The sequence below is a fragment of the Pseudoliparis swirei genome, chromosome 15 (genome assembly GCF_029220125.1).
Source record: "Pseudoliparis swirei isolate HS2019 ecotype Mariana Trench chromosome 15, NWPU_hadal_v1, whole genome shotgun sequence".
NCBI lineage: Eukaryota > Metazoa > Chordata > Actinopteri > Perciformes > Liparidae > Pseudoliparis > Pseudoliparis swirei.
Window position 1 is genome coordinate 12,289,140 of NC_079402.1, and position 103,357 is coordinate 12,392,496.

The 103,357-nt window shown below is 41.6% G+C and overlaps 10 protein-coding genes across 14 annotated transcripts; 5 read left to right on the forward strand and 5 right to left on the reverse strand.

Moving 5' to 3' along the window:
- Window positions 1-7,259: 7,259 nt before the first annotated feature.
- kcnn2 (potassium calcium-activated channel subfamily N member 2) lies at window positions 7,260-27,367 on the forward strand. Its single transcript, XM_056433098.1, has 9 exons — window positions 7,260-8,033; window positions 8,403-8,498; window positions 18,049-18,467; window positions 18,704-18,845; window positions 19,005-19,115; window positions 19,211-19,338; window positions 21,225-21,233; window positions 24,249-24,318; window positions 27,092-27,367. The coding sequence occupies exons 1-9, from the start codon at window positions 7,260-7,262 to the stop codon at window positions 27,365-27,367; spliced, it is 2,025 nt and encodes a 674-aa protein (XP_056289073.1).
- A 2,369-nt stretch (window positions 27,368-29,736) lies between these two features.
- Window positions 29,737-35,187, forward strand: drg1 (developmentally regulated GTP binding protein 1). The gene is made up of 9 exons (XM_056433099.1): window positions 29,737-29,907; window positions 30,803-30,926; window positions 31,044-31,219; window positions 31,304-31,373; window positions 31,807-31,976; window positions 32,622-32,752; window positions 33,624-33,791; window positions 33,927-34,049; window positions 34,829-35,187. Exons 1-9 carry the CDS (start codon window positions 29,869-29,871, stop codon window positions 34,926-34,928), a joined length of 1,101 nt encoding a protein of 366 aa, XP_056289074.1. The 5' UTR covers window positions 29,737-29,868; the 3' UTR covers window positions 34,929-35,187.
- Window positions 35,188-41,856: 6,669 nt separating this feature from the next.
- Window positions 41,857-47,866, reverse strand: stard7 (StAR-related lipid transfer (START) domain containing 7). The gene is made up of 8 exons (XM_056433200.1): window positions 46,448-47,866; window positions 45,979-46,142; window positions 45,806-45,855; window positions 45,206-45,316; window positions 44,367-44,449; window positions 44,176-44,275; window positions 43,991-44,075; window positions 41,857-43,759 (listed from the first exon to the last, which is right to left on the reverse strand). The coding sequence occupies exons 1-8, from the start codon at window positions 46,900-46,902 to the stop codon at window positions 43,581-43,583; spliced, it is 1,227 nt and encodes a 408-aa protein (XP_056289175.1). The 5' UTR covers window positions 46,903-47,866; the 3' UTR covers window positions 41,857-43,580.
- Window positions 47,867-50,253: 2,387 nt separating this feature from the next.
- Window positions 50,254-63,753, forward strand: slc20a1b (solute carrier family 20 member 1b). The gene is made up of 11 exons (XM_056432523.1): window positions 50,254-50,526; window positions 51,651-52,318; window positions 52,480-52,620; window positions 53,360-53,445; window positions 53,699-53,795; window positions 58,949-59,068; window positions 60,266-60,535; window positions 60,631-61,261; window positions 61,481-61,666; window positions 61,797-61,881; window positions 62,112-63,753. Exons 2-11 carry the CDS (start codon window positions 51,970-51,972, stop codon window positions 62,265-62,267), a joined length of 2,121 nt encoding a protein of 706 aa, XP_056288498.1. The 5' UTR covers window positions 50,254-50,526; window positions 51,651-51,969; the 3' UTR covers window positions 62,268-63,753.
- Window positions 63,754-67,659: 3,906 nt separating this feature from the next.
- pcyox1 (prenylcysteine oxidase 1) lies at window positions 67,660-73,156 on the reverse strand. The gene is made up of 7 exons (XM_056432216.1): window positions 72,953-73,156; window positions 72,605-72,752; window positions 71,823-72,029; window positions 70,704-70,878; window positions 70,389-70,600; window positions 70,138-70,290; window positions 67,660-70,009 (listed from the first exon to the last, which is right to left on the reverse strand). The coding sequence occupies exons 2-7, from the start codon at window positions 72,714-72,716 to the stop codon at window positions 69,339-69,341; spliced, it is 1,530 nt and encodes a 509-aa protein (XP_056288191.1). The 5' UTR covers window positions 72,717-72,752; window positions 72,953-73,156; the 3' UTR covers window positions 67,660-69,338.
- Window positions 73,157-73,472: 316 nt separating this feature from the next.
- Window positions 73,473-76,010, forward strand: fam136a (family with sequence similarity 136 member A). Of its 2 annotated transcripts, XM_056432222.1 has the most exons (3): window positions 73,506-73,851; window positions 73,969-74,109; window positions 75,155-76,010. In XM_056432222.1, the coding sequence occupies exons 1-3, from the start codon at window positions 73,765-73,767 to the stop codon at window positions 75,341-75,343; spliced, it is 417 nt and encodes a 138-aa protein (XP_056288197.1). In that variant the 5' UTR covers window positions 73,506-73,764; the 3' UTR covers window positions 75,344-76,010. The 2 variants fall into 2 exon arrangements, with proteins under 2 accessions (XP_056288196.1, XP_056288197.1); XM_056432221.1 differs by having other exon boundaries at window positions 73,473-74,109.
- Window positions 76,011-76,437: 427 nt separating this feature from the next.
- Window positions 76,438-84,032, reverse strand: gmcl1 (germ cell-less, spermatogenesis associated). Of its 3 annotated transcripts, XM_056432220.1 has the most exons (16): window positions 83,714-84,032; window positions 82,795-82,977; window positions 82,526-82,649; window positions 82,332-82,428; window positions 82,149-82,246; window positions 81,942-82,054; window positions 81,770-81,835; window positions 81,394-81,478; window positions 79,577-79,667; window positions 79,326-79,466; window positions 79,127-79,196; window positions 78,899-78,974; window positions 78,655-78,800; window positions 77,891-77,978; window positions 77,628-77,786; window positions 76,438-77,503 (listed from the first exon to the last, which is right to left on the reverse strand). In XM_056432220.1, exons 2-15 carry the CDS (start codon window positions 82,968-82,970, stop codon window positions 77,646-77,648), a joined length of 1,512 nt encoding a protein of 503 aa, XP_056288195.1. In that variant the 5' UTR covers window positions 82,971-82,977; window positions 83,714-84,032; the 3' UTR covers window positions 76,438-77,503; window positions 77,628-77,645. The 3 variants fall into 3 exon arrangements, with proteins under 3 accessions (XP_056288195.1, XP_056288194.1, XP_056288193.1); XM_056432219.1 differs by having other exon boundaries at window positions 76,438-77,786; window positions 82,795-82,972; XM_056432218.1 differs by having other exon boundaries at window positions 76,438-77,786.
- Window positions 84,033-85,190: 1,158 nt separating this feature from the next.
- Window positions 85,191-91,337, forward strand: ggcx (gamma-glutamyl carboxylase). Of its 2 annotated transcripts, none has more exons than XM_056432599.1 (15): window positions 85,191-85,366; window positions 85,607-85,810; window positions 85,917-86,075; window positions 87,086-87,251; window positions 87,349-87,427; window positions 87,543-87,649; window positions 87,735-87,898; window positions 88,012-88,313; window positions 88,685-88,816; window positions 89,112-89,263; window positions 89,405-89,574; window positions 89,683-89,813; window positions 89,903-90,050; window positions 90,220-90,424; window positions 90,526-91,337. In XM_056432599.1, the coding sequence occupies exons 1-15, from the start codon at window positions 85,342-85,344 to the stop codon at window positions 90,698-90,700; spliced, it is 2,319 nt and encodes a 772-aa protein (XP_056288574.1). In that variant the 5' UTR covers window positions 85,191-85,341; the 3' UTR covers window positions 90,701-91,337. The 2 variants fall into 2 exon arrangements, with proteins under 2 accessions (XP_056288574.1, XP_056288575.1); XM_056432600.1 differs by having other exon boundaries at window positions 85,192-85,366; window positions 85,623-85,810.
- A 32-nt stretch (window positions 91,338-91,369) lies between these two features.
- On the reverse strand, window positions 91,370-97,183 carry snx24 (sorting nexin 24). The gene is made up of 7 exons (XM_056432601.1): window positions 96,784-97,183; window positions 95,299-95,382; window positions 94,752-94,856; window positions 94,222-94,316; window positions 94,091-94,120; window positions 93,818-93,882; window positions 91,370-93,684 (listed from the first exon to the last, which is right to left on the reverse strand). The coding sequence occupies exons 1-7, from the start codon at window positions 96,850-96,852 to the stop codon at window positions 93,614-93,616; spliced, it is 519 nt and encodes a 172-aa protein (XP_056288576.1). The 5' UTR covers window positions 96,853-97,183; the 3' UTR covers window positions 91,370-93,613.
- A 313-nt stretch (window positions 97,184-97,496) lies between these two features.
- loxa (lysyl oxidase a) lies at window positions 97,497-102,409 on the reverse strand. The gene is made up of 7 exons (XM_056433330.1): window positions 101,598-102,409; window positions 101,229-101,337; window positions 100,616-100,753; window positions 99,383-99,539; window positions 98,403-98,498; window positions 98,126-98,241; window positions 97,497-98,029 (listed from the first exon to the last, which is right to left on the reverse strand). The coding sequence occupies exons 1-7, from the start codon at window positions 102,238-102,240 to the stop codon at window positions 98,023-98,025; spliced, it is 1,266 nt and encodes a 421-aa protein (XP_056289305.1). The 5' UTR covers window positions 102,241-102,409; the 3' UTR covers window positions 97,497-98,022.
- Window positions 102,410-103,357: the final 948 nt, after the last annotated feature.

The following is a 103,357-nucleotide window of genomic DNA, read 5'->3' on the forward strand; positions in this document are numbered from 1 at the left end:
ATTAACTGGACACTCAACAAACACTCTATTGTGTGCGAGTGTGTGCGAGTGGACTGGCTGTGAGGATTTGTTCCCTTCAGGATTTAGTTTGATGACTAAAGACCTGATGCAGACAGTAATAAATATAAATAGTCCGACCACAAACAAACGAGTCATAACTTTAGAGTTGGTTGATTTCTTTGTACAGACTCAGACCGGCCGATTGTTTTTCTGCTCGGCTGAAGGAACCTGCAGGCGGCTGTATCAAGCTGTTAAACTAACTCTTTGCGGAATAGCGTATTTCCATTAATGTTGAACTATTTCTTTTTAAGGTACGTGAATTCTTCTGATAATGCTGCACACATCAACACCAGCTGGAATCCTGGTGGATTTGTCCTTTTACCAAAGTTGTGCAATGGACCTAAAGAGATTTGACAGTTGTAATAAATTCCGTAGCAAGTTATTCGTGTGTTGGGAGATTTCACTCAAAACTGCAAACGTCAACCTCATGGTGGGTAGAAGAAAATCAAGGGATCACCAAAGTCTTTAGGATTCCTCCTCTGGGCCCTCTGAGTGTCTCGACCAGACCTTATGGCAATTCTTCCAACAGTAAAACAGACCTCACACACAGATGTGTGTGTGCTAATTGATATGCTGATTGACCATGGTAAATAGTATAACTGTTGAATATCAGCGTGTTAACAGTTAATTATGTTAATGATACCATTTAAATTTAGCTTGAAGTTCCAAACTAGTAATACAGTTTGTTTATTATAATTTTTTAAAATAGTGCTGTGCCTGTGTACGGCCTTACCGAGCAGCCGGCACAGCTGCATTTATACCTTTTTGTTTAAATCTATCTGTTGCGAGCCCCCCAGCGTATTGGAAATGCAACATGTATCACTGGCGTAAGCATTTATTGAAGTCAGCCTGCTACACTCTTCCATAACCTTCCTGCTAAATGTCGCTTCAGCATTACCATGGGAGCTATTATTATATTTTCCATTACAATTATCAAAAAGGCATTTATTATCTCATGGCACATTTATAGTCTTGCCTTATACACCGTGTCGACTAACTTTTTGTTTAATCTGCAGCTGTTATTAGTCATACATTTAGGAAAAGTTAATACTGTGGAAAAAGTTTAATTTTCACCTTTTTGTATTATGGAATAACTAATGGTTAAAGCTCCATCAAGCCATATTGGATGTGTCCAAGTTTAATGAAATTACATTTTTCAGTAACAATCCAGACACAGTTATACATGATCAACCCCTAAATGCTTGCTGTGACAAATCTCAGGACATTATCAAAGCTTGCCAAAAACATCATCCCTCCTGTAATGACTTTAAATGTGCCATGAGATAGCAGACCGGTGTTCTTTGCATGGACTTTTGAGTCCGGCCTCTTTTTTTCAGGTCTTCACACAAACACTTGGCAGCAGAAACAGATGCTCACAAGGAGTCGTGCCAAACTCGTAAGGTCCTCCCAAGCAGACAGAGAGTCATGGCAACGCTTGATTGCGATGAATAATGAATGGATCACAGGTTTACCTTACAAGGAGCTTTTCAGGTTCAGACACACACTCAATATATTCTCATTATGAACTGCACTCCAGGCAGGGTGACACAAACTGATGCTCATACGACTCCTTCACCTCTGAATATGGAAGAAACAGTGAGTGTGACCTTCATGACAGATGTCGATACTTTTCAAATGTAGTAGTTTAAGTTAAATTAAAACTAAATGTATGCAGCAAATCATGACATCATTCATCTTCCATTGCACTTACTGTGTGATAATCACGGCAATCAGAGTTTAAGCAGTTTATCCAGATATGTTCTTTTAACTTTCAGAGATGCAGTAAAACGGTGTCAAGTAAAGCACATCAGCCCAATTATCTACAACAAGAATTATGAACTAAAAACTAATAATTCCCTAAAACTCTAGCGGATGAGTAGATTGATACCACTCTCACTCGTCGTGCATGCAGCAGGAGCCAATTACCTTAGCAACAAGCACGTTGGTTATATGTCTGGAGTTATGATGCAATTTCTCCCACTGCAACACAAACCCCATGTCTCACCACAACTCGTCGTTTTTGCATTTGGTTTGATGAACATTTTAATAAGAAAGCTTTTCGAGACTTTGCACCTGCTTCCAGTCTTAATGCTACGCTAACTGGCTGAAGTACAGTTGTCTTACTGTAAGGATGAAAACTCAACATATTCTATTCATGTGACTTTTTGTGCAAATAAACTCAGCAAACATCATTCAGCTGCCAGAGTCTGCTGAAGTGTTGTTTCCTTATTTGGGATCGACTAATAATAGGTGTAGACCAGACAAGATGAAAGAGCAATAAAGGTAGAAAAGAACACGCTCAGCACATTTAGCCTGAACCTGAGCCATGCCTTTGGTAACTCTCACGTACACATTCATGTTTTCTTTTTAAAGATAATTGGACGTGCAGAACTTGTCAAAGCTGTCCTCAAAGTCACGTTGGATATGTTTTCTAATCTCCAGGGGCAGGAAACTGACTGACACTGCTGAAGACAAAGCAGGTTTATTAAAAGGATTTCGCAGGTATTGATCGTAATAATAAAAACATTCAGTTCTGTCAAATGTGTTGAAGCAAACTGGTCAGTTTGTCAGCAGTCAGTCAAGTCAACACACTTTCTCACTTCATAATATACATCCAGCCTCAGTTGGCCATCAAACACACTTGTGTACGAAGTAACAAGACAGACGGACCAATTAAGCTGTGAATATCTGCCCATGGATGCAGGTTCGTTGCCCATTTTTTATATAACAAATGACACATTTACAAACGAACCAGCACAACAGCAATTTATCCCGCTTCTCATCCAAATAGATTGGAAACCCGAGAGTCAAAATCCCATGTCGTATTCCTGGTCATGCCCTTGAGTGTGGCACTTAAACCAGATTGCCAGTAAATCTACAGCTCAACACAAACGGCTCTTCTGTCAGGTGTGTCGCGTCTTCAAGCCCTCTGGATTCAGGTGTCACGGACATTAGAGGAGTAATCGGAGTGAAAACAGGTGCAGCATGCTGCTGGATGGTTTCTCGCTCAAGTCCGGTATCCAGTGTCCATAGGACTCAAAGCTGAATAAATCATGTTCAATTAACTTCCAGCATCCTGGAGGCAGGAGACGTGGGACTTGGTGAACATGGGGGGGGGGGGGGGGGGTCTCAAAGTACAATTACACCTACTAGTATCCTTTTTCTTATCGGTTTCTATCAAATCTTCTTCTATCTCTGACAGCTGTCTTCGGCCCAAAGCTCCGGCCCGGTCCCGTCAGAGATCTCTTCGCTTAACATCAACCACTCTTTGCCACGGTGGTTTTTTGTCTGCCTCTATTTAGTCTCCCTGTTGGTGTCCATCTGAGGGTGACTTTGGGGAGTCTCTAAGTATATAAGGATTCAGACTTTTTACATGGGGTGCCCGCTCTGCCCGATGGCCTATAGCAAGCGCCCTAAATACATTTGTTTATTGACAGTTAGTTTGTTAATTTGTGTGCATGCTTAAAAAGGTCAAGCAACAATTAGAATGGAACGGATTATAACTTCTAAGGCAGCAGGAAATGGAAGAGGCCAATCAGGAGTACAATTCAATCTGATTTAATTGAATCTAATTATTTACACTTTATGTTTTGTTGTTTTTGATTGACAGTTAGATTTGTTTGATTGTTTGAAGGTTACTTTGTAGCATACACTTAATTGTTTATTGCTGCCCCGTGTGTGTGTATGTAGGCTAACCTCTGTCTACATTTAACCTTCCCTTTGCTCATTTGTTACGTTAGTTGCATTTAATTTGGTCTTAAATGGCTGTTTGTTTCATTTCCCATAATTTGGGTATTCTTAATCATTTGGTGTTTTGTTTATTGTAATTACAGTTACGGCAAGGTAGGGCTGAAAGACAAACAACTCCCAACATGCACTGGTTTTACATTGTGCTCTACGATGTTTCCAGTTTTAAATAGTTATGGTATTGTAATTCACTCTTAACAGGCCAGTGGTACATGACAGTGATACATTACTTCTGACCACAATGGTCAGTGTCTGTCACGGTGGAAATCTGAGAGACCGCCGGTGGATACCAGCAAACCTCAGATCCAGGAGGAACAATGCGCTGACCGTTTGGCACTTGACATAGTTTCTCCTTTGTGATTTTCACGGATCTCCAGATAAGGAGAGTCTATTTCATGGAGCTCAGAATTGCCCCGGTGCTCTTTGCAGAGTCTGAGGACATGTTCTCTGCCAGAAAATGTTGGATCGCTCCCTCCAGGTTGGAGACGAGTTTCTCTCCCAAGTGAAGGAAATCGGTGTCTTGGGATCTTGTGCATGAGTGAAGGCCAAATGGAGGTTGACTTTGACAGGTGGATTGGTGTCAGCAACAAAGGGGGGGGGGTACCAAACCATTGAGGTCAAGAGGTAGCTGACATGAATATTCTGCAGAGCAAAATACTTTTAACCCTTAGCAGAAGCAAAATATTGACATTTCTGTTTCTTTTTTAGTCTTTGAATGATTTCTTTTGCAAGTGTATGATGTGAATATTTGTCCAGATAACATAGAAACTATGTGACCATTAAAATGTAATCAAATTGAAGTTACTAAATTCAAACAAGACCTGCAAGCAGAAGGTTTGGTTGACATTTTGGGACTCTTAAAATCTAAAAATAAAGATGATAATGTTGAGGGAACAGTCATAATAGATAAAGGAAATATTATAACGAAGAAATAGCAACCTGAGGCACTTTGCTTCGTGCCTCACTCCACATTATTCAACTACTTGTCAGATTGATCAAAACACAGTCCAGTAGGTAAGCACGTGGAGGTGGGGAGTAAAGTGGTGCTGACGCTGTAGTTGTGTGAGGCAGCATTATGTTTCCCTCTCATGGCACCAGAAGGGCGGCAGAGAGAGCTGCACAAAGCAAGAGAGGGCTGGAAGCTCACACCTCTGAAACAAACCTGTTATTCATGAGCCTAGCAATCGTTTCATTATCTGCAGGATTAAAACCACGTTACCTGAAATACTTTTACAGTCAAAGAATCAAGAATGGCATCTAACATCTAAGTCTACATTAGATATGTAATAGGAATCATCCAACAGAGTAAATATGAGTAAATATGAACGTATATCTCAAAGGTTTTTCCGTTTAAAATGATCATACCATATGATGTCCACAGTCACTTCCACCACGTGGGGAAGCAACGAGCAGCACACACACTAACAGAACATAAATGAATAATGTGAATGACTTTTATGAATGCACCACTAATTATAGTGGCTTGATCATAAATATCTGACTGAATGAATAACTGGGCTTCAGGGTTCTCGTGGGACCTCAACAATGAAAATTAATCATTGATCTATATCTTATTGTTTATCTCTCTCTCTCTCTGTCTCTCTCTCTCTCTCTCTCTCTCTCTCTCTCTATATATATATATATATATATATATATATATGAGGTTTCTATATATAGTCTGTGTCTTTCCAACATCAGCATACGATATTGTAAAATGTGTGTGTATATATGAGCTCTTTTGCCATTACAGACAGACATTTCTGCATCTCCTCGAAAGTTCCATGAACTTTCAAATGTATAACATTTAATTAATAACTGCTGGTGAGCCTCGATGGTGATTAGGAAGCTTCTGTTTATATTACTGGGAAGAAAGTCTCCACAGATATGAAGGGAAATACTGACTATTCTGCCTGGAAATGTGAACGATAACTGGAAAACATGCATGCTTCCCCGAATAGTCACACCGAAGAAATATCGCCGTTCAGTTGAGATGAACAGCCGTCCAGCGCTCCTTCCTCTGCCCGAGTCCCCGCCCACAATAATAACATGTCCGCTCGGATAGTGGACCGTGTCCATCCTGTTGAAGATGCGTGGCTGGAATGTATGCAGACTGACTTCATTCACTGGACTCCACACAGAGAGAAGAAAAAAGCTCGGAAGGTAAGGGTGTCACGTGGTATGTGGACCCAGCCAATCAGGAGTAAGTGCGCATTGCGATCCTGTGCAGTGGGCTTGTTTTATTAAAGGGTTGCTGGTGATCAATGCGCGAGTGGAGCTGTCCACGGTGCTGAAGTTACTTCATGATGGACTGACTTCCAGCCCCGCGAGCAGCAACACATTCATAAATCCTATTAAAAAACAATACATATCATATCACTATATGTTTATGATATGATACTGTATGTTTTAAACTCCTCCCCTGCAACTTTGCCGTTGTTTTGATTCTTTCATGTTGTTTGATGGTTTCGCGGATGATGTTTATGTAGAGAGAGACAACTTAACGACTCCAATGCAACTGAAGCAAGGAAAGCCGTGTGAGCAAACTGTTCAGCTCTAACCTTAATTCCCTTACAAATAAGAATTAAAAAAACATAACTCCAATATAGCCGAACAGTCCGAAGACTAAATGTGTTGCTGCTGCGTGCATGCGCCTGGACGTCGGGATGATTGGGTTTCAGCCTTTGGTTTATGTCTCCACAGCTGCTCAATCTCGGGCAGTTGGTTGTATTTCCTGAGGGCGATATAACTCTTCAACTCCATTAATAACATATCCACCAGTCTGTTGCTGCAGACCCGAGCCCTGCATGGCCATGTAGGTACAGGCCTGCACGATCACGTGGTCAGCGGCCAATGAGCTGAATGAATCCGCACCGTGTATATCAGCGGAGACAGCGAGCTACGTGTCTCATATGAAGTCAATAAATTGGAAATCAGTCAAGAATTTATGATTAGCCTTGGCATGGCTGATGGATAGTGTGTGTACAAGCTAAATTACATCTGTGGCAGTATCTCACAATGATGTTTAATAGCAGTAACAAAATAAGAAAAAACACACCTTGTATATGTTTTTTTATTTATTTACACTTTTAAGACTTGTACTCTTCTTGGCTGAAGTTTCAGAAATAGGTTACTTTTTTTTGTTTTTATATAAGTTCAGATCTCTAGAAAGGTGTAACAGTGCAGGTATGATCTAAAAAATTAAAAATAAATAGCAATAATACTGTTGATCCTGATGAAATGAGGCTGGGCTTCACATCTCATGGTGGCAACCTTTTCATGACGTCGAGGCAGTTGTTTTGGTCGCCCCCTGCCCAATCGGAGGCTCCGCTCACATTCTACCGGAGCCGAAATGGGTCTATTCATGCAGCGGCTCTGTCCTCCCGTAAGTACCATAACGCCCTTCGTCGGGTGCTCTGTGGTACCCGACTGCTGCTTTAAACAGCAACACTGACATGGAAACCCAATTGCAGCTGCAGAACGATTTCTTTCCAGAGCAGCAGTTCCAGCACTGTAAGTACCAGCACTACTGCGAGCGGGAGGATCGGATCGGCAAGCAGCACGACCAATGCTGCACCTGCATTAATTGCACCTGTGATGCGAGAAAAAGCCTCATCTTTCGCGGGACGTCGCCGACCACTGTGGGAACTTTAAAGACACCTTCGGAAACGTCTTCGAGGCGAGGTTGCCAGTACAGCGTCTGTGAGTTCACACCCTCTAGTCATGGTAGTTCATCCAGGCATCCTCATCATCCTCACCCTCAGCAACAGCATTGCCGCGATCGGCAGCGGGGCAGCCTGGGCAGCAGCCACAAAGACAGTAACTCCTACAATGAAATAGCCATGAGCAGCTGCAGATACAACGGCGGTGTAATGCGGCCGCTGAGCAACTTGAGCTCGTCCCGCAGAAACATACACGAGTTTGATTCCGAGTCACAGCCTTTGCAGCCCATCTCAGGCGCAGATGCGTCGGACACTTTAGTATCCAAGCCGGAGAATAATTCCACCACACTGATGCCTTACGCATCGGGAGACGGAGCGGGAGGCTGCGACCACAACGGCGGGAAATCGGTGAAAAAGAAGAACCAGAACATTGGGGAAAAGCTCGGACATAGGAGGGCCTTGTTTGAGAAAAGGAAGCGGCTCAGCGACTATGCTTTAATCTTTGGGATGTTTGGGATCGTTGTTATGGTTATAGAGACTGAACTCTCATGGGGAGCCTATGGAAAGGTACGTATTTACACACAGCCCGTGTCGTTCAGAGTTCATTTGGTTGCATGTGATGGACGGAGCAGGTCATTAAAACAACTTGTGTTAAAGGTGTTGTAGAGAAGCAGTCACTTTAAATAAGTCTGGGCTCACTGCAAAGTGTCCAACAGTCACATGGTGACATGCAGGCCAAAAGACCCACTGCTGTCTACTCAATACAACAAATATATCACATGTCATAATGTGTTGCAGTACACCTTAAGAAGCTGAATGGTCACTTCCTTGTATTGTTTTTTCCAGATGTGTAATGGGGCTGGTTTACCATCAGAATGTGATTTCATGTTGTGATGTTGTGTGTCGTTTGGCTTTTGTGTTGTTGCTCTTTTCCAGGAGTCCCTCTATTCATTAGCGCTAAAATGCCTGATAAGCCTTTCTACAATCATCCTCCTGGGGCTGATTATCATATACCATGCAAGAGAGATCCAGGTAATGTTAACACTTTTCTTATTCTTTAACTGTTGGTGTTGAAGAGTCAGTCTGCTTTAACAGTATGTCTCATCGTAAATGCTCAATTTAATATGAAATTAACACACCTTTACAACTTTACAAGATGCCACCAATAGGTTCGGTACTGAATATGTTTTGTGGAATATTTGTGTTTTCAAATTAGAAAAGATCCATTTTTATTGACTTGCCAACGTCTACAAAATCAAATAACTAATTGTAAAAGCCATTTGGGTTTCTATGCAGTGTGTTCCATGACTCCAGGTTTAAAACGACAGAACGTCTATTCAGTCCTGTGATTGCATAAATGATTATAGACTGATCATCATCTTTTGAAGCCAGGTTAAAATTCATTACACATGTTGATACGATTTACGGACTCCTCGTGCAGGGCTCAGTGGATGAGTATATATTGTCAGCTATCCGATACGTTCCAGCACGTGGACCATCTTTATGACATTTCCTCAGACTGTTACATCACTTACAGTTCTCCCTGCTCTTCAGCACTTGTGTCTTTGTTGTACAGCCACAAAATTAATGATGCCACTTCCTGCATTTTTGCATGGTGGGCGTAAGTTGCCAGAAAGCTTTCATGTTAAGATACCTTTTTTCTTCTTCTTTACTTCACTTGAACATGTTAATGGGTGAAATATGGCGACAGATATTTCTATCTGTTTTTATCTGGCATTATTCAAGAGGTAGAATATGTTTTTAAGAGAAAAAATATTACATCCGGACAAAACATGAGGTTGCTTTTGTATTCAAAGTAGTATTTGCGACAGAATATTCATCAGCGTTGTTGGTATATGTTGTGCTTACACGTCCCAGGGGAATATCAGTCATTGAAATAGGCCAACAGTAAAATGTTTCGCCCCCTTCAGAAGCCTCATTGTGAACCTTTCTTTATGAGGGATGATAGAAATGCACAGACATCATTACCATAGTTCAATGCGTAACACAAAATGTTTCCTTTCCTTGGCAGACAGTTGCTAGTTGGTCTTTATAAATTAGAAAGCATACTGTAAGTTAACATGAGTATCATGTTCATTCTTCCACACCTTTTACTTAATCCTTTGTAAATTATTCAATCCATAAACTGATCTTTTTAACCTCTTGATTGTCTAGGTGTTAAATAATATATTGATTTTGTTGGGATCTTTCAGAAGTGTATTTTTCATCACAGCAGGTTTCCATTTCGTGAGTTTTATAAGCAACTGTGTTCAATTGGTGGTTGTGCATCAGCTGTATGTGTTCACGGTCTCTGTTCACAACAAACCAGTTCAATGTTTCGGCTCAGGATTGTGCGTATACAAGGCTGGCTGTGGCTCGGTTGTGAGCGGCGTTGTCCTTCAAGTAAAGGTTCAATCCCCGGCTCCGCTCGCCCATGTCGATGTGTCCTTGGGCAAGACACTTAACTCCAAGATTACTGCTGTAGCTGTGCGTAGGGTGTGTACATGTTCTATGAATGATAGTTACTCCTGATGTGGCACATTAGCCACTCCCATCAGTGTATGAATGGGTGAATGATTTTGTGTAGTGTTAAAGCGCTTTGAATGGTCGGAAGACTGGAAAAGTGCTTTACTCTCCAGGTCCAATGAGCATTTACATCTTCACTGTTGTGATGCAGCAGGACATCTGGATTGGTAAATATTATGATAATGGCAGCTTCCACATTTTCAAAATGGCTGTGAAGCAATATTCTTTCTTTCGCAAGCAACATTTTATTTTAACGTATAAACAAGCTTTTCTTTCCATTCCTTTAACCCTCAATAGCTGCACATTTACTGCACAGAAAGGATGTTTCATACCTTTTTGGTCTAGATTTCTCTGACAGTCATGTCGATTTCTCAACAAAAAAAATCACCCTAGATAACTCTCTTCCTTCCCGATAAAGATGTTCCCTCTTTGGCTGACCTAGAAAACGTTATTAAAGCAATTGTTTGCCCCAAAGTGGATTACTGCAATGCACTTTTTATCACATAACCCCTCTCCACAATTATATATATGTGTATATGTGTGTGTGTGTGTGTGTGTGTGTGTGTATTCAAATGTAAAATCCTGAACAACTAATTCATCAAGTCTCCTTTTATACACACTATCAGTTCCTGGAACCTGATTCCTTCTATTTAAATCCACATCTTAGTGTTTGCTTCAACTTCCACCACACCAGCTGCTCCTTTAATTCCCTGCCTGAGGAAATGTTGCCTTTTGTTGCTAGTAGCATATTTCATTCCTTGGTTCCTGCAGGCTGACATATGTGCTTGCATACACACACACACACACACACACACACACATTTATTCAAAGTCTATCCTGCTAATGACACCGACATGCACGAACAGTTGCTCTGGATATGTCTGTGTGTGTGAGTGTGTGTGTGTGTGTGTGTGTGTGTGTGTGTGTGTGTGTGTGTGTGTGTGTGTGTGTGTGTGTGTGTGTGTGTGTGTGTGTGTGCATCCCATCAATGAAGCATTGTCAAACACACAAGGGATATAATATGAAACATTTTTTATTCCACACATTACCTAACTACATTACCCACAATGCAACTTCCCAACTATCAATTTGGTGGGATATAAAGATGTGTTATGCTTGTCGCGACTAATGTAGCAGATAGCTAGCCTCATGCAGAGAGGAGAAGCGGCCTACAGAGGCCGGGTGGTAAACTCTCTTCTTTCTTACTTCATTTTCAAACTTGTAGTTCACATCCGACCGACGCTGACTCAACCGCAGCTCGCTCTGAAAACACACTTCACATTATACAACTGTCCTTTTTGAATCCATATGTGATATTAACACCATCACACTCTTCTGTTGTGTGATTCAGTATGATGTGTTATCCCTGGTTTGTGACCCCCAGCTTCATTTGTTGGCGTTGTTGTTGTTGCCGTTTTTGAATATTTACTCTCCTAATGCGATTTGGAATATTAGGGTGCTATTTCTAAAGTGCACTTTGCCATTAAAACATGTTGCTCCTGCAGTGAAGTAGATTATGCAAGCACATGCATGTTCACAGATGCCTGTCAGATGTAGTTAGGAGCATGAATGAGGAATTATTTCCCCAGTACTTCCTACCCTTAAAACTGATTCGCTTGTGAAGACTATGCCGTCTCATTTTTATAGAGTACAACAGCAAGTTTTTCCTCCTCAGAGTGACTGGAAACTCAAAAGGTCAGGTCAAGCGGTGTATATGTTGGACTCCAACTGTCATTTGAATGGTTTTCGGATACATCTGCTGTAGCCTCCTGCAATGGCGGTGATGGTGACTTTCTAAAAGTGTACTAAAAAGAGAAACAGTGGGTCCATGTTCAGCTCATTGTCCTTCAACTACCTACAATTAGTTGAGTTTGCTGCGTTGGCATACAGCAACTTACGGTACAGTGTGAGTGGAAATGGAGGTTAGAGTCTGTAGCTGCTTCATGACTTTGATTTGTCCTTGTTAAAGTCTGATATGAGCTACGAGTATCTTCTTGCTCTCGCTGCTAAGATGGTTGATGAGTTCCCATCATTCCCACACAGACAGAAACTGACATCTTGAGTGTTTTCTCTTCTTCTCACATCAAAGGCTCGCTGCCGTGGGGCATTTGTGTAAAGGCTGATGTTTCACAATTACACAGTATTACATTTTACAATCTGCAGGAAAGATAAAACAGCAACACAATGACACAACTGTGCCAGTGAAGATCAAATGTGGCCGTGCTTGTCACATGCCCCTGGGTGGCGTGTCTGTGACAGAGATATGGTCCAAGTGCAGGAGACACTTTGCATTTCTCACAGTGAAATCTGTCCTCTACCTGAGACTCCAGACTGGAGTCAGGTAACTACCACTGGCTGGTGACCTCAATATTTTCACTGAGCATACTGGCTTTCAAGGGCAGAGATGCTCAGCCTCCCAATAAGTTGAGAATCCTGAAATTTATTTATTGATGGCATTTACAAAATCATGTTCTACATGTGACTTTAAACATGAAGATGCTTTTAGGTTAACAATGTGTTTGGCTGCAGTAGTTGAAGAAAAAAACACTTATACAAGCTTTGACTTTGGCTCAGAGTGGCTTTATTTTGCTTGAATAGGGGAATCTGTACGACTTAATTTAAAAACAAAATCAGAACAAGAGCTTTGGATTTACTCAGCAAAGTGGCCTTTTAGTGACTCGCTTTGATATAATAAATAAAGCATTAAATTAATGTCTATTCAGGCAGAACCTCTCCACCTAATTCACTAATGAGATTGAGCGATTTCATCCTCAGTGACAAGATATATGTTCCCATCTCCACATTACACAGATTAAATATTGAGCCGGACTCCATTATATATATTGAGCGTCGTGAAACCAGTAACCAACCCAGCTTAGCATCGCAGGTGAACTCCTCTGAGACGACACCGCATGTAGACGCAGGACAGCGGCAGACGGAGAACGATCCCTGGACATATTCAGCTGTATTGTCTCTCGACCCGACATGAAGGAAGCTTCCCCATGATGAGCAAGTGGCATGCACTCTTAGTGATTAGACTGTATTTAATGTCCATCAGAAAACAAGCTGACAGAAGCCAGCGACGGCTGGATTTGCCCTCTAATCGTCCTCATGGTCACTGTGTCCGCTGTTTGTTCTCTGAGACGTGTTGCACAATGCAGAAACATAATGTCCTTTATTGTCTATGTGAGGATGACAGTTTTTGGGAAGAATATACATGTTGCCCAGGGTTAAGATTAGAATTGGGTTTAGATTAAAAAATAAAAAATTCAGAAACAAATTGAAGGGTCGGTTCGCCCCAAATTATAAAAAATAAATGTAAAATGTCTTTTAATTTTGTTATGGAGGTATCTGGCTATGCAGATAGCTTCGCTTTGCTCTAGATTGTGTTTCATTCTTCACTCTCTCGGTTTGGTGTGAGAGACATTTTCTCTGGTAAGAAATGTTGCTGTTGATTTATGTGCTTTTAGCCATGGTATTCGGGCTGTCGGTAGGTCAGTCGTCCACTTTGATCCAGGTGGAGATTTCTCCATCCAATATTCCATCAAACTTTGTTGTGCAGCCATTCTCCAGAGGATGAAGCCTATTGACTTTGGTGACCCCCTGACATTTACAGTAGGGTCCCCATGGGGTTGACATTTATCGTCTCAGTGAAATGTTCAAACTATTGGATGGATTGCAACGCACTTATACGGACATGTATGTCTCCGTCAGGATAGATTAGCATACCTTTAGTGATCCCTTAAGTTTAAATCTAACGGCACTGCCACCTCAAAATTTTAATTTGTCCAATACTTACGAGACAAATACAAAACAAATGGCATTCCCATCACGCTCAGTTTAATTTCTGTGTTGTGCCAGCTAGCAAATGTCAGCATGCTTACACACTACACTAGGATGTTGAACATGGTGAACATTATACCTGCTACACATCAGTGGCCTAAAGGGGAGAGAAGAGGCTTGTGACCGGAAGGTTGTCAGACCAACCCCCAGTCCGGTAGGGAAAGTAAAAAGCAGCCATGCCTCTCCCTCTAAACCCCCACTGACGTTCCCTTAAGCAAGGCCCTTGACTGTTGGATGATTTACTGGATGTAGACTCTAGGTATACACCTGCCGTTCGCCGCCTATTTCAGATGGCATTCTCCTCCCCTCGTATCCTGCATGTGTTTAGCGCTACCCAGGACAATGTGACAGGTGAGAGTGTGTAACGGTCTGAATATGATCCGGAGCAGGAGAGCATTGCTTTCAGTGTAACTGACATAACAAACTTGAAAAACCATCTACATGTTAGCTTTTTTCATTGTGAGCATATTATATATATAAATATATACTATGTCTGCATATTTATATAGAGCTTTTCCAAAATATATATATATAATCATAAAAAAACAACTACCTGCATGCCATGATACCACTAGGGCTTTGTGAGAAAATACATATATTTATGTATATTCTTTTTTTATTTGAGTAAATTGACCCTTTAAGCTGAATCATGTTACCAAACTATACTTTTTTATGTTTTTATGGTTCAGCTTAAATTTATGTTCCTACTTGTTGATGCAGATTATGTGCGTTATTATCAGACTATCCCCCTTTTTAAAGAAAGAAATGTTCTCTATTTTGACCCTCCTTGTTGTAGTCAAAGGCAGTGTTGTAGTTGTAGGGTATGTTTGATTCACCTCCGTGCTCTTCCTCAGTACACATGATGGCCTGATTTATATTGTATGTATGGAAAAAAAGGAAATAGAGATCTCCTTGACCAATACAAATTAGATTAATTTGGCCTCTTTGAGCCTCTTATAGTGTGTCACAGTGCTGATTGCCAGACTGCAGTCTTCTTTGCTCTTACTCTTTAAAGAGACGCGTTTCAACTTTAATTAAGTGAGTCCACATTTAAAATCCATTTACTTGTTGTGTTTAAATTATTTGTCAGCCTCCTGTAACTAATTTAGTGTCTTGTTCCATCAACTGTCTGGTTTTAGGCCTGACTCTCCGTGTCTTCCTCTGCATCATATTTTGACATGATTTAAAACACCCATTGTCGTTTCCTCCACCTCTCATAACTGTTGGTTCTGCTGCTTGCGTGGAATATTTGATGCTTTGAGGTCAAGGGCCCTTGAGTATTGTATTTCAGGTCACTATTACCATAATTGCTTTTACCCACCAAGTCGGCTTTCCTTATGCAACCTGCATGTAAATGTTTAATTACATTGTTTTGAGGTAACAAACTTTCTAACTGCCTTTGAGAGGGTTGGTTTGTTGTTTGAAATGTAAAATAAAACGCTGCTTGTACTGTGTGCAAACAATAGATGTAGCTGCTTTCAGAGATCTAATTCTGTAAGTAAGAAACCGCAGCAGAGTGGAGTCCCAGCTTGTGTTTCCATGTCTACATTTCAGTCACTTGGAAAGCGAACAGGAGAAGCTGTGGTTAGAGTTACACACTTCTCTGACAGATGTCAGTTTGTTAAAAGAGCTTGGTGTTGCTCATTTGATATGAACAACTGCCTCTGAATATTTAATTTGTCTGTTTTCTGTGTATGGGGGAAACTTTGATTGTAGCCTTTAAATAAATGCGCTGCAGAGGCTTTGTGGGTCACTTGTACCGTTTGTTTGGGGACTTGTTTTAGCTGCAGCTCGTTCTGTTTCTGTTCTAATGTGCCGGCTTCTTGACAGTCGATATTTCTTGCACAGTGGCTGTTGGATATATAATTGGATCAGAAGCTGTAATAAGCGTGCTGTGTTTGCTGTTGTGGTTCGGTGAAGGTTTTTGTGTTAAACCAAAGCAGGCGGCTGAGCTGTATGTCGGGGTGCCTTTGGAGCTGTCAAGCTGGAGTATGTGGAGCATTCATGAGTATCTAGAGATAAGTGGCAGTGTTACGCTCTTGCCTTTTATGTATACTTTCTTTGTCCTTGAACATGTAGAGTTGGACGTTATATTTCAATGAGAAACATATGACAGCTTCAGCAATTCAATTTGTATGTAATATATCACTGCTGAATTACAATCTAGGTCAATGATCCTCTTAGCCCTCCAGGATCGGGACAGTTTTTATTTCAATAAATGAGAAACGGGTAGTTGTGATGTGTGCTTGCAGTGTGTTATTTTTCTAACATTTGATTTCTTATAGAATTTTATAATTGTTGCTGATAAATCAATAAATCCTTTATTTCAGACTTAAACAGCTATGAAAGTGTGTGTGTAATATGAAAATCAATATGTATTGTGTCTGAAAACACTAGGGGTGGGGGGGGAGCCCTGGTACAGAGACATGATTGTTGTCGTCTGTAAGTGTCAAATAAAACTTTCCGATCCATGTCGCACACAAAAGGCATGTTTTTTTATTCAATCCTGATTCAAACTTGTTTTCCTATAAATGCTTCTCGGAAAGGATGACGTTAAATACAAATCTAGGCCATGACAGAATTTAAACTTTTATTTTTAACCATTATAAACTTCTTCTTTGCCTTATATTTCTGGAGTTGGGGGGGAAAGTAACTGAAAACCAAACTGAATATCGAAGTAGAGCGGAGCTGAAAGACAAACTGACCTAAACTTTAAGCATTATATTATACATTATAATTACATTGTATTCCATTTAGAATTACTTATTGATAACGAAGTATATTAAGTAGCTGTCCGACAAAATGTAGTCATGTGCAGTTTTTCTTGTCTCCCCTCCAGAGAGGCCTCTGCTCTCATGGCAAAAATAACCGCCAGGAAACCTCGCTCGTATTTGCTGACAGCAGCATTTTGTAAAATATCTATTGTCAGTTGTGACGGCCTGTTCACAAGCTGAGGACCTTGAGGTGATTGAGTAGATAGAGCAGGAGCAGCTGGGAGGAGTGTCAAAAAGAAGAGTTATTTGAGAAATGTAGGGGATCTAATCTGATCGTATTTAATCTTCAACCCATACCTGCAATTATAAAACTGTAGAGAGTGTATCTACGACTGTAAGCATGACCGGGGTACACTGTGAGTGAGCCGGCGATGGCGGTCATGGGCTCAGCCGTTAGTGCAGGGTGAATGCACCGAGCAGTGAATCTTCTGGCTCAAGATAACTGTAGATTATTATTATTATTATTATTATTAGGAGGGAGGGGACGAACAAGAGGAGGGAGCAGGAGCAGAGGTGACCAAGTGAGGAAGCTATGACGGAGGACAGGGTGGAGAAGAGTGATGAGGGCTGTTGAAATCCACCCACACTGTACTCCCCAGTGAAGCGGCCTGCCTTCTGGTTGGGGTGGCCAGGCAATCAGAAGCTTACGCTAATGTGGAGGCGGCAGATGTTCTCATCAGTATAACGCTTTAAAGTTGAGAATGCAAGCTGCTAATGCAAAAACATTTGAATATCATTTTGTATTTAAGGAGTCTGAAAACACAGAGAAACGACAAAATTGTTGGACTATTTCTACCGAATCCCATACTGCATTTATTCTTGCTATTTGCTGTAGACTTTCAGATGCAGGCGCCCAACGTGATGTCTTGTTTTGTTCAACCATACGTCAGATGTATTTCATTATATTCACATTACAGTGATATGAATAACAATGAAAAACGTCTCTATTGAGAAGCTGGGATCAAAGAATATTTGGCATGCTTTCACTATTTTTCTTTGAAAGATTACCTTCAATTTGACTCATAGATTTAGCTCTGACTTTCTACCTTTCAGACAGACGTTGTATTCCATCCATTTCACCTAAATATGGAAATCATCTTTGAAAATGCCTGCGTCGGCCATTTTTGCCCTTGAAAGAGTGGAGCGACCTCCTTTTATCATATAAGTTATTCATTATTACTTTCCACCTCCAAATGTTGTTTAAAGCACAGTGAATGTTAGACTCCTAAAAGTGGTCAGCATGTTTTGTATATTATTTTTCTTAAATAGGCAACACCATTGGAGGGAGAACAGCTACGGTCTTTAGAAAATGTGACCACAAAATTATTTAATGACTCAAGGCTATTTGTGACTTATTGTTTAATGGAGTTTAATGATTTGTGTGTCACCATGATGGAAACGCTACCCTCCACCCGCCTCACTGTGCCCTTTCCTTGCAGTTATTTATGGTGGACAACGCAGCTGATGACTGGAGGATAGCCATGACATATGAGCGCATCTTCTTCATCTGCCTGGAGATCCTGGTGTGCGCCATCCACCCCATCCCAGGGAACTACACGTTTACCTGGACAGCGCGCCTGGCCTACTCCTACGTGCCGTCCAAGACGGATGCGGACGTGGACATCATCCTGTCCATCCCCATGTTCCTGCGGCTGTACCTCATCGCTCGTGTCATGCTGCTGCACAGCAAGCTCTTTACGGATGCCTCGTCACGCAGCATCGGAGCACTCAACAAGATTAACTTTAACACACGTTTTGTGATGAAGACCCTCATGACCATCTGCCCCGGCACCGTGCTGCTGGTCTTCACTATCTCGCTGTGGATCATCGCTGCATGGACTGTGAGAGCTTGCGAGAGGTGCCTGGATCCGTTTCTCACGCTATACAGCACTGCTCATCATGAAAGATAGAGAAGGCATAAAAATAGATAGTGTACACACTTCAATAAAAAACGAGTTACAAGAAAAATTAAAGCCTCGCAGTATTCAGACCCACGTAATCCATTGGATTTGTTTTCTTTTTTTAAATGAGAAAACGTCATACGATGAAGCTGGTGCATGAAGGTCATTTAATCTCATTTATTATTTATTACAGGTACCATGACAACCAGGACATAACCAGCAACTTCCTCGGAGCCATGTGGTTGATCTCAATCACATTTCTCACCATTGGATATGGAGATATGGTCCCAAACACATACTGTGGGAAAGGAGTCTGCCTGCTGACTGGCATTATGGTGAGACAGGCAGCATGAGTGCTCTATTTCTTTTTTGTTTTTTTTGCCTGTGAATATTTTTCTACTATTGACAGAAAGCCGTAAATCTTTTTCTGAAAGTATACTAATGTGCTACTACTGCTTCATGGCTGGAAATAAAGTGTTCTTGTTATTTCACAGGGAGCTGGATGCACTGCATTAGTGGTGGCTGTGGTGGCAAAGAAACTGGAGTTAACCAAAGCTGAAAAACATGTCCACAATTTTATGATGGACACCCAGCTAACAAAAAGGGTAAGTGAAAGCTCCCAAATGTGGCTATTTTGACATCACTGATAGTTTACCATTCTGCATCCTTGACTCAAATGTTACCCTCTTTTTCACTTTAGGTGAAAAGCACAGCTGCGAATGTTCTCAGGGAGACGTGGCTCATCTATAAGAACACCAAACTGGTGCGGAAGATGGACCACGCCAGAGTCAGGAAGCACCAGAGGAAATTTCTCCAAGCTATTCACCAGTAGGTACCCCGCTCTTAACCCCTGACCTCGCCACTCATGTCGGTCTAATGCCTTTTATCCCGCAGCGTGTTCATCTGGTTAACCGATGCAACACCAACCTGAAATCTGACTTGTTTGACACCTGTAGCAAAAATATGTACTCGTATTATTGAAGAATTTGCAGATGTGATATTGAGTTGGCCTGTTGATTCTGCCTCATAAAGACTTGGAAAGAATGCAAGAAAACTACATTCATGTAAATAGTGTCCAATAATACACAAGAAGCTCTTTTAAGTAATTTATATCAAAGGAATAGTCAACTGGCATTTTCCTCTAAATGAGATTTGAGGAAACTTCCCAGAGGCTTGTGGGTATATATTATGTAAATAGTCGTCAGTTTTACGGAAGTATTCCTGAAACTAATTTTACCTTGAAATATTCTCACGTTACAGAATTCACAGCAGTATGATATTGATCTCTCTCACCTTTTGCTGTCCGATTGACTCTTGTGTTTGTTATTAGATGTCGGGCGGACACGTGGATTTCTGTTTTCTCGCGGCTCGTCAGACACTTACTTGTCAGCTAGTCTTTTAATGGGTCCCTGAAGACCCCCAAAGTGCTATCTAACAGTATTGATTTCAGCCTCACCTTGCTCTTGGTTTTTATTCAACCTATAGTGCTTACAAGCACGTCCGGGTTGTGACTTCTTGCAATTACAGACAATCAACTCACTGCTTTATGAAAATATGTCACTAGATGTGCAGTGATTCTTTTTAATATGTAGCTCAAGTAAAAGTCCTGTTTGTAAGTTTGTTTGCTTTCTGTGGTTTTATGTACATATACGAGTCTTTGTGGTGTGCAACTTTGTTTTGCTCATTAATCTTACATTTATGTTTCAAAGACATCAGGGTGTTTAATGACAAGAGTGTAGAGGCAGAGAAATACACAAACTTTCTGCTGCTGCTACTGCTGCTGCAACCCACATCCAGATGTTTGTGTCATGGTTGCTTGGTGCAGTCATTCTGTCCTTGCTGTCTTATTCGTCCAATTTGCAGCAGTGATGACAGCGTTTCATGTCCACCTCCTGTTCTCTGAGACAGCCTAATAAGGGAAACCCCTCCGAGCTAAAGCTAAATCTACAGAGAATCAGATTCAGTGGGGAAAAGTCACGTCCAGCTGTGTGTGCGAGGACAACGACTCAGCATGGTGTCAACATCCTACCGTCACACCTTTATCCTCTATCTGTCCACTTCATGAGGTAGTGTTTTCACAGGCCTTATCTTTAAGAGTTTTAAGTATTGCGAGTAGGTGAGATGAATAGGACAGGGAGCGGCCTGGCAGCAAGCACATCACTCAAGTCGAGAGTTGGAAAAGTCCTACGGCCATCCTTGACCCTCATGAGGCGATGGCAAACATAAAAGCTGATATCTTTGTTCCTGTTTCCTCTGTTCAAAGCTGTGAGACAGTGTGAAAGATGTTCTCAGAAGTCTTCAATCACGATGAAGGATGTGAGGTGTAAACAGTTGTTAAATGTGGCCACGGCAACTTTGAGGCACTGCCTGCGTCAGTGAATCTTTACAGGAAGTTTGTTTCGATTTACTTTTTTTTCTGATAACCAGAACTTGTGTGGAAAAAAAGGGATTACAATAAGAGAGCAAGCAAAGGTGCAGCTAACGTAAACAGTCCAAACACAGAGAGATAACATGCCGGTTGCAGGAAGAAATGAGTCAATAAATGTTTTTGCTGCTGTTCAGAGGTGAGGTGGCAGCGTAGAGATGAGGGCACCAGCAGCAAGATTTGAGCAAACAGATTTTTCAGTCTGAATATGTTTATCTGATGTTGTAATAATTCATTTGTCTACCTTATGTTTCCTTTTTTTCCTGTTTGTGTCGACACAATGCAATAGAGCTCGAAAGTAAGTCTTCGCCTCACATGTAGATACAGACCTGTTGTGTGCATGCCAAAGAGAGCTTGTCCTTGAAACCAATAATGTGATTAAAAAATTACACTCCCTCATTAGATAAGTGAAATTTATGCCATGCAAAAATGTGGTTTGTAATGATTGAATGGTTTCACATGACATAATCATAATGTTGCCAGATTATTTCATTTAAGCTGCTACAAAGGATTTTATTAGATGTCTGTTCAACTGAATAGCATTTTAATTTGACAAAATACACATTAGTCTCACATTGAATATTCAATTTTCAGTATTTTGCTAACAAACAGCTTCAAATAACCAGAAAAAAAACACCTTTTTACGTCTTAGTATGAGTAGACCCATGCTGCACTTTCTAAACACACACACAGATGAATATTAAGTGAATTTCAATTATCGGTGATGGAGGGTGTTTTTCTTTCCATTTCTGCATGGATGTGATGAGAATTTGCTCTTTAATCAGAAAGCCACTGATTAAACTCCAATCAACTGTGCTTTCACGTACCGAAGGATGACAACTAGAGCTCTACAGGAGACAGACAAGCTGTGACACAAGTATATGATTTACCATATCCCTCAAGTCATGTTATACAACTCAGCAGTCATGCTCATACAGACCAGGGCTCAGCGTCATCTTTCGGCGTGTGGAACCATTGTTACGCCTGTTGCTATATTTGCAGCCACATTTCCCCCATTTCTCTGTTGGATGACACAGTAGCAAAGACGCTAACATGGTGTTCTCATGGCTGGTAAACAGCATAAAAACACGGACATACACCTGTCGTGCTTTCCTGCACTAAGAAGAATTAGCAGAGTTAGCTGTAGACACAGGTTTATTACCCTTGACGTTATTTGGATGATGCGGTCCATCACACCACAGGCATGACGTTGCACGCATGCAACCAAATGTCTTACTATGTCATGTGTGAGGCCACGACAGCTGTGCAGTCAGACCATCCCCGTTGGGACCTGTCTCTTTGCATCTACAAGGTTGAAGAGGGAACTGTAGCAAGAGGCAGGACAGTGAGTGCTGGTTAGCTCAGAGATGAGAGGATTGGAGACACGGGAACGTGACCCCAGAGGAAGGTCGGGGCAAAGCCCACAAGCAATCCTGTTGGAGCCCTGTGACTGTGACCGACAGCATGAAGCTGTCAGCGGGGGGAGAGAGAAAAATGACGGGTTGCAGAATGGTCCCCCCCTCTCCATTACACTGAAGAGAAATTCGCATTTTGTTCCACAATGAGGTATAGGGAGGTCATGACAAATATAGCAAGTTGAGAGGGTTAAGAATATGGTGCAGCACTAACTGAGATTGCCTTAACTGATTTAGTGGGGTATTAGAAAGCTGGCCGTTTTCCCTTGATGAATAGCTAGCCGATTTAGATTGGCCATTGAAGAGGAGAAATGCCCATGAGGACTGATTGACTAAGGGGAGGAGACACGTAGAATATAAAAGACAGGGCACGTGAGCTTCCTTGTCCTGACCTCAAGCTGCACTGTGCTTTGACCTCACCTCAACGCTTTTGGTCATCCAACTGTGAAATGTGTAATTTCCTGGGTCTTACATCAATTGCAAAGTCATTTAACATGAAATACCTATTATCTTTCATCATTTTAAATGTCTTTGTTTTTCTTTCATTTCAATACATGAATAATAAAAGTGAAATAGTTTTCTATGCTGTACTTGTCTTTAGAGTCTGCTCTGTATGAAGTATTTCGGTCCTCAGTTGTCAGGACATGATCCCTTGCCTGTAGTTTCCTTTAGTGACTCCCGTGGCACCCTCTGTTGGTCTCACCCTCACTCTACACTTCCACATCTGCCTGTCTTCAGGAAACAGATAAATACTCCAGCATTGCATGAGAATGGGTGCATCTCAGCTAATTAGGAGACTAACACCCCCCCACCCCACCCCACCACAAGAGCCCCTTAAATCCCTTCTCGATCTCCATTCCTGTTTGCCTTCGATTCACACACAACCTTGTAGTCAACTCTAACTGCATTCATATCTCAGCCAGTTATAGGTCGTTTTGACTATTTTTTGTATCGAAAATGTTTGCAAACTTGCCGACAAGATACTATTCTGTGTGCCGAGTTTAATTAAGCGTGCGTGGGTGATTCTGGGGAAAAAACCTCTTTAATATCTTGAAACCACGTGTGGTCGACACTCTACAATACTGCATAGTTGCTGTTTTTGAGCCCCCCGAGACGATGAGTAAAACAGGCTTTAGACGCCTAATTAAACAGCAGATGTGAATTATTTTAGCATGTTGTATGAATTAGGCAAGTTATTTTTCGCAGACTTTACAAGTATGATTCATACAAACTAAAAGTCGTTCAGAAATTGACTGTCACTGAAAAGAACTAGGACTTTTTAGGACTTTTTTAAAGACAGGTCATATCATTTTCTATTCATGATGCAATATTGACACAATTCCTTTAAGTGGCAAATTGTGTAGACCATTTTATTTCTCAATTGTGATGTAGTGGAAGTCTCAAAAGGAAAACGATCCACATGTGTGCAGATTGCTGCTTTCATAAGATGAAACTTTAGTCCCCATGTTCACATAAAACGATGTTTGTTATTTGTGGCTATTTGAGTGAACAAATAATTCATAATCTCAAACAGAGAAACGTTGGTTTAACCAGAAGGAGAACGTATAGCCGTTTATGGTATTTAATAATCGGACACATCACAAAGCTAAAGGACTTGAGTGGTATGAGCCCGCCTCATTCCTTTGTTCTGGTTGATGTGTTGGTTGAGTTGGACATTGAGCTGGTCTCATTCTCCTCAGTGGCAGCTCTTCCACCCGCTGTGGTCTCCTCTCCACGTGCATGCAGCTCAACCAAACAGACTGACCCCTGCATTCTCTACACACACCCTGTGCATGTCCTTGGAGTGTTCTCCGTGTGTATGCCTTGTGTGTGCACAAATTTAATGGCTAAATTCTGATAGCGTTAATTTATTGGGTTCTGAATGGTCTTGTGTTCAGATTGAGAAGTGTTAAAATGGAGCAACGCAAGCTGAATGACCACGCAAACTCACTAGTGGACCTTGCTAAGGTAAGCTAGACTTACAGTCTACTGCTGCATTGTACATTAGGACACACAGCTACCCTGATACATGTCCTTCCTTTGTGTGATTTAGTTCAATGCATGCTCGTTCACTCGCTGAATTAGTTATGTTTTCTGGTTTAATCAAAGTCTACAGGTGTCAAATAAACAGACAGGCTGTTCACAGGGTGGTTAAGAATACATCTGTGTGATGCTTCTGGTTGTCCGCACTCACCTGAGATTCTGATTTGGTGTTCTACATAACAACATCATTTTATTTCACAGCGTTAATTGCTATCCCCAGGACACTGTCTCTGCACAATTACTGAATGCGAGTGACAAGGAACCTCTTTGTGTCTGTAGAATTTTGTATTCTCTGATGTTTGCCTCCAGATGCTCGAAACAAAAGCTGTCAAACCTCAGGGAAAGACCAGGCAGCTCGCCAGCCTGACACAGCAGAAACAGTAACCTGGGAAGGGAGACACACTGTGATCTGATGATTCAGCGAGAAGTAAAAGTAGAGTGGATAGAAAGGCAGAGAGCTGTGACATTCAAACATACAGCACGGTTCAAACTGGATTCAGGCCGACATGTCATGATAGTTATTGGCCTATAGTTCACCTCGTGCTGTAAAACGGCAGCGAGAGTCAGGATGTGACATTGGATGTATAAAGTGGCTAAAGACCTGGGCCACTCAGCTGGATCTGTTATCGTTGCTCTAAAAGTCTGTTGCCATAAGAGGGCAGAGTAGCCTCAGTCTCCTCGTGCTCTTCGTGGAAAGATGGAGCTAAATAGAGCTGAACATATCCTTGGCAGCTGCATCGCCACTGCAGTGCAATGTGAAATCCTTCAGATCAGAAAGTATCCCCTTAACTCATTATCTCTTCTTCAGTCTCATATAGAATGTGGCTTTTCATTTTATGTGACTCGAGGGATGCACTGTTCGGGTGAATGTGTTTTTCTTTCCACAGCATTTTCTTCACTTTGTCGTTCAGGCTGAATTTCATGTCCTCAAATTGCTAAATAGTTTACACAAGCTGCAGTTTGAAACCATCTCTGCCACGATCCTCTCACTTCCTCTCATTCTCTTATCCAGAAATGGGTTGATGGTGTTAATTTGTGGTTTTACTATGCAGTTGAAGTGGATCCATAATAATGGCATACATTATTGTCCTCTATTGATGATATTGGTTCCCTAATGGTTTACTAAGAGTTTTGTGTTGGTCTATAGGATTTCACACCATTACTTTTGAATGTGTTCTTGTTACATTTCATGGTTTACACATGAGGCCCAGACTTAGGTGAGTTCAGCTCCACATGCAATCAATGTTTTAGTCAAAGGCATTTGGAAAAGATAATACATCAAAATATTTTAGTATTTGTTTAGCATTACACAAACTGTTTAAATGTTGCATTGCATGTATGAGCCACTGAGAAATGTATGCATAACAAGTCAAGGATTAAATTAGTGTTTATGTAAGTAATACAGTGAAACCTACTTTGGTTCTCACTAATTCAAACAAACAAGCTATCTCATTATCCACGTTTCAAATCAGAAGAGGACAAGGTAAGTGATAGATGGCATCGCCTCCAGGCTGCCAGGGATTATTAGTCCTCTGCTGAATAATACTTCAGTAACCGCCCTCCAGCAGCATCGCCCCCACAGCTCATCTCAAATGTGACATGGATTTCTTAAGTGTGCTGTTTACTATTCTTGAAGACTGAACCTCGGGAATTAAAAAGCAGCGGCTAAAGTATATGTACATTTAAAGGTCCGTGAGCAGACGGCTGATGGATCAAAAAAGCAGAAAATATCATGCAAATTACACAAGCACCTTTCCGGTCTCCTCAAGGTCAAAGGCTAATGCAATCTGGTCCGCATTGAAACTTGAAGTCTTGTAAACTGATCATATAACATCTCCCCTTCTCTGCCAGCTTTTAAGGGAAGGTTGTAACATAACATGACGTTCGACTGACCTTTTTTAATGTGGATTACTCTCCTCTCGCTGGGAAATTGCAGCCAATAAAATGGATCACATAGACTCTGTGGTATCGCGCCTAATAAAAGCTTCAACTTGTCGAATTTGATTTGGCAGTTTGGCTTGATTTTCATGCTGATAACTGATATTTTCATAACAATTACATTTGGCATGTTATGTTAGATGCTGAGATTATTGGATAGGTCTAAATTGTTTCAACTTTGCTGTTAAAAAAGATCCAAAGCAATCTGAGTCAGTTCCATCAAGCAGGTGTCTTCCAGAGTGGCGTTGTTCTTAGGACAAAACTCCCTCTTTGTTCCTCTCTTTCCACTGTAGCTTCGTAGGATATCCTGTCCATTGAACCACAAAGAGGACACTAAAAAGGCTGTAACTTGGAAAGATACCCACTTGACTTGTCTACCTCAGACTTAAGTTAATAGAGAAAAGAGTTGATATGGTTTCCAGACAGACTTGAATAATATGAATCTTCCCTTTGATTTATTTAATGAAAGACATTAACAGTTGGTGATGGCTGTTGTATTCACGTTCTTTTTTTAATTTAAATTCTGAACTGAATGTGTTGAAAGTGAATCTCTCAATGTGAAGATTACACTTCATCTCTTTTTCAGAATGAGCTCTTTCATCTGTATAGGTATTGAAGTATTGAAGAAGCCTGTGTTTTGGTCTATGTATGATCCTGCTCGTTAGTAATACAGTATATATCTAGGTTGTCCACCACAAAAAAAACACAAAAATGGTCGGAAAATCATCATGTTAACAGTTTTCCCTCTCCCCTCTTCCAGACTCAGAACATCATGTATGACATGATATCGGACTTAAATGAGAGAGGAGAGGACATGGAGAAGAGGATTGCCCTGCTGGAGACCAAGCTGGAGACTCTACTGAGTAACTTGCAGGCTCTGCCGGGACTCATCAGCCAGGTCATCAGCAAGCAGCACAGGGACTTTCTGGAGGTGCAGCTCCAGCCTTATGACAAACACAGCACTGAGCGCTCACAGTCAGTGTCCCGACGAAGGTCGTCTTCCACAGCACCGCCCACCTCCTCCGAGAGCAGCTAGAGTCCAAGGGGATCGCCTCCACTGAAGACTTTTGCCATCATATGGCCAAGTTGCATTTATCGTAAAGCCTTATGGTTTCAATAAGTATTATCCAAATTCTGATGACAGAATCCAAGATGCTGCGGACAAATGCATTTCAATGGATAACTTCATGCTGTTGTTTGTTTTTTATTACCTCAAAAGATGATGTTATCCTTGCTCTGGTGACATGACCACAAATAATGGCGCAGTAAAAGGCCTATCGATGGGGGTACAATATGAACTCTACTCCATCTCTATGCAGAGAGAGCCAGTTTTAGGTGGCACGGTTACCATGTGTGTGAAACTATTGCACTAAAATAGTGCTTCTCACAGACTTTGTGCTTCCGCTGGCTTGATTCAGTTGCCGTTTTCCTCAAAGCAAACTGAGAAACCACTGAGAAATCAGTCAGGAAGCATGACAGTGATTTGGGGGGAAAGTGCTGTGTTTGATGGACTGGGGTGAACTGAGAGCAGAGAGCAGATGAAAATCACTCGTGCACACTGTCACTCAGAGATAATGTAAGAAAGCTTTAAATGAAGGGGGGAAAGCATATATCTTTTAGGTTAGAAACAGCATCAACTATAACAGTTTTCTTTTGCAGAGTGCCCCTGTAGAATGACTATTTTTGGGGCGACACTTCAAATAATGTAATCCTCTAGTCAAAATGAATGCATCAAAATCTGTACTTGCACTTACTTTTTAATCAATGCACTTCAATGCTGACTGACATATGATATAAAGATGCGTTGCTCATTAAAAGAAGAACATTTAAGATGTTTGGGCATGGGTTTATTATTGTCAGTTCTCAAGTTGTGGCTAGTGTTGAATAAAGTCCAAGCCCTTTTTTGTTTTCCACAAAGAAGCATTAACTTAGACCTGTAGAAGTCGACAGAAATGTATTGAGTGATCACAAACTCAGTAATTATCCAATTATCCCTTGTCTTGCTGTGTCTCACCTCCTGTCCTTCCTTCCTTCTTGTGCTATTTCTGCTCGCTGTCACCCAAGCCGGGCAACAACAGACGCTGAACAACAACTCGCAGGAACCATATCTACCTTTTAAAAAGAAAATGCCTATTTTTATATATTTTAATGAGGACAAGCACACCTCCTATAACTAAACAAACAATAATGGAATGTATGAAGTGACAGATTCAGCATATGTAGCACATGATTTAATATGTCTTGGACTGGAGTTAAGATCCATAAAGTTGTCTATTAGGTTATTTATTAGACTTGATCATAGTCTATTTAGAAATGGCATTATTCTTCAGATTGCTTTTATTTTTTACAGCAAAGGCATTAGATGACACTGTTGGCTGAGTCGGAAGAGCAATATTCAAGAGCTGGGGAATTTAGTGGCTGGCATTTATTAGGTTTGTAGGTTTCAACAATAATCAAGTTAAGATATTTAAAAATATCCTCTATCGACTTTCATGCAGTTTATCTGCGTATTGATCGTTTAAAAAGCCCTGATGTGGCCCATACAGCCTCTAGACAGTAACATTCACAGTATGAACATTGTTAATATAACCTTTTCAAGGTTCACAGAGCATATATAACAAGGGCATTAGAGATCAGCAGATCAGCAGCACCAATCTTGTTCAACCAGCCCGGCCACTAACCAATAAGTCAATCAGATGAGCAACAGAATGAAATATATTCAGTCCACAAACTTCAGCAACATGAGCAATGAGAGATTATACTGTATGCGATTTAAACAATAAACAATTAAACATAAAAAATATACAATCTGACTGAATTTTTATTGTGTAACAATTTGTAGTAAATAGATAGTTACGTGTGTGTGTGTGTGTGTGTGTGTGTGTGTGTGTGTGTGTGTGTGTGTGTGTGTGTGTGTGTGTGTGTGTGTGTGTGTGTGTGTGTGTGTGTGTGTGTCTGTGGACAAATAATTTTATAAATTGTGGGTCAAAATCACTTTCATTTCTCGTTTCATTTAATTTGCTTCAATAAAGGTACCAATATCACAATGTAAAATAATACTCCATTACAAGTAAAATACTACATTAAAATGCTTTAAGTAAATACTGCTCTTCTGTAGAAGGACAAGCCCAAAAGGCTAGAAGCCACTGGTTTAATCCTTAACAACTCATTTTATTTTATAAGATAATCAGGTATTATTCAATTGAAATCTGAACAAGTTATTGTATACGTAGACTAAATGTAGTGGTGTAAAAAAGTACAATATTTGGATGTAAATCTGTGGAGGCTTTATCTTTGGCAGACTATTCCTCGCCTTCTTTATGTTCGCACTGCGAGTCAACGCAGCGGGCAAAGTATTCCACGGACTACGTCATATTCTCGCGAGAGTACACGAAGCAGCGCACAGCTGCTCTTGCGTGGTGTCGGCTCGTGTGCATGCTAAACTTATGCTAACCAGCGTCTAACTTTGCTGACCTCCATGTAACATTTTCCAATTAATTTCTGTAACATCGGTTGTACAGAGGAATCGTCGCCACAATGAGTATACCCGCCAAAATAGCGGAGATCGAAAGTGAGGTAAGATAGACCGCCAGCGGCTCACCCAGCAAGTTAGTCACGTTTTAGCTGCTAAGCTAACTCCTAGCTGCTACAGCGAGGACACGTATTACTATTTATACATCTGGCCCACAGTTGACAGGTTGCAGTGTGTTTTAAACATTGGCCTTGCTGGCTTATTCGACTTGTACATGTTTAATTAATCAGTTCGAGGAGCTCCTATTCCATTAAGTTAGGGCACTTAGCATAGCATAGATGCGGTATGGGCAGACGTCTCGTGCGAATTTGATCCACTAAACAACCACACCGAATCTGAAATTATCTTAAAAAGAAAAAAAACATTGTTTTAAGAAGCCGGTTTTCGACCATCCATGTGTTTCTTCCGATTATAATTGCGTAAACATCGCCTCCCATGTGAAGGTTATTTTTGGGACGTAAATGCTCAAACTGTTCGAAATGTCTCTACTGAGGCCTGGTAAAGGAACACATTACATTAAAACAGATGGATTGTAGTTATCATTATCGTATGTCCTCCGAGCGAGTTACTTTACACTTGTAAGTCACTAGTTAACTGTAAGATTATAGAGTTTAAGATATTTAAATTATAGGTTCACAATGATGTTGTGTGCTTTGAAACGAAAGTCAGGTTTCCACATGAACACTGAAATTGTTCTTTCCATATTGTAACAAGTTTTCCTCTTTACCACCATTAAAGAAATGACTCTTCCTAATGCTCTTCCATTGGAGGTAATAGAGGGCCAAATATACAGTCTCCTTTCTGCTAAATACATACACATTCCCATATTTTATTACAAGCTGATGCTTTTCTCTCGAGTAATGTTTAGTTCTACCTGATTGTATTTAGTAAAAAACTGCCTGCAGCTCTCTGACTTCACACTGTTACTGTTGATTGTAGATGGCCAGGACTCAGAGGAACAAGGCCACAGCTCACCACTTGGGTCTGCTCAAAGCTCGTATTGCCAAACTTCGGAGGGAACTCATCACACCCAAAGGAGGCCCTGGTTCTGCAACAGGAGATGGTATGATCCCAACGTCTAAAAGCAGAGTACCGTTTCTATTCTTTCTAGGTATAATTACACACATTTCTTGTTCTATCATCGGTTTATTCAAGTTTTGAATTTTTGTTTTTGTCTTAGGTTTTGATGTTGCAAAAACTGGTGATGCTCGAATCGGCTTCGTCGGTTTTCCTTCCGTGGGGAAGTCAACCCTGCTCAGTAACCTTGCAGGTGTATACTCTGAGGTTGCCGCCTACGAGTTCACCACTCTTACAACGGTACCCGGAGTCATTCGCTACAAAGGGGCCAAAATCCAGGTACAAAAATATCTGACTTGTCCATTGCAGAAGCGTTTTTCAGTGAGATACATTTATAGTGAGTTGTTGCATCTTCTGTTTCAGCTTCTGGATCTCCCTGGAATCATTGAGGGTGCCAAGGATGGCAAGGGCAGAGGCAGGCAGGTCATTGCAGGTAAAGATGTGGTTAGTGTGGTCTCTGCTGAGACAGGTTTTCATTGACTAAATAGAAAAGAAACAGGATGATACCAGGTACATTTAGTCCTTTCTCTATTGATGTTGTGCATTCCACTTGAGACATTTTTCATTATTGTGTGTTATTTGACTAATGGCAGCCAAGAGGTCAAATATAACTTCATAAAGAGTGGAATGTGATGTTTAGGCCAATTTAAACTTATTTTGAACCAAATGTTGTTGGTTTTCCGCACACACTTGGTTGAACAAAGTTGTACATGTTATTGGCTTACAGCTAAAGCTTCAGCAAATATTATATACCGTCATTTAATTTCCTTTTCTGCATCTGTAAATAGTTGCAAATACCTACTCTATCTACTGTATTCCTTCATCCACTCTAACTGTCATCTTCTCCCTCCTCCCTTCTGCTTTAGTGGCGCGAACTTGCAACCTAATCCTGATAGTGCTCGATGTTTTGAAGCCTCTTGGTCATAAGAATATAATAGAACGTGAGTTGGAGGGCTTTGGCATCCGACTTAACAAGCAGCCACCCAACATTGGCTACAAGAGGAAGGACAAAGGAGGAATCAACTTCACAGCTACAGTATGTCACACACATAATTACAGAAATATGAATACCGAGAGGCAAACTTTCTACATTTCCGCCTCTAAAGATATACAGAAATGCTCGTAAGTCACTTGATGCTCCTAAGAGCTTTGAGTTGGATTTAGTGGGACATGAGTGAACGTGTTTTTGTTGGTCATTCAACCAAATAATGAGCTGAAAAAATAAGATTATCACTCTAAAATCTGATCATCTGGCATGCAGGATTTTAGTTGTCAAGGATATCTGAAAGTCAATTGTCAGTTATTTTGATGATGACACGTGGAAGCCTTCATTTATCTGTGTGTGTAATGAAGTAATTATAAGGTTTGCACTGATCTGCAGACATGTTTTTTTACACTGGGTGTGTCCGCTGTAACAAACATCTAAATACTTCACAGTGCTCCCCTCCAGTGGACATGTCTAAGATCGCACGTCACTCAGTAGTCATGTCGTGCGATCTGTCGGTATGCATTTTGTATTTGAAACTATAATTACTTTTTTGGCTTCATATCACTTTACTGATATATTTTTATCATACTTGACTTGGAGCATTAGTTAACTGGAGCATTAGTTAACTGGAGCATTAGTTAACCGTCTCAATGTCTTTTGTCATTAGTCATCATGCCTTTCATCCTCTCTCAGTGTGCACAAACTGAACTAGATGGTGAGACTGTTAAGAGTATCCTGGCAGAGTACAAGATCCACAACGCCGACATCACTCTGCGCAGTGACTCCACAGCTGATGACCTCATTGATATGGTGGAGGGAAATCGGTAAGCTGCTGAAGTGCCAGAATGGGCCCTCCTTAGTCTCTCAGTGGGTGTGGCCCGTTAGAATCTAAAATCTCATATCATTTTCTGCTACACAACATTGCTATTTATGAATTCACTTTAAAATGTCATTCCACTTACAATTTTTTCAGACATGTGTAATGTATACACGTAAGTTAAGCAATATATTTTTGCTTTTACCTAGAGGATAGCCATTCCTCAAAGGTAATTGGATATATAAATCTCAGCAAATGTGATCAAATCAAGTATATAGACGATGTGGGGCGGGGCCTGTGTAGTGGGCGGGGCTGTGTTGGATACTGGACACGGACTTTCCTTTTCTAGTCTTTTCTGCATTTTATTGCATGGCAACAGCATAATAACCTCCTAAGACCTGAGCAAAAGAGGAGAGCATACTCCCTCTACTCTTCTAAAATGTTTTTTAAGAAACTAAATATTTTCTTTCTGAGAAGAATCCCAACAACATAATATATCCCATGTAACAACCCAATTCTATTGTAACAAATCATTCACGGGGTCTCTTTTACAGTCATGCTTTCTCTGCCTGTCTAAGATCATGAACAGTTATCAAAGGGTCTCAGCAGTACTCTAGCCCTGCATGCTCTACTGCACTCCTGCCACATGTGTTCTTTTTTAATTCTCAGTTTCACGTCGTAACAAATATTGCAAAAGTAGTATATGTATATGCCCAGTGCCACACCACATGCAGAATATATCGGATAGAGATGGTTCTTCTATCAGTTTATGTTCTTCATAATCGTAATCATGTTAACCTTTTGATTTTCTTCTTTGGTTAGAAACTTCCATACAACGATTTTATGTACAGCAACCACTTACAGTCTCTTGTCCACAGGGTCTACGTCCCGTGCATCTATGTGCTCAACAAAATCGATCAGATCTCCATCGAGGAGCTTGACATCATCTACAAGGTGCCCCACTGTGTGCCCATCTCAGCCCACCACCGCTGGAACTTTGATGACCTGCTGGAGAGGATGTGGGACTACCTACAGCTTGTGCGCATGTAAGTGTGGTTTACACCGTCCTGACTATGGAGGAGAAGGAGAGGGATTTAAATGGGGCAGAACAAGGAATCTTGAAATGTAATGGAGTTGATTCAGACTGTAAGAGTTAACAGAGATCCTGTGTTTCTTTGCAGCTACACCAAACCCAAAGGCCAGCTTCCTGATTACACTTCTCCTGTGGTACTCCCTGATGACCATACTACTGTCGAGGATTTCTGCTTGAAGATTCACAAAAATCTCATCAAAGAACTCAAGTAGTGAGTATTGGTTTACATCTTTCCATTTATTTATTTTCACAAATGTGATCATCTGTGCAATCTTGTACACATGATCCCTACAGACATTGGTTTTCCTCCATGTTTTTATCTACAGGGGATGTTATTCAGTACATCAGAATAATAATTAATACATTTAATATAAATAACAATATATGAATAATTGTATTCATCTTTAACAATAATATAAATGATCTGCATTATTCGACATATCCGGTTTCTTCAAGGATGAAGAACGCTCCTTACTACAGAAAAAACAGTCTCTTTAATCACTGCCCTCTTTATCGTGAGACGCACTAGAACGGCTTTCATCTGAGTCCGGACGAGGATCTGAGATGATATGTTGCACAAACCTCTAAATGGGAGCGCTAGGATCATCAATCTTATCGATATGTGCTGCTGAGCATTACCCACCCTCAGGGGAATTACTGGGTCAAACAGTGACACACACAATTAGAAAGCCTTTGTAACTCAAGGATGTCATTGTACCCTGTAGGCTACTTTATTGTGCAGAACCATTGTTGCTGTAGTAAAAGAATAATAGGGTGATCCTTTATCTCAATGACTTGACGAAATATAGGATAAATGAAATGGTATCTATGAATTATTTTCTGGTGTGGTTAAGATGCGGATTACCACATGAGCTCTATATCCTTTTTTGTGGTTCTATAATGTGGTTTGACGTTAACCATGCATCTGTGTACAGCCTAAGTAAATGATGTATGAAAAATAACAATAATTTAAATATTTTTGTCTTTCAGTGCACTTGTGTGGGGATCATCTGTGAAACACAACCCTCAAAAGGTGGGCAAGGACCATGTGATGGAGGATGAAGATGTCATCCAGCTGGTGAAGAAGTAAAGAGCCGTAGTCGACTGCATGGCCGTGTGCACGACAGCTGCTCAGCAAATCACCAAATATATCCAGAAGAGCGTCTGCGTCACGCCCTTGGCAGTTCTTTGTTGAAATTTAAAAAGCAATTGACGTGAGTGCAAGTGTCGCTTTTAAAAGATCCCACTTTACTTGGCACCATGAATAGAACCCACATTACTTACCACCATGAATAGTTCATATTGAATATTGGTCACGGCTTGCATTGAAATAAAAATGTAAAAATCAAGGAGTTTTGTTTTTGTTTTTGTGGAACTATTATCTCATTTTGTCTTTTTTCCCTCTTGCTTTCAAAATGTCCACACAGCACAACTTCTCCAGTCCGCCATGGTTTGTTTAACATGTCCGTCTATCTTGCCGCCTCCGGGGGGTGTTCAATGTTAACAGGCATGTGTCAAGTGCACATCTCTTCTTTCGTTAAATGGAGATGTTCTAACGCCTTTAGAGCGTTACATCCTGGGCTCCATCTCAGTCTCCTTCAGAAGCACGCCAGCGTTACTGCGGCCGTCTCCGTCTGGCTCGGAGAGGAGAAGTCTTTTGAAAGCCCCGTCCAGCTAAACGATTTATGTGACTGATGATGAAGGCAGTTATTCAGGCTGGTGCGCCGCCCCCTCTCTCTGGACGCGGCCGCCACTCCGGTTAATCAGTTCACTCACTCAGACCCAATCTGGAGACATCACGCGCCATCTGTTCACGACTCCAAGGAACCAAATAAAGAGCATTTCATCAGAGCTGGGAGCACTTCTGGTAGCTTGCATTATCTGATTTTAATATGTGCAACTTGCAATATGGAGCGGCCATTTTGTGACCCAGCAACTGGTACAGTGACTCAATGGGTTGTGTTGCTGCATCTGTAGGATTGTGGTATTATAGTCTGATTACGATGTGAAGAATCAAAACTACGCGTTATTGAACTCAATGATAAAGATGTATTCAAATTTGCTGATTTTTTCCAAATCTATGAGCTTGTTTCTTTATGCTGCAAAGATGGGGCTCCCGCCTTTATTTTTTCAGCTTTGTTTAAATAAACTGACCTTTACATTGCATCTAATATTCTATTAAATGTATGAAACAGAAACAAGTTGTGTAAAGACATACAAATAACTTAGTTATTAGTGTACAAAATATACAAAAAACAACTAACTACAATATTGTACATGTGTTCCCTTAAATATTATATATTATAGCTCATGCTACTTGGTTCAATAGCGAATAAAATCTCTCAATCGTTGATCCCCAATGAATTGAATCCACTCTGGTCGAAGGAGAGAAACTGCTTTGCACGACTACAAAAATAATGTTCCTACGCTCTCGTAGAAGAAGCCATTGTCCGAAGGGCTATTGATATGGTCTATTAATTACTGGTTACACGTTTACACTGTCTGATTCTAAACATTATTAATCTTGGATGGTTCACAAAGATGTAGATATGCAACAGGATTCTGCTTCACCAATATGTAAGAAGCCGACGGACAAATCTCAACACTAACGGCCAGTCAGAACGCTATCGAGTGTTTTGTATGTCGTAGACTTCAGTTCTTACTGAGAGAATAGACACATTTGTAGGAAAAGCTGCAGTGGTCGAGGTTATTGCATGCCTGTCCTGCTGCAGCACCCCACCTCTACCCCACCCCCTTTTACCCTGTAAATTATAGCAGCACTTTAGCTAATGAAAGAGTTGAAGACCGGGCACTAATAAAAGCCATTAAGTGAATAAAGCACTTCCCCTCTAACAAAATTAAAGAATCTACCCATTTGGAGAGGGAGGACTCTGTATTAATATTTATGAAATGCGGAACCGGTGGCCCCCCCCAAAACTCCCCAACCCACGGCCAATCCCAGCCTGACCAAGTCCTCCTGGCCAGTGCACCTATCCCAAGAGAACATCCCCAACCCCTCCTAGCTCGAAGGAGGGGCAGGAGACGAGGACTTGAAGGGTGCTGAGGACGCAGTCAAGACAGTCTGTCTCCAGTCGAGCAAGCTGGAAGACCCCAAGACTCGGCTCTTCGCCACCCCTCAGCCGGCTGCAACTCACACCGACTTCGGGACCAGAGGATGGAAAGGTGGGTTTCTTGGAAAGACCAGATGCACAGAAGTGAGTTTCCAAAGACAGCATCTGGAGGTTGTAAGTCAAATAGGTTATGACTAAGTTTCCTATTTATATACTGTATTGATAGTTTTGAAACTTAGTCTAAAGAATATTTGGTGTAATTAATTGCTTAGAACAAGATATTTTAATTAATGTGGTGTTCATGGTAAGTTTTTGAAGGAAGAAAAAAAAACGTATAATTATGTATCACAATCATCCATGCATAAAAACCCTCACGCCATCCCATCAGCCACACTGCATCCTTTGAAACATCCTCATTGTTCTGAAAAACAGAGGTCCTTTTCACCCAAAGTACTCCCGTTTTCATGCCATTTGGTCAACTGCAAATGCAGAGTTTTTCTTTGGCGCATCCATATGCATCGTGGTGTAATTTCATCACACAAAGTGGTTCAGTTGCCAGAGCTCTAAGTTGATTTTCGCCTTCTCATTTCACTAAGATGTCCCAGGGGAGCCGAAAGAGAAGGTAACAAGATTGTCAAACCTTTTGGCGAAACAGCTGTCTTTGCTTGATGGTATCATGACTCTTGACATTGCACTCAGTGACCGTTAACATGGTTACGACTAAATAGCCAGAAGGGGTTGTGCGTTTTCTCTAAGAAGACAGCAAATGTCCGAACATTGGCAATACCAATATAGCAATAACTATCATTCTTTCATCCATTGGCTTTCCTAGACAAATTTTTCAGTCAATTGCGCGTCAAACGTCAGAGATTGGACTCTATGAGATGCTGCAGTTCCTAAAATCCCAAACTCTGTTTCCATTGATCAGTTAAAGCCAACTGACTGATGGAAAACTAATTTGAGTCAGCCACCGTTCTGCTGTACATCCTTTTTGAAAATGTTACAATTGTTTATGCTTGTTTCAGGAAATAGTGACAGTCTTTGGACTTTATTTTCAATGGTGGCGACTAGAGTTGGGCGCGAAGGGCGGGAGGGTGGGGTTTGACGCAGTTTGTGCGCAGGAAGGGAGTAGCCCTTTTTTCCGCAGTGAGTGTGACCTATGGCTGGTAGCTTTTTAAAATCAGGATTGTCTTGAAGATGGTCTTAACTGCAAAAGTGTACACTTATTTTCTAATTGTTATGTTCACCAATGGTGAGATTTGTCTATATTTTATATTTGTGTATCTATCCATGAGCGTCGATCTCCTCCCTCACACCTTTTATCGACACTTGGACTGCAGATACAAACTGTCCTTCAACGACAAGAAGATACTTTGATGATAATGTTTTACTTTCAAGAGTTTTACTACTTGATGAGTTTTTTGATAAAAAGCAAAACTACGTGTTCCGTTCAATGGTTTTCTCTCTCTGCTTCTATTTAAACCAAAGAAAAAAGCTTTTAAGTTCCTCGACTGCAGTATTTTGAGCTTTTCCGTATTCGCCCAGGACCCCATTGTGCTTGATCTAACCATGCAGTGTGTCTTCTGTCCATGGTTGTGCCAAGTACCTTGGAGGCTTGTGAGCACTCTCAGCCTTCTGTTGTGAAAAGTCTGTAATGTACAGTTTGTGAATTTATACAATTTTGAAATAAACATGAAATGAATTCTTCAAGAGGGTCAACACAACTGAAATCAAGGTTATAGGGTGTACAAAAGGACCCGTGATATATAATAACTGGGTCTGATGTTGTTTTTTATACTTATTCCGGTTGATATATCGAATGATCTACTCAAATAAGTAGGTTTGTGACCAATAAATATCATCTAAACATATGGTGTGTTTGATTGACATTCATTAAAGTGTTGGATGAAGAGCAGCAATTGATTTTAAAGAGAGAGAGAGAGAGAGAGACAAAAGGGACCGGTGGATTACACAGGGTTTACAGCATTCATATAGATAAAACATTTTCTAAAAATCTGGTTGGTGTCATAAAAGCAGATTTGTGGAAACGATCAATTATTGTAAATGCTCCGTGGCTTTTAACGACTAAGAATTTCAGACAGTGCTGGTCATAAATTAAGACATCCCTGATCTGTAAATCAAATCCTGAGACATGCAAGTCTATGAGCTTTGGATACACATATATATTTTTTCATATTTTATATTTTTGTTTCTACAGTGTGCTGAGCTGAGCGTCTTATAGTCATGTCACAATAGTGTATTTAACCAATACATTTTAATTGATTAAACAATACTTGTCCTTTCTGTATGACTCTTATTTGAATGAACTCAGTCTTCTCTGAGTGCACTAACACAACCTACACTGTAAAACATGAGTGAGAATCACTGTCAGAAAACCATTAGCAATGAAGTACACCGAGAACCTTGGACTTATCACGTTGTGGCCAATAGACTACAAATACAATTGGTTCTCTTCAGCGGAGCAATATTAGGGCTTTTATACATGATTTTCCCCCTAAATTTCGTCTTTTTCATCAAGTGCTGATAAAATAAAGTCAAACTGCATTTCCTCAAATGTCTACTTGACACTGGCTCCAGAGACCCACACATTAAAATAATGCTCAACCTTAGAGCGAAAATAAACATGGGTACAAAAAACGGTATGATCTCTACTAATATCTCTGTTCTAGGCAGCTGTATGCGGGACTTTGTTCTATACAACTCACCTTCTTAAATTAGGGCATAATTTGAGGCATTATTTAGGGCGTGGTCACTTCCAGTGACAGGCCTGCTGACATCCACTTCTTTGCACATTTTAATAACCCACGTTAGAAACCTCTGTGTGACGTGACGGAGACTGCGTCCATATTTTCTACACAGGAAATGAACATTTACAACATTGTGTCCACATATTTACCACTTGTAAGATCGCCGGATGTGTGGCTATAGTTTCTGGGCAGAATAAATCCCTTGATGGGACTCAGATGGGGTCAACGGCGCCCAACTGCGCCATGGAGGTGGTTTCAAGTGGGATTGTGATGTGCCGGAAATCTTCATTCTGTTTGACACAAAACAACAGAAGAAGTGAAAGACTGTGTTAAGGCATTGGTGTGATGATATGGTGTAGCTACAGTATCATTAAATAAAGATATTCTCATTCTGACCTCAATAACCAAGACAATCTTTGATAGCATATTGGTGGACAGTGTGTTCTAGCCAAACATATTTATATAAATGTGCAAAATCAAAACTAGATCTGGAGGCTGTGTGGTTATATAAACCTTGTTATTAATTTAAAAACGTTATACTGTCTGCTACCAGTCATTCAAGATATCAACATTACCTTGTGGAGTAATTGTGCGCCAAAGTGGCGAAAATCAATTACCGCAGCTCCACGTGCCAACTTTATCTGGAACTATTTATCTTTTTGATGAAGAGTATAATGAGAGTAGACACACTAAGTAAAAAAAAAGCATGCCTCAAAGTGAGTAAACACCGCAGTGTGCAAGTCAATAATTCAACAATTGTGAGTCATCCTGTGCGCGCGGGACCAGGCTGCGCCCTCGCTCGGCACCACCTCGAGGGGAGGGACGAGGCGGTGGCCGCCCTGGTCTCCGGTCCCTCCTCGGGAGGAGGCTGTCCTCTCCCCTCGCCCCCTTGGCCCCTCGCTTGGACTAAAAACAAAGCGCTATAGCTGCAAGAGAAGGAAAAAAAACATCAAAAGGATGCATTGTGTGAATATAATACCCAATACCATATCCAAATATCTCACAGAAGACACATCTAGGCCCAGGGTTCACACAAGTGGTACTAAGGACCAATTGTTTCACACTAATAGATGCACATTTAATGTATACATTTTTTAAATGTCACATACCCCCTTTTTAGAAACACTGTTCTACAACATGTGTTTCCACTCAAAGATTTTGATGTTGCAAAACAGCAACATTATTAGCCCGAACCTTTTAAGTCCCTGTATTTAAGCCTCTAAATTGAATTTAGCCATCTTTAATTTAATTCCACCGGTGCCTTCTCACTGTCATATGTCAACATCTATTTCATGAAAATCCTACTTAAGATTCTCTTGTGAGACTAAGAGGGATGTGAAATACAATTTACAAAAAAGACAAAGACAACATGGCCCACATTTCTGTTTGGTACGGGCAGCAGAGCCTTTATTAATCAACACACTTCTCAACCCCAAAGCTTGAACCACATCAAACTGTTTCTAATTGGTTATTCTGTATTGAATAAATATTGTAAAAATATGTAATTTCACTCTTTTAGCATTATGCTACATTCTGAGCCATATCTCAAAACCATACATACTGATCATAAACAGGTTTTGAGTGTCGTGTGATGGATGCTATTCTCCCATAATGCAATACTCAAACTAAATGGATGAGCTACTCACAACTATTCTAACTGCTAAAGCAATATACAATGATGAGTGCTGCATATAAATAGCCTGTGTGGATGTGAGACACAGGGGAAGTGGTTAATCTAGTCCCAAACTGATCAGTAAACGGCGGAGCCTCCGAGGTCTGTCGTAACCTTTCGCCCAGACGGGGAGGAGAGGGTTACAGATGATCCCATTAGACTGGACGAGGCTGGCTGCTTCGCACAAAAACGCCACCCACCCTTTTCTCAAACAGACAAGGTCAACACCAAGAATGCTCTGCAATGAACAGCTGAACAGAAACAGATCGATTCATTTACGACGTTTTTTTGATCCGATTAGATGCTCCTCCATTTCACTCGCTCTTGAAATCAAAGGGTACAGCACCAGATAATGTCCACACAACACGTGTTCCTGTTCAAGTGATTCTCATGATGCAGCTAATCACAAATATGTTACTGCCTGCGGAAATGAAAACAGTAGGTGACAAGTCTTCTAGACTTCTGCAGGCGGCAGGCCGGTGTCCAGAGACAGCATTTACATTCACAAACGTTGCATGATGTTTAATTGGGTTCATATGATTTCTTTTAATTAGCCAGGAGAGGTAAATACAAAATAAAAACACACCAACATTTAATTTACTTCCTCACACTTTCAAAATAAATGTATTGAAAACAATCTTATTTTAAACTACGTAGAATTAAACAAATTTTTGACAGTGGGGATATAATATATTTAATACTCAATACATGTTAGACCTTCAGAAAGATGGATGCAGCTGATTTACTCTGATGTACCACCGTCACGTAACACTACAATTTAGTAGATGAGATGATTTTAAAATACAAATTAATTAGACAATAGTTGTGCCAGATTGTTAGGCTGGAAACCGAGTACTTTATTAGGCAATATTTTATTCCACAGAATGGAAAGGTCTTTGTACATTCACAACTGCTGCTGAATGAATTACAAAAGCAACATGCATTAATCGGATGGGTTAATTGTAGAGTTTCAGTAGGACCCACAATAATAACAAAACTGAAGAATCACAATGCAGGATAAATGTGACTGAGCTTGTTGTGAACAGAGATTTCAAATATTCAGGCAACAGTTTTATAAATGTACAAGACCTACAATATAAAAGAAAACCATAACTCACAGTACAAATGCCTGTGATGTCAGCAGTGGACACCAGGATAACAAAAAAGAAATCGAGCTGAAAATTGAATAATTCATTAACTCGTGCGAAATGCAAATGTTTTGCGATGTGGCAGTTTCTCTAAAAAGGGATATTGGTTTATTAAAATCTCTGTAGGGTTGCCTTGTTAGCAGAACTAGACTGACGTGCATCAGTAACACCGTATGTGGTTGTTATAAGACACTTTGCCCTGAATGTTAAAGGACTGGTTTATCTTCAGACGGCTTGAACAGCCACAGTGAGCTGAAGAGCAGGAAACCTCCACCATTCCGACAGCAACACGCCATCCACCAAACACGTACTCTGTAGACACATTCTCCAAGACTGGCACCATTAGTTGTTTTTAATCGACACCCTTCTGTCATATGAAAATCAATAATGTATGCTGCAATCAGAAGGAAACCAGTTGCTTTAAATCCATGAAATGAAGAAACGTAGCAGAAAGCGTTCCACGCAGAGGCCTCCCTTCTTCACCGGTCAGTCTAGAGCTCTTGGCTGTATTTTGAATACAGTGATAATGTCCACCAGAAGCCAGTCGGTTACCATTCTACGTCCAATAATGCACAACATCTCGCTGTAATCTCACCGCAGACACTATTTAATGTGGCTGCATGCAGTCTGAAGCGCCTTTACAGTCGAGCCTGGTTGAACGATGAAAGACGAGACATGGATCAAACAAGAGAAACGGTGTTTTGGCAAAAGCATCTCTACAATTAGGTATTTTGGCTCGATCTTACCAAGACGCACATTATTACCAAAACAAGGCAAACAAAATAAATGTTAAATGTCGCATTGCCTGGCTCAGCAAAAATAGTGCCATTTGCCAGCAGCCTGGATGGAAAAGTCTATGGCAACGTTTCCCCAGACGGTCCATTGGTCTTGTGACGTCTCATCTACAACCAATAGAACATGCCTACGGATGGACATACTGTGTATTCATCTTTAATGTAAGTTGCAGCTTCCATCTGCAGCTCATGCAATCTACCCCAAATAATTGAGGCTGGAGGGTTTGATGAGGTTTGTGTGGATGTGAAAAACACACCAACATAACCCCTGGTTTATAAAACGTCCATCTCAAGCGTAGATCTGTCCCGGGCCGCCCGTGTGTGGCTTCTCTCCACTGAGGCGCTCCTGGCTTGGCTGGCGGTTGGCGTCGCTGGATTTGATAACGCCTACGTAGTCGTAGATCCCCACTTCCAAGTTCTTGGCCCTCAAGGCAGCAGTATGGAGCTTGTCCAGAAAGTCAGGCATACCTGCCAGGTGCAAAAAGAGATATCCCCTATTATCAGGGTGGAATACCCTAGCATGAAATGTATGTGGCGGAAAGTAAAAATGCAGCGCAATCTGAAGGCAACAGCAAATAAATGGCAAAACCTTTGCAGTGCGAGGATCTCAAATGTGAGGATTTGCTTATTAATGTTATTGTAAATGAGTGAAATGTAAGAATAGCCCTTCAAAGTTCTCAAACAGTGGAAAGAGCTTACCACTTGACACCATCCAGTTCACACAGTAGCGCGGAAAGACAGTCTGAGGATCGTCACTGTAGGTCAGCAGGTAATCGAATCCATTCTGTTCAGAACAAAACACAAACTCAAACTCACTGGCTACAAAACGCAGGATCCTGGATGCAAGTTGAAGTGTTTTGAGTCGCAACACATTCACCACAAACCTCATCAAAGGTCTTGTGCGGGCGGATGACCATCTTTGACTGGTATGAATGGACTCTCACAAATGCTTGAGTCTCTGGGACTCTGGGATGCTGCACAGCTCTGCAATAGAATTACAAATGCTTAACAAAAATATTGTATGAAAAACTAAACTATATTTGACCCAAGAGATATACTATTCTTGAAGTTTCACCTGGATACCAGGACCATCAGGTTGTTGTCGACATCAACATCGTAGCGCCGCACATACACATAGTCCCTCGAGTACATGGGATACTGTGAGGAGGAGAGATAAACATGATTAAATAACAGCTGATGAAGATGCTGGAACATGGATCGTGGTTGCTCTTAACAACATGATAAACCAAGGTCAATCAGTTTGCTTGTACAACAATACACAAGGAAAAGTTATCTGTAAATAGACTAAATACACATTAAGGTGAACAAATAACCTGCCCCATTAACTCGGGGAGGTATTGCTTGTTTGTAACCAACACATCTAGATATTTTTTATGAACAGATTTGTGTTTAAGATTTAGCAAATGAGTTTCCCCACTGGGAATGAATAAAGCTTTCTAATCTAATGGAGCTAGCACACAGCTGTTGTGTGAAGCATCGTGGTGAAAGATCCACATGTGTATGCCTCCTGAACAGCTGTACATTATTTGCAAAGGTTTATTGCACTGAAAGTAACATACCCACTTGTAAACATTAACTTTAGTCTCTACCAGTTTCTCTGCTCTATAGTGACTTGGCTGCACGCGTGTGTGTGTGTGTGTGTGTGTGTGTGTGTGTGTGTGTGTGTGTGTGTGTGTGTGTGTGCGTAGGAGCTAAGCCCCGACACAGAGCAAGGAAGCTGCAGGGTGCCATTACATGACACCCAAACATTAAATAGTATCAATAAAAACAACCAAAAACATTGGAGCTTATAAATACTCAGTCTTAAATATGTTTGCACCGATCCAAGTTAATTACTCGGTTCCAGTCCCCACCTCTACCCTTAACACACAATAGCAGTCGACAGAAACTCACAGGAAAGTGTGTAGCCCAGTGCACAACTTCAGAGCCGGTAGAGACATCTCTGTCCACCACTTCAAGCTCGATAACCAGTGCATCCCACTTCTTTCTGTATTCTGTATCCAACTGGGGGAAAGGGGAAAGAATAAGTCACGGGTAAGGGGCTTATTATAGCACACAAGAGTGCGCGTCACAGTTGCTTGTGTGCTGCACACAAGCAAGTTGGTTGTGTAAGTGCAGCTGGTTAACGGTAATGACAAACAAGCGGTCATATATACCATGAACACAATCCATGCAACGATTAAATCGTGAAAGCCCCCCTTTTATAAATATTAGATTGTCAAGAAAATGACTACCATTGCTAGTTGATCCCACTTGTGTAATTTTCATTTAATTTCAATAATATAAATATTTCTCAGGGTTCTTCAATCAGACTTCAGGTTCAAGGCGATTGCCGCACACCAAAGAGGAACTATGAGTGCTGCTCTCTCCTGGTGGTTTTCTTATTTTAAGCCAGTATCTTAGGAGAATAAGTCATCTGGTTCACCTGATTTCTCTATTAATCGAGACTTGCATATTCCTAGAAGCACATTACGATATTAGAAAAGAATTTACCTGTACATTGAAGAACTGCCTTGGGGTGACATCGTTGTAGGAGCCAAACACTGAAAGAAGAACATTGTGAAGGATGTTGACTTTTCAGACAGTCATACCAACAAATCCACAACCACAGTACCAGATAAAACTCAGAGCACAAAAGTAACTTGTGAGATTGCGAGTTGGCTGACCTCTGTATTCATAGAGGTGACTGTCGGGAATCTGTCGCTTCCACACTTTGAAGCCTTTTTTCTCCACCACAACTTCCCAGCCAGGTTCAAGATGTCCTGTCGTTGTCCCTGTAGTTGTATTTGGACATTTGACGGCCTCCAGTGCCTGGAGCTCAAGTCCACACCTTCAAACAACAGGACAGGTTATTTAGCAAAAACACAATGGCATTACAGATTAGTCACATAATGCTGCAATGCAAATACAAATTGGAATAATAACTACAAGTTTTAAGAAAGTGTTGAGCGGCTAGAACACACCAATGATTACACAAGGTTTCTTGATGAACAACACAACATTTTCAAAAAGACATTCCATTATTTGGGCTTCTGAAGATGATGGCTGTCTAACAAGATATCCTGTAGGTGTGCCTCCTGCAATGTGTCATGTGGAGTACAAACGCAGAGTGCATTTTGGAGAAAGATATCAAACCTCTGAATCTCTTCATCTTGAATCTTGTCATTCTCCCACATGAAGATACCCGCCAGGGCCGCGACAAGTTTCCCAGCCGGCGCGTGCTTGCTCTGGAATCTTCGCCATATGTTACCGACCAGGGTCCACCTGGTCCGCTCGGAGTACAGGTTGGAGTAAAGCTCGCCGATCTGGCAAGCACGCCGGAGCCTCTGTCCGGTTACGAAGCTACAGTGGTCCACAAATATGGAGAGCAGCCCCTTCCTCTTTTGACCAGACCCTGCGGCCTCACTGGCACCGACACCTGCCTTCTGGAGCCAGAACAACAGCAGGCCCATGCCCCTGCCGAGCAACGGGACCCTCTCGATGTGTTCTCTGCCCTCCTCGACGGTCCGCTTCACCGACCTGCTGCTTCGGAGCCTCATCGCGTTCACACCGACCTCGCAGATCGGACGACGGGGCACGGAGTGAAACATGACAGCGGTGACCGTGACAGACGCTCCCAAAGGCAAAACAAACGTCAGCAAAGTGCAGCCGCTTATGTTTAGCTAACGAACTTCGCAGCGAAAGCTATTGATCCGTGGACGTGCACCATGCATTACTTTGTATAAAGTTGATTTGACAAACGTTTGTCTAGGCAGGAACTATATGCTGGTTCTAAGGTCAACTACTGAGTCGTCTCGTGCATACGAGCACGCGACATGTAACGCTACCGTTAGCATTAGCTAACGTTATCTGTCAATCAGTGCGGGACAGAGAAACCGCACCCTACACGGCCGCCTTTACTTCTTAATCCAAGCTATGGTAGCGGCACAGTAAACTATATCGTCTACTGTAACTCCAACACAATAGTCTACCTGTGTATCTCTTCTGGAGACTGTCTCACGTTTTCAAATCTCTAGCAGCGCATTTGACCTCCCTCCTCTTTCTAGTGACCCACACACCCTCTAGGAAGTCCCGCCTTCTAAACTGGAGAGCGGGCGTTCATTGGACGTTTGTTGCTATTGGGCAATTCTGATTGGTCCCAGTGGAAGCTCGTCATAAAATAAGCTGCTCGGTCACCAGCAAGTACGCAATGGACACCTTTTCGCCTGCGCCCCAACCCCTCATGGTATATAGTGTAGGAGGAGAAGGTTATTTTCAAACATAGTTCAGGATCAGTGTCAGAAACATCAGACACAAAGCTTAGGCCATACTAGAGATAAGTAGTGTACCCTTCAGCAATGCTGTTCATACTCACAAGTCACAAGGACTTTCACCACGTGTATTTGAGTTATAAAGATGAGTTATTGCATGCAACAGTCATACTTTTGTGATCAAACAAACGTATTTGATTGTCTTTTTATTTACTAAAAACACCACGTTCTACTTTGTTATTGCGGTGTGACATTGCAAATACGTTAGGTTTCAAAAAGGCACTTTGAAAAGGTACCCTGGTTAATGTCATGATAAAACTATGTGACACATATTTGTTAATCACATGTATGTGTTATCGTTGTGAACGGACCATTGATTAAATGTTACTTCGGTCGAACACTTTCTCAATGTCAACATGTGTTGAAAACGTGTTGTTATCCTTGAGTTTGAATTTTTCTGGAAGGTGGGGGTGAAATCTATAATAAGAGAGCAATTTTGACATTTTAATCGACCGAATGGTCACACAAAAGGGGATAAAGAAATCTTATTGATCAAAACGTTATTACATAAATATGACACCAGATGGCTCTGTTTCCCCATGCAGAGAACTAGAAGTATTGCCAAAGATCTATATATAATCCTGCACATAGATCGTACATAGTAATACATAGATTATCTCATGCAGTCTAACATGTCAACACTTGTAAACTAAGAGGCCAGAGGTAATTAAATATCCTTTATATTAACACAACCTACAGCAGTATTTCTGATCCAAAGATTACATTGACGAAGTTGGTTTAATAAGATAAATACTTAAGACCCTATGTTGGCTTAATTTATCTTATTGTATTATCACAAGTGACTTCCTTATAAAAAAAGTTGTGAAGGAATTCAGTATCATAAGAACGTTGCCGGGCTCAAGCTGTCTGGGGGACAGTGATGGAAAAAAACAAGGCATCAGCTGCAGTGGGCAGTGCGCGCGCAGAAAGTTTTCTAGCATATAGAGCAGCCTGTGGTGCAACTGCATCATGTTTCCAGAGTTTTAGGGCCATAGAGGTCATTTCATGTAATATACTGCTGGTACATTCCACTGGTATCCACTAAGTGTACCTCATAAAACCATGAGACAATATGTTTTTTAATTAATAACTTTGTGCAAACACATCACGTGCCTTTGTCTCATTTGTATTATGTTACACAACCACGCCCATCATTTTCTGACTGCATTAATGCTTTATATTGCCTATATATTGCATTAAGGAAAATAACTATATTCCGTCAAGTGTCCTTTCAGTAAGTTTGGCATTTGACCATGTTAAAAAAATGCTCTGTGTGATTTCAAGACTGTATAAATTAAGTCCTGTTTAGGACTATTGAGTAGAAGCTATAGATAAACACACACCAGAAAACATGAATTTCGAGTTATTTTGTGAAACCTCATATCTTATCTTTTATTAACTCGAGGTCACTTTTCTGGTTACTAGCAAGGGAGTAAACAAGGAGGCGTAACCGTGAACAGTGTTTTTTTCTGAGAAGACGCAACATATATATTTTGAAGTTGAAGTTATATGAACTTTAAATATTTTTTAAAGATTTTAGATCTTACAGAGACTGTCACCCCTCCCCCTTCGATTGAGTAGTTATGAAACACACGACATTTCTAGTCGATGTGTCATTGAGCAAGACACAATGAGTGTAAGTGACCCTATCTCTCCCAATGGGTTGGAAGAGGGGACATTTTCCATGATCCTCAAAGGAAGCGACGTCAAGAGACACTGTTGGGAGTGTGATCGTCATAAAATAAAAAATATATGATCTATTATAACAGCCCCAGCCGATTTAAATAACCTCATGTCTTGTGTTTTGTGAATTCTAACTGTTTTCCTCCATGACGTCAGGCAAACAAGTTTTGGCTTCACTATTAGTGAGTCCAACATATTTGCTTTGCTTGTCGAGCACTTCTTGCATTTAGCATATCACGTCTCTCTTGAACACAACAAAAGAACAGTCGCCAAAGAAAACCACTATTGTTGAGGGTGAATGTTATTATCATTTCCGGTCGGATGCACTTTTGTAAAGCAGTCAACATCACCACCACCGGGTGTTTTTCTGTATTGTTTTGATGGGGCATTGTTTCCTTTAGCTGGGAAAGCAGTGCTTACTGGGGTTATTATGTGTCGCCTATTATGTGCATACAAGGGTTTGTCTGGAAGTTAGTTATATTACAAGGTATTACAAAACTACTGCATTCAAAATGTTAATTACTTTAGGTAAAGGTATAGCCAAAACTTATCCAAAATAGGCTTAACGTGTCAAGTATTATTTTATCTTCGCATTATATCTTTTGATTATTATAAGTTAGGCATTAGTGTGCAGGGAGACTTTATGTTGAAGCATGTTGAGGTAAAGCTAACTTAAATAGTGTTTGATCCATTAATCCATTGCAATGAATTATATTTTATAATAAATAAATCACGTATTGATGGATTCAACCGGCTTGTTTCAACAGTGTTTTGTAACAAATTATAAGTGAATGAATACAAAAGGAAAAAAGACTTTCGTGACATCCATTGAGCGCGTGACGAGTAAAAAAAGAAAAGGTCTCGTCTCCAGCTGGCCGGTGGGGCGGGGCTCCTGCAGGGTGTATCCAATAAAAAAGAAACCCCCTGTTCCGTTTACAAGTTCTACACATGCGGCTGCGAAGCTTTAATTCAAACGGAGACGTTTCTGGCTTTGTAGCTAGTTATTTCACATTCAATCGGAGAGTCGTTAATAGCCTTTGACGTGGTAGTTTTTATTTTTTAAACGCAAAGCATCGTTTTTGAAGGGGCTCCGTTTCCTTATCAGTTTAATTTGTTCATTATCCCGCGCGCGCTATCGTAACTATAACGTCTGTGCGCGCGCTATTTACCTTACTGGATGGAAAGCACTCTTATTCACAGGACCGACATCTGAAACGCGTGGTAAGTTTGATCATTTAGATGTTCTAGCAGAATAAATGTCTGTGTGTATAATTCGCTTGACGCCGCAACACTACATGTAGTTCGGTGATCAACGTAAAGCTAATGCTAAAGCTAGCCCGGTAAAAGAGATACTTGTTCTTCGTGTTTACCACAAACTGTTCATTATTAGTGGCTAGGTAACGCAAGTATACCCGTATGTTAAGACCTAAATAACGTTATCACAGCGGTTATGTTAAACATCTTGTTTGAGCTAGGATAGACGATGACTGAAGATGTTGGGTCACCGATAACACGAACATCACAACTATATAATGTCAATATTATTCTGAAACAAAGTTTCAAATGTGAAAACGCAATCCAAATAGTATATTACGTAAATGTTTTAGGTTAACTGTGCGGTCCATCTTGTCCAGCAAACACTTCATTACAAAGGGCACGACACACAACGGTGTCCAATAAATACAGGCTTGTGTTCCCTGACATTGAGTCACTTCCGGTTCCACCCCCATCCCCTTTTTCTTCACAGAATACACATTATTGAAACTGCGAATAAAACGCGCAATTGGCATGTAAGCGGTTAGTCCTGACCGGTCGACCGGTTTCTAGTTTGTCCCGTGAAGCGGTGTGAGCAGATGGCGCCCGTGTTCTATGAATGGATGACGACACGTGCACTCGTAGAGACCTTTAACGATTGTAACGTCTACTATAGATAAGGCAACCCTTATCGGTAGCGGTATTCTTGGCCGACGGTACGAAACAAAAACAGTAGTCAACCATATATACAAGTCGGGCTAAAATAAGATGACGTTCGTGTAACATAACCCTCTGTTTTCTTCCTGCGACATTTACCAAACATGGCTTCCCATTTGGTTTTGGGAAAGACATTTATCAGAGACTCATGTCCCAGTCCAAGCGTTTTCTAACGTTACTAGTTTTCCACGGTCCTTGTTTATTTTATTCCGTTTTTAAAGCTGGAGATCCCCTTGATCTCCATGAATTTCCATCGCATTGTTGTTGTCAGTGTCTTTTCTGTATGCTCTTTCATGACCCTTCACATGAAGGTTGAATTGAATGTAAAGATGCTGTTTGTTGAAGCAGGCCCTTTCTGTCTCTTTTCTTTCCAGGATGTACCCCTGCTCATCTGCACAATGGCAGTCTATTCAATCAGCTTGATGTCTCGGCACCAAAGAAACAGCAAAAAATCGAGTATAATTACAGCATAGCAATACGCCCACACTTTACCTCTTGTTTTCTAGTCAGTTTGCACTTAATAAAGGACCCCTGTTTAAAAACAGGCAGTTCTCAATAAGTTATTTATTTATTTAACCGTTTACCTCTTAATTTTATATGCTGCCGTTTAGAAATTACATTATATAAATAGCTATTTGGACGAGCATCATTACCTTTTAAGATTTTGACGACGTTTCTCTATAGCCTCTAATCATGGTTTCAACTACTGCCACTGCAATAATACTGGCCAGCACAGTGGGGCTGGCGACCCACACTGCTCTGACAGAGTACACGTGGTTGCTGATTATCGGCTTCATCATCGCCTTCGTCTTAGCTTTTTCTGTGGGTGCCAATGATGTTGCCAACTCATTTGGCACAGCTGTTGGTTCTGGAGTGGTCACCTTGCGACAGGCATGCATTCTGGCCACCGTGTTTGAGACCCTGGGCTCTGTGCTCCTTGGAGCCAAAGTGAGTGAAACCATCCGCAAGGGTATCATCGATGTGGGCATGTACAATAACACCCCGCATGAGTTGATGGCTGGATCTATTAGTGCCATGTTTGGTGAGTATCTACAACACATTGTTAAACATACAGTCATTGAATCCTGTGAGGATAACTTTGCTTGAACAATTCTGTCAACTGTCAGAAATAGATGTATGTGAAAAAGCTGAACGAAGGTCAACATGTCGGCCTAATGTTAGCAATTTATTTCTCCTCATTAGGTTCTGCTGTGTGGCAGCTGGCCGCCTCCTTCCTTAAGCTCCCCATCTCTGGAACTCACTGCATTGTTGGTGCTACTATAGGCTTCTCGCTGGTTGCCAAAGGCCAACAGGGAGTCAAGTGGTTTGAACTCCTCCGTATAGGTAAGTCAGGCGCTGACCTAGAAATGTCCTCAGTGATTTGCTTAAGTACCTCACAGAGTATATTAACGTAAGGATCTAACTGGTAATGCTGTGTTATTGTAATTCCTCTACCAGTGTTGTCTATGTTGAGGACCTTGAATACTGGGATGACTGTTACCGACTCTGAGCTAAATTCACAACTCCTAAAATACACCTGTATTTCAAAACTTAAACTTTAATCACACAAATTTGATATATTATAAATTAATAGTGATTCCTAATGGAATATCCAGATGAGGAAGAAAGGACATGGGATGAGCTCAAAGTACACCAGAACATAACGTGAGACTATTTTATTCAAAGCGTTACAAGAAAATACCGTCCTGAATTCACAAGTTGTTTAATTGGATAGTATATTTCAGGTCTATGTTCTGCTTTGGAAAGACTAAACCCGTCTTCTCAGTTTTAGAAAAACGACAAACAGAATTGGGGAAAAAAAATACACTTAATGTCATTCAGTTGTGGAAAGGGCGTGACATTTTTGTACGGACGGCACAGCGGGGACATTTATTCTCCAGAAGAAGTATAAAACAATCCACCATGCCGGTCCTCGGGATGGGTAGCGATGTTACCAAAATAACTTCCTCTTTATTAAGGAAATTATTAGGGTTGCTCAAATAGTTGCAACTGGCATACCTGTAATTTTGTCAGATATTACATTTCCACTAAATTGAAAGACTCATGTTTTTTCCCCCCGCAGTTGTATCCTGGTTCCTTAGTCCCCTTCTGTCGGGAATAATGTCTGCCGTTGTTTTCTACTTTGTGCGCGTGTTCATCCTACACAAGGTGAGCTGTCTTACATCAAATTGTGTCAGTATGTGTTTTTGCAATTGACACGAGAACGTTTTAGGTGCGTTTCAACACGGCACGAGTCCGCTGCCAAATGAAGTAGAGAATCAAGCTACTGTCCTCTGAATCCATTCCTTTTCCACATCTCAGAGCCAGAATCAAATTACTGTAACCTGACAGCAGAATAGGGCACCTCTGTTCATACAGTGGACTTTTGTTGTTGACTTTGTGCCCTTTTTTGTCCCTTTAGAAAGACCCTGTACCCAATGGATTGAGGGCGCTGCCTGTCTTCTACGCTGTGACTATGGGAATCAACATGTTCTCCATCATGTACACAGGAGCTCCGAGTGAGTATCATTGTTTCAGTCATTTTGTTTTGCATGCCTGCCCACAGCTACCGCCTAAAATAAGCTGCTCGCTCAGACAGCCGGATGCCCACACGTATTCCAGACTGAACCAGACTGTTTACCATTTTTACAGATGCTGTGTTTATTTTAACATGTTTTTTTAGGCTCTCCTGTTTGTGGTTCTATGTGGGTCATAGCTGGAATGAAGTTTTAGAGCCGTGCACGACAGAGGGTTGGAAAATAAGATTAAAGATTTCACTTAACGTCACTGTCTGCCCTGCAGACATGAAGGAGGAACGAGATGTAAAGAGGATGTTGGAAATGGTCTTAGTAGTTCACTGCCAGTTGTTGTATTGCTGCCCAGAATTGTTGTAGTAATGCTCTCAGTACTTGTTGGATTTTCATCTTCCAGAATCTCTTCATTAAATGGGCTACTTTTGCTCCTTTTTGTTTTCTTCTCTCTACAGGGCCTAACAGTTCAAGATGTTAGCTGGCCTAGGCCATTAAATGGCACTACAGGCCAGAGTTTGACCAGCTATTGTGGGCTGGTGTGTGCATACACATCAACAGCACACTGGCAGAGAGGAGAGCAGTTCCAGCATAGCCCCTAACGCTGCTTAGTCAGGCGCATTCTGTACAGTTGTGTGAAGTCCCTCACCTCAACACACTGTACTCGAGGACCTGTACTTGGGTACCTCGCATGAAAAAGGTGCGAGATTGCAATTTTATTTCAGACACTATGAACAAACCAAGTGCGTCACTACATACATACATACATGGATACATACATACATATACACACATTGTCTAAGCCACAGGAATCCACAATGAAGCCAGTTTAACATTAACAGAATTATTTTTTTGGTGATCCAAAGCCGGAAAGCCCATGTTTAATTATGGCCACGTTATAGATGGTGAAGTACATTGGCACAAATACATTGGCAAATAATTGTCACATGGATATGAAGACATGGTGCTTACTGAGTCGTATTAAATCACTTTCAACTCCATTAGGCAGCTCCAAGATCCGAGTAACTTTCCTATATCAGTGGATTTTGCCCTGAATTCTGTCTGTTGCCTTCACACAAAAGCCCGTTTCATAAAGTTCTTATTGCATACCAGTGTATGTTTCAACATGTAGCGTGTCATAGTGACAGTACATTTGGTGACACACACACCAGCCTCTATTGATAAACTTTAATGTGTTTAGCTGGATACACATTTTCTGCCTGGGTTACCATCTGAAAAACATAAACGCAGTAGCATCGGTTGCTCTGGTGATGCCAAGCAATCGGCAACATAAAACCGATGCACACGTTTTGTATACACATACCTGCAAACTTGTCACCTTTCGGTGAAATTCACCGTTTTTAACTAAAAATAGGTCATCCACGTGAATCGTGGAGATCCGAAGAGTTTTTGTTTTGGGGGGGGGGGGGGTCACCTGGCCCGCTGCCGTCGAGATTGCAGTGAGACTTGAAGAAAAGTGTGAAGTGGTGCTCTTTGCAATAAAACATCTTTGATGGGACGTGTCGCGTCTCGGCCAATCAGCGTTCAGATGTCCACAGCGTTTAGGGGTTCAGGTTAGCTTGAATGTTAGCCGCTACATCTACTCCTGTCACGCTGCACCGTGTAGCGATGCTAACAAAGTACCCGTACGTTAAACACGATGTGATTTAGCATGTTTTTAGGCTCGATACTTCATTAAGAGAGCGATCAGAGCGCACGCGCTGCTCCGTGTCGAGCTGTCTGCGCACACTGCGCTGCGCAGCTCACAGCGAGAGAAGTGGCGCAGCTTTAGAGACTTCGGCTTAAAAAATAAAAAGATGCCAGAAGTGAAATGTTTCAGTCTGTAAAGTTCTGTAACTACAGCTGCTCATCCTGATTAACTCTGTATCATCTGGTCAGAGACTAACGGCCTCATAGTGTATAATCAATGCTGTGATGGAACCATGTAGTTTCATTCATATCTGGCTGTATTAATACTAATATTACTGTCATTTGTTAAGTGTTGAAAAAGTTGGTAAAAAGTGAACCATAGGCCTACAGATGTTTTATTTATTACTATTATAGATAAATATACCAGTCTCGTATTTATGGTACCATATTGTTTTTATGGTATTGTATTGAATTCTGGTATCGGGTATCATGATATTTATGGCAGGTATGTAATATGTATAGAAGTTATAATATGAGTATTGTGACAAACAGGTAGAGACAGAACAGATTCAGGGAAAAGTCCATGAGGACTGTTCAGGCAAAAAAAAAGGAAGTTGGTTCATGAATGACTTTAACCATATTATATATGATGACAATGTATATTTGTTATTACTATCATCCAGTGGCGGGCCGTCAGGGCCAGCAAGGCCTTCTCTGCTGGCCTAAACATCATCAGAATATATATATTTTTCTAAATATATTTTCCCACATATGTATTCAATTATTTCCCAGAGTAAGAGTTATTCTCTTAATTTCATAGCGTTCCTCTTGGTTGCGCTGCTGCCAGCGCCAGGTTGAGATTTGGAGGGCTGGTCTTTATGTTAGATCTTTTATCCAATCATATTCAGCCATTGTGTGTTGCCAGGGGGCTAAAATCTGCCCTTAGGCCTTCAGAATCAACATTGCGGGCGCTGGTAGCTTCAAGTGAATGGGAATGACAATGTTGTGTCAACCAATCAGCTTTAGAGTTGGCTCCTCTAGGCCTTCTAGAAGGCCCCGGAACCGGCACAGGAGCCAGCTAGCAGGCGGAGTGCTGCACGTCTTTTGATTGGATTACCAATATTGAGAGGCGGGTCCTATGGGCAGGTAGATGCAAAACCTCAGAACTAGGAAACTGAATTTGATAAAGGAATTAATTCGCGGACTACAAAGCTGTTTTTCAACCCACAATGGCGGAAGGAGGAGAAGATGTCGATTTGGTCGAGCATATACTTGAAATCTGCTTTGGGTGCGACAATGCCCTGTTTAGTGAACAAACGAGTGCAAGTGACTTTTTCTTCTTCTTTTTCTCCGTCCCGATGCGCGCATTCTGCAGCGCGCGAGACGGAGAGCCGAGAGAAATGACATGCTGTTGTGTAGATACGATCAACATCAGACGGCTGTTCAGTTTAATAAATGAACAAAGACGTGCTATAGAGAAAATGACGGGGGCGGGCCAATTTTTTTTAATGTCATGCGATCTACCAATACTACGCCGTGATCGACGTATTGAGCCCTGGTCAAGAGCCATGGCATCATAATGATAGTAATAAGAGGTGGATTAATTCGGGTGGGACTGTGTAGGACCTCACTGAAGGCCCAGGCCCACGGCCCGCCACTGCTATCATCATAGGGCTGAGTCAGAGAGGAGGAACTTTTGTTCTTAAACTGTTTATCATTATTTAGATTTGTGGTCAGAACAATAAAATGACTGTAGTTGTGGTTCTAAAAGCTTTGAGGCTTCAAACAACGTGGATGTGGTGTGGTGACAAAAAATAAATGTCACCTGCCCCCCCCCCCCGTTGTCACCTTTTTCACCCCTCATGAGTTTGCAGGTATGTATACATGACTTTTGACTTGGTGGCTGCCTTCAGAGGCTGCTATTGTCAAGGATAGATACTTATTGTCAGGAGTCAACTGGGGCTTACATATCCCTTCATTGGTTAGACTTAATGCAGCTGCCACTTAATCATAATAGTCTTGCTAAGTGCTCCACTTAGTTCCAAACAAAATGGGGACAAATGGGTTTCTCGTCAAATGAGTCATGAACTGATACTTTAAGCAATTGTAATTTAGGTTAGTGGTGAGACATACCGTAGTGGAGGAAAAAAACAACAACAACCAGTTTTAAAAAAAAATAGGCTATGGGATACAGAGGTTCAAGGGAGGGGTTTGGAACGCAGCCGTGGTTAAAGTCAATTTCCTGTGCAGTCTGATTCATCCACTGCATGGCTGTGGTATAAGCTCACCCTTTTGTGCTGGAGTGTTTATCAGACCGCTAGACCGAGGCTTGCTTTAAAATCCCTTCTTTTATATTTTGTAAGAAGTTTCCTCCCAACAGCTACTGTGACAAAGAGTATTCATGTGAATTGTATCGGGGCCCCTTTGTCAGTCGCATGGTTATTTTTGTACCCTTATTTTGTCGAATTCCTGGTCGTGCCACAGCACAGTGCTGTCGCGCCGTGTCCCACCTGTTACTGGATGTCCCACCACATGTGAGCCGCTGCACTGCACTGAAAGACAGAAGCTACAGCTGTTGCGGTCTTCTACTTTCCTCTCATGTCCCCAGTCCTGCCGGGAGTTGGCTGCCATTGCGTTACTAAGTAAACATCAGTTCGGCGCGCTGCAGTCTCATGCTGCAGCGTGACTCAGTTGAACGAGTGCACCGTCGACTCGAATGAACACGCCGACTGAGACGAATCACTAAGTACTGGCTCTTGTTTTTTTTGTTCATCATGCAGTCCCAAGCGAGTGGAGGTGTTTCTGTTTCTTTATTTTATTAAGGTTACCTCTTCTAAAGTGCAATGTTCAGCAACTGTTTTTGTTTTTCTCCTCACCACACTGCTGACTCGCATCCTCTTTGTATGACAGGCCACTGCTTCCCTGGGGATATTGAAATGGTTGCGTTGGGCTGGCATGTGCTGCGTGATGTGTACCTCTGCTGCACCAGCTTTGCTGCAGTCTTGGCAAGAGGGTGTTTTTATTGCTACAGCAAATGACCCCCCCCCCCCCCCCTTCCTTTAAGGTCTCCTTAAGGAACTCATTGTCAGGTCAGTGTGTCCGCAGGGCATTTTGGGAACATCGTTACTTTTTTTTGCTCATTCATCTTTTTGGGATTTGCAGAACTGTTGACATCTAAGGGTGCACATGTTTCCATATTTAACGAGGATGCTGTTGCTATCTAGAGCCCAGATGTTATTGAAGCCATTTTTATTCATTTGTTCCGTCTACATTTTATACCAGGACACAAGTTCCTCCTAACCTGAACATGTTGACTTGCTCAAATAGTTTCTTGCCCTTTTTTTTTTTTTTTACATTTTAAGTTTGCTATTTTAGTCAACTTTTTGTATGGTCTTCTAAGAAAGGTAGCACTTGCTGCCTTTGTTAAATCTGCCTTTTGTCTATTCTCTTTTGTGTGTGTCTCATTCTGTCTGTGGCACCTGGCGGTCCTTCAGTGATTGGATTTGACCAGATCCCTTGGTGGGCCACCCTGCTCTGGTCATTGGGCTTCTCTGTGCTGACCGCCCTTGTGGTCTGGTTTATTGTCTGCCCTCGCCTCAAGAAGAAGATTGAACGTAAGTCACATTAATGTTTTTTTATTTTCGGTAACCTGATGATTCAGTTTTCAAATCCTTGTCACCAGTTTCTGCTGACAATTGAAATGATGGTTTTCCGCACCGCCTTTGGACTCGGGGTTTAGCCATGCGCTTGTAACCTCACGCTATTCACACAAGGGCTCATTAATCCAGCAAATGGAGCTCAGGGATTATAGAGTCGCTCTCTTCTGAACATTTTTGTCACCATTCTTTTGTTTTTATAATCCTAGATTTAAGTAGGTAAAACCCATCTGCATTAACACAGCCACAGTGTGGTTTTAGTGTTCCTGACCAACATGTTTATGCTCTCCTTCATGAATGTTTTGTAGTTATTAACAATACAAGGCGTTGTATTCTGTTCATCCCATAGCAGGTCACGTATTGCCTTTTTTGTTACTGCATTAACAATTTATTAGGACAGATTGCTGAATGGCCATTTTAATGATCTCTCGGCATAAGCCCATTCGAAGTGTCATATATATATATACTTTTTTCTTTTACCTATAGTAATGTTTATAAAACCATTAATTGTCACAAAGACTAATCTTCAGATATTGCATATTGTCTATAGCTATCTCTGTTCCTAGAGTCTCCCCCTAGAAATGGCAGCCTTTTCTGACTACACACTATTTGCCGCCACCCTGTAGGCTAGCAGCCTAATTGAGTTGAAGTGATCCACTAATTAGTCTTCACCTCTTTGACTAAAACAAGCCTAGGTTGACTTGAGGTGTTGCCGTGGCGTTTGCACTGCATATGTGCTTCATGTCAACGGGCCGTGACCAGTTTGGATGATGCAATGGGGCCCACTGGTCAGGATCCTCCTAGGATTACCGCATAGAAAATATTAACACTGAGTATCTGATTTACTTTAAAACCACAAACAAACGTTACGTGCTGCTCAGGCTGTGCTGCGTCTCATCGTCTTTCAGAAGTTAAGTTGATAGCGGTATTGTAACTTTGTTCCTTCTAAGGTCATAGTCCATTCATCGGATCTTGACAATGCAGGTAATGTTACATTTATCGGACAACGGTTGTTTTTTGGACTCCCTATGTTATTCTTGTGACTCCCTACAGCTCTGGTTAAGCGCGAACATGTGCTGTGATAGTATTTCTTTGTACACTGTGTATATTTGGCCATGACCCAATCAATATCTCGCTCAACTCCTCCCCTATTAGGAGATCTTAAGTCTGCCAGCCCATCAGAGAGCCCCCTGATGGAGAAGAGGGAGCTGGGAGAGGCCCACTGTCCAATCCTGAAACAGACTGCCAAGGAGACCGCTCCAGCTGCCAATCAAAGCCCCCCTGCGCAGTTGGAGGCCGCCCCGGAGGAGCGTCGGGTGGCATTTGACATTGGAGAGTCTGACGATGTTGACAATAATAAGGAACGTAGGGTGGCGTTTAACATTGGAGATTCTGATGATGCGGACTACAGCTCTGCCAACGGTGGTACGTGTGCCAGTTACAACATTGTTATGTCATTAAAGTGATGTAGCCTAGATGGTAATACAATTAACATTTGTTGTTGTTTTTCTTTTCTGTAGCCCCCACACAGAATCAGTCAAACAGTCAGGCCAACAACCAGCAAGTCCAGCCCAGCAATGGCTACACCTATTCGGTGAATCAGATCCAGTTCAACAATCAGGTTCAGTTCAACAACCGGCCAGCACAGGTTCCAAGTAACGGTTACAGCCAGTATCACACGGTCCACAAGGACTCCGGCCTCTACAAGGACCTGCTCCACAAGCTCCACCTGGCCAAGGTGGGTGACTGCATGGGCGAGGCCGGTGACCGACCGATCCGGCGCAACAACAGCTATACCTCCTACACCATGGCCATCATCGGCATGCACGGAGACTTCAAGCATAAAGAAGGAGACTACCGGGCCTATGAGCAAAATTACAAGTGCACAGGGTCAGGGGGTCAGGAAAGGAAGCGAGTGCGTATGGACAGTTACACCAGCTACTGCAATGCTGTGGCAGAGCACACGACTCCTGAAGCGCTGGGAGAGGGCGACGTGACACTAGAAATGGCGAAGGGGGACGCAGGAAGCAGCCGAAGCTCTCTGGATGACGGGCTTGAGGCGGACAAGCCGGAAGTGTCGACTCTCTTCCAGTTCCTCCAAATTCTCACCGCCTGCTTCGGATCCTTTGCTCATGGAGGGAATGACGTGAGGTATGCAGATTCCTTCCTGAAGATGATCTTTTTTTTCTCAGTCATTAAGCCGATGATTAAAAAAAAATTGTATACAGCTGTCAGCAGCCCAATGTTGTGTTATCAGTCCTGAAGCCAGGGTCTTGTTATTGCTTGTCATCAGGCTGATGGATGATATTTTTACTAAATAAGGTTCACCTTAAGTCAGTCATCTTTGACATCATTTTATTTCCCCTGCAGTAATGCCATTGGGCCGTTGGTAGCCCTGTGGCTGGTTTACTCGACTAGCAGTGTGACTTCAAATGAGCCCACACCCATTTGGCTGCTGCTGTACGGGGGCGTGGGCATCTGCGCTGGACTCTGGGTGTGGGGTCGCAGAGTCATCCAGACTATGGGCAAGGACCTTACTCCCATCACCCCCTCAAGGTAGACTCCACAGACGGTTCTCTCCTTATTTATAAACCCACATCCTCTTTAGACATTACCAGTGTTTTGCGAAGCTTGTTTTCAACACGACTACGGCAGAGACATAAGTGTTGTTTTTATTCCCCTGCAGTGGTTTCAGCATTGAACTGGCCTCAGCCGTGACCGTCGTGGTAGCCTCTAACATCGGCCTGCCTGTGTCCACCACCCACTGCAAGGTAAGCTGGTCATACTCTGTGGTCTGGGAGCTAGACTGAGGCGTGAGGGAAGAGGCCAGTTAGTGTGAGGTAGGATACCGTCAACAAGACCCCAGTCTGGGAGACGATCCAAGTGTGGAGCAACTTTCTCCTCAATAAAATGTTACATTTTAGGTGTGCAAGCGGATAATTAAAAGACATGCGCTTTAAATAAGAGGGTGGGATTGCTCTGACGTCTGCTATGCTTCTAGGTGGGCTCGGTGGTTGCGGTAGGATGGTTGCGCTCCAAGAAGGCGGTGGACTGGCGTCTCTTCAGAAACATCTTCATGGCGTGGTTCGTGACCGTGCCCATCTCCGGTCTGATCAGCGCTGCCATCATGGCCATCTTCCTCTATGGCGTCTTCTGAGCGGTCGGCTGCACCCCGACCAGGGGGCGAGAAAGAAACCGCTTCAGTGCGCACCAGAAGGAAAGGAGTGTAGTTGGAAGGCCAACGTGTATATCGCTTACCTCAAGCCAACAACTTTGGAAGAAAAGGGTGGGAAAAAAATAGAAATATTTGAAAGGACTTGTGATTGTGGGCCTGTGGTTCTTGGCTGCATCATTTTCATCATAGAATTTGCTGTTTGTTCCAATTGGGCCACGTTACGTCCAGCAGGAAGCTCGCATTTCCTGGTTCTGATTCTGGCTTTTTCATATCTCATCATTCTTTAACGAGTTATTCTGAAAGCATCAATTGATGATGATTATTATTATTATTATTTTTTTTTTTTACTTTTCAATTATGTAAATACAACTGTTCTGTTTTTAATTTTGTTTTACACTTTAGAAAGAAGTGAACCATTTAAGATGCAGTATACGCCTTTTGCACATGTAACTCTCGTCATTACAAATGCTGAAAGTAACGTAGATGCAAAAGCAGTATTTTAAGGTGAAAAACAAGTTTATGTGTATGCGTGTTTTAAAAAAAAAAAGTAGTTCTTCCTAAATTCGAAGTAATTGTTAACGAATTATTGTTTTCCATCTGGCTTGTATGCCTAAACTGTGGTACACTAGCTGCTCCACATCTCTTGGTATCGAAGAAAAGTGAATATAAACTGACTTAAGTCAGAGAGGTTGGCGATGGTCTTTTCCAATATCCTTAAAAACAGGTCTGCAGTGTTTTTCTTTATGAATTGTCAAACTAGTTTTCCATGATAAAAGTACCAATTGTACACACTGGATGATCACTTGCAGAACGATGAGTGAAATGCTGTATCGGTAGCATAAAAGTTAGCACACTTTGGCACCCAATTCCTTGAAGTCGATGGATAACATGCAATCCAGTTATTTTATAAGAAAGTCACAACTTTCTGAGATTCTCCAGCAGCGCACAAATAATTGCCTGATATTAGTTACTTGAATTTGAGAGCGTTAACCAACGGAAACACGTGCTCTCAAACAAATCTGTTAAAACTTGATGACATCTTTGATGGTTGAATGCTTCCTTCAGCGTTGTTTTTCCCAGTTCACCGTGTGTTGGCTTCTTCCCAGTAGGCTTACGCTTCCTCTTTCTGTGAAATGTGCACCCGCCTAGACATTTGGGTAGTTCTAACTACTCGCTCTCTTTCGCGGCCTGAGGGTGAAAAGGTTGTAAAAGAGAACAGGAACTCAAAACTGGAAGTTCTCTGTTTGTTGTGACGCTGATCTGGTCTCTTATTTGAAGCCAGGTGGACGTCACGTTGCCACCAGTGAGTCATTTGGCTGCAGGACTAAATGCATATCTGATCTATAGCTGCTGTAGTTGCCTTAATTGTTTTTATTTCCCCTTAGCTACCAAAGAGTTTTTTTTTATGCACATCCACATACTCTGGTCCACATTTGTAGATTAAAAAAAAATAAAAATGGGAAAATACTGGCGTTGAACTTGTTTTTGTTACTCGTTTATAACGAAGCTTCTTTACATAATCCCCAATACTATCAAAGTATTGCAACTCTAAACATGGGTTCTTGTAAAAAATAAAAATAAAATGTCTAACTATTTTCCAGAAAGCCTATCTAAAACACTGATTGGCAGCATTGTGTCACGGCGTATAGCGGGGAAACAAAAGACAACATGTTGTTCAGTTAGGTGGAATAGTTCCCTTTTTATTGGCGATAAGTGCAGCTCAGGCACCGGGGATGAGAGCGCTGGATCCACACGCTGCCGTGCTTTCTCACTCCAGTACATCTGTGACGCAGGGACAGACAAGAGAGGATTCCTTTACGCCAGCTTTACATCCCCAACGCACCACTATGCAGGAGATGTCCAGGGCTCTGAACAAATGTAGGAATCACATCCAGGTCTTTCAGATATGACTCGCTCACTCCTGCGTGGTTACCGCTGAACGGTGACGGCACGAGCATGTGACGGTACTGCTGTGAAGCACAAAGGGAGGCCTGTTCTCTCCCCAGAGGAAGAGGAGTTACCGCTATGGGGTTATTCTACTCTTTTTAAACCAGTACATGTAGGTCTAGGAATTTGACTTTTCTCAAAGAGAAATCCAAAAGACAACTTTTATCACTACCTCAATAACCTTTAGTCGGAAGCATTTAATCAATTTTAAAACCATCCTTTTGGCACCGTTTTATGGCAGGGACAGTGCATCCTTGGTCCAAAAATAACCAGAAGCAGACGATGCAGTATAAATCCAGCACAATAACTACCTGGGGACGGACGCCGCACAGTGCCCTGGATTCTCGTCCTAGATGTACTCGCATACAGAGAGGACTGTGTTCATATACACAATCTCAGCATCTTATTGTTTTGAGGGTAAAGCAGCCAACCGATCTCTGCGGCGACTTTAATATCTCGTGAACATTTGCTCCGACTGTTTTTTTAAACAAACCGTTTTAACAAGTGTTGAGTTGTACATTTGTAATTGCTCTCGAGGCATTTTACAAGTCTTGATTGACCGATGTTTTCAACACTATTTAAAACGAGCTGAAACCGGCTTTGACTGCCTCTGTGATTCACAGTCTGGTCATTGCATAACCTACAATTTAACTTTCACTGTTACTCAAATCAGTTCACCACATATTGCCCCAGCAGGTAGTTTGAAAGAGAAAATAAGTCAATCACCCCTGAATAACACAAGTGAACGGATAACATTGCATTCAGCATTGAGGTAAATCAGTGTGTAGCATTTAGAAACCGCCACCTTGTTCCAACTTGGTTGAATTATGACCGACTTCATCTGCAGAGAAGAAATGAGAAAATATAGAGTTTACAACCAAGACGTTATCGTGAGGGCTTCATCAGCACAGTGAGTCAGCATCTTTTTGTGATCTTACCCAAAGTGATCACAATCTCTGGCACTGCATCGTGGTGCTCTAGGGAGACATGACAATGGATTGGATTTGAAAGAAAATCATAAAGGACAGAAAAACACTTTAAAATCCTATGAGGCCAAACTCCTGTGTGCTTTCTACTGTTTATTTATAAATGTTCATTCAAAAGAAGTTTAACAACGAAACATTCAGTTGTCTGTGGTGCAGTAGAGTAGATTTGCATCACTTACCCCGCCTTTGTTTCCCTTACAAAAATAATAGACACAAATTGTCAATAACAGAAGCTGAAATCACATCTTTAATGTGCAGAAATAAACTGCATAGAGCTTCTTAATGTCACAAACTCACCATCTGCCTCCTCAGAGGACTCAGACTGGGATTCTGTGGGGGAGAGAGATCAGTCACATGGTTGTGATATTTTACATGTAGGTGTCCTTTGAGATCCTGCAGACCTCTTCCAGTCTGTCCTTCAACACCATCTACAGGCTGATACAGTAAACGCTCTCACCTTCAAGAGCCGTCGAGTCAGAGTTACCACCTCCCTCTGCGGAAGGAGGATTTCACAGTTATGTAATATTGCATCTCAGAAAGCCAGCATCTTTTTACGCCAGCAGCGTGTGTTTTACACACCTGTGTTGTCGACGTCCTCAGCTTCAATATGCTCCTCTACTGTTGGAAACATTTCAACAGGGGGCATGAACACACGATCGATATGTGTTCAGGTGTTAATCATAAAGGCGATTATAACCTACCGGATCCATCTTGTTCAGCCTCTGCATGTAAAATAATAAAGATTGCATTAAAAACTGCAGCTGAATTCTTTTTTAATGCAGTCAGAGCTCATGTAGTTCCTCTTACCAAGGTAGCGGGTCTCCTCATTCTGTTCCTCGGTAACTTGACATCAGAGAGGGAACATAACTTGTTTTACAGACTTTACTCAAGACGGTGCATTAAATATATATTTGCTTATGAGGTCACCTGGACTCACCATTCATCTGAGCGGCCTCGTTCTTTTGAGCGGCCTCAAACTCAATCTGATCTGAGGATGAAATGATGCAAAACATGAGCCTGACAGGGCCACGGGCAGCTTGGGTGATAATACAAATGAAGAAATGTAGTGTTACAATTTGAACATAAATGAAAAAATAATAGTGTCTTGTAGGTGGCTTTATCAAAGCGGAGAGTTTACTTGTGTCATTACAAAGGAAATGAAAAGAACTGCGCTTCTACCGACGGGTCAATAAACACACATGTGAACATAAAGTACATCAAACATCAATTTCACACACGGCTGGTTCTCAATGGGACCTTTGCACTGTACCTATTTTCTTCAGTTCAGTTGGCTCATCTGCATGAAAAAAAAAATGTAGATACATGTTGAGGCATGCAAGTCTAATCACCTCACATAATTATAAATAACCAATTACTTTTGACAATAACTCCTCACCGTGCTGAGCAACTACTTCCTCTTTCTCTGCAGATTCCAGAGATGCCGAGAGAGCTTTGAATCATCAGAAGTGCATCAGTCAGGCTTCAAATAAATACACAAGTGAACATCTTCTGGAGTAAATAAGCATGAATCAGTCGTACACATTATCATAACAAACAATAATAAAAACAAACAGACAAAATGTTGTCCCCAGATCTCAGTCTCCCAGTCTCCATTAATGGATAGCTCCCCATTTTAAAGCGTCGTCATATTCTAAATCTTAAAAAATCCATCCACAACAACGTATTCTTCTTACCAGAGTGAAGCGCTGCCGCGGCGAGGAAAGCGCATAGTGGCACGAGACATCTCATGGTGGCTGTTGGTCTGGGGACTGGGGTGTGTTGGGTTGTTGTGAGTGTGCAGCCTCTTATATCTTCAGCCGCATCACATGTTTTGCATGGACAGGCGGCTCTGGTACCATTGTCCCTCCCTACCTGAGAGGACAGTCGGGTGGCACATCACCACACAGACGCGTCCTTATTCAGGCCGTCAATGCCCCCCATTGTCGGCCTCCCAGTCACACGGGCCTTTATTTGGGGAGTCGCTGTGTCTGTTTGATACAAAAGGAAACAAATGGGAGTCCTTGCATCTGAGATGAAAACAATGCTCATTTCCTGATGCTGCTGGCGATGATTTCACCACACGTCCTCGGCTTATGGATGACGGGATGCAAACAGCCGCAGCTCCTAAATGTTTACCCTTTTCCTCTCAGACCTCGATCTGTCATCAACTGCAGAACATTTTATTCCTGAAATCAATTTTTTCAAGAGAAATGGGACATAAATGTAAACAAGTATACAAACTGCGTATGAACTTCTAAAATAAAGACATCAATAAAATGTTCATCAATATCACCACTTCAACTTTATCTATAAAGCAAGTTTGCAAATGACTTAATAAAAAGTGAGATCCATTTGAGTGTCTTGAGAAGCAATTCAAACACAATTTGAATAAGTACCAGATTTGCTTCGTAGTCAAATGTCAAACAAGAATACAAAGCAGAGAAGGTTTCATCCCTTTATTGTGATTGTAAAAACCTGGCAAACATACAGTTTGGACTGGAAGGTTTCAGTATTGTTTAAAATCTAAAATAAAACCTTTATATTTGTAGTTAAAGGCCTCATTGTATTTGTGCATAAGAAGCCATTTCTTCTGGTATTTGCCAAAAGAATCGAGTGTAAAAGTGAAACCTGTCAAATAAATGCCACACTTATTATTTTAGCAACAGTGTCTTGATATATACTCCCCAATAGAATAAAAAAAAAAAATAATCTATAAACATACACCTTTTCAAAGTGCTTAAGAAACAATTATGAAACTACAATTTTCTTCTAACAAACATTAAAGTGATTTAGATAGTCGTTTTTTTTAAGCCACAGGACATGTGACAAGCCACTTTACATGTTACAACCAAAACACACAAATGCTCCAAACTCTTCTCAGTCTGGTCCTCGCGGCCTTCACTTCAATAAAAGCAACAAATGAAAACCCAAAGGACAAATGATTTCTAAAAGGATAGGGACACTTATCACTTAATAAAGACGTAAGTCCATTACTCTGATATCTTTAAGGCACCATCATAATTTTAACAATTTGAATTCACAAAATTCTTCAGTGTAATTAGACTGTCCAAAATAGAGACTTAAAAATGAATAGTACAATTAAATAGTAGAAATAAACACAGACTTGTTAATACTTCATAACTGACATCGATAACATATCGTTTTAGTGGCACACGTCTGTTGCTGACCGCCGTCTGTCCTCACTAACATGTGGTCTCCTGATGAGGTAGAGACGCCGAGTCATCAGAAGAGACATCCTCAAGAAAAGGACATCTTGGTCAACGCGACACCGACAAGCTGATCTGTTTGATGTCAGCTGCGACTTTTTAAATAACAGCATCTGGGCACAGAAAAAACAAACCACGTAGACAGAGGAACACTGAAAAGTAATTGTCTCCACTGGAGTGCAGCGTGGTTCACGCCGATTACACAACTCGGCACAGTGCAGAGTTTTAGTGGGATTCTCTTGTGGGGACTGTGATGGTGATTAGAGGATCATTTCAAGTCGTTTTGGTCCTATTTGCATAATAACATTTGTACTTAACAGCTGAGATCTGGGGAAGCAGAGACGGTGCTAAATCGAAATGAGACAAAAGGTCGGTTCTCTAAACAGACAGACAGGCTGTAAACAAACCCCGACGTCAACAGGACGGATTTGGAAGAGAAGACGAGACAAGCGGTGACATCCGTTGACGGGAAGAGTTCCCGATTCAACTTTAAAACGCCATATTTGAAGTTGTTTTTTTTTAGCACGGGAAGTTTTGCTGTGCATTGCGGGATTATTCACGGCGTCACCTCCAAATACAGCCGTCTAGAGAATCTGATGACATCGTTGACTTGTGTACAACATGTCCGATCGCTTCGCTGCTGACTGTGTTTTTTGCTTCGTCAGACTCCATTGCAGCAAAATCCCTGATCTACCTGCCGAGTAAACAATGGAAATGATGGCCGCCACAACAACAGTAAGATCACAGTTGTGATAAATTGTGTGGAGTTTTAAAGTGGTGAGAGCTCCTCAGATACCTGAATAAGAGTTTGGATTTCCCCGGACAGGAGTGTCGTTGGACTGCATCAGGCCTGTCCATGCGTATCTGTGTCGACTGCTTTTTGGTTCCTCTCTTCAGAGTTCCCCTCTGAGTCGGGTGTGCAGGTCTTCCTGGTCGATGTTGCCGTCCTGCTGGTGCCAGCGGTGGTGCGCCAGCAGGGCCACGTTCCTGGCAGAGACGGCGCTCAACTCCATGGCACTCGCCGCCCACTCCAAAGCGTTCAGGTAGTACAGCCGGTTGTGCAGGATGAATGGAGGCGTCTTGCGGTGCGGCGGCCGGTAAGAAGGATAAGCGAGCCACCGAGTCTCCGACACTGAATCCCAGGAGAGGAACATGTCCTGCAGCTGCTCCCGGGACAGCGGCTGTGAGGAGAACACCTTCCAGACTTTGGTCTGGCTGGCAGGGGGGCGCTTGTAATCCTGAGGGATGTGCACAGGGTCGACAGAGCCCAGGCTGTTGATGACGGAGTCCTTGGAGTCGGTGGTGAGGATGTCAGACACAGTGAACTCCGAGGCCGGCTCTGTGGTCCCCAAGAAGGACACGTTCAGCATGCCGCGGACCAGAGTGGAGACCGTCTGGTGGTAACGCCCGGGATAGTGAGATGGGATGGGGGGAGAGAAGCCCGAGAAGGTGATGTCAGACTTTCCCTGGTGAAGCGGCGTTGCTATCACCACTATGTCATACAGAGAGTGTGCCGAGCCGGATTCGCCAACATAATTGACCTCATAGAAACTGGTTGTGGTGCCTAAAGTTGGGAGACGGAGGGCAGTTGAGGTGAAAATAACTTGCAAACATCCACATGAGTAATTCATCAGTGGGAAAGAAAATGACCAGTTCTGAAGCAAATGAAGGAATGTAAAATGTAAAATGTACCTGCTTTGGATGGTCGAACCTTGACTGAAATGGAGGTCACTCTGGCGGTGACGAGCTCACTCTTGCTGTTGTACAGCAGTCCCGAGCACACTCTCTTATTGCCTCCGTCTACTGCCCACAGGCCTGAAGCCGCTCCCGCTAATGACACTGCCCCTTGAAGACAAGACAGACGGTACATGTTACCTCTTATTTTACAGCTCTTCATCAAAAACCTTCACGTCATGAACCAAGTCAAACTGCTACAAACATACCCACAAAACCATTGATGCGGACACTTTGGCCGTAGTTGATGCGAGTGATGGGTGCGACCATATTGTTGAGAAAGACTTGTGAAAATCCTTCGGTCCTCATCGTTTCCTCCAGCGTCTGATTGAGCAGGGTGAGAAAACTATCGCCGCCCATGGCGTGAAGGAGCCGATCCACGCTGGAGAATGAGTAGCCGTACTGCTGGTACTGGTAGATCCTGTGGATGAAAAGGTTTCACGTGATCGCCTATGTTGATCATCGTGCAACGTATGCTAAAAGAATGAGTTTTAGGAGCCATGACAACCACTTTTCCTCCTCACCTCATGAATTTGTCCATCACACTCTCCACCCACATATGCATTCTGAGAACGCTGAACCCAAATTGCCAGAGTATGCGCAATAAATTGACAATGAACCAGTCACTCTCTTCAAACGTGAGCTCCTTTCCATCAAAGATTGCCATTTTAGACGGGACCTCTTTCCTTTGAGGGATACCTAAAAAGAAGAAAAAACATATACTCTCACAGTTTCAAATGTACAAGACTGCATACCAACAATGGTTACAGTTAAGTAAGTAAGTAAGTAGCTTTTATTGTCAATTTCTTCACATGTTAGACATACAAAGGAATCAATAGGACGTTTCCCACTCTCCCACGGTGAAACATAAAAAAGTGCACAGGCACAACAGATAAGACAAGACATTTCCTAATACTAAGTAAACATAAAGATAAAGATTCACGTACAGTTGTTATCAATACTATATATATATAAATACTATATATATATAAATACTATAAATACGTAATATAATTTTAGAAAAGTGAAGACAAGTGATTAAAGTGCAGAGTTTTGAGTGATTTTTTAGGGGGGTGGGTAATGTGCCGAGTCTTTAATTTAGGGTACTGTGACTCCTCCCACTATCTTGGAGGCTGTCCTGGTCATCCTCAGCAGGCAGTTGGCTGACCAGGGAGAGTGGTCAGCTTGATGAAGCTCACGTGCAGCAGCTTCTTCTTCTGTTTTTGCACCTTCAACCCCTCCATAGCACACATGCCACACATTCATGCACTACTTTCATGACTGACTTTGATGATCGGTCCACTCCATTGTTTGTTTTGTGTTAACTTTTAGTTCAATAAATAGTTTTGGTTTTGAGTATAACCTGCGAGCTCTCCCTTGTCCCTCAGCCAGTTTGTGACAAATGGAGGCTCGTCTGGGATGACAACCCGCTTGGTAAAGTCTAGCTTTAGTAGGACATAGGAGGCTGGATGATCGTTGTATTTGACCAATTTGGGTGGACCATTGTGTTTTGTTGGTGCCATTTTGAGGTGAAGCCCCTTTTATGAGAACAGATTAGTTTGCAGTTAGTATTTTGACTTTGATTTTGGGGATTTTCAAGCAACGTTTTAGCTTCTTTAAATACTTTTGTGACAATACGTTACCTAATTTTTCCATGAAGTGCTTCATGTGCAGGTTCAGAGGATGGATCACTGCGCCTCCCGTCTCATACTCATAATCTCCGATCTTTACTGTTGCAAGTCGTCCACCAACGGCTCCTGGTTCAAAGACATCGATCTTCACCCCGGCTCCAAATTCCTGCCTCAGGTAAAACGCTGCAGATGCTCCTCCAATGCCTGCTCCGACCACAGCTTCAAAGCAGTAATGAAAACACAGTTGAAACAATTTTTTTATATTTTAGATTGATTAATACAAATAAAAAGGAATAAATGCCGTAGCTCCATATGCACATTTGTAGGTTGATCGTTCTCTAGTTTAATTTTATTTTGAAGTTGTTTTCCATATTTGACACCTGCATCTCTACTCATGCGGGTACCATGTGTCACATCATCCCATCAAATGCATGGGGATCTTTCCTGTTGATTGATGAACATGACATGTTACAACAGGACAACTAATCAGTAGTTTAAACATTGATGGAATTTTATTGCAAAAACCATGTCCCTCTGAACTCACATATAGAGCCACCAGTTAACATAATGTGTGCACACCTTATGCCAAATATGCACATGATGATGTCTGGGTATCTCCTTTTATGTTATGTTATGCACATGGAATGCGTAAATTTTCAACTTGCCGGTGTCTCTGCCACTGTATTCTGGGTAAGGTCAGTGAGGTTTTCTCTCACATAAATATGATATAATGATGAGGTATTTATCGAGGATTGATGTGTTTTGTTTTTACGTACCGCCTGGGACAGACTCACCTATCCTTTTGGGCTGCTCCTGCAGCCCTGGGGCCGAGGCTAGACTTCTTCTCCCAGTGTGCCAAAGCCCCAGAAACAGCAGGGCTCTCAGGGGCAGAGTTCGTGGATTCATTGTGGGCGTCTAGTTCCCTACTGCACCACGCAGCATCTGGACAGGAGGCATACACACGGTCAGTTCCGAGTTCCGGTAATAACTTTATCAGTCTTGGTCAAAGGTTACTCCCACAGGAGTTCAAACTTACGATAAGAAAAAGAAAAGAACATTTAAACTTATTATAGAGTCAAAGGCGTACATGTCAAATACTTAGACACTTTATAAAGAGAGATAGTTGCACGGGGAGGACTCACTATTTCAAAAATGCAGTTGTTGATCGAGAAGTAGCCTTCACAGCGTTATCTTCGCTACACTCTAAAATAAATTCAACGTCCGGTGAAACTCTGACCACTTAAACAAAAAAATTAGCTGGTAAGTTGAGCCACAAAGACTAGAAGTGTCAGCAACTAACTAAACTTGTTCAACGGTTGCGTCATGTCGGAGCGCCGTGGACGTCTCTTAATTTCGAGACCCACTTCCGGGCCTGCTTACGTTTGAGTTTCACAATAAAAGCCGTACATTCTGGGTTTGAGATTAAAAACTGAATACACGTGCAATGTGCAACGTTTAAACGATGGCAGTTGATTTGAGCCTAATCGCCGATGTATAATTAACATGTTCAATAGAAGACAGAATATATAATATAGAAAATAGATTATAAACTGTAGACGCAGAATTAAAATCGTGTTAGGAACTAGGATAACGTACTTTTGAAAAAGGGCTCGTGAAGGTTTAAAGGAACTGAGCGTTATATGTCCTATTTCTTGAGTCATGTTATCACGAGTAATATAGAGAACTGTTCATTTCCGAGAAAGTCAGTCTGCAAGTCTTCCATTCCAAAGTTGAGAATTGACTGGAAATCAATTTTGAAAGACACCGGAAAAGGATTCTGTTGCGGAAGTAAACCGGAAGTGACGCAAACATCCACTTGAACCATGCGTGAATGGAGGTGACCTTACTTATCATCAACTTGTGAAGTAAAGGAACTTGCGGTGGACATTACAAGTCAACCCAGTCTGGTTTAGATTCCAAACGTGACTTTGCTGTGCGAGCAGGACGAACTGAGATGGCAGAGGCACACCAGGCACGTGTGCAAAATGTGGTGGAAGAAATGGTCCAAATCCTGGAGAGGGACAACATCCGTGTAATGCAGGCAGGTGTTTTTATCTGTGGAAACATAATCTGCGCATGTATTGCTTTGTGTGTTTCTACCACACTGATCTGTGCAGCACCCGTGTCCATCGTGTGTGTATGTGTGTTCTCGCTGCAGGGTCGCATGTTCAGCTGCAGTGCAGACTGCTGTGATCGTTCCACGGACTCCATGTCGGTGGTGCATCGGTGCATCGAGAGGTGTCACACGCCTCTGGCCCAAGCTCAGGGACTGGTCACTTCAGAGCTGGAGAAGTTTCAGGTGAGGACAATCTATGGTGAACGTTCGTTAAATTCCTCAGTCAAGCGACACATAGCGGCTGTCTCATGCCCTCGACGACACGGTTATATATCAGTCTGACATTTCTAATAAGTTGATATAGGACCCTCAATCAAACCTGCGACCAGCCATGGCCAGTCTGACCCTCATGGGATACCAAATGATACCAATTTAAACGAATTAAAAATCATTTTCAATGTTCGTTTTGTTATTTCTGGACCTGTTTATGTTATTTAGTGGTGCTTGATCACAAATCTGCAATTAATCAGACTCAATGTAAACTAAGTATACACACATTGAACCTGAGGCTTTTGGGGGCCACCGAGTATCTCACGGTTGGAAATTGCCAGGTAGAGATAACGAGGTGCTATTGAAACAACAACATTACAAGGATTGTTTGGAAATTTAAGTAACTATTTTTCTTGTTACTGTGTTGCTTCTTCTTTGAGTACTTTTTGTAAGTCAGTATATCGGTAGAGATGTACTAAAGTGGAAATACTTCAGCACTCTTGACTTCAACATAACATTCAATGTGCCTGAGGAGCTATAATCTTTAGTTTTGCAGCCGGGAAGTCAAATAAATACACCAAATATCAAGTTGAAAAACAAAAGAGCAAAATGGCACAGCTGAAATTGCAGTCCATCGACAACTATGACTTTATTAAAATGTAGAATAGTATGATCGTATGTATTTAAATACCATACTAAGACACATTTTTTTGTTACATACATAAACTAAAATGTTGTCGTTTTTTTAATGACATTTTTATGTCGTACTACAATGAGATTTATGGCGTGCTATATTACAATTTTTTTAATGACATCTTTGGAGCATACTTTAATTTTGTATAAACTTTTCTATGACTTTATGCATTTACTGGAATAATCTTAAGGCAATGGGACAATATTTTATTTCTGGTTCAGTTTGAGCCTAAATGCTCAGCTCCCTTGTCACATGTACATCCTAAACATGTCTACTGAGACTTTGTTTGTTTTATTAAACAATCTCTCCTCTCTGACCCATCAGGACCGTCTGAGCCGATGCACGATGCACTGCAATGATAAGGCAAAGGATCTGTTTGACTCCGGCGCTAAAGAGCCGGCTGTTCGATCCCTGATGGACAGCTGTGTGGGCAGTTGTGTGGACGACCACATAAACCTGATTCCCAGCATGACCCGAAGAATCAAAGACAATTTGAACTCTATTCAGCAGTAAGGAGAGGGATGGATAACTGCAGTCTGTCCTGGAGACTCAGTCTGAGGTCATTACACATGCAGAAGCTCAGGGTCACCCAACTCAGCCAGTATGACCAGTAATAACTGAAGAATAGAGGTCTGTAATACCATGAAAGAATGGAGAGTGAAGTTTAACATGGATTGTGCGATACAAAAGAGTGACTCTAAATGCTGCTGTAGTGGAGGTTTAAAACTCCCCACTGTCAGATTTGTTTTCTTACTATGTGTAATCTACAAACTAGAATCTCCCTGTAAATGAGGAACTGAACGTTTTGTTGGGTTTAGGTTTGGAAAACCAGGTGTTGAATCTGGTGGCGCATTCTCGTTTATGAACAAGATGCCAACTCAAACACGCATTGAGGAAGAGAAGTGTGTATTAACAAAGATAAATAGGAAAAACTCACTCGGTATGTATCCGAGTATCGCATTTTATAATACCAGAATAGAGTGCACCACCGAACAGTCCACATGTGGATCTATTCTTGCATTTTGAATGTACTCAATGTTCAACTCTTTCTGACCTTTCTCTCGTGTGAGCCTTCTCACCTCTTGTTCTTTATTTTTTTGTCATTACATTGTTGAGTTCTGTGATTGTCTTACCTCAAGATGTGTGTTTATATATCTGTATTAAAATTATTGTAGCTGTACCTGTTTTTGGACTGCATTTTCATGGCTGCAAAAATCTCATGTTAGCGAATAATCGCACAAGAAAGGCAACACTGCAAGGTTCAGTCTGAGTAAACTCACTCCAGCTGATGTTAACCTCACAGCACATTCAAATCTATGTGCATGTAATGCATGTTGATTGGAATGATATCCAAAATGATCAATGACACTTTTCTTTCTAACTGCTTTGGACTACAGTATAACTTAAGGATTTGTTGACATCCTACAATGACATTTGTCAGGCTCTTTTTCAACATACTATGACTTAGTGTACTTTTTAACCGTACTATGAATATTGACTTGACATATAAAATGATACGCGTGTAATAATTGACAGATGTTATCACTTACATTAATAGTATAACACTGTTGCTGTGAGTATATCCCAGTGAAAGTCAAAGCAATAAATAAATCAGGCAAGAACTTTAGTAATATCTTCAGAAGCATAAATAACTGCAGCTGTTGGAAAATTAAATAGGATCATGGGCTTGCACCACAGCCCGCTTAATAGGACAGTTTGTGTTGAGAATTGTATTTTCTTTTGCAAAAAAAATTAATCCTTACAAATGAAATCAAAAATAACAACCAAACAAAGACTTTGTCATAGTAAGATGTCAGTATGTCTGCTTTACAGGTTTTCAAAACAGTATGAGGTTACAGATTTCCCAAAACAAAGTGACAATTCTTCATGTGAAGTACAAAAGTGTAAAATAACACAACTGCAAAGGTATTTCATATGCGATGGGCGCAGTCTCAGCAGCCTGCTTCAATGTGTCCAACTGAACTGCATCAGAGGCCGTGGACTCCGGTAACCAGAGCAAAACAACATTTTACAGTCTAGCCATTAAACAATACGTCAACATTTGTGTGATCTTCAAAATTCGGATGTGAATATCAAAACGTTAGTGTCATTGAACAGACATCCAAGTGTAAACTGTAAATGAGACTAGCACACAAAAACTCCTGAAGAATTATGTCTCATGAAAAACATCAAAATGATTACCTGGGCGTTGTGACATTACTTTTAGCAAAGTTGTTGATACTGGGTATAATATGGAAGTGGGGATGGCGTTTCCTCAACCCTAAAACATATGTAATTATACCAAACTGGATGTCTGTTGAACGTCGTCATCAGCTGCCTGGGCTACTTGTCACATTGTGACACGGAAGGGGAAAGCTTGAGTTTAGGTGTTATGTGGCAGCAGGTATGACGTATCACTATCAGCTGATAGCTCTGACTCCATCAGTGGAGTGAAGCAACAGACTTCAATCTTCCATCCAAGTCCCTCAAGGTCCAGCTTCAGCCTAGAGAGCAGTTCCCTGATGATGTTCCCATTCATAAAATATAAGAGAGTAGTTATTTTGTTCCTCTTGAGAAATGGTCCAACATCCCAGTGCAGAGAGTTCATGGCGGAGGTCCAACGTTTTGAAGCTGCTCCGATGACACAAGTGGCCTCATCTCTCCTGGCCTCTCCTGCGACACGTTGAACCCCATGTGTGGTCCCAATGTCGGACACACAGACAAAACATCTCACTGTGTTACAAAGCATGCAGGTGGTATTTCCAATGTCAGAACGATGTCGGCGTCTCGGCATTACCGGAGTACTGAACAGGCATCAAGACACGCAGCGAGCAGTGCTTTCTGGTTCTGAGGATTCTGGACGCTGGTCCAAGTGAGGCGACGTATACAGGAAGTTACAGCACACGTAGAGGGGGAATGTTAACAACCGGCTGTCCAGGTTCATAACCACATACTCCTGAGACAGTGAAGGGAATAATATGTCAAAGACAGCTTCTCATATAAAAAGCTAATGAATGACAAGGCGGAGGAGACGTCTGCATGTGAACTGTGCTCACTGACCTGGTCTTTCTCAAGGGTGAGGAGCTGGTAACCTGTTGAACGACTGCAGACCAACTTTCCTCGGCCATCAAAGGAGGCCAGGCGTAACCTGAGCACATAAAGATTGTCAAAGGCAGGTCGGGGACTTCCCAAGATTAAAGCTGAAAATTCACACACATTGTTTTAAAAAGGAAGGAAGTAAAAAGAATCAGAAATTGGACAAGAAAATTGGAATCTGCGCATCACTCTGTCCAAGGATAAAGTCCAACAGTCGGGAGGAAAGTGAATGTTTTTCCCAAAATGTCAACTCATCCTTTAAATAAACACTTAGTTTTAATATATAACTGTTACAACAACCAAACAAGCTCAGTTTTACAAATATGACTATGGTCTCAAATGGGTAACAAAGTAAAATCATGAGTTATCAATTACAATACTAGTTACAGTTGATTATTGTATAATCATCACAGAATTTAACAACTACTCATCATTTTAAACATTCAGATGTACACATGAAATACAGAAACAGATCCCGATTATGTTGCAGTTCAACTTCAGAACGTATCCCCAACTTACAAAGTCCCTTTTCGGTTTTTGGACTGCAGCACTGTGATTGAAGAGCAACTTTAACAAATGCTGAATCGCAAACAAATTGTTTTGTTGAGACTATTTTGTCATATTATACATGCAGTTTTTATAGTAGTTGACAGTATGTCATACATGTCTTGGTTTTGCAGATGTGTACGATCCCTTAGATACATATTCAAATGTGCCTGCACACACACCTGAACGCCAGATGCCTCCGGGCTTGCAGACTCACAGCGCCCCCACATGGCTGACTCAGAGTATTCCGTTTGAAGACTATGAAACGGTTTGTGTAGGTCACCAGCAGGTCAAAGCCGAAGTTGAAGCCCGTCCACCGCCAGCAGTACTGAGGAGAGGAGGGAGACGACATGTATCTGTAAACATTAAACTGAATACATTGTACAGCAGCAGAAGTTCCTGTAGAAGCGAGACGGTCTGACTTACATCTCCATCTTTAGTCAGTTTTCTGCCGCACCTCATACTGCTCAGCTCAAACTCATCTTTGTTAGCTTCCTGAGGGCTAATGATGGAAATCAGAGTTTTGTCATCTGAACAACATCAAAATCAGATTACATCTAAACAGTTGTTGTGTTTGTATAAAGATGCCGCTAGAAAATATAGGTAAAACTAACAGTCCACTGACATTACACTTGTTCAGTCTCAGGTTCTTACCCATTGTCGTTGTCAAATTCTGTGCGGAGCATGGCGAACCACTGGTTTTTGTAAACCGACGTTAACCAATCTGGTATAAGTTAGAATATAAAATATTAACAGTGCATAAGCTCATGAAAAAGACGATTCCTAGAGATGTAAATGTAAAGTCTGCTTTACGATGCGTCTACACGATGGCAGAGACGGAGCCACATCTTACCAGGGGGCAAAATGTTGTCTCTCTCCAGGATGCGTGCCGATGCCAGATCGTTGATGATGTACTGGAGACGAACGTGTCTGAACACCGAGCGAAAAGGTTCGCTGTCCTCGGTGTTCAAGAAGGGCTCTTTTTCACACAGGTCTGGAGCACAAAGTCCATTGGAAAGCTCATCAAACATCTGCGTGTGGCTACTCATGAAAAAGATTACAAATGAAGATCCCTCTTTCATGAGATATGTCGCCTTACTGTACCTGTCCTGCGTTTGCAAAGCCAGGCATCAGCGTCAGCCAGAAGCTGTTTGATTGGGCCGTCCCACGATGGATTGAGCTGCAGGAACATCCACTTCAGGGAGAGAAATTACAAAGAGAGCTTTTAGAAACAAGCCTGATGCTACAAACAGTTTAACTGGAAGTTATAATATATATATATATACACTACCGTTCGAAAGTTTGGGATCACCCAGACAATTTCGTGTTTTCCATGAAAACTCACACTTTTATTTATCAAATGAGTTGCAAAATGTATAGAAAATATAGTCAAGACATTGACAAGGTTAGAAATAATGATTTGTATTTGAAGTATTAATTTTTTTCTTCAAACTTTGCTTTCGTCAAAGAATGCTCCTTTTGCAGCAATTACAGCATTGCAGACCTTTGGCATTCTAGCTGTTAATTTGTTGAGGTAATCTGTTGAAATTTCACCCCACGCTTCCTGAAGCACCTGCCACAAGTTGGATTGGCTTGATGGGCACTTCTTGCGGACCATACGGTCAAGCTGCTCCCACAACAGCTCAATGGGGTTGAGATCTGGTGACTGTGCTGGCCACTCCATTACAGACAGCATACCAGCTGCCTGCTTCTTCCCTAAATAGTTCTTGCACAATGTGGAGGTGTGCTTTGGGTCATTGTCCTGTTGGAGGAGGAAATTGGCTCCAATCAAGCGCTGCCCACAGGGTATGGCATGGCGTTGCAAAATGGAGTGATAGCCTTCCTTATTTAAAATCCCTTTACCTGGTACAAATCTCCCACTTTACCAGCACCAAAGCAGCCCCAGACCATCACATTACCTCCACCATGCTTGACAGATGGTGTCAGGCACTCTTCCAGCATCTTTTCACCTGTTCTGCATCTCACAAATGTTCTTCTGTGTGATCCAAACACCTCAAACTTGGATTCATCTGTCCATAACACCTTTTTCCAATCTTCCTCTGTCCAATGCCTGTGTTCTTTTGCCCATACAAATCTTTTCTTTTTATTGGTCAGTCTCAGATATGGCTTTTTCTTTGCCACTCTGCCTAGAAGGCCAGCATCCCGGAGTCGCCTCTTCACTGTCGACATTGACACTGGCGTTTTGCGGGTACCATTTAAAGAAGCTGCCAGTTGAGGACCTGTGAGGCGTGTATTTCTCAAACTAGAGACTCTAATGTACTTGTCTTCTTGCTGAGTTGTGCACCGGGGCCTCCCACTTCTCTTTCTGCTCTGGTTAGAGCCCGTTTGTGCTGTTCTCTGAAGGGAGTAGTACACACCGATGAAGGAAATTTTCAGTTTCTTTGCAATTTCTCGCATGGAATAGCCTTCATTTCTAAGAACAAGAATAGACTGGCGAGTTTCACATGAAAGTTCTTTTTTTCTGCCCATTTTGAGAGTCTTATCGAACCCACAAATGTGATGCTCCAGATAATCAACTAGCTCAAAGGAAGGCCAGTTTTATAGCTTCTCTCATCAGCAAAACAGTTTTCAGCTGTGCTAACATAATTGCACAAGGGTTTTCAAGGGTTTTCTAATCATCCATTAGTCTTCTAAGGCGATTAGCAAACACAATGTATCATTAGAACACTGGAGTGATAGTTGCTGGAAATGGGCCTCTATACACCTATGGAGATATTTCATTAGAAACCAGACGTTTCCACCTAGAATAGTCATTTACCACATTAACAATGTAGAGAGTGTATTTCTGATAGATTTAATGTTATCTTCATTGAAAAAAACAATGCTTTTCTTTGAAAAATAAGGACATTTCTAAGTGATCCCAAACTTTTGAACGGTAGTGTATATATATTTGCATGTACCTTTTTCAAAGCTGTGTATACATCCATTTCCACCTGCATGACAAACAGGTCCGAGGACTGGATGAGTTGCTCCATCACCTCTCCCCTGTAAATGCAGGGCAGAGACAAATGGTGAGTTTGATCATAGATACAATATTTTACACAATGGTTTAAAACATAATTACTAAACACAGCCATTTCATTGTCCTTATTAAATAGGTCACGGCACTAAACCCAAATCCAGACCATTTTAATTAGGCAACAGAGTGTACTCATGAGGCCTATCCTGAATTAGATTCGATACCTTCATTATCCGAACTGATACAATGCTACTGAAGAAACCACATACGCTGGAAGATTATGTAAAAACTACAGAACTGTAAGCGCGCACACACACCCAAGTTCTTTCATCAGGTCGACATTTTGATGAGTCATCAGGTTGTTCAGAAGCCACTCAAGACACCTGCAGAAAGAGATGCACAAACACACACAGTGGGATGTGAGTACACAGCACAAGATACGGTTTTACCCAATTAATTACTGGGATTTTAAACAATTACAAATCTGACTTTTTCATGACTAAATCCAAGCCATAGATGCTGGCACAAGCGTAGTATCCACAGACGGTCTTCGCGCTAATGTTTTCCTTCATGGTCTCTCCACACTGGTGGATCAGGCCATCCTGGAGACAACACAACAAACAAACATGAGCTTTGATAATTTTTTGTACATGACTGTGCGTACACAAATAAAGATGGTAATTTGAATCTACTGACCAGCTGTAGCATACAAGCGGCTGCAAGAATACTGACAACTCTGCTGGGCTTGATCAGGACATCATCCCGGTACAGGGATCCAAATACGACTTGCAGAGCTACACACACACGAACAAAACAGTACATTTCTATCAGGAAACACACAAACAAACAAACATCTTTCTTTGACTGTGGTCTTCTCACCTTCAGTGTCGATGTTCTGGTCGGGGATCTCCACGTTGATTTCCATCATGTTGGACTCTTTCCAAGAGCCGCTGAACATGCTGGAGAAATACCCAGACTACAAGATCCAATGAGGAGGGAGAGAAGTATTAAAGGAGAGGCAATGATAACCAACATGAAAGGAGATGTCACTGATGGTCTTTGTGCTGTTTTACCTGGCACAGGTAGACTTTGTGGAGGTTCCACTCCTGTCCCAGAGCACAGATGCGAATGTCACTGTTTTCTCCATTCAGGAACAAAGTCTGATAAATGTATCGCGATGTGTTTTTCAATTTCTTCCTGCTCAAGTTTGGAAAACACAAACAAACAACAGAGGAGAGACAATAAGAAAAAGGTAAGACAACATATTTATGTCTTATATATATATATATATATATTTATTTCAATTTTTTGGGGGGGATTATTTTTTCTTTGCCAGACTTGCCTGCGAGGTGTATCTAGTATGGCATCGTCCTCCTCTTGGTCGCTGTCACAGTCACACTGGGCATTTCGTTTCCTCTTCTTACACTCACATCTATGCTTGTGGCTGGTACTTGTGCCCTCTGCAGCCTCCTCTGATCCCCGAGAGGCGGACTGGAACCTGCTGCTCAGACTTCCCATCTCTACACTTCCAATGAGATGTAACACAAACAAAACAAAGTCTGCTGTTCAGTATCTTCACATTGCAACAGATCAGCATTGATCCATACAACATCAAAATCATTAGAGCAGATACTTTTATAAACTTTGGCCGTTACGGTATTGTGATGAAGCTTATGTTTTGTGCTTGTGTTGGAGTTATATTACTTTTCTTGAGAGTTTTAACTAACAATGGATTAAATTCTTGATTAATCTGTTGATTCATTTTTCGGTTGATTCATTTTTTAGTCTATAAAAAGTCAAACAAAGAAAAAACAACAGTCGTGGATTTGTGAAGTTGAAAAACCCCAAATGTTTCCCATTATTAATTGATAAACGACTTGACGTGATTGATTACTTATCAAAAATGTTGCTAATTATCTGCTTATGGACGGATTGACAATTGTTTTTGTTTTTTAGCAACATTCACTTTTCTTAAAAGACTGCATGACAATATAACAATGCCTTTGCATTGACTTGTCTCTTAAATACATTAAATACATTCCAAAATGTGTGGTAATATTTTTAAAGTTATATGTAGTTGTTAGTCTATTTGGTAAAAATGAAACATCATCAAAAATGGCATCGTCGAGTTAAATGTTCACGAATAAAGCAAATGGCATGAAACAAATATGTGGTCAGTCACAAAGTCTGATGCCAGGGCTGCAGCACAGTGAAACCTGATGCTCAGCACATTTAACAAAAGGACACATGAGCTAATTTACCTGATGATCCGCAGGCCGAGGGAGGGGTGCGGGGTGACTGTGGACGGGAAACACCGATTATCTCAGTCAGGTCGAACAGACTGCAGACGTTGACGAGCCAGTTAAAGAGGGGCTAACCTAAGAGCTAACTTAGCTTCCGAAATCACACACGAAAACAGGTCTGAAAACAGGTCTGAAAACAACAACAGCGTCGCTTCCGACAAGCTGCAGTTCTACACGAGCCTCCGGACCTCAAAACGCTCTTTGGTTTCAGTTACATGTTTCTAGATGATCGCAGAAATAGACCCAGAGGCAGGAGATGTTGTGTTGCTGCCCTGAAAAGCTGTGGCTGCTTTTGATATTGTTCTTCTCTCGCGAGTTAACAGCAGTATTCTACCACACAGGCGGCCGCTCTGCTCAACGGCGCTCCCGGCCGTGAGAAGGATGTATTACATACACCTTTTCTTGTGTTACGTCTAAATCGGTTCACTTTAAAAAAAAATCCACGTTGCACCTTGAATTCACCACAAATGTTTAAAAAAACAACGTAAATACACATACTATTCTAGGGCTAAACGCCACTACTTTTCGAAGGGCACCGCTGAATCATCAACGGTGTTAGTCGTTTATGTTAAGTAGTATATGTCTTTGAATAATTTAGACTTTATCACTGCACTGGCTGCTTTTGAGAGGAAACTCATGCTTTCAGAATTTGTGTTCAGAAAAAACCCTCTTTTTAGATAATTTAATAGCCCAGACAAAAAATATTTATCTGGGCTATTAAATTACATTTTCATTTAAACTAACTTTAATACATGTTTAAATAAACGCTAAAAACAGTAAGGGTGGGAACATTCACCATTTAATATACAATACACACGTAGTCTATAACTAATACATACAGTTTCAAGGAGGAATAGCTATGTTATTTGTATGACAGCTAAAATAATGTATATTTACATATTTTATCATTGAGACCAGGATTTTCGTAGATTAAAAGAATAATGATTATTTACGTGGGTTAAAAAGAAGTAGCCTATTGTTTCATTGGACGCTAAACACTGTTGATAAACTAGACACAATTAACTAAATCCTATACTAAGCTGCAGCGTTGTCTCAGTTTTCCCTATAATTTGAAGGGAGGCAATGTGGGACAAAACATGTAAACGTAATCTGATTTCCTGCATAAATTACATACAATATTAAACAGATAAATGTTGATTATTAAAGATAATTCAACATGTTTAAGGTTTGTAATCTGTGTGGTTTTTTTAACCTCATATTTTTGTGAACTAATTTCACTTGTTAGTGGTCATTCGGGAGGCGTGAGTGCTCTGCGAGAAGCAAGGGGCGCCGGATATGACGTAGGCGGTGCTCCGTGGTGGGCGTGATTAATGGAAGAATCCGCCAATTAACGACGAGTACCTCTTTCACAACATTCCAGTCTCTCCCAAAACCTCCGCCTCCCCTCGCTGGCCCCCTCCTCTCCCTGCTCCGACTCGCCCGTGTGCGTGGGACACGTTACTTTGTCCGTTTCATAGACGTGACCAGGTAGTAGAGGTCCACCTGGGGCAGGGAGACAGGGCTACAGGGCTACTTTGAACCCATGTCCCGGATCAAAAGCCATTTTATTCTGAACGTTTTGTAACATGGAGGCGAGAGGCACAACTGCAGGTGAGGTTTTGTTCGCAGTGACAGTCGATGTGGTTGTTGCTGTTTAGACCAATATTTACCCGAGGAGCTGCAGTCGTGTTTGGTGTGTATGCACAATAGCCTTTTAAATCACGCGAGGCTTTTCATATTGTATAAATAAATGCACAATCATTTCGTTGACAAACAATGTCACAGTATCTTGCTCGCTAAAAAAACATGCCATTGTAACAGTGTGCGTCTTGGGACCTGTTAAACCTCTAGGTGCTCTTGTGAGCAGGGATGGAGAGGAACAAGCTGCAAAGAAGGACACCGCTCCACCAAAAACGGAGACGCCACAGACCAAAAGCAAGATGGAGAAGATCTTTGGGTTCAGGAAGGAGGACCTGACCTCCTGGCCCAGCCTGGTGACCCTCCTGAACCGCCCCACTGACCCTGCATCCCTTGGCATCTTCCGCTGCTTGTTTGGTAAGTTAAGTTATCATTTACTCAGTACAGACTGTCTGCGGGGTTTAAGGGATTTTTGCAACAGCCAGAAAACACGTGTGGACTTCATTGTGTGTCTTTCATGCAGGTTTGCTCATGGTCATCGACATCACGCAGGAGCGTGGCCTCAGTCACTTGGACTATAAATACATGGATGGTGCCCCTGTGTGCCGCTTTCCCCTCTTCAATGTCGTACAGCCACTGCCGCTGGATTGGATGTATCTGGTGTATGTGGTGATGTTCTTCGGTGGGTCACGCTCCTTATTTAACGTTCAATACTTATGTCTGAAAGGTAACGGGTTGAAATGCTCCCGACCCGGTGCTTACTGAGGCTTGGTGAGGAAAGGGGGCCCCGTCTTCTTGAGTCTCAGCGGATGCAAGCGTTTTATAGGAGACAGCCTCTGTGGGGTGCCTGTCTACGGTGAAGATCAAAGCACACTATACCAGAGCTGCACTTTTATTCTTTAAGCCAGCCAACTCATGAAGGTTATGTTTGAGTCTTACAAAGGTATTGACAATTAATGCACATGTGTTATCCACTGGAGCAAGAATGCAAGCAGAGATAAAAACACAATGACAATCAAAGTAAATAAATACTGATACAAAAAAAAATTACGGTTAGAAACCTAATACTAAGTGGACACACCTGCCTGGGTACAACTCCATGCTCTACTCTTAATCTCAACACTTCTAGTATTAAGAAACATTTGTCACCAGAGAGGAATATCAAACCATCTCAATTCTTCACATTTACAACATTAGCACAATCTGTTAAAATATTGTTTACACAGTAATACTACTTGTTTTGCATGTGGTACTCCATTTGCAAGAATGATCTAAGACAAAATAAACATTGAACTTAACACAGAGACATAAATTAACACAAATAGACATACATTAACACATATACATACATTTGTACGTTTATTTTATCAAATTTTGTACAACTTTCTTAAGCAGATTTTGTATTGCACTTCCATAAAATTGGGTGAAGAAATAGATATTTCACAATGCCCCGAGTGCCTAGTATGCGTCAAACTGCCTTTATTTCCCATAATGCAATAGTATATAGCATCTTTTCACTCCTTCCTTTTGTAACATTACCTTTCTATTTAAAGTGTTAAAGGCATTATACAGCTATTTATATTGTCTGAATAGGACTCCCTGCACCATGTGTAAAAAAAACGACCAATTAATAGTAACAGCAACAGCGTTTTTATGATTAACTGAAGCTGCTACGTATGTTTCTCACTGAAGGTGCTTTGGGCATCATGCTTGGCTGTTTCTACCGTCTCTCCTGCCTCATGTTCATCTCGACGTACTGGTACATCTTCATGCTGGACAAAACGGCCTGGAACAATCACTCGTACCTGTACGGCCTCATCGGTTTTCAGCTCACATTTATGGATGGCAATAGATACTGGTGAGATGTTTTTAGGTCCGTTTGTTTGCTGGTGCACTTCTGCCCCGTTTGTATGTGAAAGCTGAGGAAGACCGTAATGCCCGTCTCTTATTTGAAGGTCAATGGATGGATTGCGGAGGCCTTCTATAAGAAATGCTCACGTGCCTCTATGGAATTACACCTTGTTGAGGACACAGGTTTGTTCACCGGTGACCTAAATAATCAATACTGTTTGTTTTTCAATTAATCATGAACGTGGCTTTGGTACTTTGGTATGAGCTCATGATGTCAATGTGTTTTTGTTCCTCAAAGATATTTATTGTATACTTCCTCGCTGGACTCAAAAAGTTGGATGCAGATTGGGTGGAGGGCTACTCGATGTCATACCTGGCTCACCATTGGCTGTTTGATCCTTTCAAGTAGGTTTTAATGCTCAACGCCTTTTTATCAGACTGTGTCTCAGTACTCCCGCTCTGATTTTGCTCTTCACACATTATTTTTCAGAGTGATTCTGCCTGTGGAGTTAATAAATCTGCTCGTGGTGCACGGAGGAGGTCTTTTTCTGGATCTGACAGCCGGCTACCTGCTGTTTTTTGATGCCACACGACCGTATGCATTTTTCTTCGTCTCCTACTTCCACTGTATGAACTCTCAGCTCTTCAGCATTGGTGAGTCTGCATTAAAAACACATCTCTTGTTCCCATGGGTACTTTTAATTCAGCCTTTCATTTGTCGGGCATCGGTTCACCTCCAACTTCTTGAGAATGTTTATCCTCGACAGGGATGTTTTCCTACACAATGTTGGCCACCAGTCCCCTCTTCTGCTACACCGACTGGCCAAGAAGATTCTTTGCACGTTTCCCATCATTCCTCAGGGCAGTCCTGCCACTCACCTCACCGGACCCTCAGCCCAGTACTTCTTGTGTTTACAATAAGATCCAAAGCACCAGCACCAATCCTCAGGAGACCCCGCCTGTCGCCAAAGCTCCCAAACTGAGATTCAAGCACAAGCTGGCAGCCATCTTTACTCTTCTCTACATCGCTGAACAGCTCTTCCTGCCTTACTCCCACTTCATCACACAGGTATGTTAGTCCATCCACTCTTTCAACATTAAAGATCAGGAAAGACTTTGAGCCGACTTGATCCAGGTTAGTAAATGGTTGCAAAATGTTCTTCTGGCTCCTATTTCCACACAGTTATTCTGTCTTGCCTTTTAAACCCTCTGAGTCACCAGGCCGATTGTTGCTCAATCAGAATCAATATTCATTGATCCACAGCAAACAGCAGCTCAGGCCGGTTTCACCAGAGGGGAGAAAGACCCCAAATCATATTTTGGTTCTTTATGAATTTAAAGTCTTGGTTTATAAACAGCTTAAATAGAAACTGGTGAGAACAAATTTCCAGAGTGATTTCTATCAGTATGGAATGATCCTAATAGTTTTCTTCTCTACAGGGATACAACAACTGGACCAACGGCTTGTACGGCTACTCATGGGACATGATGGTTCACTCCCGCAGCCATCAGCATGTAAAGATCACCTACAAAGATGGAAAAACTGGAGAAATTGGATATCTGAACCCCGGAGTGAGTAACAAGGAAAACCCCTGTCAGATATAGATGCAGAGTTTGTGAGCAGTAGACTTTATCCTAACGGTATATCATGCAGCGCAGACGGTCCTGATGTTGCGTGCATAAGAGCTACAAAGCAAAGCATGTAAGGTTAATCGTGATAAAACACTTTAAAGTTTAGATAGCAATGGCTTCGCATGTTGAAGATAAACAGTATCACTCAATATACCACTCCTTGATTTGACCTTTGAGATCCGGTTTTTAATTGCAGTTTGGCCAACTGCTAATTATGACATCATTTGTACTAAAGGTGTTCACACAAAGCCGTCGCTGGAAAGACCACGGAGACATGCTGAAGCAGTATTCCACGTGCCTCAATCACTTACTGCCGCGCTATAATATCTCTGATCCTGAAATCTACTTCGACATCTGGGTGTCCATCAACGAACGCTTCCAGCAAAGGTATGAGAGCCTTTTGATTGAGAAAAAGATGCCTTCAAATAATGGCATCAGATTTATAGGATGAAAAATGTCTTTAAAGATCATTATTAACTAATAATAGTAAAAGTGTGTTTTAAAACGTGCACTGGACTTTTCTCTCAGGATCTGTGATCCCCGTGTGGACGTTGTGAAGGCCGATTGGTCACCTTTTCGTCCAAACACATGGCTGATGCCCCTCCTGGTGGACCTCTCACCGTGGAGGACCAAGTTTCAGGAGATTGAGGGCAGTCTGGACAATCAGACGGAGATTGTCTTCATCGCTGATTTCCCAGGTTACGAATCTCTTCTTGTCCTTTTCATTCATACGGAAAAGTATTGTTCCGTCTGTAGTTTGGTACAAGGGCCGCCTTTGTGCCAACTGACAGCGTGTTACCTTTCAGGTCTGCACTTGGAGAACTTTGTCAGTGAGGATCTGGGCAACACCAGCATCAGTGTTTTGCAGGGCCAAGTGAATGTTGAGATCGTGGAGGAGAAGAAGAACTACACTCTGCAGCCTGGTGAGAAGATGAAGGTACAGCAGCACACTTTCCTCACCAGTAACATGAAACTGTTTAACCCGGACACACAAGAGGATTTACCATGATGCGTATATGTGTGTAGGTAACTGCCGGGGCCTACCACAAGGTGTACACAGTGTCTGAAGTACCGTCTTGCTATATGTATATCTACGTGAACACCACCGAGGCGGCGCTACAGAAGAACTTCACCAAGCTGCATGACCTTCAAGAGCGCGTTCGCAATGGGACAGGTAAAGATCCCGCCGTTAGCACGATGACGGGGAGCGTTTAATAGTGGAATATTATATGAAGGAATACAGTGTTTTTTTTCCGATGCAAACATTATTTAAAAAAAATTATATTATCAAGAGCACACACAAAAAAAAAAAAAGTTGCTGACCGAACTGTTTCCTCCCATAGAAACCGAGCCTCTTCCTCCTCAGCTGCAGCCTCTTATCGCCGCAGACGGTGATGAAGGGTCGGAGGTCAATGCGACCGACCCGATTGTGCAGCTGTTCCTGAAGAGGCAACGGCGCATGAAGGAGGTGAAGAAGCGCAGGGAGGCCGGTGCACTGGAGCGACTGGAGCGCTTCGCGGTGAAGAAGTACTATACGATGCGGAGGGGGTGAGCGCCGCCTTCGGTCGTATTTACACCGAAGATCTGCTTTAAAAAACCTAAATAAGTCTGTGAATGTGTCTCATTAACTCCTTCCCCATCGCGTTCAGATTCTTGATGACAGCCATCGCGATGAGAAACCTGGCGGTTGGTCTCCCTTCTCTGGAGCAGCTGACAAGAGAAGTGGACTTCGCCAACATGAAAGAACCTCAGGCCGAAGCCAACCAGGCCGAAGCCAACCAGGACGAACGGGTGAAAGACGAAGCTGGTCATGGAGAACTTTAAAGTGTCTGTGTGTGTGTGTGTTTACGACTGGACTGTTACTGGGACCCCGCTGATTTTTTTATTTTCTATGCCTCTCGGATTATTTCTAAATATAAAGCCAGTATTTAGTGATAGAATTTCTTTATGAACCTGAAGTTATGGATGCAGAACACGGTCAACAGATATGCTTTGCAAGATTATATTTTCTTTGTTAAATATTTGCATAAGGATTTTATAATTAAAGCTGGGTGAATTTCAAGACATTGACATATTGAAAATCTATAAAAAATGCTCCATGATGGATGCATTATGCTTCAGGACTGAAATACTCTAAACTATTGATTCTTATTTGTTGTGAATTAAAACAAACATGTTACTCAACAATTGAGTCTTAAGGGACGGATCTTAGTGAACATACTGACGAACAGGATTAGGCTGGTCAATAATTTCCTGTTGGTTTATTACCCAGCACGAATGTCAATGATTGTGTCTGACTCATAAGCACATTTAAAAATACAAAGAAAGATATGTTGAAGTTTACTATTTTGAGAGAATATACTACTATGATTCTATGTGATAAACTGACTTACAGAACTGTTCGTATGTCAATTGAAAGGCTTTTTGTAGCGACTTACTAATAAAAGCTTGTGTCAATTCAGTTGATAATTTAATTAAAACTGACAAAAGAGGTTAGTGGCAATAATAATTTTATTGGTGTGAGTATTCAACATGTCGTCCATCTTAAAGTGCTACAGTTGAATAACAGTGTTCACTGTAGGTTGACAATATGGCACATAAATGACACTTCTCACATAATCAGAGCACAAACGGTACAATGCTGCAAAATATAAATACATATAAATCTTTGAGACGGAGCTCTAAGAAAAGCTTTACTCTGTTAAAACACAAAATCATGATCGGTTTAGTTCAGGTTCATTCCTCAGGATTCAGTATAAATATGGAGTCGTCGCTACTGGAGGTCCAGTCACATCATAAATAAGTGTCATCACTTACTGCCCAAATAGTGACATGCGACATATTGTTTCACAAACACAAGTAATTTCAAGTGTACAGATCAGGAGATATTTGTACTTCACAAAGACCAATATAAAAACAATCTGTATTTGTATTTCATATTGCACAGTGTTTTACTGGTTGTTAGTCTTTTAAATCACTGTCTCTCATTTTAAAATCCTCTGTAAAACAAAACACAGTTTGCATCCCTTTTCATGATGGGTGACTATACTTCTAATCACAAGTAAACAACTGGCCTTCTATATTATATATAAACTTAACAGGACGGGCATTAGTGTTTGATACTGGCCTTTAACAAGTGTTATCAGGAGAAGTACAGTATATTCCTATTAGACTAGTACTTACATTGTTCATGTGTGGTGGGATAACAAACCAGCTCTTTCTCCTGCTTTACTGTCAGCTCTCAGTCCTCATATCTCATCATTGCATCTTTTGTTAACATGTTTTTCAAGTGCAAAGTAAAAGAAGGAATGAGACATAAATAATAAATGGAGAAGCACCCTTGAGCTTTCCCTATTCCTCTCTTAAAGGGGAACTCCACTTATTGTACACACCAAAGTCTGTATACAGGTCTTGGAGAGTACTACTGTGTATGGGGGAGTAAAAAAAGTTGTATTAAGCCATTTGTTGCTCCAGAGGGAGCTGCGCCAAATGAGAAACATCGCCTCCATTCACTCGAGTGTGTGTCAGTCGGTGAAAAGCGAAAATTAAAAACATCTAGGAATGTGGCACAATAAAGAAGTCCGCTCCTCATCTCTGCTTGAGGCTACATCAGTCGCTAGCATTACACTTTAATCCAAGACCAAACTGTCGATGGTCAAACTGCATCGTGGGTAATGTACGAACCAAGTGAGGCCGACGAATACATGGACTAAAGAAAAGGTAATATCTCTGGTTCTGCTAAATCAAGTTGCAGAAGGAGTGCAAAGCTAAATCCGTGGAGTACTCTTAGAATCCGTCGGTTTTTTAATCTGTCATTTCTCGCTCACAGGTTGTGCCACATGGGCTTTGTGCCCAAAACATTACGCTCCAAACTGAGCTGCTCACTATGAGAATCCTTCAGACATCTCATGCTCAATATATGAGGTCAACATCACAACTTAAATCCTCCCCACCCGTACATGTGGCACATAGCTGCCACCTCCACCAGAATGCACAAACACACTCCCCCTCAGACTTCTCGATGTGGCCGCTCAGGACGCATCCAAACACCAAAGTCCTGGTGCTACAAGGGGAGGGGCACGTCCCTGTTTGCAGGGCATCATCCAGCTCCACACTCCGGCCCTGTGCTCTGTTTTTACAGACGCCCTCTGTGTCTGGCAAACTAACCTTTGGTCCAGCTGGCATCAGCATTTCCTTTCTGCTTCCCCTCACTTTCAACTTCTGGTATTTACTTTCTAAAAGCTCTCAACGTTCTGCCTACTTTGAAATTCCTATTCTCTCTATTTACAGCTGATCCTGTATGTTAATTCCACACATTACTTTAAGAAAGATTTCTCTTTTTTTTTTAGATACACTCAGAAAAGAAAACCTTTCAGTCTTTACTTACTTTGATTCTAATGCCTCAAGTTAACCTGCCACCGTCAACGTGCCACGGTTTCATATGTAGTTACATTTAATATCTGACAAGTTTTTGCATAAATAATTTTTTTAGGATTAAAATCTATTGAAATATGGGCCAATATTGCTTATTTTGAGAACAACTGATGCTGCTGGGGCCAGGTATTTATCGAAAGAAAAGAACCAAAATGTATGGATTTTTGTTTTATGCTTGATAAAATGTAAATGAGGCGTAGTGTATCTCAACATGTCACATCTTCCATGACGCACACCTAAAATGGTGTGAAAACATGAAGCGTGTGTTTGTAGTGACGTGCCCTCAGACTCGGCTCTGCAGCTCTACCTTGGTTGAAGATCCGGGTAGAAAACTCCATGTACCACACCTTCAATCACAACATTTGAAAATGCATCTGAAAAAGAAAGAATAATAATTTTAAAAAATCACATTGAACTTTTTGCTGAAAAGTTGTGCAGTAGTTTTATAGTTCATTTATCATTAAACACAGGGATATTACGATATAGGTGAAAGTAGCCTGAACTCACCGTGAGCGGTTGGCAGCAGGTAGGGGTCTCTCAGAAACAGCAAGATGGGCTGATGTGAAAGTTTACTGAGAAGAGTTCAGAAAGGAGGAGTCAGGAGGTTTGTGGGCGACTTTGTGCTGCATATCAATTAACAGGATGTAGAAATGTAGGTGGTGTCACTGACATGCCGGGTAAAGTTCAAGTGAAGAGCAAATAGGGATTCATGTTTTAACCGTTGCTAAACAGGACTCTGACCAGCTGTTTCATGCTATAGTGGACTGAAAAACAACTCACCTTGATTCTTCTGATTCTGTATCAAACGACCTTGGAGAAGAACAATATAAGATAAGCCACATAACCTTCCAGTAGCCTGAGAACCAGCAGACTTTTCTTATTCAAATGCCACAAAGTCGTAGTCAACTCACCCACAGCTTTCTGTTTTTGGAACTGAAGGAAAATGGCGGATATTTAGGAAATCCAAGAATATCTTTGGAAGAACTCCATTTTCCATAATTATAGTCTGACGAAACAAAAGCAAATTGCAACGTGCGCATGAAGCGGCGGCACACAACTGACGCGACCTGAAAGACCTCCTCGCTGAACGGTTTGCAGAGTCTCCACACATCTGTATCGTCGCTTTGTGTGTTTACTTTGAGCAAGAGACAAAATATGTATTTGGGAGAAGAAAGAAAGGCAACGTTCACAATACCGACTCCATATTGTTGTAAATATACTGGAATTTCTGTGTGTGCGCGTATGTGTACGTGGAAAAGGGGGAGCAGACATCGCAGCTGGTAGCTGTGTATCGAGACTAAGATCAATGAGTCCTGAAGCCGGCTCAAATATTCAGTATTGATTCACAGAGATATATACTTAGATATTTATTAAGAAATATTAAGTGTCTTTCCTTTGAGCAAACAGTTCCAGCAGGTGGAGTGAATGTGTGTCAGCCTACCTGCAGGTAGAGCTCCAGGCCTTGCCTCCTCTGCTCCAGCACTTTGGGAACCCAGTTTCTAACATGTTTGGAAGGGATCTCGGGAGGCTTTATGCTTTTCTTCAGCTGGAGGGATTTAAAAAAACCTAATTAAAAAGTATACAGGACAAGCAACAGTTACAGCCATGCTAGCAGCATCACAATACCAGGACACTGAAGCCGAAGCAGCTAAATAGAAATCAACTATCAGCGATTTTATTACTCACAGCTTTTAATACTTTTAATACTGTGACATGTCAAAAGGTGGAAAAGGCCTGTACTGAATATAGAGCGCCAATAAAACTAAAAGTGGACTGTTCAGCAGGACAGGAAGAGGAACTCATCTGTGAAGCTACTACCTCAAACTAAGTGGTCTGGTGAACGTGGTTAACCATTAATGATTCATCGATTTATTTGCTGCTGTGATTTCCTAAGCATGCTGTCACACATCTGTATTTAGTACTAGTTAATAGCTAAAAAGGCAATGTTTTGTTTTTGACGTCTTGGTTGAGGATGCACTGAAGCTCACCATTTTATGCAAAGTGTGGAATTCACTGTAGCGTTTCTCAACAGCGTGTTGTCGGCCATTCATCAGCACGTCAATTCCGAAGACCTGAGAGAAAGAAGAAAGGTTTGTACTGCTCTTTCCTAAAAAGGGTGAACTCTGTTGAGTCAGTTAAGGGAACCATGATTTATCACCACAGCACATCAGTCATAAAGGGCCCCTCCCAGTCCCTCCTGACCACAGTAACCATCTGACTGCAGAGCCCTCCGTTACAGTCTGTGTCAGCTACTTACCAAGAGGAAACATCTGTCTGCTGGTATGTGATCTGTCAGAATTACTGTTAACATCCCGAAACAGACTTCTACTTCCATCACTCTGTTGGATTCTTCTGTAAAAATGTGCTTCTTGTTGCCAGCGTTATGTAAATGAGGAAATCCACATTCAGGACTGGCAATATAAACCACATGCCGTTTATCCCAAAAAAGAAAGCCAACAAGGAAAACATTTAAAAAATGCTGCAACAACTCACAACAATGAAAATATATCATTAATTACTGTGGAGGAAAAGAAAATGTAAAAAAAAGAGACTCATGAGGGTTGAGACTCGGTTATGTAGGAATGCAATACAGAAGTTAAAGATACAGTTTGCAATTTTTGGAAACATATGTATTTTCTCGCCTGGAGTTGGATGATAAGATTAATATCACTTTTATGTCTGTTTGGTAAATGTGAAACGTTGCCTGGCTGACTAAAGAAAGAAAACAGCTACACAAATAAAAAAATAAGTGGATTTCCCAAAGTGCTACACGACTCTTTAACATTTGGGGAACGAGGGCACGGGTCAGTAGAGGGGAGGAAATGCAAAAGGGGATCATTTGTGACAGGAAGCTCGAGCATTTCAATCTGGAGGTGTGAGTTTGAAACAGATGAGTTGGTGGCACCTAACCCAAAGTCTGTTGAATGCATTTCGGGAAATGTAGGCTCCAACATTTTTTGGAGGTTGACTAACACATCAAGGACTAAGAGGCAGTATATCCCTGCCTCTGTTGCTACATTTTGAATTGTTAAACACGTTTCTGGTTTAGCCATGTAGGATTAACTTGATGGGAGTTTAAAGAGTTAATTTACACTTAATGTGAGGTTCCAGGTGTAATGAATGATGTCATGCAGCTTTATTTAAACCAGTCTTAATCTGTCAGACAGCTGGGAGTCCTGGGTGGGCTGGTTTATAACAGCAGAAACATAAATACAGAGGTCTTGCCAAACGTTACAGTGAAATCTAGAGTAAGAACATTTGCTCTTAAGAACATTAGATTTTACCGACATGTTTACAAGCCACAACAAACAAGGTCACCGCGCGCCTCCGTGGCGGCTGACCGAGCCGGTGAGCAAACAGACTCCGTTCAAATGTACGCTGCTCGCTGTTTAATGCACCGGAGTATAAATGAGGAGCCGATGACAGCCGCGGAGAGGACGACGCAGACCGACGGAGGCTACGGAGCAGCTTACCGTGTATCCTTTCTCGATCGAGTTGTTTTCTGAACGAAACGACGGGATCGATACTCTGACTGGGTGCATTTTTACTGGAGAAACCAAGAGTTTTTAGGGTATATATTGTGGAACACACACACACTCACTCACTCACTCTCACACACACACACACTGCTGGTGGTTGACTCCAATTTCTTTGGCAGCTTGATCAAAATCAGTGGCTTCAAACGTGAGCAGAGTCTCAGTAGCGCCCCCTGCTGGGCCGGAGGGGGACTCCGGGAGCCAGGTTGGGTTTTTTAGAATTTAATATTTGTGCAATACAGATCCGTGTTATGGGTGTTTTCGTTATGTAACAGCTACATTAACTCGTAATCATTAAACGTATTATTTTATTATAATAATATATTGTGTAACCAACTAATGAGCAAATAATATATGGAAAAATTAAACATTTCCTCGTTCCAGCTTCTTAAATGTGCCTTTGTAATACCTGAATGAAGATGTTATGTTGGGCACTGGGTTATGAGCTATTTCTATGTTTGACTAAACAATTAATCGATTCATCAAAAAATCATCATAATGTGTAAATAAAATAATCAGAAGTTTTCAGCCATTTCTCTATGGTATGTGTGTGTTTTGTTATTTTGTGTGGTGTGTGTGTGTGTGCGTGTGTGTGTGGCAAAGACAATGAGCCAAATAACACAATAAGAAGCAAAGGCAAGACAGGGAAGTCACCTCAATCTGGTCAGCCCAAAAAGTTTTAATTAACTTAGTTTCAACAACAAAAATTGTCGTAAAGAGTTTTTTTCATTGCATATAAATATAACAATTACATTTTCTTTACAGCTGGTTCATTTTTAAATTGTGATAGAATTGATATTGATTTAACAATGAGGGAAAGCTGGTTCACACTTCTTCGGATTCAAAATGTAATGTATTTTATTATTTGACTACCAGATGGTATAAAATGGAAGTATACAGCACAATGCAATACAATTAAGAAATTAAAGATATTCTCATGAAACGACGAGACAACAGCATACTTATCAATATGGAGGAAAACAAGCAAAAACGAATTCAACATTATCCATCACTTGGCCTCAGAGGATTCTTACCTTTTTTTTCTAACTTGGGAGTGTTTAACAATTTAAAATGTATGTATCACAATTGTTAATGTACTTCACGATGCTTTCATATGCAGTCCTCCGCATTGTTATTTACAGTCTTGCTGAGTTCCTGTGAATGACCTAATGTTATCTAATACCTGAGGGAAGTATTACAAAAAAACAACACCATGAGGATTGACAGAAAATGCAAGAAATGTCAAAGAAACATGTGTCCCTCAAAACATGATACTCACGATGACATGTGACAGCCGGACACATAGGCGTAGTTGCCAGTGTAGCGAACGTCACAGCGCACAACGTTGTTGCTGTAGTCTGATTCTGGGACATGATATTGGGGATTTACAGTGATCTGTGGGGAACAACATACATTCAACATATAAGAATCAGTAGCCAACAACAAAGCTAAATAAACAGTATGGACTTAAATCATGGAGGCAATGTGACTCCACACAAGTAGCTCTTTCTAAGGGGTTGGTGTTCGACATTTGTCATCTGGTATTTCTAACAAACCTTGAGGATATAGTTTCCAGGTTTCACATCGGTGATGTCAATCCACTGGCAGTCGATGTCTGCGTTGTAGGTATCATAACATCCTGGACTCAGGCCCTGCACAGTGGACAGAATCCACATACAACACGTTATAAGCAAAGACACGTTTTATGAAACAATGTAAGGCTATTATATTTGAACATAAAGAACTGTAACAAATATGTTAATGTTTTATAACTGAATGATATGGTAAGACATGTTATGAGGAAAAAGAAAAGTAATTAGAAAAAAAGACAATACAAATCAAGACAAGAGGCTGGAGAAATAAATAATTTGCCCAACAAGTGATCAGACATTGAGGAACAGGAAATCAATAAATCATCACTTGGTCATACAAAAAGGAAATACTAATGAACAGCTGCATTAGTATTTCTTAGTTCCATTCTCCTTTAAATAAATGCTCTCATCAAATTCATTCAATGAAAGGGAATTCAGTAAAGTCATTATCCTATACTATACTATAATTAAATTGCTCTTGTTTACTAAAGACATTTTGACATGTCACAATAGGAAAAGCAGTAGTAAATTACCAACTTATTGACAGCCAGATTCCATTTATCTGCCTTATTTTCAGGGTCCTGGTCTCATGCAACATCACAGCGTAATAGTTTACTGGGACACGTGAATAGAGTGGTGAATAGAGTGTTGTCAGCATTATTATTCACACCGGTGCTGCTATGAGGACTCAACATGTGAAAAAAGGCCTATTTATGTGCTCACAGGATGTCAGAAATATTTACAACCGACATGGACGATTCGTACAAAAAAAGGTCACATGAGTTTTAACATGTAATGTATCAATAGATTAGCCTCTTGTATGTATGGCAATATTGGTCTTTATCAAGGAGAATGCCTTGCGTAAGGCACAACATAAAATACGAACAGCTTTAAAGTCAGTAATATCAACATTTATTGATGTATTTAGCAGGCATAATTGAGACCTGGGTATGTGAGGTGCAGGCAAATCTCCTGTAGTAGCCGTAGTCACAGGAAGTGTCCTCCAGGCAGAAGCTGGCTTTGTGGCCCTCGGCCACCGAGTGGTGAGAGGAGGCGTCCAGCAGTTCGTAGTGGCTGAACTCGTCCATGCTGTGGAAGTGCCTGTGGATCAGCAGCAGCCGTGTTCAACAACTCACGCATGTTTTATCTCCACCGAGGGTTAGTTTGACATGTGGAGACCGTCTTGTTCCTGAGCTGCATTTGCAGAGTTACTGATTATTATGAAATATATTTTGTTGGACGTTTCCCAGTGCTCACTCAAATGACTGCAAGTCCCTGTGACTGCAAACATCACGGGAGTTATTATGTACATGTAACACAAGGTATCTGAATCCGCCTTCAGTCTACCATCTCAAAGTAAGTTTGTTTAATGAGACAAAACAGTCTGGACTTTAACACAAGTTGACTTTCAAAACACTGACAACATCTATACAGTCTACTCTACAATAACAGATAATAGGATCTTTGCCAAATGTGCTCCATTTTGGGGATAAGCACAGTAGCCTGGTTGTTTCACAACATAACTATGGACTGAGGTAGTTTCTGATGATCAAGGAAAACTGGCACTTTACCAAAAGCTCAATAAAGGATAAAACACACCAGCGGTTTTCCTTTTTAGGCTCATTATCATCACATAACTCTATTTTACAATGTCTGGCTTTGCAACTGTTAACGGAATTATGAGGTCATATGAAGTTCAGTCACATCATCGGCCAAAGTGGGTTTTTACTGCCTATTTGCTGAGATTTAAAATATTTAAAATAACATTTTTAAAAGCCTAAAAATGTGAAGATGACAATTCTGAAATCAAATTCTCAGCAAAGCTATAATACAGCCAGAAGTAAAGCCAGCAGTGGTCCAACAAGGGGTGCCAAACCACAACCACAGACTGGACCAACCAAATAGTGTAGTGACAAATACTATCTATTTATCGGAAACTACTGATGTGTTGAATACATTAAAACACTACATAAAGTTACAATGTGTGAAGAAAAAGTGATGTCTCCAATTCAACCTCTTAAAAACATGTAATATTTAAATCTTCTCTAGATCTGGTTAATGTTTTCATGCATTAAATCTTCATGAACGCATCTAATTGATGTCAGAACAAATGGTCCAAGATAGACTTTCTGTGTGTGATGGTGAGGTGGACAGCACTGAAATGACCTTATACTTACTGGTGGCAGCTGTGCCACTCCCAGGAGTAACGTGGCCTGCTGGGGCGGAAGTCCGCCGTCCCTTGGTTCTTGACTCTCTGAGGAAACCTCAGCAGCATGCGGGTGTCATAGTCTCTAATGCTGGCTGTATACGCTGAGCTGCAGGCACAAAGCAAAGGTAGAGCATACATTTGCAGAAAGAAAAGGCCATATGTGGACACGATTACATCACCAAGATGGTTTTTCCTGCTCAGCCCTCTGAGTGGAGCAGATCATTAGAGTCTGAGTGAAGGCAGTCAGTGTGTAAACTGTGGGTGGAAAAATAATTTGGAGCGATGAGGTTGTTGGTTATAGTTTTCGATATGTGTTTACCATTCGTGCTTTTTCTCCTCGGGGCAAACTATGATTATACTTTACAGGAATCCACCACGGCTCCCGTCTGCAACACCAGTGGCAGGATTCGGTTAATTTGACCTCATCTCATGTTCCTCTGTGCAGCCCTCAGCCACAAACACTTTAGACGGGTTGTTATGGCTCAAAGCTCTGTGAATCACAGTCAGACTTGTTTTTTTCCTCCCTGTGGATAAGTCCTGGCTGCAGACCTACAGACGTACAGACCTGACAGCAGACCTACCTCGACAAACAGTTCTCCTCAGCTGCACATCTCAGGTTGTACATTGGGACTCTCTGGACATAAGCAGAGGATTGAATGTAGTACGCATCAGGTACTAGATCCGGCAGACCTAAAACAACAAACAACATTATAATACTGACAATAGCTATGAATATGACGGTAAATAAAAGTGGTTCATGACAAATGAATCAATCAGTAAATTATTATGTTTCCTATACAGACAGACACAGTAACAGATGGCAAATAGGTCGACACATGAAGAAATGTTAAATCAAGACAGACAGTTGATAGATAAACTGGGTGCATTTAAATATCTTTTTTAAGTCATATCTATTCTCATACATGTTGTTTTGAGAACCCAACTCTTACCATACTGATGATACCTTGTTCTCGATCTCCGCCTCGGTCTCTCGTAAACGTCATAACGATTGTAATACGGGTTATCTCTATCTGTGGACTTGTAGGGGTCGTAGGGATCATCACCGACCATCATGTCTTCTCTCCGGGGCAGAGGCGGACTGACAGTGACCTTTTCCTGGGTCTCATTGCTGTTCTTCTGCGTCTCCGTGAGCTCACCGACACGGTCAGTGTGATTCAGCTGGCGGTGCTCTTGCCCTCTCACGAGTCTTTGGAGCGGAGACGGGAGCCCGCGGGCTCGATGCAGATCGGACGCCGGCCGGGGAGGCTGCTGCTGCTCCCGCTGGGCCACACGCTGGTTCGTGGTGTCCGGATGTCTCACGTCCGCATCACGAATGATGGTGACTGGTCGCGCCTGCACTTGCTCCTTGGATGCGCCCCTGCGCCTCGGTCGCTGATACTCCGAGCCCTGGCTTAAAATGCTAAAAACCTTGCCGTTGTGTGACCACTGTAGCGTCTGCCGGAGAACTGCTTTTTGGCTTTTTCCTAGTTGGGTCCCTGAATTGGTTTGAGACTGGACAGCTTGCAGGAGGAAAACAAAAAAATAGATGCACGCATATGCGTAAAGTGGCGTGCCAAATATGCGTAATCCCATGATGAACTAAATTAAAGGAGATTTAATGTGACACAGCAAGTATTTTAAATGAGCTGGGGTCGCTCCTTGTCTTTGACCTAAATATCCTTCATTAATATTTTAAGGATATTCATTGAGAAGAAAGCTACGTTTAAATGTATCCGTGTAAACTCATATCGCTCTGCTCCTGAAGCCTGCAGTGAGATGATGATGATGAGGAGGAGGAGGAGGAGGAGGAGAAGTTAGAGAAGCAGTAGGAGGAGGAGGATGATGAGGAGGAGGAGTTCAGCATTTGTCGTTACTGAATCTGTTATGGTGCTGGTGCTCACCACTGACTGGATACGGGATGTGTGATCATTCTGTGTGTTTGATAACTGTTCGGTCTGGCTCTTTGAAAGCTGGGTAATGTGTCTCAGTAAGAGGCAGTGAGACTTATTTGCTTCCTTACAAATACATTATGCTACAATCATGCAAAATCAAAAGCAAAAAGTTATTCCTACTACATTAGAAGTGGGTCTCACATTAATAAGACCACCCATTATATGGTCCTAATTTTTTCTTTTCCAAATCAACAGAATGTCATGATAAATAGCTTTTTCCTTTACTGTTGGGTGAACGCCCAACCTCATTGCAACCGGCTCTACCAGAAGTCTCTGCACTACACTTTCTCATTGGGGGATTTCATGAACCCTAAACATTACTCTTCTCAACATTTACATTTTCTTCTGGGAAACCATTTGCCACAACCTCCCCTCACCCACTCCTGTCTGTGTTGAGTTTAGCTGACAACGTGAAAGATTCATCATGTGCATCCCATAGTTATCTTCTATAAAGTCATAATTAGTCTATTCTGAGCAACAAACAAAATGAGACTGAGATGTTACTTGATATCTGCATTACTGCGTCTGGTGACCCCACGCTCATAAATCTAGGTAATTTGCTGCGTCCCAGTCAAATCACCACCCTGCTGTTAACACCAGAGGTATAATGCATAGTTTGGGAAATTTAATCCAGGGTTTCCATTTTCCTCTGTTTATGAAACACAACATCTACACAACTGGAGGGCTGCTGCTAAACCCCAGCAAGTGCTCAACAGGAGTCGTACAGTTTCTTGAGAGATACAGACTTGAAACCAAAA

What these genes read in the sequence shown, in the direction of transcription:
- gmcl1 (XM_056432219.1), bottom strand. Translation starts at nt 82,970, where the DNA reads ATGGGAAGTCTGAGCAGCAGGTTCCAGTCCGCCTCTCGGGGATCAGAG. An exon ending in CCAGAACATCGACACTGAAG is followed by an intron (nt 82,247 to 82,331) that starts GTGAGAAGACCA and finishes GTGTGTGTGTAG; the next exon opens with CTCTGCAAGTCGTATTTGGA. An exon ending in CCGCTTGTATGCTACAGCTG is followed by an intron (nt 82,055 to 82,148) that starts GTCAGTAGATTC and finishes TGTTGTCTCCAG; the next exon opens with GATGGCCTGATCCACCAGTG.
- kcnn2 (XM_056433098.1), top strand. Translation starts at nt 7,260, where the DNA reads ATGGAAACCCAATTGCAGCTGCAGAACGATTTCTTTCCAGAGCAGCAG. An exon ending in CATGGGGAGCCTATGGAAAG is followed by an intron (nt 8,034 to 8,402) that starts GTACGTATTTAC and finishes GCTCTTTTCCAG; the next exon opens with GAGTCCCTCTATTCATTAGC. An exon ending in CACTAGTGGACCTTGCTAAG is followed by an intron (nt 24,319 to 27,091) that starts GTAAGCTAGACT and finishes CCCCTCTTCCAG; the next exon opens with ACTCAGAACATCATGTATGA.
- fam136a (XM_056432221.1), top strand. Translation starts at nt 73,765, where the DNA reads ATGGCAGAGGCACACCAGGCACGTGTGCAAAATGTGGTGGAAGAAATG. An exon ending in CAGAGCTGGAGAAGTTTCAG is followed by an intron (nt 74,110 to 75,154) that starts GTGAGGACAATC and finishes CTGACCCATCAG; the next exon opens with GACCGTCTGAGCCGATGCAC.
- snx24 (XM_056432601.1), bottom strand. Translation starts at nt 96,852, where the DNA reads ATGCACCCAGTCAGAGTATCGATCCCGTCGTTTCGTTCAGAAAACAAC. An exon ending in TCCACACTTTGCATAAAATG is followed by an intron (nt 94,857 to 95,298) that starts GTGAGCTTCAGT and finishes AAATCCCTCCAG; the next exon opens with CTGAAGAAAAGCATAAAGCC. An exon ending in GCCTGGAGCTCTACCTGCAG is followed by an intron (nt 94,317 to 94,751) that starts GTAGGCTGACAC and finishes TTGTTTCGTCAG; the next exon opens with ACTATAATTATGGAAAATGG.
- slc20a1b (XM_056432523.1), top strand. Translation starts at nt 51,970, where the DNA reads ATGGTTTCAACTACTGCCACTGCAATAATACTGGCCAGCACAGTGGGG. An exon ending in ATCTATTAGTGCCATGTTTG is followed by an intron (nt 52,319 to 52,479) that starts GTGAGTATCTAC and finishes TCTCCTCATTAG; the next exon opens with GTTCTGCTGTGTGGCAGCTG. An exon ending in TGTCCACCACCCACTGCAAG is followed by an intron (nt 61,882 to 62,111) that starts GTAAGCTGGTCA and finishes CTATGCTTCTAG; the next exon opens with GTGGGCTCGGTGGTTGCGGT.
- pcyox1 (XM_056432216.1), bottom strand. Translation starts at nt 72,716, where the DNA reads ATGAATCCACGAACTCTGCCCCTGAGAGCCCTGCTGTTTCTGGGGCTT. An exon ending in GGAGCAGCCCAAAAGGATAG is followed by an intron (nt 72,030 to 72,604) that starts GTGAGTCTGTCC and finishes ACTGCTTTGAAG; the next exon opens with CTGTGGTCGGAGCAGGCATT. An exon ending in GCACTTCATGGAAAAATTAG is followed by an intron (nt 70,879 to 71,822) that starts GTAACGTATTGT and finishes TCTTCTTTTTAG; the next exon opens with GTATCCCTCAAAGGAAAGAG.
- drg1 (XM_056433099.1), top strand. Translation starts at nt 29,869, where the DNA reads ATGAGTATACCCGCCAAAATAGCGGAGATCGAAAGTGAG. An exon ending in TGGTTCTGCAACAGGAGATG is followed by an intron (nt 30,927 to 31,043) that starts GTATGATCCCAA and finishes TTTTTGTCTTAG; the next exon opens with GTTTTGATGTTGCAAAAACT. An exon ending in GATATGGTGGAGGGAAATCG is followed by an intron (nt 32,753 to 33,623) that starts GTAAGCTGCTGA and finishes TCTTGTCCACAG; the next exon opens with GGTCTACGTCCCGTGCATCT.
- ggcx (XM_056432599.1), top strand. Translation starts at nt 85,342, where the DNA reads ATGGAGGCGAGAGGCACAACTGCAG. An exon ending in CATCTTCCGCTGCTTGTTTG is followed by an intron (nt 85,811 to 85,916) that starts GTAAGTTAAGTT and finishes TCTTTCATGCAG; the next exon opens with GTTTGCTCATGGTCATCGAC. An exon ending in GTATGTGGTGATGTTCTTCG is followed by an intron (nt 86,076 to 87,085) that starts GTGGGTCACGCT and finishes TTCTCACTGAAG; the next exon opens with GTGCTTTGGGCATCATGCTT.
- stard7 (XM_056433200.1), bottom strand. Translation starts at nt 46,902, where the DNA reads ATGTTTCACTCCGTGCCCCGTCGTCCGATCTGCGAGGTCGGTGTGAAC. An exon ending in CAAGATGAAGAGATTCAGAG is followed by an intron (nt 46,143 to 46,447) that starts GTTTGATATCTT and finishes TGTTGTTTGAAG; the next exon opens with GTGTGGACTTGAGCTCCAGG. An exon ending in ACTGGGCTACACACTTTCCT is followed by an intron (nt 44,450 to 45,205) that starts GTGAGTTTCTGT and finishes TCCTCCTCACAG; the next exon opens with TATCCCATGTACTCGAGGGA.
- loxa (XM_056433330.1), bottom strand. Translation starts at nt 102,240, where the DNA reads ATGGGATTACGCATATTTGGCACGCCACTTTACGCATATGCGTGCATC. An exon ending in GAGGAGAACTGTTTGTCGAG is followed by an intron (nt 100,754 to 101,228) that starts GTAGGTCTGCTG and finishes TTGTGCCTGCAG; the next exon opens with CTCAGCGTATACAGCCAGCA. An exon ending in CCTGCACCTCACATACCCAG is followed by an intron (nt 98,499 to 99,382) that starts GTCTCAATTATG and finishes TCCACTGTGCAG; the next exon opens with GGCCTGAGTCCAGGATGTTA.